Here is a 112922-nt window from a genome sequence, read left to right on the forward strand (position 1 = left end):
TTTTTTCCAGGGGTGCACAAATCTGACCTGTCCTAAAGCAGGGATATTTTTGTTTTGTTGCAGTGAGGGACGGGCGTTGTTGTTGGACTTTGCATTCTTCTTTCCTTCCTTTCTTTCATTTAATTTGATTGTGGGACAAAGTGGAAGGAATTGTTTAATTATTTTTAGTTTTGGGGAATCCCTGACTCCGTATTTTCAGGGAAATTGGCATTCTGACAAGTATCGCTGCTAATACTTGAAGTGGAATTGGCAAGTGTACCAAGTTTACTGAGCAATTTTAGACACTTTCATTGTATCATATTTCACACAGGTATAAATGGATGAGAATATTTGGTCTTTAAAATTTCATAACATCTCTTTTTTCTTCTCCCTTTCTTTTAGCTGGAATTCAGGTATGGAGAGGAGAAATGAAACCATTGTGGCTGAATTTATCCTAGAGGGATTTTCCACACTTGGAAATACAGCAAAGCTTTGCATCTTCCTTCTCCTATCCCTTGCCTATATGACTACCCTATTGGGAAACACTTTAATAATTTTTATAGTCTGGCTGGAACAGCGGCTTCACACTCCCATGTATTTTTTCATCAGCAATTTGTCATTTGTGGAAATCTGGTTCACGTCAGTCACAAGCCCTAAAATGCTGCTAATGTTCATCTCAGGCCAAAAAACAATTTCATTCTATGGCTGCATGGCCCAGTCTTACTTTTACATCTTTTTGGGGGAAACAGAGTTTGCCCTCCTTTCAGTTATGTCATTTGATCGATATGTAGCTGTCTGCTACCCTTTACGATATGCCACCATCATGAAGGCAAACTTCTGCACCTGCTTAGTCATTGCTGCCTGGGCGGTAGGTTTCACACTCGCAAGTTTACACTTAGTTTTAATAACAAAACTGGGTTTCTGTGGGCCTAATCAGATCAACAGTTTCTTTTGTGATAACTCACCACTATTTGAAATTTCCTGCACTGACACAGAAAAACTTAAGAGGGCAGATTCCATAATGATATCAACTTTAGGACTGAGTACATTATGTTTAACTATGGTGTCATACGCTTGCATCTTGCACTCTATTTTGAAGATCCCAACTGCCCCGGAGAAGCAGAAAGCTTTTGGCACTTGCGCCTCCCATCTTACAGCTTTGGCAATAGCATATGGAAGCTGCATTGTTTTGTATGCCAGACCTCCAGGAAGTGTCTCCTTAGGCCAAAAAAAAGTGGTGGCCCTGTTCAACACCGTGGTGTACCCAGTACTGAACCCCTTCATCTACAGCCTGAGAAACAAGATTGTCAAGCAGACCTTGAGAGGCCTTTCATTGCAATATTGCAGAATTTTTTCACCGGGTGTGCCATGTTTCAGAACAGAAAAGGCATAAGAAGATGAAAGGGGATTAGGAGGGCAGGGGAGGAAAGTGTGTAATTTGTAATACGCACCTGAATAAATTAAATCCTGCTTGAAGGAAAGGCACAACCTGAGGTACTATGGACAGAGGGCATACCACCGGTCCGTCTCATGCACCCCACTCAAGGAAGGGGAGGTGCGCCTCAGCCTTCAGTCTCCAGGCTCCTGACATCTGGCATTCAAGACAGAACCTCAGAGTGAAGCTCATGTCCTAGCCAGATGTACCTTGACTCTCAGGATAGCCCTAGGATGGGTAGATATATAATTTCATGTATTATTCTTATCTGCTATCGCTATGCATCAATAAAATCTACCTATTATTGAATGGAAAGGGTATGATTGGCGTGAGGGTTTGGATCCACCTGGAACAAGGTATCTGGGTCATAAATAAGGTACCCACACAACTGTACCAGAACAATCAAGGGAAAGCAATGAGACCTGTGCCCAGACTGACCAGTGTCATGCCCAGAGGCACGGCTACTGCTGCAGGTCAACCTAAAAAACTGTCCAGAGGGAAAAGGAGACTATGTCAGAGTTACTTCAGAAGCAAGACAGGAGAAAGATGGGCAAGATGAGCCGACATATCAGTGCACAAATCAGTGCCCAGTGCCATAGAGCTGACAGGTTGCTGCAGCTTCATGAGGCAGCACAGGTCCCAGGCACAGGGCAGTCCACAGCAGGCTGAGAGAGAGCTGATAGGCCTCCATGACTGCACCAGGCAGCTGGGGTCTTCTTGCCATGAGCAGAGACTGGACAGGTTGACCACCCCTCCAATGGAGGATGCTAGGAGTCATGAGTTATCTGGAAAGGGGATTCCCACAGGGGAGGAGAAGCCTTCCTCACTGCAGGGATCCAGGGGAAGTCCATGAGGAGTGGGGACAATGGGCCCTATTTGTTAATGGTGGTGTCATGGTTACAGGTCCCTCCTAGGTGAGTGACCTGGGAGAGAGTAATGATGGTCTGTTAGGTAATAGGATCTTCTCCTGCATTGCCATTTCTTCTTAGGGCACAGCTGCTGTGTCAATGGCTACAGTCTGGATACTTATGCTGTTGGGATTCTGTATGTAATACTGCATGCCTATTGTTGATATATGAGAGGATTGTAAGCTGTTTATGTCTAAATGTATTGTATTGGTTAGCTATATATGTTGGTGACTCTACTGATGTAATGTCATTGTGTATGTTCAATTATTGTCCCTTCATTGCTAGTTATTCCTTTTGTTGCATTGTTAATTAACCTGTGTTTTATCCTAAGTGCTCCTTTGTCTGCTGCTAGAGGGCTCTGCCAGGGGACAGGAGCTGCAGTCTAATCAGAAGGCTGCAGGGGATAGACCTGTGCCAGAGTTCAGGGTTGAAAAGAGCTATTGCTGGTGTAAACCTATATTTGTAAATAACCTATGTGTATGTATATATATGCCTATAGATATATGTATGTAAGTTTATGGTTATAAGTTTTCTATTATTTTGTATCATTAAACATGTACACAGTTAAATATCACTGGGTGTCCTGGCTCTCTGCTCTGTAAGGAAAGGAGGTGAGCTGGCCTACAGCTAGGCAGCCACACTCCCCACAGCATACCTGCACCTGCTGACATCCCTTCGACTGGCAAGGGGGTACCTTTCCACATACCACCCTGGTTGCACTGGCCAATTCTATACTCCTCTTCATGGGCTCCTGATGACTAAGTTACAGATCCACAAAGGAACATCTGAATAGCCTTGTTCATTATCACCAAAGCTAATTACAGACTTCTGGATAAGTTCATAAAGCCAAGTTTTGCACGTGCATTTCCCCTACACAGCATATGAATGGGTGGGCACTTAAGCATGCTACTCACACCAGTGACATGGAGTGGGAGCGATTATTAAGCCACCCAGGGCATAACAGAGAAGAGAGGGTGTGGCATTGAAAGCCCACCTCTCTACCAAACTTAGCCACTTTCTTCAGGAATGCACTAAGCATTTTCTTGTGGGTTTGGGCACCTCAGTCATCCCTACAGACAACCCAGTCACAGCACAGAAGGAGTCACACTTCCAGATATAGATGTTTTTGTTGTTCTTGTTCTGGAGTAGATTCTAGATGATGCTGGAATTAAATGTAAAGGCACAGTCTTTATTTCTTAAGTAGAAGGTGGGACATTGTGTATAAAGTAGTACAAGGTTTAAGAGCTTAGGGTAAGATTGCACATTAGAGTTAGCAAGTGGGGCTGGAATAGGAACTCTTCCTTTTTTGGGGTCTCCGGCTCTAAGGGGAACGCCCTGCTTTTCAGGCTGCTCTGTACATTGTTTCATGCTTTTCTCTGTTTATGAGTTCACATCAAAATGTTTCTAGAGTCGATATACATGGAAAGGTTCAGCTAGATACAGAGGTTTCAAATGACATTCTATCATTCATATGCAAGGAAACAAGTGGAAAATCACTCAGAGCAATATTTTTAGTCACAGAAGATTGTCAGCTTTTTATTGCATAACTAAGTAATAACATCTACATAATTGTAAAAACAAATATGTTTCATTTCCTTTCATTACTGATGGATTTGCAAGTAGTTGTATAAGAGTTGTTATCACATATACAAGTTGTAATACACAATAAATATGGGTTTTACAGTAGTCTGGACTCACTGGGTGGAATCAGCTGGTATTTGTTAAGCAGGGATCTGATGGTCATGTTCACCTTTAGACAATAAAATCTTTGAACAAAAGATTTACCCTTCAATCCTACTATTAGATCTTCAACTCAAGGCATCTGAATTTCTATGGGGGCCTCTAGACATTATTCCAGTTGCAGAATTGCTTTCCCTACGCATTGGAGACATTGTGCCATGTGCACAGCTACAGGTGTATCAACAGGCTGTTAGAGCACGACTGAAAGACTTCATAGTTCATATATTGTTAGGGGCTGAAAAGGACCTTGCAGATCACTGGCTCCAACAACCCAGCTGTAGGCAGGGAGACAGCTGGGGTTAGGTGACCCCAGCGAGGTGACTGTCCCGTATCCTCTTGAAACCCTCCAGGCTAAGTGACCACACCACCTCTGGAGGGAGTTTATTCCACAGTCTGGCCACCCTGACTATGAAGGAGTTTTTCCTGGCATTAAGCCTGAAGTGGCGTTCCAGGAGTTTGTATCCATTGGTCTTGGTCTTCTCCGGGGGTGCCTTAGTGAACAGATGTTGACCAAGTTCCTGATGAATAAAATTCTCCTACCAGCTATAAATTTAGACTTGAATTTAGACTTGAAAGTGCATACTAACTTTACAGCTGGCTGCTATCAAGCTTTATTTTGTATGTGTACTAAGGAATATGTTGCATAATAGCACTTTGTGGTCCTCCAGCATCCCAGGGTGCATTGCTCCATCTCCAGTGTAAACTTCTTTGAAAAAGAACAAGAATAAAACCACTTCCGTAGCATAGTTCTGACCCCTATGTTCATTTTTTCCTACACAGCAGCACCTAGATGTAGAAATAAAATCTACCTACTATGTGAGCACAGAGCAGATGCACAGGAACCCCTGCCAGGCTGGAGCATCCCAGACAGCAGGAAGCATATGGGTAGGTCAGGAATCATACTCCACTTCCTCCACGTGTCCATGAAGCCAGGACACCCTGCCTGACTAAAGCAGAGCCATGGTCTCCTGGACAACAACAAGCTGCGGTGAGTTTGGGGGGGACTCCATCATTACCCGCCATGCATGCATGAAGCTGGGGACACCCTGCTGGTCCACAGGCAGCCCACAATGTTGGTGTGTGGTGCCATGGATGGGTCTGCAGCACCACATACTGCATGGCAGCGGTCATCTGGATATGGCCTCAGAGTGCACTTAGCATACATTATTGAGCTTTAATGTGTGAACACTTGAGGTTTCAGTGCCATTAGTATGGTTTAAGTGTAATACTGTATGTAACTTCACCCTTAGAAACCCTGGCTGCCTCTGGAAGTTAGGCCTTTGATGACAAAATTATCAGGTTTTGGATCCATTGCTGCTAGATAAAATAACGACTAAGAGCCTGTGTGATAGCAAACAGAAGTTTCCTCTCTCTGCCCAAGTTTCTTTCCCACTTTCTCCCCTCCTGCTTCCTTCTATACTTATATTGTAAGATCTTTGTGGGAAGGACCATCTATTACTTTGTTTCCATACACTATGGTCTGCTCATCTCAAATAAACCTTAAGCTAATTGTCACCATCATCATCATGACCATGAACCTTATGTATTGTATAAATAATTATTGTTACTATAATTTATTGATTGTGTTGTTGAGAGCTTCATTGGTTTTTATTCATTTTTATCATTCTCATGTCCTAGAAAATCTGTTTTCTTCACAAAGAGAGGTAGGTATCCATGTTAGGCTTATGTCAGGCAGGAGGCAGAGAAGGGTGGCATCTTCTCAGTAATCCTTTTTTTTCTATTCATTTAGTACATGGATGCTTCTTTCTCATTTCTTGTCCTTTCCTGCCATCTACTGCTTATATAAAGGAATAAAAAATCGCTTGTATTCACTTCTTTCACTTCATAAAACTACTGAGATCAGTTTCCATAGATTTCCTGTTTGCCTGCCCAAATTCCTAAATACAAAGGAGGTGAGCCACCCCTGGGACTTAGCTTGTATCTCTGTGTAAGATCACTGTATACAACAGTCTTTGTGTATTAATTCATCAGCTACTACTACATATAGGCCTGAAAGCTAGAGAGCCTGACTTCCTTTGGGAGTCTGGCTGTTCATGTCAATGGGATCAGTGCTTGGACCCATTGCTGATGGATACAGTATCTGCCTGGGTAGTCAAATGCTTTCACAAACAGTACTATCTCCACACTGCTTTGAACTTTTAACCTTTCATTAGAAGAAAGGTAACTTTGCCATCTTTAAATTAAAGAGAGGGAATTGAGCACCAGTCTATTTCTTAAACTATTAACTTATCGCTGTGGTTCTGTTATTGCATAGCAGCCAAGCAGTAGTGGGCTGGGCAGATGAGGGGTGCTTGGGCAGGAAGCAGAATGCCTCTATCTACTCATGCAGGGATTGGGCAATGCAGGGGAGGGAGGAACAGGGACCAGTCAAGGAGGAGCCTTACTTTATCTGGTTTGAGTTATGTTGTCAAGAACCATCCCTTTGTTCCATAAAATGTCCGCTTTAAAAATAACATGGTGGGGTTTGATTCTAAGAGATTGTAGAGTCCACACAGATATCAGTGTTTTTAAGGGAATTGTAATCATTCCTATGGTATGAATAAAAGTTTTCAAATGTTTATTTGCTAGTTTGTTAATTGGGCAGCAGGGGGTGTAGTGGGGGCAGGGATAGTTTGAGAATATTTCCACAAAATAAAACTTAAATACAATGGTGCTAATGCTTACATTTTTTCTAAGTGTTCTTCCATCTTCTTGATATCAGAAACTAAAAATTAGGAAGTGAAATGAAAAGAATGGACTCCTGCGTTTCAGGACAAAGAGTTTTACATTTCATCACATCGGGAACAAAATTATACCTTTGAATGGAAAAGCACCTACAGCTTGATTCTATTTCACCTATTGGGTGTCTATTTAAGGTGTCTGGGACAAAGTACAGACAGTCAAAAACCCTGAGGCTAAACTGATGCAATCTTTGCAGGTTAGTCTAAACTGTGTAGATTGAACCGATCAGCAAGTCAACAGCCATTTATCCTAAATCAGTTAAGTCTACATCCATCCAGTTTTATCTTAAATTGGGCTCAGCCATTGTGAAAGCACTGAATGTCTGTTGTGTTACAGATTTGAACCAGTTTCCGATCATTTATACCAGTTTATGTGCAACTTTTGTCCCTAGCCTGGGTATAATTCTAATTTATCCTCTTCAAGTACCTGATAATCCATATTACATGGGGTTTTGTCACAGAGTGCCACTTGACTGTAAGACTGAGTCACAAAAAAAACCCAATGAGGAGCAGGAAGATTCACTCACCTTTTGCAATTACATTTTTTTCAGGGACTCAGGCAGGTTGCAATATAATCTATGTATGGAGATGAATTAATGGCCACTTTTCTCAATGTTTTAGAGTGAAATGTCATCAGCTGTGCACAGGACAAAACTCAAAGAACTTAGGGTGACATTAGTCTCTCCTGAAGATCTAGGTGTTACAACTGGGTTGCCTGCATGGGCCCCTAAGGCCAAAAATGCCACGTAAGTGCAAGTTGGCATTCTGTACCTGGGTGTGTGGACAACCATATATGACTATATCCTCACAGAGACTGGGCATATGAACTGGCAACAAAAAGTATGTAAGACATCACATCTTTTCACTCAAATACTTGAGTGCCTAGGGCACTCACAAGGGCAGCCAGAGATCTTGGGTCCTACTCAAAAAGAGGGTGTTTGGATCTGGGCATCGCTGACCTCCCAGAACAGTAGTTTCACCACTACACCGTAGGCCAGACACTGTCCAGCCCTTTCTCCAGTGCTCCTTTTTGAACATGCCCCCTTGGGCCTCTTGACCCAAAGACAGGATACTCAGCCGCGGTGGTTCTTGGGGCTCCATCTCCCTACATCCCATTCACTTTCCAACTACATAGATCTTTGTCTCATTGCCCCAACTCAGAGCTATGACACAGGAATTGGCCAAAGGGGCATCTCCCCCACAATCATGGTTACAGCAAGGCTCAGACAATCAGCCTGACCACAGTAATCCCTACGCTGACCCTGAGGCCTTCAGGGTCTGAGTTGATGGAGACAGTCAATTTGCTTAAGGAGAATCACTGTCTTGGATCCTCTAATGCTCCAGGGCCAGGATTTGCCAGTTCCCTGCCAGATGCCATCTACTGCCCTTGCCCCTCTGCCATGGAGCAGGGTCAGGGATCCTTCCTGCTGGTCCGCCAGCTCTTGCCGTACCTGGTGTTCTCCCAGCTGGCCTTCCCCCACTTAACTTCTGGTGGGGTTTTTAAATCTCACGCGGCAGGACCCTAGCTGACATTATCAGCTGGCCACCCCCACCTTGATTGGCAGACACTTAAAAAGCCAGCAAAACACCAACTCCTGTTGCTTCTTCTCCACCCCAGCCTGCCTGAGGGGTAAGTTCTCCGTGGCAGGGGTGTCCCTGTTCCCTTCTTTGGAGGCATCAGGGTCTGCCCCCTGTGCTTCTGACCCCCGCGGGTGTTTCCCACCACCACAGACTTCCCCCACTAGGCGTCTTTGTGGTGTCTTGATGTTTTGCCCATCTTCTGGCACTATCTGGTGATGTCCCTGGTGTGCTTGCTGCGCTTCCTCGGCTGGGTCATCTGGGTTGATATATCTGCAAAGGAAGTCCACCACGAGGTTGTCTTTGCCCAGGTGGTCCACCATCATGAATTTGAAAGGTTGTAGGGCAAGTGCCCAACAAGTTCTTTGGGTATTGTCTCTATGGGCCCTCATCAACCATTGGGGTTGGGCATGATCTGTGACTACTAGAAACTTCCGGCCCATCAGGTAGTATCTAAAATACTTAATTGCCCAACATATTGCTAGGCACTCTTTTTCTATCATAGTGTACCTGACTTCTGCCGAGTTAAGTTTATGGCTAGCGAACGCGATGGGATGCTTGTCTTCTCCCCACCATTGTAGCAGGACAGCCCCCAAGGCACTGCTGGATGTGTCTGTCTGCAAGATAAAAGGTGCTGAAAAGTCAGGGGCATGCACTACCACATCTCTACACATGGCCTCCTTTAGGCTCAAAGCTTTTTACCGTCTCAGGGGGCTATTGTGAGGCCTTCACATCCTTTGCTCTCAGGGCATCAAAGAAGGGTGCAGCAAGCTCCACAAAGTGTGGAACGAACCTCCAATAATAGTTAGTGAGTCCCAAGAAGGAACATAGTTGTTGCCAGTTCCGTGGCTTCTGAAAGCGATGTATCGCCTCAACCTTGTATTTTGGGTGTCTGATCATTCCCCAACCTACACTAAATCCCAAGTACTTGGTCTAGTGCCTGACCAGTTTGCATTTCTTGGGATTAGCCATCATTCCAGCCACTTCCAGCTCTCCTTGGATGGCCCTCAGGGTGTGGAGTTGCTGTGTCCATTCATTAGTGAAGATGACTATTGTCATCGATGTAGGCAACAGCATAGGTCATGTGTGGGGCCAACAGGGAATCCATGAGCCTTTGCAAAGTGGCTGCAGCCCTGTTGAGCCTGAAGGTCATCCACAGGAACTCATATAAGCCCCAGGGTGTTCCAATGGCCATCTTGGCACAGTCTGAAGGTCTCATTGGGATTTGCCAGTATCCTTTGGCTAGGTCAATGATGGATATATATCTCGCTTCCCCTATCTTCTCCAGGAGGTGAGCAACATGGGGCATAGGGAATGCGTCAAAAGTCATTGATGCATTTAACTTCCAGTAGTCCATGCACAGACGAATTTACTCATCGGGTTTGGTGATGGGCAGTATGGGGCTGTGCCAGGGACTTTGTGATGGATAGATGATCCCCTGCCTCTGCATCTTATTTATTTCTTGCCATACTTCTTCTTGCACCTGTTGGGGTATGGGTCTCCACCTCTCTCTGACCAGTGTGCCAGGTGGAGTTCTAATCTTGTTCCCCACTCCTTGGGCCTGCCCAGGTATCTCTCAGAACACAGCCTGGAAGGTTCTCACCATCTCCATCAGTTCCCATCATTGCTCAGTACTCAGGTCCTCCCCAAACTGAACTTGTGTCCTGGGATCTCACTAGTCCTCTGTTCCAAACAAAGGGGTCCTAGCTGCTCATTCTCATCATCATGCTGCACCATCCACCCTTGTGGTGTCTTTGACATCTTGAGGACGTTGATGTGATAGATTTAGTGTTCTTGTCAGTGCCCGGGTTTAAAGACCTCATAGTCCACAGGCCCTACCTGCCTGATCATCTTAAAGGGTCCTTACCACATGGTGAGGTGCATGATCGTAGAGGAAGAAAGCAAAATCAGCACCATATCTCTGGGTAGGAATTTCCACAGCTTTGCTCCCTGGACTTACTGGGGAGCAAACAGGTTTTTTGCTGTTCCTGTGAAAGGAAATGAAAAGGAAGTAAAAAGCAGCCTGATGAGCACCTTGACACCAACACCAACCTAACCACACATCAAGAGAAAGAGAGAGCTGGTGCCTTCTCTTGACTGGACATCACCTTAAAGAAGCCTGTGACTGGCCATCACAGCATGACTCCAAGACCCACAGATTGGTGACATAGTGTAAATGGTGTGCATGACGAATATATGACATTAGTGTGTGGTGTGATGCTAAATAGTCTGACTTGATTGCGCATTACTATGCAATAAACCCTGATTTGCTGAACCCGCGTGTTGGTTTTATGTCCAACAGTTGCTTGCTTTTCTCTATTTATGAGTTCACGTCAAAATGTTTCTGGAGTCTTGATATACATGGACATGTTCAGTTAGATAGAGAGGTTTTAAATGACATTATATCATACATATGCAGTTCATAGGCCCAGCTCTGAAAAGTGGTTTGTACATTCAAACAAGCACCTAACCTCATCACCAGAACTGAACCCAACTTCCTACAGCTCAAAACACAAAACTTGCCAACTATCTCCATTACCCCCACAAACTGCACACCAGAATCTATCAAAGACAACAAAACCCAACTACCTGTGGGGACACATTCCTCACCAAAAAAACACTACCTCCAGGCTCTCGGGCCTGATCCTGAGAGGGAACAAATTACAATGCAAACGACTTTTCAGACCTGGGCCTATGAACTGCACTTCATCAGCCTCCTAGGTAGTAGGTACAGAAACTCATGGACTCAATATACACAGTGGAGTTCTGGCACACTCTGACCTGCCAGACATCTGACACCCCAGGCACCTCTGCACTTTTACCTGCGCTGCTACATCCCGCTTTCCCCCCTACCCCTGACCCCAGCCTGTCCCTCATCCCCTGACACCTCAGTTTCTATTTTCACTGACTGGTTTTCTTGCCTGCATTGCAGGCCAGGCCAGCATCTGGCTTCTTTGCTATTCCTTCCATCCAGGACCACCTGCAGGTACTTCCTCAGCCTGACAAAGGGGTTTTCAACCCTAAAGCTGGCATCCTGGGCAGCTAAACTGAGCTCACCGGGAGCTTCACAACTGCACTGTAAACAGCAAGTGTCAGGCCTGTCAAAGACATGACAAGTCTGGGCGTTCCCCAGCCAGGACTTTGTGCGTGCATGCATTAGCTGGAGGTTATGGTGCCTCCTACCCACCTTTCACCAGGGGATCATTGGTCCTGGCATTTATGGGGCTGCCACGCTGCCAGAAGTCCCACCAGGCTTTCCTACCCTGGCAGGGTGCAGTTTTAGTGGTCATGCCCAGGACCTGGGGCCTCCTCCTTCCCCATTGCCCCAATCCCATACCTCCAAGTTCATCCTGGCAGGGGAATGAGCTCAGCAGGGACATGTTCTTCCCCCTGCTGGCTGGTGATGCAGTTAGTGCTCCCTCCAGCTGAGAGCAGGGCATTACTTGGCTTTTCAAAAACTCAAAAAAGGAAATTGGTGCAGACAGAGTGAGGAGGGTGGCACTCAGTCCATCTGCAGCTGGAGCTTGGAGAACCCCAGCAGTGGGAGTTTCACCTTTAGGAACACCAGCTGCTCCACCAACATAGGATCCAAGCAGGTGCGGTGGGGTGTTACAACATCTGCAGCAATGTTGAACACCCTCTAGCTTGGCACACTGGTTAGTGGACAGGACAGGTGTTGCTGGAACCGTGGCCAGATCATGCCACATCTGGCTACGGCATGCCCAGTAGGCCAAGGGGTCACAGTCCAGTGGCTCCACATCCTCAGTAAGATAGGTAGCCACCAAAGCCTCAGCGCTACCTGCCCGAGGCTGGGGTCTGGTGCGTTTGGACCCCAGCATTGAAGCCATGCCCATGGCCCACATTGGCAGTGGATGGCATGGAGGAGAGTGGCTGGTGCTGGCACCAGTGCTGGGAGTGCTGGCATGGGAAAGTGGATCCCCCTCTTCCACATCCCCTCACCTCTGCACTTCAGCCTCCCTGACTTTGTTCACCAGCACCTGCGTCCAGTGATCAAGGGTTTTGGAGCTGTCAGTGCACATGCTCCCCATCACCCTCAGGTTGCACATACCCACCATCATGTGGACCATACTGAACCACAAGGGATCCAGCCATCTCCTGATGCCGTCCTTCAGCCACCTCACCAGTGCTTGCACGTCTGGTGATAGTGGCCTGCCCCAGCCAGGAACACTGATCCCCTGGATCTCCATTTGGTTCTCCAGTTCCCTCACTAGGCATCCCTCACTATTAGGTGCAGCCTGTGTGCCACACAGCTGGTGCCAACAAAATTGGCATCACGGACAGCCTTCACCATATTGGCCCCATTGTTGGTGACCATGAACCCACGGGTGAGCTCAGCCTGCCCAACGAGCCAGCCCTGCACCATGCAGTTCATGGCCCCCATGATCTCCCTTGCTGTGTGGGACTCATCCAGCACCTCGGCTTACAGTAGAGCCCACCGACGGCCTGATCACACCAGTGCCCTGTGAGGGAGAGGTAGGTGTGATCACCAGCCCGGCTGCTCCAGATGTCAGAGGTGAAGTGCAAGGCTATCTGCGGCCCTGCCTTGTCCATCTCCTCCCTCAAGTACTCCCTGCATGCCTCATACAGGGAGGGCACCACTGCCCTGCTAAAGATGCTGCATGCTGGCACTTTGTAAAATGGGGCCAGAAGTGCTACGAACCGCCTGAACCCTGGTTGCTCATCTAGGGAGAAGGACTGGCTATCCAGAGTAAGCATCTCCCCAATACTCTGGGTGACTGCCTTCTCCTTCTCAGTAGGCCGAGGCTGAACAGCAGGGGTATCTACCTCAGCTGAGCCACTTGCCTCCACAACCTCAGCCTCCTCCAAGGTGCTGCTTTCCGGAGGAGACCTGGGTCTAGGGGAAACTTGAGAGGTGTGGAGCACAAACTCTGATTCACCCTCAATCCCCAGAATTGCCCGAGCCAGTGTGCTCAGCATCCCTAGTTCCAGCTCCAACTCCTCATCTGGCAGTGGGAGGCTCATGCTGAGAGCTGAAATTGGGCTGGAGGAGGCAGTGATTCCACTGCTGGTGCCCACTTCTGAACTGAGTGGAGGTGGTGCAGGTGCAGGGACGTCAGGTGCAGACACTGCTCCCACCTCCTGGCTTCCACTGGCAGCACTGATGTCATGCCTGCTCGGGAATAGAATGCATCTGTGTTTGGGACAGGGGACAGCTTGCACCTCTAGTTCTCCCTCTACCCCCTCTCCCTCCCCTGCCAAAAGACCTGGCACCTGCCTTTCCAGTATGCTTCATATTGATCTTTCAAGTGCTGCAAAAGATCTCTGTGTGTGTGTGAATCCTTTGGATATCTGTCTGTCTTGTTCTCCTGTGAATATCTGTGTCTATCTTGTGCTGTGAATGAAATTATTTGTGTGTCTTTGTGGCTCTCACTATATTGTCTCTTCTGCTGTGAATGAAATTATTTGTGTGTCTTCTTTGTGGCTCTCATGATTTTGTCTATCTTGTGATGTAAATGAAATTATTTGTGTCTTCTTGTGTCTCAATATATTATCTATGTCTTGCTCTTCTGTAAATATCTGTCTGTCTTCTTCCGCTGTGATTTTTTTTCTATATTTGGGGTCTCTGTGTATGTGCGTGTGTGAGTGCAAGCAATCTGTGCCTCCATGCACAGTGATAGATAACACTGGCTGGGAAAACACAACTGCCTTTTTGCAAAATTTCCAAAACAAGTGCCCCCCACAAAATTCAAAGAAATAAATTGTAATACTACTGTGTAATACTACTACTAATTGAATAGAATAGCTAAGCTAAGCTAAATCCTAACCACTCCTTTATAACACGAAAAAGCAGCAGGCAGGTCTCAGTCACAGTGTTCCTCTCCCACACAGTTGCTGACAGGGAATGAGCTGCAAAAGCCACAGAAGGGCTGGAAACAGGGGCTTTTACACTTTTTTTAGTCCCACCCCGCAGACGCTGCCATTGGAAAGGTAGCCAGGGAGAAATCCTTCTCACTGGCTACCTACAGACATCAGTCTTCCCCCCTCCCCCCCTCTCCCCTCCCCCCTTCCCACTTTCTGTCCCTCCCCTGCTCCCCCTCCCTCTTCTAGTTCCCTCAAAATGGCTGAAGTGGGTCCAAAGCGCTTCGGATGTCCCTGACCCGCTCCGGACACCATTACTGGGATCCCACTTTGATCCGGAAGTACCGCTTTGGACGCCAAAGCTTCCGAAGCAGGTCCGGATCTGAAGCAGGAACCGAAGACTCACACAGCCCTTCTGGTCACACAGTCACACAGTTCTCACAGACTTTAAGGCAGACAGGGTGTCACTACAAGATAAACCCATAGCCTGGAAAATTCTGGGCCTATACCACACTGTTCCATAACATGAGATAAGTTGACACTGGCCCACAAGGCCCCAAAGTGGGGGCCTGAGTTTCCTGGTTTGGGTGGAATAGACCAAATTAGGAGAAAGCCTGGAAAGCCCAAATTAGGATGTGTACATGTGATGGGTTTGTAAAACAAAGGCACATGCTGACAGGACAGAATGTGGACAGTATGATAACCACACAAAGACTAATCAGTGACAGCCATGGATGAAGAGTCATCTGGAGGGGAAAACAATACAAAAGAAAGGACTTTAGAACGGCAAAGGGTTCCTGAGGCCACCATGGACAGAGGGCATACCACTAGTCTGTCTCATCCACCCCACTGTAGGGATGGGCCTTAGCCTCCAGCCTCCAGGCTGCTGACATCTGACATTCAAGAAAGAACCTCAGAGTGAAGCTTAAGTCTTGGCCAGATGTATCTTGGCTCTGATGGCAGCCCTAGGATTAGTAGCTATAGAATTGCTTGTATTATTCATTTATGTTGTAACTGTGTATCAATAAATTTGTCTATTATCAAATGGAAAGGTCATGGTCAGTTTGAGGGTTTTGGGTCCCCCCAGAACAAGGCATCTGGGTCATAAATCTGGTGTGAGAGAGCATTACAGGCTTAAGCCAGTCATAACATCCATACTTCTACAGAGAATTTTGCCTTTGTTGATGCTTCAAAGACACCGTCTACATAGTTATTGCACAATTAACTGAGAACAGCTACACGTGCAAAGTAGCTATCACACAATAAAAATCTCCTACCAGCTATAAACTTAGACTTGAAATTGCATACTAACTTTACAGCTGGTTGCTATCAAGCTTTATTTTGTATGTGTACTAAGGAATACATTGCATGATAGCAATCTGTGGTCCTCCAGCATCCCAGGGTGCATTGCCCCATCTTCAGTGTAAACTTCTTTGAAAAAGAACAAGAATGAAACCCCTTCTCCAGCATAGTTCTGACCCCTAAATTCATTTTCCCTATACAGCAGTACCCAGAAGGAGAAATACAACTACCCACTATGTGAGCACAGAGCAGATGCACAGGGACCCCTGCCGTGCTGGAGCATACCAGGCACCAGCAACATGTGGACAGGTGGGGAATCCTACCCCACTTCCTCTGCATGTGCATGGAGCCAGGACATCCTGCTTGACTAAAGCAGAGTCATGGTCTCCTGGACATCAACAAGCTGGGGTGGAGGCAGGGAACCCCATCATTTTCCCCCATGTGCAGCAGCGCTCATTTGAATATGGCCTCAAAGGGCACTTAGCATACATTATTGAGCTTTAATGTGTGAACACTTGGGGTGTCCATGCCAGTAAGTCTCCTGGACAAGATTCCTTGACAGATAACCTGTTATCTTTATTTACACATGGGAAAACTGAGGCACAAGGTGGAAAAGTGACTTGTGCAAAATGACCCTGGCAGTCAAAGACTCTGGTAGTACTTTGCTTAATCAGACCAGTTGGGATGTTACCCAGACTTCAAAGTGAGATGCTCCTGATAAGATCATATTAGTGTCTGATCCTTTTGACTCCAGTGGAGCAGTGGATGATTCACACCAGCTGGAAATGTCAGTAGGTCTCTATCTGGTTTACATTGTCTGGGCAGCTAGGACTTTGCCCACAACAGAGCCACAACTAATTCACACCAGCTGGAGTTCAGGCCTAGAGTCTTTAACTGGGATTTGCTGAATTACATCCACCAAGGATCTGGCCCATGCCTTTGAAAGCTGAGATGGGGAAGACCAGTTTAGGGGATAATTAAGTATGTAATACTTAATGACACTTTGGGCAGCTACACTTTCCCAATTTTATCTTTTAAGGAAAACCATTTTTTCCACTCACCATCCTCTTCAAGGTTTCTTGTATTTCTCTGCTCCTCAGACTATAAATGAAGGAACTGACCATTAGGGTCACAATAATGTAGAAGACAGATAAGATTTTATTCAGATCCAGGGAATGATTGGCAGCTGGTACCACATACATTTTAATCAGTGTCCCATAGAGCATGGTAACTACAATAAGGGGAGACGAGCAAGTGGAAATAGCCTTTTGCAAGCCAGCGGTGGATGGGACTTTGAGGATGGCTTCTAGGATATAATTATAGGACACAGTAGTTAACAGAAATGGAACCAGTGTTAAAGCAAAAGAGAAAAACAATGCAACCATTTCAAACAGGTAAGTATCATAGCAAGCTAGCTTCAGAAGTGGGGAGAAATCACAGAAGAAATGGTCTATTTCATTATGTAACAGGAAGCCAATGACCCTGTTATGGAGAAAGACCAAGCAAAGAAATTTACTGGATGCCACAGAACAGGCTGGGGAAATTATGTCATTTCCACTGGGAGCGTCCACGTTGCCGGAGAGTGGCATTTTTGAAAATTACCAATTGACTGAGCTCCTATAAGAGCAGCTGCATTTGGTTAGTGTAATCCCCAGAAGGGGAGAGGAGCCACGAAGCCTGCCAGCTGTGAAGGAGATAGGTGCAGGGCTTCTGGGGCCCTCCACCTCTAGATGGTGACAGGCAAAACTCATGACATGGGTGCTTGTGCAACTGCCTCTCTCCTGGGACACAGGGGGTGGGGACAGGGGGGACTACTGCAGGCCTGGCTCCTAAGGTACTGCGTTACCAGTTACCAATTAATCACATTTCACTCAAGGACCAGCTCAATACACACTACCTAGCTACTACATGAGTTAAAGAGCAAGAATTAACACCTACAAAACCACAGACTAAGGAGAGGAAATAATACAGACAATCAACTGCCAGTTGCACAAGCACCCATGGCACAAGTTTTGTCTGTCAGCAGCTAGGGGTGCAGGGCCCCAGAACCCCCCTACACCTATCTCCTTAACAGCAGCAGGCTTCATGGCCTCATCAGGGGCCACTTCTCCTGCAGTTTTTAGACCACTGTGCCTTAACACACACAGGGTCATCTATGTCACAAGCTTAGCCTGTCAGAAGCTTGAGGTGCAGTTCCCCCCAAGCCCCTGCACCTATCACCTTCAAACTTGGCAGGCTTTGTGGTCTCACCAGCGGCTACCATCCCTGCAGTTTTCACCCCCCCCTGTGGTGTAGCACATACACGTGACATGAGTTTTGCTTTCAAGAATTTTGGGTACAGTTCCTCCCAAACCCCTGCACCCATCTTCTTGAAACTTGGCAGGCTTCATGCTCTCAGCAGAAGCTACCACTCCTGCATGTTTCATCCAAATCAGACAAAAAGTTATAAATATTTCATTGATTCCTCATTATATCCTATGGCCAGATCTCCAAGGTGGCTTTGAAGCTGCTTCAGCTGGATCGAAGCAGGAAACCAAACTGGAGCTCCAGATTGGATCCCTGGCATTTGAAGCAGCTAGATCCGAAGCCAAATCAAATAGCTGCCTACTCGCACAGGCCTAGTATATAGTACAGTAAGCCCCATTTAGCTGAACATCAGTACTGCTTGTGTGTCTTAGAGCTTGGACTTGAAGTTCGGCAGTGGCCAGAGGACTAGCCCATTTTGCCAGGGTGAAACCTTTTTGCCTTCCCTGTGAAAATCCACCTGAATTATAAACCTTTGAATAAATGTGGTTTGCACATGCCCAGGAGATGCTCACTGGAACTAAATAGCTAAATTCTCTGCCGCTACTCTGCATGAGCTCCTGCTCCTTTGTGTGCATGTGGCATTCCTATGCACTATAGAGCAGACTGGAGCAAGCAGCACTGTCAACAGTACTTGTGGTCCCAAACCCTGGAAATGAGGGGAGGAAGACTGCCTTTCTCTTGTGTTGTTGTTGCTCACCCCCTCCCTCTGCCCTGTGTTCTTCAGCGCTCCCCTGGCTGATGCTCAGACACTCTGAAGAAGGTAACAGAGAAAAATGCAAAAGCGTATTGATGTGGTGAAAATTTGTTTTCTTTGCATGTCAGGGGACAGAAAATGGACAGATTAAGGAGATGAAAGCAGACAACAGGGTAGAGTTGACTTGTGGCCAGGGATGGTGTGGCAGGGGCAAAGGAAACTGCCAAGCCACAGGGATCCGGCAGCAACAGCAAAAGCCCCCTCTCCCCCCCAACCAAAGAGCTCACCGGTGGCATCGCCGCATACTGAGCCACCAGAGCATGGCAGCTGTAGCAGAATCACCACGCTGCCGCCAACACCAGTGACCCTGCAGTACGTAAAGCCATGGGGAGGGAGCAACAGGCACAGAATGGCATGCCACCTCTTCCTTAAGGACCCTTCATTTTAGAGCTCCCCTCATCTCTTGCTGCCTCCACAGCAGTCCAATTCTGTTTACCTTGAAGACTCTCTCCGAAAGTTCAAGCTTGCCCCCTAGCCTTGGGGTGAGGTTGCAGCAGGTAGGACGGCATTTTGCTACTGGTCTTCCTAGGCAAGGGGCAGTCATTGTCTGTGTTTTATGCTGCTGGTAGAGTGGTGGTAAGTGCAGGAAATTGCAGGAGTGGTGATATAATATGCATATTTTTAAGCATTTATCAAGGGCTCCTAGCATTTCAGACAGGTGCTCTATACTGTACTAGGCAGACAAGGTTCTTTGGGTGAATCTGATATCTTTTATTAGACTAACTTAAATATTGGGAAAAAAAATTTTAAGCAAGCTTTCAGATTCAAAACCCTTCGTCAGGCTAAGGAAGTTTCTGCAGTTGGTGTGTGCTCTTTCTGGATGGAATGAAAAGCAAAGCCAGAGGCTGGGCTGGGCTGGGCTGCATACAAGACAAGCAGTCAGTGAAGATGTAGATTGAGGAGTCAATGGGTGAGAGACAGGCTGGGTGGTGGGGGAGAGAAGAGGGGTTAATAGTGGAGAGATACCTAGGGAGTCAGATGTCAGGCAGGCTATAATGTGTCATCAATCCAATGTCTATATTTAGTCCATGATTTTTAGTATCCAGGAGGCTGATGAAGTGGAGTTTATAGGCTCGTCTCTGGGAAGTGTTTTGTAAGTTTCCTTTGAGGGTCTGGACTGAGAGATTGGAGAGAGAGTGGTTGTCTTGTGAGACATGTGCCCCCACAGGTAACTGAGTATTCCTGTCTTTGATAGATTTCCAGTGTGAATTTATTCTGGTCCACAGTCGTTGTTTGGTCTCTCCTGTGCATTTTCCATCAGGGCATTTGGTGCATTGGATGAGATGTATTACATTTCCGGAGGTGCAGCTGTAAGATCCAGGAATGCTGATGGCTCTGTTGTGGGACGTAGTAAAACACCGTCCCCAGGAGCTGAACCTCCTCAGTGCACAGAGTGTTGCCCAGGGCTGATGGAGAGCTGGAAGGGACTATAGTGGCTGCACGAGGCGGCGTGGATCCCCAAACCTGCACAAAGCAGGAGCTAGGCCACCAGAGCATGGATTAGTGCATAGGGCCCTAGAGCTGATGGGTCCTCAGCCTGATGAAGGGTTTTTGAACTCGACAGCTGACTTAAAATTTTTGTTTTCCAACTATTTAAGTTGGTCTAATGAAAGATATCAGATTCACCCAAAGAACTTTGTCTGCCTATGTCCTTAGACCAACACGGCTACAACCTACACCCGTATACTGTACTGCACTTAAACAGGAACTAAAGGCTTTATAGTCTTCGGGTCTTTGTACACGCCATATTTTTTGCCTTTCTTACATTGCAACAACATGACTGTGTGCACGAGCAGGTTTTCTGAACACTTTAAAAGTCTTTCTGGATTCATTAAAGTAAAACTTCTTGGATGTAAATTAGTTTGGCTCACTCAGAATTAAAGTGTAGATGGATTCAGTGTGCAAACACAGGCATTCAAAGAGCCTCTTTATCCACCAGGTGGCACTGTGCCCTTTTTGTAGTTCACCCCTTCAAATTGTTTCCACTTTTGAATTGCTTCCGTTTTGGATTTTTTTGTTCTTGTGCAGCTTGCCGTCTCCATGCTCCCACAGCTGCATGGCAGGGCATGAGTGAGGGGCCCTGGGCCAGGAGGGCAGTGCTGGACTATCCTCCTCCCCTGTGATGTCAGCTGGGGACCAGGATTAATTCGTTTGAAAACCAAGTCCGTGCAAAAGTCTGATGTGAAGCTCCAAAATAAACAGGTTTACATTTTATGAACCTATTTAACTCAATGAGGATTAAACCCCGTGGATTCCTGAAGTCGAGGACTTCTGTATTGCTGACTGACTTGCCAGCTTTGCAATGGATAGTAAAGGTGATCAGCTCGTGGTCACTATTGCCCAGCTTTCCATCGATTCTTAGGTCACTGACTAGATCATCCCCTTTGGCCAGTACCAGGTCCAGCAATGCTTTACCTCTGGTTGGCCCATTGACTTCTTGAGTCAGGTAGAGCTGAGCCATGCACGTGAGGAAGCTTTGTGACCTATCGGATTTGGCCAAGTATCTCTTCCCATGAAATGTCCAGGTAGTTAAAGTCTCCGGTGACAACCATGCACCAAGAGCGTGCAGCCTCAGCCAGTTCCCTGGTGAATTCCTAGTCCAGCTTTTGTTTCTGGTTAGGAGGTCTGTGGTAGACTTCTACCATGATGTCCCCCATGCCACATTCCCCACATATTTTAACCCAGAAAGACTCCAGTCATCCTTCCCGGGTGCCAATGTCAATTTGCAGGGACATGTAGCTGTCCTTGACATAGAAAGCTACATTCCCACCCCTTTTATCTGCATGATCTTGCCTGTACAGGGTATAGCCATCTATACCTGTGGCCCAGTCACAGGTGGGTCTCCATTATCCCTGTAAGATTGTAGTCATTCTTGTTTAGCAGGAGGACCAGTTCCTCCTGTTTGTTCCCCAAGCTCCTGGCATTGGTGTACAGGCACGTAAGTGTCCTATTGGGGGCCCTTGCCTTCCCAACACATCGTTCTAGGGCTAGGGTAGGGGTGGGCTCCCTTAAGTGCCTTAGCCTGCTGGATTTACAAAGGCTGCCCAGTGGGCTTGCAGTGGCAGTAATCCCCACAGCCTCCGGTGGGCTTACTTTAAAGCCCGTTCGAGCAGATCAGCCAGTCTGGCTGAGAAGAGACTCCTCCCCAGTGAAGTGAGGTGGAGGCCGTCTCTCCCCAGCAGACCACTGCCTCTCTCACTAAAGAACAGACTGTGATCATGGAAGCCGAAGCCAATGACACCAGCGCCACAGTCTTTGGTTGACTACCTCGACCTGTCTCTCCCTCTTCCGCCCATGACCCACAACCAGGAGGAGTGAGGGAAAGACCACCTGCGCCCCCAACCCCATAAGCTGTACTCCCAGAGCCCTGTAGTCTCTCATGACCTGGTTGGGATTGCTCCGAGCTGTGTCATTCATGCCCACATGGATAAGGAGCGGTCGGAGGGCCAGATAACCTTTGAGATCCTCTCTGCTATGTCCCGGATGCAGGCCCCTGGGAAGTAGCAGATCTCCCAGGCTAGGGGGTCAGGGCGACAGATTGCCCCCTCAGTCCCCCTCAGGAGGAAGTCTCCCATGATGACCACTCTGTGTTTCATCTCAGGGAGAGTAGGGGTGGGTGATCCTCCCATGCCTGCAGGAGCTGGCATCTCTGCAGGCTCTACTGGGGCTGCAAGAGGTTCATACCTGTTGCAAAGCCCCAGAGGGGAGGGACCTTCGTGTGGAAGGCCTTGGGGCCCTTGACCACGTTGGTTCAACCCCTGGCTGGACAGTATAGGAGACCCCTGAGTCCTCCCTTGTCCTGGAAGGTGACCTTGGTCTACCCTCCACCTCCAGGGGGTGAAGGGCCTAGCAGTACGAGTCTATCTCCTGCTCGCCATCCCTGATGGCAAGCAGTCTCTGCACTGTGGCCTGGAGCTCCTCTATCTGGTGCCCTAGAGACTCCAAAGTGAAGCAAACCTCGCAAGGGGAGGTGGCCGTGCTCCCAGTCCCATAAGCCTGGAAACATGTCAGGCAGCCCCCGCAGCTGAGAGCCAGAAGCTCTGTCTGCATGGAGGCCTCTGAGGTGCCAGCGGGGGAGGCCACAGACTCCGAAGGGACCTTTGAGGTGCAGCGTGTGCCCATCTGCATCGTGCCAAATGGTAGGCCAGCTACTGGTGGGACTACTTGCCCTGCAATTCACTGGCAGGGCCTCGGGCCCTCCCGCACCCCTCATGTGTGAACTCCTGCACTAACTCAGGCACTGGGCCCAGAAGCATGCCTGTTTGTGCATCCTATTTGCAAGGCTCCAGTCGTGTGGCTCCCTGGGGGGCTGGGTGAAGTAGGAACTGTGGGGGGGGTCATGACCCTCCTTGGCTCCACTCAGCTGCCTTTCTGCTAGGCTACACCCCTCCCACCATGGGCCCCTGCTTACCTGTAGGTAGGCTGGGGCTCACTAGGGTCTCTTTGGGGGGTCCCTGGGCTCATACGGGTGCAACAGGATTTCACCTGTGCTTCTTGCACCGGAGCCAGGACCCACGTGCGGCTTCTGCCGTTGCTGGGCCCTTTTTAAACCGTGCGAATGTGCAGAAGGGCCGGCCAGCACCGTGCTGCTCTCAGGGGGCTAAGGGGGTCCCTACCCCCCACCGAAGGAGGGGACAGGTAAGTGCTCCCCAAAACTGTCTCATGTGCTGGCAGCCCAGTTGTGTGACTTGCTGGGAGATTGGGCCAAGTAGGTTTCAGGTGGGGGGCATGACTCTCCTCGGCTCCATTCAGCTGCCTCCCTGCTGGGCTACATTCCTCCCACCACGGGCCCCTGCTTACCTGCAGGCAGGCTGGGGCTCATCAGGGTCCTGGGGTCTCTTGGAGGGGATGCCTGGGCTTATGGGGGCACAACGGGCTTTCACCTGTGCATCTTGCGCTGGAGCCGTAGTAGTAGTAGTAGCACTAGTTTATTTATGGCTTTTATCAAGACAATACAATAAAATAAGGAGCACAAATTATATACACTAAAATAACAGTTATGTAATATATACTTTTTGTGCAAAACATACAAGTATCCATTCTATAAGCTTATATCAAATTAAACATGACATAGTGCATGCAAAAATGATAAAATGTTGTGAACATTAACATTGAATTCTATTTCATGTCGGCTTTTTTCTTTGAACAAGTAATGCAAATACATTTAAGGACCGTAGGACAGGCTCCAAAGTGTTAGAAAGAAGCCAAATTGTTTTTTCTTCATTAGCAGAGTGTTAATTTAACGGAGGAATCTGTTTTTTCCTCATTTCTTCAAAAAACAAACATGCCCCCAAATAATGATTCAAGTCACCTATCTCATTCTACCCTCAAGAGCATATTCTGCCCAAACATAGGGTCCAACACCACTCTGCAGATCTCATCAAGTGAATTTCAATCTAGTAAAGGCATCTAGTGAGCTGTAGTTTTGTACCACAGATAGGTAAGTTTTGAGGCTAAAGTAGTGTTTTATTAATCTTAAAAAGGAGGAGTTTGTGGTAGTCTCACTGTTAGTATATCCAGCTGTGTTCTGGCATCTTCAATTCTTAATCTGACATCTTGTTTTAAAAACAGGGGAAATATTGGACCTGTGAATTTCAGTACATTTCCCAGGCCATTTGCCTGGAGGACAATGCAAATGTTATTTAACCATCTAAACCAGGGGTCATTTAACAAAGGAAATTCTAGAATGCACATCTTGGTTATCTAGTAGGCATAAAAGACTTAGCTTTCATTACAGAGTCAGCACTTCAGAGTTCCGCTTTATACAATAAAATGAACTCTATCTTTGAACCATGGATATTTAAGGTGCCTACGCACGTGCAGCAAGGCTGCTCTGACATGCTGTAATTATGACACATTGGAGCAGACTTGTTGAATTGAGTCTGCTGGAGTGCAGTAGTTACCATACTCCAGCCTCACGTCTCGGCCTCCTCACAATGACAAATGGAGGTGGGGGTACTTGAACTGAAGCTTGTTCAATGAGCTTTATTTAAAGTGCCCCCACCACCATTTTTCAGTGCAGGGATGCTGCTTATGCACATGACACTCCAGGCACTTTAATTAAAGCAGCTCTGAGAGCCACTCTAATTAAACCCCGCTACCCCCTCAACTTCTGTAGTACTTACATAAATGCCCTTAGTGCTTCCAGCACCACTCTTCTGGTCATGTTTTTGTAAAAAAAAATAAACCTCTGGCTATGGCTTGTTTTGCTCTAGTCTTTACATTTTCAGCATGTTTATTTTAGCTCATATTTTTGCTAAAATGGATTCTAAGGTATCCTACTTTCTTTTGCTATAAGAACCTAATTGGTTTCCTCTTTTCCTTCCCAAAAACCAATACTTAGGTTTTAGATGCGTTGATTTCTAAACTGAGGTGCAATAGTGCTGAAAAGCATCTAGGAATCTTTGGAGGCCTGTTTGTGATTATGATATTACTACTGTTGCCATCAGCATAAAGCAGGGCAGGGACAGAGATGTAGGTTGTAGCCATGTTGGCATAAGGACATAGGCAGACAAAGTTCTCTGGGTAAATACGATATCTTTTATTAGACCAACTGAAATAGTTGGAAAAATTCTTCTTCGCAAGCTTTCAGGTACAGTTACCTTTCATCAATGAATCAGCCCTGTCTGTGCCTACACTCAGCAGTTACTGGGCCTCAGTGTGGATCCTTGCCATGATGACACCCCAAAACCCCTTAGCCTTGACCATGTATTGCAGATAAGTGGATGAGACTGAGACAGAGAGAGAGAGAGAGAGAGAGAGTGAGAGTGTGTGTGTGTAGCTGGAGTAAGCATGGTGTGAGGCTGGAGACTGGGAGGTGCTGACACAGTAATAGGAAGGGTAGGTGTGCAAGGGGGGAGAGGAGAGGGCAGGCTCTGACTGTTTTTCATCATCACCCTAGTTAACAGAGTAGGGGCTTGTTAGTGTTAAACTGCACTGCATAAGCCCACCTCTAGCTTCACAGCTTGTTCCTCCAAAGAACTCAGCTAAGCCTCACCTGATGATCTGAGCGGTGTTCTCAGCTCTACCATGCCAGGGATAAGTTGTGCTTTGGAAGCAGAAAGAAGACCATCACAGACACATTTGTTACCTCCTTCAGCTGACCAGAGTTCAGAGTCTGCACCTGCCAGAGAAATGGAAAAAACAATTCAAACCCACACTCAACCATCCCAGTACCATTCAGTGAAGCAGGCAGGGGACTGGACTGTGAGAGCTCCAGGAACAGTGAAAAAGATATGTCCCTGCAGTCCTGACAGAACACAGTGACTGCTGCCTGATTGCTAGGTGATTGCTGCCTGTGTCTAAAAAGGGGGCAGACCTAGTCCATGCCCAGCAGAGTATAAAACGAGACTCCCCAAGGAACCAGAGGGCAAGTAAACAGGGAAGTTTACAAGTCAGTTTACTCCCCCCCCCCCCCGATGAACCTTTAAGGTAAGCTCTTTCTTCTTTAAGAGTAAGAGCAGGCTCTGTTGAACAGAGAAAGGCCTTTTCACTGGGCCTGAATACTAAAATGCCAGGGAACAAGTAACAAGAACTGAAGCTGAGTATCTAGGCCAGCAAGCAACGTCACTGTGCTAGCACTAAAAGGATTCACTGGGAATGCAGCCACGTAAGGTTTAAGTGCAAATTACATGCTCACCAACAAAACCCTTGATGTTCACAGCTTGCCCGTAATTGACTCTAATGGCTGGAGTTACCACCTCATTAATAAGCTTCTGGGAGAAGCCAGTCTTCTGCACAGCCTGGGCAATAGTCTTGTTCAGGACCTCCATCCTCTCCAAAGGCATGGAGTAGACCGGGGTGGGCAATTATTTTGGGCGGAGGGCCGGTTACTGAGTCTTGGCAAGCCATCAAGGGTAGTATGACAGGTAGCCGGGGCAGATAAATATGAATTGTTTTAATTTTTTAGGGGCCCTGTGGGCTGGATAGAATGGCCTGGAGGGCTGCATTTTGTCCACCCCTGGAGTAGACTCTGTGCTGGTGAAGGTGTAGTTGTGAGACTGGTAGCGGTAGATCCTTTATCCCAAAGGAGAGAGGAATGTGAATCAATAAAAATGTTTATGCTCCTAGCAATATTTTTGAGTGATATGCTACTATTACATCATACAGTATAAAGACCACTGCGCGGAGAAAGGGGTGATTTTTGTCTTTATAGGATTGCATAGGGAAAGGGAGATTTACATCTTTGTATGACTGTGGTAACTTGGCTTAGGTGTGGCTGGTAGGAGAGAAGGCAGTAGACAGGCTAGCTAGCCCCCACTGGTCCTTAATTACATGAGTGAGCCTGGCTGCCTTAGTTTTATTAGCATTCATCAACACAGCTTCTGTTGCATGCAAGTCACTCGGGTAGTGGCATGAATTTAGGACAGGCCTCATATGGTAGTTACCTCATGAACTTGTCCAAGATCTCTTCCACCCACATGTACATTCGCAGAGGGTTCAGCCAGTACTGCCAAAGAAGCTTAAGAACTGTGATTCTGTATCAGCCACTCTCCTCAAATACAAATTACTCTCCATTGTAAATGCCTGCCATGTGGGCCCGGCCTTGTGCAGGAGACAGTCCTACATCGGGAAGAAGTACCTGTTGTAAACTAGCAAGAACTGATAGCATAATCCAAAAAGGCAAATCTCCATTCACTGCATGAGGATTATAAAAGGACCCTCCAAAACAAAGAATGCAACAATTCTAACTGAGCCATTTATAGCACTGAGGTTTTATTTTCTTCTTAAATTCCTACCACTGTGGCTGACACTTGAAACTATGAGTAATGCCCCCAGGCTAGTAAATTTAAAGGGAGGAAAGAAAATCCCTAAGGAAAAGTTACTGACTGAGTTCCTTGATAAAGATTTTTCTTCTGCAGGTTAATGGGATGGGTGGCAGATCCTCCTGCTTCATACTCTTTACCTTCCACACTGATAGTAGCCAAACAGCCCCCAACTGCTTCATTCTCAAACAGGTCCATTTGTACATTTCTCCCAAACTGTGTAAAAAAAATAAGCTGCTGGGGTGCCACTGATACCAGCTCCAATAACGACTGAAAGCACATTTCAGACAGAAATCATGTTCTCATTTAGGTCATTGCTACAAGCTCTGAAGTCAGGCAGCCCTCATTCTAGTGTCCTGTTTATCCAGTAAATGCTCATTTTGATGTCCTGGTAGAGCTTCCCCAGGCCCATCAGTAAACAGAGTTTTTTTGCAACAGAATTTGTTCATAAGCATTTATACACGTGGAAAATAAATGAGAAAAAATAATGTCTTTACTTTCTGCTACCCCCATGCTGGCTGCTCAGGAGATGGTATAGGTATAGGTATAGGTATAGGAGGTGCATCTAGAGAGAGAGTCTCCAAGCCAAAATAAGCAGGAGCTGCAGCTGTAGCACAATCAGGGCTCAGATACTCTGTGTGCTTTTGCTGTGCAGCCTTCCCTGGAGCAGGAGAAGGCAACGCAGGAGCTGCCAGTGGTATCTCTGCAGCTTGTACCAGAGCACAGCAGTGCAGAACTGTGGCCCTAGTGTTCCCCATGGAGATGAGGTGTTCATGCAACACCCCAAACTAGGGACCAGGTCTGGGCAGCTGGAGCAGGTGATTGTGCCTGGGTGTGCTGCAGGTGACACGAGCAGCGCTGAAGCCCATTCTCCCTGAGCGAGGCTCCTCGGCCTGGTTCCCACAATCTTGTTCTTGCACCATGCTGGTCTCGCCCATTGCGGCTGCAGGTGGGGAATGCTAGTGAAGCAGAACAGCAGATATTGTGCTGCTCTGATCTGGGGCAAGTGCATATGGAAAGAGTCAGGTAATATGGAAGTGAAATGGATAAGATGCTGCTGGATGCTGGTGCTGACAGCTCAGAAAATAATGGGTGCAGACAGAAGTGCAGCTCCCAGATCTAACTCATGGTGAGTCATAGAAAGTTAGTCCCATCCCTGCCATCCAACAGACATTAGCTGTTGCATGGGAGGGTTGAGAACTGGCTCCAATTTGGAGCTGATCCAGTGAGAAAAGAGCTGTCCTCTCTTGCCTCTGCCCTCCTCCCTCAGCTCCACTACTGTCTCTGGAGGGAAGAGAGAGAAGGCAGGGGAGGGAGGTCTTCTGGGGGTTTCTCAGTCCAGTTAAAGTTGGGGGGTAGGTAGATTGGTGCCCCCAGGTGAGGGGCTCCAGTCCACCAGGTCCTCCAATGCAGCCGGGCTGAGAACCCCAGAAGGGACCTCCCTCCCCTGCCTTCTCCCCTTCCCATCCAAAGCAGCTGCAGCTCACTGTGCTGCAGCCAGAAATTAATTAAGTCACTCCCCATAAAAGTTTCATTTGAATGCTTATGCAGTGAGGATTAATTTGTCACAGAACCAGCCCTGCTCTTCTCTTTGGGCAAGGCTTTAGAGTGCTTTCAAGGGACTGAACACACAACAAACGTCATTTCTGTCTGCACCCATTGATGAGAAAGGAGATCTCGCTTTTCCTTGCATGGGGACCTGAAGCAGCAGTTTCTCTCCACTGAAGGGAGTTTCATATAGGGACAGGCCCATGGCTCACAGCAGCAGGGCCCCGGCACAACCCTGGCTGATCCCACCCCTCAGTGCTGATCTTCTCAAAGTGTGGCCATGCACAGACCCACCCATGGCCATGCACAGCCCCACCCGCGTGGTGGGGGGTGGCACGGAAGGAGCCACGTGCTGTCCTGCAAGCCAGGGCTGCCCATGCTCCTGGGTGCAAGGCCACTGCAGCACTGGATGCAGCCTGTTAGAGGGACCACAAGGCCTCGGGAGCCTTCTTGTGTGATGGACAATGGGGCCCATGCCAAGTGGCAGTGTCTCCAGGGGATGGACTGATTTCAGCCTTGGCCTCTCCCACACAAGCGGCTCCTGCGCTCCCCTGGCCTGGCCCTTGGGCTCTGGCTGTTGTACAGCCAGGCAATGCCCCCACAGGGGTGCCTCCTGGGGGGGCAGGTGGAAGGCGAGGGGCACCAGTGGGGCTGAGGAGGTTGTATAGGGGAATGAGCAGCACCAGCAAGGGCAAGGGGCTGTGGGGGACCTTTCATTTTAATCATGGATTTTGGGGGTTTTATCAGAACTTAGTTTTTTTATCGGGGAAAACCTGGACCCCTGCAAATGAGTTACAGTATGAAAAAAGGTTAAGCGGCTGGGATCTGGCTCCGCTACCCTACAATGACCCCTACCTACCAGGATGTGCTCCCCCGGGCAGCCCCCATGCCCAGCCCCAGGGCTGCTGCATGTCTGGAGCGCGGTGTCCGGTACCAATCCTGCGTGGAGGGCTGTCTGGCACGTGGCCCTGCACGCAGCCCAGGAGCAGGAGCAGGAGAGTGGCAGCCAGATGCATGGCAGCTCCGCATCTAGGGCACAGGGGATGCCGCAGAAAGTGCAGGCGTTATGGGGGTGGCGCTGGCCGCCATGTACCTGGCAGAGAGACAGCTGTTGAGGAGCCCGATGCGGCAGGGAGGCCTAGCAGGGATGCTGGGCCTGCCTGGCGCAACCTCCTTGTGCCCGGTGTGTCCAGCCTTGCCCTCAAGTGGCTCCCCTGCCCCAGCGCAGCCCCAGCCAGGCTGGCAGCACCGAGCCCCCGAGCAGGGCTGAGTGGCCAGTGCTGCCTGGGTCACGGGTAGGCCCAAGGTGAACCCAGACTTAGTTTTAATAAAGTTTCAAGCATGTAACACTTCCAGGAGGAGGAAGCGGGGCTGGGTCCTGTCCTGGGGGATTTTTCTCAAGTCCTAGGTCCAACTGGAGGCCCCTGGGCTGTCCGTCCCCCAAGCAAGGAGCGAGTGCCCTGTTTTCCCAGCGGAGGCCTGTGTCCATCTTTCAGGGAGGGCTGTCGTGCCTGGCTTGAGAAATGCTGGGTGGGATCATCTGCAATGAATGTGACGGTGGGTCTTGGGGATGGCCCCTGTAGGGGTCTGGACCAGGACATGTCTTGCACTTCAGCCACAAACGAGCAACTTCAGTCAGTCCGGGTGCGTGTGCGGGGGGAGGGGGGCTTCTGCAAGCAGCGGGAAGGAGCAGGTCACGGATAAGTGACTCAACTCCGGTTTCCCGGATTGCCCCGAAATTGTGAAATCTCTGTGCAAAAAGGGCGGTTTTCGCCACAGCCATAACGTGAGATTTTAAAAAAGAACAGAAAAAAACTGCAAAATAGGAAATGGCGCCAGGGGCAGGGGGGAAGGTGTTTCCTGGCCTGCCCCCGCGGAGTCCCGCTGCAGCCCGGCGCCGCCCCCACCCTCATCACTTCCGTAGGAGAAGGCTCATGAGGCCGGGCCGAACCACTTTACTCATCCGCGCCGCTGGTGTAGTGGTATCATGCAAGATTCCCATTCTTGCGACCCGGGTTCGATTCCCGGGCGGCGCAGGAACTTTTTTTTCCCCCTTTTTTTTCTTGTCGAAGTAGCACGACAGTTCCACAGACCTCCCGCGCTCGGAAAAGCAACAGACAGGCGCTCCGCAACTAATGCAATTACCCCAAAACAAAGCGAGAACCAGCTGCATTAAGGAAGCAAAGGAGGCGCATTGCGCATGCGTCAGACGATGGCGGCGGGGATTAGGCCCTAACTTTGGCGCATGCGCACAGCAAGAGAGTTAGTGCGCATGCGCCCTCGGGGGCGGGGTGGAGAGCTCCACGCGCATGCGCTTGGTTCCCTTCCTCCGGCCGCCGGGCCTTTTCGCCCGCCGCCGCCGCCATCTTGAGCCGCGTTTCGGGCTCATTGTCCGCCAGGCGGGCGCGGCGGGGCCGCGGCGAGAAGACCCGGGGTGGGTGGTGGGGGCTGCGGCGGAGCCATGGAGGATGAAATGCCCAAGACCCTGTGAGTGGGAAGGGGCCGGGCCGGGTTCCCCCACCCCCCGGGCGGGGTTTGGCTGCTGCTCCTCGGTCCCCCCTCAGGCGCCCGTGGGCCGTCGCGTTCCGTACGGCCCCGCGGGGTTCCCGGCTCCTCATTCCCGTGGCAGGGGGGCGCAGCATGGCCCCATCCCCCCCCCACACCTGCTTTGGTTCCGTCCAGCCCTGCTTCCTGCCCCAGCCCTATCCATTGCCTTCCGAGGGGGGGGCTCTGCCCTGCACCCTGCCATGCACAAAGAGGGGCAGGCAGCCTGGCAGAGCTCCCTGCTGCTGCAGGGGAGTCTGGCTTACCTCCTTGCAGGGTATTGCAAAGAGGCCTGAGACACTGCAAAGCCTCTAGCAGAGGGGAGAGGCTTTGGATCCTTGCGGGGAGCTGGAGGGCAGCATACAGGGGCCTCCCTGTTTCTTCCTCTCCTTTTCTCCCTCTAGGCATCACTTGATCTTGCCTCCTCTCTTCCAGGAGGGTTTGGTTCTCTGCAGGCTGCTCCTCGGGCTCCCTGGGTGGCCTTGCCTGCAGCTGTGGCCATGTTAGTTTGCCCTGGAAACCTGCAAAAAAGGTCCTGTAAATGGAGTGTCTCAGTGTGAGCCTGAGCCCAGACTGAAGGCCTGTGTAGGTAGCCCAATACCACACAGTGGGTTTCAGAGCCTTTCCCTAAAAGACGGTGTAATTAATTGAGTCCCCAGTACTGTATATACACTTGCACAGACAAGTTTCAAGAACTCGGTATTTCAGAGCCTCTTGTGTGTGTGCTTATATACCTGTGTGTGTGTATGTGCATGCCTGTGTTGCTCATGTGTCCGTGTGGGTGCCTGTTTGTGTGTATATATGCATGTGTATGCGATAGGCTTTGAAATGGGTCACGTTGAATGAAAACTGCCAGCCCAGCTGTTTCAGAAATGTCCAGCTGGGATCCACCTGCATAGATCCCGAGTTATTCACCATGGTCATGGAATAACATTCTTTTGAAATGAGCTGGAATCAAGGATAGCTGTAATGACCAGACCTTTCTCATTGGGTTAGTGCTCATTGCACTGCACTGAAAATCCTGCTGCTTTATCATTCTAGTTAGCAGTTGTTTGTTTAGCTGACTCCATGTGAAAGTCATGGAAGAATTGGCAGTGTTAATCTTCTATTTAGGTTTCTTCCTTCTTCTGACAGACTTTATCTAAAGTCATTTCTGCTGCTTACACTTCATGATTTCACTATTTTCTACTAACTTGGACTCTCGTGTAAGCTGCTGCTATTTATCACATCTTGCCCTTAGCGTTAATATAGCTGAGGGAGACTATTCCTCAAGGTGAGGGCAGAATTTCTGCAGTTGCCCTTAGATGATGCTTTGCACGTATCCCATGGGCGCAATAAATAATCACTACACAGCAAAATGAGATTAGTGTGACCTGTGCCAAATCTTTTGGTCCAAGTTTGCCTACATGATAAGTACTCTGACTATAAAAATAGAATATTATCTTTTAGATAATATTGTAAAAGTAATGAACTTTCTGATTAATTGATTTCAACTGCTTGGAACATCTGGAAGCAAATGGGTCAGAGCTTCTCAATCCCACCCCACATATGCATGTTTTAATTTTTCACTGGTATACCTTTCATTTTTCCCATAGTGGTGAGTTTCTTCTCTGGAGTCTTGATTAATGCTCTCTTTACTTATTCTGAGTAGACGACTTCTGCTTTGAAGAATGAATAGCTTGCTCTTTTAAATACATATGGCCTGTTGGAGGGAGGGAGAAAACTCAGGTGTGTTTCCAAACTGCAAAAATTGCTTTTACAGAAAAGACTGAGAATGTTATTGCCATGAATCCATTTCAAGAATGTCATTACAATTAGGTCATCTAGAAAATGGTCATTGAAATTTAATTTAATCTGCAGTATTAAACAAATTTACTCCTCTCATTTTTGCTGCAACACACTTTCCAGCATGAGAGTCTGAAACTCACTCAAAGAGTCTTACTATATAGTAAAGTAATAGTTTTACTAAAAATTCTTTCTAGGGATGGGTTGCATCCTAATTTTCAATCATATGGTCTTGGAACAGTGTGATAGGACACCAGGGTCTTTTTTCCAGCTTCTTAATTTTATCTTGTTCTTTAAGCTCTTTCTGGAGGTCATAGGTTAGCTTAAAACACCTTCTTCCCATAGCGATAGCTCATATAATTCTCACTTTTGGGGGTGATTTTTTCCCACACAAATCCATATAACAACCACAGTTTTCTAAATGTGAACATACAAATTAATTACAGTACAGCCAATGTTCTTGAAATCTGCTAGGACAGATTGCCTGTATAGCTGTTGCTTTATTTAAAATATAAAAAATATTTTCCTCAGAAAGATCAGATAGGGTTCATGTTCTGTTGTTCTACAATGCTATTCAGAGATCTACACACTGATAAAAATGAGGTGTGGGTTTTTTTGTGTGCAGCCATCCTTGTACTAGGTAGCTTCTCTTAATGAGCATCAGATTAAGTACAAAGAGGCATACCATTTAGGGAAGATGGAAGTTCCTTACATTCCCATGCAGTTAGTCTTCCTGTCTCAATGTTAGCCAGTCTACCTGATGGTCAGTGACGTGTTAATGCCTAGTCTTGCATTTGGTGGACGCATTTATTTCTGACTTGGATATGGCACACAAGAAATGCAAGACTGGACCCTTGTTTATTTTTTAATGTGTTTTTAATTGTTCTTTTGCACTTCAATTTACATGTGAATAAAACCAGTAGACGTGGTAGAGCATAGAAATGGATGAGACAAACATCCATCATTAGCATAGTCAAGCAGTTGAGCTATAGCAAATAAAATTAATTTACGCTCCCTCAAACATGCGTAGTGCCAATGAAATGGGTATTTTTGTTCTGGGAGAGGAAGGGGGTTGCAACTGTCTTGTCCTTCCCAGGTCACTAAGGTTAAGGAGGCTTTAGGCTGCAGGTGGTGGTGGCCAGTTTGAAAGTGTGAGGTTCCCCCCAGTGAAGCTTGGTGTTCTCTCTCTGCCATAGCTACTGTTTGCAGTTCATAGGCATGTAGCATGTTTTAGACCCATTTTAGGTTCCACTGTTCATTCAGTTGTAACACTCAAGTTCATGCCTACATATTTGTCTGATTTCATGGATTTAAGTCTACATAAGTTATTTCAGCGTTAGTCCATAGAGCAGGGGTGTCAAATTGATGGAGTCCCCTGGGTTGGATCCATACCATTGGGTTCCTGGCAGTATCTGGGTGAGCAGTGGCAATGGAGTGAACAGTAGGTAGGAGGATAAGTAGGGGGTGCAAATAGCAGTAGCATAGTGAATACTGGTGGGGCAAATGGTGGTAGTGAATCAGAAAATTGGGGTTGGAAGGGACCTCAGGAGGTCATCTAGTCCAGCATTTATCATGCTGTGGATCATAAGAACATATTAAAGGGTTACAAACAAAATTTAAAAATGGATTCTCTGAGAAAAATATGGGAAATGGTGGCTTTTCCCTTACAGGCTGGCAGAGTTCCAGCCTACAAGGTACTGCTTGGGCTACCCATGTTCCACATATACCTGCCCTATCCCTTACACTGGGGGCCTGGGGGTGGGCAGCAGCAGGTCAGGAGTGAGGGTCACCGGATCAGGACTAGCCATCAGCGTTTACAAATGAGTCCTAGTACAAAGAAGGTTGAGAACCACTGATCTAGTCCAACCCATGCTCAAAGTAGGACCAGTCCCAACTAGATCATCCCAGCCAAGGTTTTGTCTAGCCAGGTCTTAAACCTCCAAGGATGGAGATTCCACCACTTCCCTAGGTAACCTGTTTCAGTGTTTTACTATCCTCCCAGTGAGAAAATTCTTCCTAATATTTAACCTGTACGTCCCTTGCTGGAGCTTGAGGCCACTGCTGCTTGTTCTGTCATCTGCCACCACTGAGAACAGTCCAGCTCTGTCCTCTTTGGAACCTCCCTGCAGGTAGGGGAAGGCTGCTGTTAAATCCCCTCTGTCTTCTCTTCTCCAGATAGATAAGCCCAGTTCCCTAATCCTCTCCTCATAAGCCATGTCCCCCAGTCCCCTCACCATTTTTGTTGCCCTGTGCTGGACTCTCCGATTTGTCCACATCCTTTCTGTAGTGGGGGGCAAAACTGAACACAGTCCTCCAGATGTGGCCTCACCAGTGCTGAAGAGAGGGGAATTATCACTTCCCTTGACATGCTGCCAACATTTGTACCGATGCTGCCCAGTTTGCCATTAGCCTTCTTGGCAACAAGGGCACATTGCTGGCTCATATTCAGTTTATTGTTCACTGTCACTTCATGGCCTTTTCTGCAGAGCTGCTGCCCAGCCAATCAGTCCACAGCCTGTACCGGTGCATGGGATTATTTTCCCCTTGGTGGGGCAAGTAGCACTGTGCACAGCCTTGCTTCCCCCCTGCCGATGGGCATCCCCAGTGGGGCCTTGTAACTCTGATTTCTACAGCAGGCTCCACCCCTGAATTTCTGGGACTGCCTGGAGCCCCCAAAGACAGATTATGTGTTTGACATCCCTGCAATAGAGTATCTTATTTCACCAATTGTCCAGTTCTGGTTGTTTCACGCAAGCTGTCATTAACTTCTTTCCTCCAAGGCATCACATGCGCCACTCATGCCCCTATCTGCTTTGGAATGCTATTGTTTGCATTGCATTCAGCACAGATGCATTTAACAGGCTGGCATTAAGTCTGTCTTTTTTCTTTTTTTTTAAATTGGTACTGCTGAATAGTCAGAATAATATAATCTACCATCTATCTTCCAAATGATTGGCTTGATAATTGTGCCTTCCCTTCCATTAAGCTTTCCCAGTAACATATCAGAGAATATATTTAGAATGTTATGGATTCAAAATATTAGTCCTGTGCTACTTCTCAGAATATAAGTACCTGGCATTAAAATAGAACAGCTGTTCACATTCAGTTAGTCTGAAGTGGTTGCTGTGGCGAGCCATCTTTCCTATAGTGTCTTCTAAATAGCTTGTCATAGCGCACATTTTTTTAAACATTTGAAAACAGAGCAAACGTTATTTTAAAACTAGCTGGGTTAAGGTATATGAAATAGTTGTCTGATGTATAGATCTGCTTTCAAGCTATCTATAGGCTTCTTTAAAGCACCATTTCCATTAACTTGGGCCAGCTGCTACCTGTTGGAATGCTGAACACCTTTCATACCTGTTTCTTGTTAACTCTTTGAGAAAAAAGTTTTAATATTCTAGACATGCTTGGTATCAGTCCAGACTTTGCATGTCATGCTTCAGTCAGTAAGTTGGGCAGAGAGGAAAAGTTATTAACTACTCAAGAAGACCATGATGAGAAATAAGGGAATGAAATATTTGTTTGTTACTATACTTGTCTTCATTTTTCTGACCATACGTGCACGTTTTAAACATCCTACCTTAAGGTTTTGCAGCAGCTATCCTTGCCCACTAGGAAAGCATTGGCTTTTCTTGTGCGTGTTATGCTGTTTGTATGCCTATTCAGACTTTCTGCACATCTACAAAGACATTCTCAAGTCTGTGCGTAGAGAAAGGAGATGTTAACTTTTTTGTTTTTTTAACCTCACTGACACTAAGGCTTAGGAAAACAGGTAGCGTGATTATGCATGTTACAGTTATTAATCCTGCAGGGATGCATTTTTGCCATGTGCACTAATGTAAAGTTTTGTATGGCTGCCAAGCAGTTATCTAACAACATACAGTCTTAGGCAGGGATTCAAGTGTAACTATCCAGCTGAAGAGCTGCCATCCAGGCGGAAGTCAGTTTTGTAGATTTTTGGCTTTTTAGGCAACTTTGACTTACAAGCCAACTGTTAATGAAGAAAACCACATGAAGGTTGAACTGCTTAAGTGGCTTGAATTACTTGATACGCCATCCTATTCAAAGCCAAGTTTTAAATAAGAGGCTAGCTATTATCAGTGTATGTGATGGACATAGACTAAGGGGTGCTGCTTAACTTGGTTATCAAACATCAAAAAGTAGTTATTCATCTTAACTTCACTTAATCACCTGGCTGCCTTATTTGAAAAATATTGCTAAGCCACAGGGACAATGTTGCCTTGGCAAAGCAGATTCTGATTGTGATGAAAGTTTCTACAGGAATATCACTAAATATAGAGTACAGTATTATTTTTTCATAATGGATCAGGTCTTTAGGCATGGACTTCTATGGAGTAACAAAAGAGGGTATTTGTGTGATTGCTTTAGCCAGCATGCATAATTCACCCATTTCTTGTCTAGTCATTCTTTGTTTATGAGAAGCATGGTAAGGAGCTCTCGCTTTATAGTTCAGATTTATTGCATTTTTTTTCCAAACCATAATGCAATTACTACCTAAGCAATTTCCAAAGTAGGTACAGGTCCATGACCTGTTTGGAGCTCATGTGCTATGCTAGCAAGCACAGGTATAAACAAGAAAATCACTATTTGTACTGACAGGATTTAATTTAGTTTATTTTGTAATGTCATCTGCCACACAGGAAAAGTGCTGTTAGAGAAATCTGTATTTTCTGTACACTTTTCAGACTCAGGAATTTTCTTTTGACCTTCCTTGTGGCTTGACCTCCTTTTTTTCTATTGCTGAGGTTGCAAAAATGCCATGGAAGCACTGTTCAAAAGGCATTAGATGCTGACAGAGGTGAAGAGGAGCTTTAGGCTGTCCCTCAGCACAGCCTGGTAGCTTCAACCCTGTGAGGTTTCTGCTTTGAAGCACATGTTACGACCATTAAGAAATCATGACTCTTGTCAGAAGAGAGTTAACAGACCTCTGAATTTTTCACCATCACATGCTATTTACAATCATCTGGCATATAACACCAAATTAAGACAGCCAGCAAGGTCTGCATAACTGAACAACTACTGTAAAACATTTTGCATAAGAATCTAACCAGTATGGGTTTCACTGGTTGGTTCAAGTGGTATTTTTGGAAATTGCCCATTTCCTGCACTTCGGTCAACTATAAACTAAAATTAGGGTCTAAAAATATAAAAATAATGCAGTATTGGCATATGGGATGCAGTAGGAAATGCCCTTTGTTTACAGACCTTCATTTCCCTTTGCTGATTTAAGTTTCTGTCCTGGTTTAAAACACAGTCATTTGAAATGTCTTGCATTTCTGCTTTGGCAGGCTAAGTTGCCATTAGGAGGAGATGGGGAGTTACTATGTTAAAAAGTTTTGCTTAGTGATCTGAGAAGGGGGCTGAGGGACCAGGACTTCAGGGTTCCCTGTTTAACTGGCCTAGTGGTTTTTTTGTTTGCATTTGCGTTTTTTATCTGATACTTCTCCTTTCCTTGCCTTTCCATGTGTTTAGTGGAGGGTTGCACTATTCATTCACTTTTGATTTCCTCAGGGGTCAGGGTTTTGTTTGGTTTTTTGGGGGAGGAACTACATTTTGTATCCCAGTAATTGGAATTTGTAAATAATAAAAATGATACTTTAATTAAATAAAATCTTCAAATACTTGAGAAGAGATGCTAATCAGTTTTAGGGTCGGTTTATTAATGAATGATTATCATTCTTCTTTATTCCCCCACTTTGCTTATGGTATAGGCTCTGTAAGTCAGAGGCTTTCTTTTGCTGTATGCTGGTGCCATGTATTTTGGAACAGGGTTTCAAACTCAGTTGACTGCAGACACTACAATAGTTCAGTAATATATATGGAGACAGATCATTCCTATAATTTAAGACAGAATTGAGGTGCCTGAGGATTTGTGCTTTGTTCAAACCATTTCTTTTGTATGTACCAAACTAGCAAAAGTTCTCTGTTATCATGTTTAATTATGCTGAAGGGGTAAATAGAAGGGACACTTAAATAGCTAAACTTCTCTTTATTCTATTAGATACGTAGGGAACTTGTCAAGAGATGTGACAGAAGCCCTGATCCTCCAGCTGTTCAGTCAGATTGGACCGTGCAAAAACTGCAAAATGATCATGGATGTAAGCGTCTCTTTTTTGTCTAGCTGTTTGCCTTCTTGTAACATAACAGCCTTCTAAAACATTCCCCCAAGTTTAACTTTTCATAATCTTCCTAGAAAACCAGCTTGATTATAAAGGAGGGTCCTGGGAAGCATAATGGCCTGTTAAAGCAAATTTCAACTTCATTTTTGTTACTGTATAATGATGGGTAGGATGTTTTTAGGGGCAGAGCAGTCTAGCTGCAAACGTTTGTTTGTTTGTTTTACTTCAGCGGGAAGTTACTTAAAAAACAAAAGAAACCAAATGGCTTTGAGAAGTTTTTTTTTTCTGTACATTTCATCTCAATTACTAAGTCTTTCAGATGTAGAAGCAGATGCCAAATACAGTTAGTGAAATCTGAAAGGGTTTTAATAACCTGCTTTTCAAACAGACGGCTGGAAATGATCCATACTGTTTTGTGGAATTTTATGAGCATCGACATGCAGCTTCAGCGCTAGCAGCTATGAATGGACGGAAGATAATGGGTAAGGTAAGCTATCATGTTTAAAGGGTGAGTTGTGGTGGAAGTATGTGTTTTGATGTATCAAATGATGTGCATGAAATATCTCTTTAGACTGAACCAGAACTGCATCACAAGTTAAACACTTTGTTGTGTTTTGTTAGTTATGTAACATTAGAACTTAATGCAAGTCTTCCGTCCACCCCATTCTGGTGGTAAAGCTGAATGCTAGCTGTGGGAAGAGTTGAGTAGAGCTGCATGTGAGAGTAATCACTCTCTCATCCCACCACTACAAAAATCTTTCCCCTTGTTGCTGTTCCCTCTGCACTCTCTCTTTCATCTTTCACCTGCAACTACTCCAGTGTGCTTAAATCCTGTCCTGGGGAAAGAATCTTATCCCTGCCCACTTCCCCTTCTAGTATGTCAACAGCCCTCAGAGGTATCCCACTTCTGTTGTGCAGTTCCAATTGAGAGGGAAGCTGGGGTTCATAAATGGGAGGGAACAGAGAGTCAAAAATGTCATAATAAACATCTTACTTTTGCTCACCTTGAGAGTAAGAGGCTAGCAGAGTAAGATTACTCAAAAAAAAAAAAAGTTACGTTTGCTGTGGAATGGTGTAATATATCTTGACAGAGAACATAATAGTCTAAGAAACTGGAACTTCTCAGCTATTTTTTTTATCACAGACTGATTTATCTTGTGCCCCTGCAGTATAAGAAATAAATGCTAATAATCTTTGAATTTGGTTGTAATATACTTATTGTAACATTAGCAAATAATATTTGCAGGAGGTCAAAGTGAACTGGGCAACAACCCCCAGCAGCCAGAAGAAAGATACCAGCAGTAAGTGTCCCTTATGCTTTGAGTTCTTGCTATGTTTGCACAAATAGTTTTTAAGTATAAGCCATAAGCACCATACTAATGTTTGCAGTAATGTTTTGATCGTTATCCTAAGATATTATTTAATGTGTTTGTGTTAATAAACTTAAGAACAAATCTAATCTTTGTCATCAGGTAGTACCGTTGTCAACACACAGCGTTCACAAGGTAATTGTATCTTCTTAAACATAAAATGAAATCTCTCAAGGGTTTCCACTAATCACCCAAAGCTATATATGGGTTTTATGTTCTGTTTTTTTAGTTTTGGTAAGGCCTCCCTCTCCTGTCCTATTATTGCATCAGAATGTGATCTAGTAGCCACTGTTTCACTCTGGTGCTGCCTCCTTATCCATTTGACCCCATCTGTCATGACTTCTAGAGTTTTCTTTCAATGTAAGGGCAAGATTATTAGCTTTCTTCAAGGCTGCTGTCTGTGCTGCTCCATACAAGAGTAACTAAATGGCTCTTGAAATTGGGTTTGTTCGTTTCTTCCTTTCATCCCTCTTCATGGCAACCCAGTGTGTTGCTTCTCTACTTAGTCAGCCTTAAACTACTTTTAAATTGTTGGGTTTTACTGAGCTACTGTTGCAGTAGGTTTATGTTTCCTGTCTGCTTTTATACAAATGAGTCTGTGTAGTATTTAAAAGTGCTCTATGAAAAAATGTTTAAAAAAATGCAAAAACTCCTTAGATAAGGGATTTTTATTTCTCTCCAGTGCTCTTTATAATCGCTCTGACACAAACTGAAGGGATTACTGTTTCCGTTCTGTTGCCTTCAGTCTTAGTTCACTTGCACATGGATTCACATACATTGAATTCACATGGATTCACATGGTGTAATGGCTGGGCAACCAAAACTGTTGGCTTTTGAGAAAACTGTCATATTCTTTAACATCAAACTGTTGCAATGCAAGGTATTTCTTTGATTGTTCTTCACAAAATATGATTTAAGCCAAACGTTGTAGCTAGGTTTAATAGCTGTCCTGCTTGGAGCAAATTTTTTCTACTTTGCTCACAAAGCCACTAGACATTTCAATTGGTAAAGTTTTGCCTAATTAATGAGCTGTATATAACATTTAATTTTAACATTAGCATGGCAATACTAAGATTTTGAAGTAAACTTTTTCTATGAAGTAAACATTTACATGTGTTTATAGCAAAATGGTGACTGGTTATGAACACAACTGTAAAAATACCAAAGTCAAATTAAAGACTTGTGTCATCACAGCAGTATCCTTAAGACTGTTGCTGTAAGGTCACCAAGTGATGGCTGTATTAAAAACAGTGATAAGGATTTTTCAAAGTATTTTAGACAAAAAGGATGCCAGTTTTTATGTCTCTCTCAATATATGGAAGCTGATATAATGTGAAATTGCTATGCTGCTACTGTCACCGGGAATAGTCTTCAAATGTGTAAATCACATTTTTTCTTTTTCCCAATAAGACCATTTCCATGTCTTTGTTGGAGACCTCAGTCCAGAAATTACAACTGAAGATATAAAAGCAGCTTTTGCGCCATTTGGGAGAATATCGTAAGTAATTGCATAGGGCAGATCAAATAAACATGCCTCTTAACTGGAGACGAGCTTGTGTTTCAGTAAGTAAACGTTCATTCAGTTTTTAAAATCCCTGCAACGCTGGAGTATACATTTAATCTTTCGTTCCTAAAGAGACTTTAGTTGAGGAGGAAGCAGAGGTGCATAAATAGGCTCATCTACTGGCACTTTGATCTGCTTCATTAGAAAAATGATGTATTTACCTTCTTTTTTGGTTCACGTTGCAGAAATTCCTGTCTAACTCAGAATTTCATACTGGAAGCTTTTTGCTTGTAACCATGGGTTATACGTTTTATTCACCACTGACAATCAGATGTGTAATGATTCCTAGTAGTAGCTTAATAGGAATCTAATTCTATCAGCATATTGAACTCCTGTCAGACTGCGTTTTGGGGTTGATAGTCTAGATGTGTTAAACAAGTGTTCTGTTTACTTAAGTAAGTAGTCAGTTATATTTCTACTTAAATAATTTTATTGGCTGGGGGCTTTATACCCACCTTGTGGCAATGCAAAAACCATAATGAGGTTAGGCTTCATTGTACTGGACTTTTGTCAGAAAATTCTCTATAACAAAGGAGCATAGAGTCTAAAAGATGGGATCTCTTGGGTGGATGATACAGGTGACCTGAGGCAACAAGGAGAATAGCCTGTGTGAAGTCATGGGTGATTGATAATAGAAGTTGCAGCTCTCTACTGCAGTGTTGTACAGTTGCCACATTCAGTGTTTGCTGTAAAGCTTGAATTTTTGTCTGTTTTTTCAGAGTTGAAGAGTTTTTTGTTCCTAACTTTAAACAACTTTTTGATTCCCTGTGATGCTAATTATACTGGGCCTGATGCTTTGTGATAATAAGCAGAGTACTTTGAAACATTTAATCAGAATAACTCTCTTCTCACAAAATCTGCTGTATTAGACTGGTGATTCTCAGCCAGGACTGTGAGTCACCCTTGGGGTGCCACCAGATCCTTTGAAGGGTGCCACAAGGTGGGAGGAGATAAGCGGATAGGCTAAGCCGAAAAGCCATACTCAGGGTTGTCCCTGTCTAGATGATCCCCCTACCCTGGCTGCCCAGCCCCTGCGTAAGAAGGTAAACACTCTAATATATACATTTGTTTTTGAAATAGGATGCCACTTTGTTCAAATAAGGTATGGGGGAGTACCTCCAGCCCAGTGAGGGGTCCCTTCAGTCCAAAAAGGTTGAGAAACACTGCCTTAGATTTGACACCTGCTAGATTTCCTGTTATGGGAATTAAGGAAAAAAGATCTGGAGATCCTTGTGTCAGAGAATGCTACCTTTGTGCAGATCACATAGTTTTAGTTAGTGTAATGCTATAAATACAGCCTGCCTGTTTCTTAGGTGTGTTGCTCTATGTGGCTGAACATGTGCACTCATGGATAGCTGAGGGGGTCTGGTCACTTCTAAAATAGATCCACAGGCAGAAGAATGAAATGTGGGAAAAATTTCCCTGAAACTCTGAAAGACGTTTTTTATAAACTAGCAGACCCTTCAATAATTTGTGGATGACCATGGTATGAATAGGGCGGTTCTGATTATTGTTTTAAAGTGCAGCCTTAAGAAAAGAGTTTGGCTGTCCTGAACTGGAACTGAAACTTTGTAAGAGCTCTTAAAGCATGCAGGATTTCTGGGCTTTTCTTTGTGTTCCAGGAAGTTTCTGGATAGTTTTGAATCGCAATGTAGTGATAGAGCATTTTTATCCAGATTCTAAGGTTTTTCTTCAGTCATCTTTAAAATACTTCGTGTGAGTGACTCTTATAGCTTTCCTCTGTGGGGTATTCAGAGCACAGTTGTAAGACTAACTGGCTGAATTGTCATGGCTGCAGAACTTCTACAGATTGTCTTGGCTGGGGCTAATTTGTCAGAAAACACAATGGAATATTGTTTTATCCAATGACTATAACTGATTTAAAATCCTAGCTTTTGGGGCTTTTGTCGGTTGTTGCTCTCATATAGGAAGGGGTTAGTTGCAGGAGGATGGAACTTTATAGTTACTAAGTTCAATTTGAAGATATCCATGCTGTTTACAGAAAGAAAAAGGGAGATTTCAAGTCTTAAATGTAACTCATCTTGGTTAACAGCTATTTTCTGGAAATGTGGTGGGTATTGGTGTGGTTTTGTTTGTTTGTTTGCTTTTTTATTTTGATATCTTGATTGTTTTTGATTAAATGTCTTCCTTATAAAATTCAAGGTGAACTAATGCATGATCAGCGTATAAGTATTTTTGGTAACTTTTTTCTATCTTTTTTTATGCACACATACATACATTTTAATTGCGGTCTCCCATTTAAACTTGGTATATGCATGTTTTCACTTGTTCTCAAGTCTTATTTTCTAAGTTTTCAGTTGAGGGTAAGTATAGACTAGTTTTTTTTCCCCCCCTTTTAGGCTGTTCAGAGAAACTGATCTAATAAAATTATACAGATGTCTGTTCTCAGGCAATTTGTAACATATTACCCATATTCAGGCGTTCTTGATGGAAAAAAGAATAAGCAGTATAATTCTTGTTGTTTCAAAAGGGCTAAGCTACTTTTTCTTTTTGTAGTGTCTGGAAGTGGTCTTTTACTTTGGCCTTTCAGTGATCTACAAAGCCTGTGGACGTGTGGGAAAGTATTAGGATTTTAATATAGATTGTAATTATTGTATTTCCAAGGGGAAAAAACTCGTCTCATAAAAGCCTTATATCCTCTTTTCTGCCCTGCTAAGTGTGTTGCACATTTTACACGAGTTGATCTGAACCATCTCATTTTATGAAGCTTTGAAGCTACATTGCATGACTTCCTGACTGTTTTGATTTGTCTTGTTTTATCAAAAGTGCCTCTGTGTGTGGGGGTAGGGAGGGCAGGGTAAGGTAACACATGTGGGTTAACATCTTGATACTTGGCTAACTTGTACACAAATCGCCTGAGAAACACAATTTAATTAGACATTCTACAAGTGGGGTTTAGCTATTGTAGCTGGGTCTCTCTTATTTTTTCACTCAATCTCAAATAATAGGGCTCTGGTTATTTTGCAGAGTGTCTCTGAAGAATGGACAGAATTGCCATGGCTAACTACAAGCTACAGTTCACAGTGGACAAACGTTGTAGTTTTCTTATTTACTTTTATACATTTTTGCTCTTTATCTTTTGTAGTTTTCAATCAATCTTGTATGATTGCTGTTTACAAATGCAGTTTAAAGTTATATTAGTATATAGTTTAAAACGTATATGTTTTTAGTGTTTTATTTTCTTCAATAATGCAACCATTTCTGAAAATGTTGATTTTTCAAAATTTACAGCTGCCCACAGTCCAAAAAGGGGGTAACGAATTGACCTGAGAAAATTAAAGAATTCAGTTAACAGGCGACGTATGCCTTTTAATTCCTATTTTTTCATTTTTTCTCTTTTATATTTTTAATGAATAGGTAGAATGTGTTGGCAAATAGCAAGTTTAAAACTGCGTGGTTAAAGAGAGCCATTCAGCTAATGTTAGTCAGCTTTGTGGCTTTAGTGATTCATTTGAATAGCTGCTTTGACCATGCTTAGTGTCTTAACAGTATGTAAACGCACTTTGAACTGGGAACCAACTTTTGTAACATTTACATTAATTAGAGAAGCTATTGATTTGCATGTTTACAAAATTAAGTTTAATTTTGCTACTACATAACAAGATATTAGTTAAGTTCTGTTTAGAAAAGGAGAAAATTGCTTTGAATGTTGCTGGCGAATTAAAGTGTTCACTTAAATAGAAGGCGAAAGATGAAAATGTGCTGTGTGTGTGACTTAAATTTTCATTTTATTGTTGTATATTTTTTAAAACATTCTAAACTGGCCATTGCTTCTGCTTTTTAGAGATGCACGAGTGGTGAAAGATATGGCAACAGGAAAATCCAAAGGATATGGCTTTGTTTCTTTCTTCAATAAATGGGTAAGTGACAGTATTGTAGAACTAAGGTGTCTGAAATGATACCAGATAATTTGAAGAAAAGTTAGTAAATGGTTTTGATTTTTTTTAATCGTTTTTGCTGCAGCTTGCCATCTTATAAAATACGGAATACTGTGAGGTTCTGTGTAAGCATATCCAACGTTTTTAAAACTCTGGAGAAGTGGTATAAAAATGCAGAATATGTGCTTTGAGAAACAACGGCTAGAATACTTGCTACTCTCCACAGCTTTTAAGTTGTGCTGTTTTTCTACAACTTTTATACTTTAAATCCAAATTATTCTTGGCTAAAATATTTGTTGTGGGAGAATGATGTCTTTAAACACTTACACTTTTGTTGAACTAACCTCTAGGACAGCTGAGAGCCTCTTTCTTACCCTGTATTATTACCTCTGTAGTGTTTCCCTTTGGCTGCTTCCCCCTCCCTCCCCTGCTTTACCTTTTTGCTTCTACCTATTTATATTTTCACTACATTCTCTCACACTTTGAGCTTCCCTCATTCCTGTTTTCCTGATCTCCAACTATTTTCTTTTTCACTGACAGCCTCTTTTCTACCTTGTATTCTATCACTGCTATATCTCCCTTTATCCTTTTTTTTTTTCCCCCTTGCTCTCTCCCCCTCCCCTCTCTGCTTTACTTTTTGTCTTCCTAATTTCTACCTATTTCCATTCTTCCTGACATCCTGCCACTTTTATCTTCTCTCATGTCTTGGAGTCTCAGAACAGCAGAGAATCCCTATGCCTGAAGAAGGGTGACTGTGCCCGAAAGCTTGTTAAGAACTTTTTTTCCAACTACTCTATTGATCTAATAAAAGATATCACATCTACTCAAAGAAGCTTGCCTGTTACGTAGAGGGGACATTTATGCAGGATTGCCATACTTGTTAATTATCTTTGTCACGGAATGAACATTAGTAAATGTTAGTTCTTTTTTTTTTTCACTTCCATTTACTAGTTTGACTAAACATGGAATCCATATGTAACAAGGATTCCAGCATACTGCTTGCTTAAGTCAGGGTGCTTACAACATTGGCTGTCTCCAAATCTCCATTCTCCTTTGAAAAGAAGAACATCTCAAGGGTGGGATGAGTGTAGGGCAAGCGGTTACATGGTCTCTCTGTTTTGAAGGGGGGAGAATTTTAAAAAAAAAAAGGGGAGGGGGTTAGGCTAACTCAGGTTAAAATATTAGGTCTGAGGGATGACTTCTGTGCAGGGCTGAGGGTAAGTTAGTGAAATGTCATTTGAAAGAGAGCTTCCTATAAACTACATAGAGCAGGCTTACAAAGCAGATGTATATAACCCTCCCTTGGGTAATTCTCAATTTGTCTGATAACTTTATTAATCCTGCAGGGTTCTTACGTTCTTGTTTGTGGTAATTTGGCAGTGTCTTGGTTTCTAGGGTGTTTTGCCACTGCTGTAACAATACTGTTACTCCAAATGATTAATTCACTTTCTTCCTTACGGCTAGGATGCAGAAAATGCTATTCAGCAGATGGGTGGACAGTGGCTTGGTGGAAGACAAATCAGAACCAACTGGGCAACACGAAAACCTCCAGCTCCAAAGAGTACATATGAGTGTAGGTTACTTGATTTCTTTTCATCTTGGCCCTCTATCCAAATTAAAGTAGAAATATGACCTCATAGTTCTGAAGATACTAGCCTTCTATCTTGTGTATGCATGTCAGACAAACTTTTGCTTGAAGAAATAATTTAAAAAAAAATAATACTTTAAACAAATGTCTATAATCCTGTTGTTAACCTTTAATATTTAAAAAATCCTCAGTTGCTTTTTAGCCCTTAATTTGTGGTCTTTCCAGTCAGCTTGGATCAAAAAAGTAGGGTTTGATTTCAGTTCCTCATTCTTATGCATTGGCAGCGTTTCGGTGGGGGTTGGTGCAGATACGGCAGGAAACTGTTCAAATCTCACCTGGTAGAATAGAATAATTGCTTTAGGTGTCTAAACCTGGTTTTATGGGCTTAGGTTAAAAGAATGCCACTCTTAACACTTCACATGTCTACAATTCTTCCATTCAGTGTTAGGAATTAAATTTTGAAGTCATTGTGTATTTTGTATTTATGTCTTTACTTTTTTTCCCCATACCCTCTTGTTTCTTTATTCTGGTTTTAGTGATTGCTCAAATAGGGTAAAATTTAAAATGTACAGGAGAAAATGGACTGGTCTCTGTAGTCACTGCCCCAAAAATCCTGTGAATCCTTGTATTTGTGAACCTCTTCAGATGATGTAACTTGCCTAGGTAAAAATCTCTCGAGTCTTTAAAGGTAAAAAGTGTTTATTTTGAAACTGTCTTTCAGCCAACACCAAACAGCTGTCTTACGATGATGTTGTAAATCAGTCCAGCCCAAGCAACTGCACTGTATATTGTGGTGGTGTCACATCAGGACTAACAGGTATGGTGTTTTCTCACTGTTGATCATCTCCAAAGAAGTGTCTCTGAATAACCACTGTGTTTCCTAATTTGGACTCTATTTTCCTTTTGTACCTTGTAGAACAGCTGATGCGCCAGACCTTTTCTCCATTTGGGCAGATAATGGAAATTCGAGTCTTCCCAGATAAAGGGTACTCATTTGTACGGTAGGTTGGTTGGTTGTTTTTCGCTTGAAGTTGTAACATAGTTGGTTGACTTGTCCAAAGCAGTGGTGACAAATAACCTGAATGTTTCTGATAGCAGTAGCCTAGATGAATAAAACCTGTGTGTACTTTAGAAGGCTGTGTGCTGTACTGTTAGGTTGTCTGGGTGAAAAGATCCTTGCGTTGATGCATCTATACTGGCAAGACTGCATTTCATGCCAGCATAGTGAAACTATGACTAGCCTTACTAGTGAAACAGGCTTTTCCAGGAGAAGCACTTTTTGCCTGGGTCTGCTTCTGGGGTCCTCAGCCAGCAGAGCTGTCTGTGTCAGGGACAGCACCTCTGCATGCATCTGACAGGCCTAACTGTGCTGGCAGAAGTATGTTTTGTTGGCCTGATATTGCACTAAGCTTCATGTCTGTGTGGCTGGTTTTATTCATTTTTGATAATTTTCTCTTGATCCAAATTAACAATCTCGTATTGAATTTCCTTTTTTGTAAACTCCTTGGGGTTGAATTTGAATAGAATTTTTTGAAGTCCTGAAGCACACCTTATAGTGTTCCTGTTTTCTTCTACTGTCCTAAAGCTAGATAATAAAAAATGTAACTTAAAAACTTCAGGTTTGCTTGGGCTGTAAAACAGTTGCCACTCATTATGTGTGTGCAAAACAAGCTGCTCAGGTTTGGCTTTGTGAATTCTGAATCTGTGATAATACTGCAGTATTTGAGTAGACTTGGAAGGATTATAAGAGAAACTAAACAAATGAAGAAGAAAAAATTAAAAGAAAAACAGACTAACTTTTTAACAAAGCTAAAATGTTGGGTCTGTCTTACTTAATAGATCTACTTAAATGATTTTTGGTTGGGAAGTGTCTCTTTTTTACTGGGAGATATATTTATCTTGATCTAACTTCTTTATTTCAACAGGTTCAATTCTCATGAAAGTGCTGCACATGCAATTGTTTCTGTTAATGGGACTACTATAGAAGGGCATGTTGTGAAGTGCTACTGGGGCAAGGAAACTCCAGATATGATCAATCCAATCCAGCAGGTCAGGAAACTTTCCCCTCTTAATTTCTAAAATGGTGATTGTCATTTTTAAATTAATTCTTAACAGATGTGTGTCATACGATTCTTTCTGCATGTTGATTTTTGGAGTGGTGGGTTCTGGATTTTAGGCTGCTGTAGCAACATAACTTCTCATATTCAACTCTTTCTTTCACTGTAGATATCTGCCCTTTAACATATCTGATAATTTTTTAAAGTGTATGGGAAGTTCAGTGGTGTGAAACATTTGGAAGCATTAAAACTTTCCCACATGTTCTGTTTCATGCAGCTAATGGCTTCAGCTTTGCTCTTTTTTTTTTTCAGAGCACTCAGAAAAGTAAACACTGTGGTGAACAACATTACCAGCATTGTTTATGTGGAGGGATACAGGGGGATTTGGAGGGTTTGGGGGTTTTTTTAAGACTAGCTGGATGATTTGTTGATGAAGAAACTGTTTTCTTAGGACAGTGTTTAGCACATGAACTTCAAGACTGTAACATTATTTGCAGAATCAAATTGGATATCCACCTGCTTACGGGCAGTGGGGCCAGTGGTATGGAAATGCACAACAAATCGGTCAGTACATGCCTAATGGCTGGCAAGTCCCTGCATATGGAATGTATGGACAGGCCTGGAATCAGCAGGGCTTTAAGTGAGTACACTTCCTATCTAGTCTTCATGCCTTAAGTCACTCAACCAGGGTGCCAAGCATCCAGGGGGACTAGACCCTCGAGATGTTTATGGAGGTGCTGTGGGGTGTGCAAACATGATTGACAGTATAAACCCAAATATTTAAAATAGGAACATTAGGGTTAAAAACATTCTGACCTGTTGTGGTCTTACTGAGTTCTTTGCACCAGAAGACTTGCTCGGTCATTTTTCTGTAGTCCAAAACTTGAGTAAAAACAAAGAGTGGGTGTTTTCCAAGAGATGCTTTGAGCCTAACAAGGAATGTCTTGATTTTAGCAAAGGATGTCTTGAGTCTAGCAAGGTTGAGAGCCATTGCCATAAGTAAATAATCGAGAGTGATCATGCTTTAACAGGAACACGATAAAGCATTCTGGAAAACCATTGTTGTCCAAGGGACTTCTACCTTGGTAAGATGGTCAAGCCCACTACTTATTTAAAAATAAAGGGACATTTTTAGATGGAATAAATTACCAGAGTTGAACTGTTCCCAAGATAGAGAACATTTATTATTTCTGCAAAAATGCCAGAGGTATCTTTTAACAGAATGGGGGTATTAATGCCAGTTTTATTTAGTGAAAACTAATGTAAAACTGTCTAGTGAAATCGCTTACCTAATTAGGTAAATGGTTCTTTCAAAGGGGTGCTGTTACTTGTCACTGGTAGGTGAAAGATTTGTATGTCTATGTGTTCATACTCTGAGATGGTAGAAACTGGACATGAAAAACTCGCTTTAAAGCCCATGTAGTGCACTTGAGTGTTTGTAACAGAGAACAATTGCTCTATTTTTCAAGGTTCCAAAAAAAAGAAAAGAAAAAAACTAAGAGCTAGCATTTTCAGAGGGGTCTGTAGAGTCTAATGAAGGGTGCCTTGATTCTAAACGCATTGAGAACCACTAGTTTAGGTACTTGGGTTCAGTTTACAAGGTGCTGTTGTTACTGGCTAAGATCATAGTGTTAGTTCTAGGGTTTTTTGTATGCATCTTCTATCTACCATGAAATGACATCAACTGTCTGTTTTCCCCCCAACAGCCAGCCGCAGTCTTCTGCAGCATGGGTGGGTGCAAATTATGGAGTTCAACCACCTCAAGGGCAGAATGGAAGTGTGCTAACTAATCAAACTGGATATCGTATGGCAGGTTTTGAAACGCAGTGAGAAAGCAAAGGACTCTGGAACCGAACACCAGTGGCTTGAGGCTGCAAGGAGTGTCCTAAAGCCTTTGTTTACTTAAAGATTTATCAGATCAAGTCAGTGCAAATGTCAGATACAGTGTATTTATTTTAAAAAATAATTTTGAATCATGAAACTGTCATCCACATTGTTTAAAAAAAACACAGGAAAAACTAGATGCTGGATGTCTGCCAACTTTTGCCTTCTTTTCCTCCTTTGATATGTGTTTCTTAAGATCCTTGTTTGAAACACAACAAATGCAGGGATTACTGCCACTTTTAAATTGGGGCAGAAAATTGCACAATGTCAAGCTTGTTTTCCTCTGAAGTGAAGTAGCGTGCAGTTTTAGTTTGCATTCCTAATGATTTAAAATGTATTATAAGCAGTTGTACAAAAAAGCCAAAACTGTGTGGAGCCTGAAGGTTCTTTGCCATCTTCAGCCTTTGCACAAACTTGTTTTAAAAATAGCCTATTGTAAAAAGTGTCCATCACTCCACTTTTGTTATACCAGGGTTTTCAGATATAAATTATTAGTTTACATTGTTTTTGTATCTAGACATTTTTCAAACAGTTGTCTTTGCCTTATGACAGTTACTTAAATTATCATTAAATGGGAAAATGTGACGATCGGTATAGAATTTTGTGCAAAACACTCAGATGGTTCTAACTATATCACATTTGTGTTCTACGTGAGAAGGTGCCTAGAGAAATCCCTGTTGGGTTTGTTCTAAAGGATTTTTATCTTCAGTGAAACTTTGTGATGTGTACTGGGAAATGCAAAATCCTGTTATGAATATTACTAAAATGTGACAAATTCCTATGAACCAGCTTGTTTTTTTTATCTGTCAATTTCTACATTTACATGTATTTGATTATCATGTAAAATATTTTAGCAAATTAATATTTTGCACAAAAGTGAGCAAACTTTGTATGTTTCCTTATTTAAAGGTAGGATGCAGAGTCCTTGGACATGATTTATGCATAAGAATTAAAAAAATTTGTTTTTGCATGTGAATATCAGATATACATTTTGGTAGTCTTTGAATACAAAGTCACCTGCCCTTGTTTTTAAGAAACTGTAAAAGATGCAGTTGTATGTAGAAAACAATTCAGTCTTGCTGTTTACTGTTAGTAAATTTTACTCAACTAGAGTAAGTTGACTTGATTTTTAACATGTACAATTAGAGCTGTGAAAACTGTAGCATTGTATGTGTAGGCATCAGGCATGGGGTATACAGAGTGCTCCTAGACGGCCTGAAGGACCAGCTGAGTGAAGTATTTTTAATTGTTCAGAGGCCAAAAAGAACCTTTCTATCCTACCTCTTGACCAGCCTTCAAAAAAGCAAAAAATTTCTCATGGTGTGATCTGTTATTTATTATCCCAATTCACTTTTGGCTTCCAGAGTTCTGTTGTTGTTCTTGTTGGGTTTTTGGTTTTCTTTTCTGGTTTTTTTAATTCTCTCATGGCGCTTTAATTGCAGAGGGGCAGCTCCAAGCATCAAGGGATTCAACTTTTGCTATATTGTCAGGCAACAATGTATTTCAGGGTCTTCTATAAATGTAATACTGCTGAGGAGGGTTGGACTGGGCAGGGACAGGAGACTATGTACTGCCTTCCATTCCTCTTCCTCTTCTCCCGTTCCAAAAAAGGGGATAGGGATGATTTTGTAAGGCTACCAGTATTGGAGGGCTGTTTGAAAATTGTGACCTGTTTTATTAGCGAATGGAAGGGGGAGATGGAGTAGGAGGCAAGCAGGCAGGCATGGAGCAAATACATTGGCCTGTACCTTCTTGTAGAAAACACCCTGTAATGTGTGACGGGCCAGAAATGTGTAGATCTTGGAAGAACTATTCTATGCAGCTGTTCTTAAAACTTGGCTTTAAAGATAGGTAAATACAAATGAATTCTTTCTACATGGAAACAGTTTTTCTTTTTTGTCTCCTTGTAACTTGCACACAGGGCATGTAACAAACGCAGCTTAGAAATGATGCATTCTTTCAGAATAAAGTATATCAAAATGCTTGTTTAGGTTCTATGGATTATTCTAGGTTAGGGCTCTTTGGTTACGCAAACACCTCTTTTACTTACTGGTTGATTACCTGTGCTGTATTGTATTTTGCCCAAAGAGCATTCAAATCTGAGTAGGTTCTGAAAATTAGCGCAATGCTGTATTTGAATACAGATTTTTTTTTTTAAATATATATATGCATAATGTGTATTTTTACCTCTCTCTTATCTGCATGAACATCATCTAAATCTTTAAAATGTGTTGTGATTCCTGTCGTTAATGAATATGTATTACCACATGGCTTAATTTAAAAGCAAAGGGTGGGGGGTTCAGTCATTCAAAGTGGGCTAGCAGTTGCAAAGTAACCTTGTCTTGCCTTGAAATTGGCCCCATATGTAAACTCATTGGAGAAGAGCTAAGGGCTGGCCTCTCTTAAAAATGAAATGGGTGAGTAGTTAATGTACTGTGGCTATTTTCCTCTGTAGATGCAGAAGATTTGACCTTTTCTTTTGACCTGGGGCTTAGAATCCTGAAAAGCTTCGGTGGAGACGGGTCTGAAATTAGACAATTTCTTAAACAAGTGAAGGCACAAAATGTTATAGCTTTTCTCTTGGATAGGCCTTTGTAAATTGGCTTTATAAATTGCCTAATCACCTTGGGGAAGTTGCACAATGCTTGTTGTTATATTAAATATTGGTCAGTACTAAGCTTGCTGAGTGAAATAACTCTTGATATGCTGCACTTGGATGTAAGGTGGATTGGAAGTGTCAGCACTGTTAACATTGTCCTTTTCCTGCTTCTCTCACATTCCAAAAGATGTAAAGCAGAATTAGTGTGAAAGGAATCGGTTCAAATGATTCTTACTTCACTTTTGCTTCTTAGTGTGCATACCCATTAATGAAAAAGACAGCTGCCTTGAAACGGGAGGGGTAGGATTATAGGATAGCAAGCATGCTACAAAGAAAGGATGAAATAGGTTTTTCTAACCTGCATTGTTTTTGTAGCACTAGCCCTCTAACATTTCATTTGGATTTGTTTTCTTCAAGACCTTATGAGAGAGAGACATTTTTAACTCTGGAACTGTTGGTTTTTAAGTCAGTATATTAATAACTGAACTTACATCTTGCAGCCTCTTATTTTACTGATCAAATGGAAGTTGCGGTAATGCAAGAGAAAAGAGTTCCTTCACTGGTAGTCCTTCCTATTGCTGTTAAACAGAACTTGTTGGACCTGTTGGCCACAGTGAGATGCAGTCATTTCTCTTACTGTCACTGTGATGTTGCCAGAGTACTGCAGGAACTGGGAGCGAGTTTTTCCTGCTGCCTGCAAGGGAGATCATAGGGTACTTAGCTTCCTTGTTCTTCAAGGTAGGCCTTGTTCTATGTTGACACGTGTTCATTATAATGATGATAATTAATATTATTTTGATTTACATTAGTATCATCCTTCTTTTAAAATCACTTCTTGTTGGAAGAAGGCCTGAGGGACCACTGGTTTTCTCCCCCGGCTGGGAAGAAGTTACATCATGCCTTTGGTACTTGGCAGTTCATTGACCGTCAGGCAAGGATGAGCAGCAGTCACTTTACTTTGTAAAATCAGTAACAGAGTTGATATTGAAACCCCTGTGAGCCTGCTCTTGCCTGTTTTCCTGGGGGGAGGGAAGGGTATCCTTTCTCCCACTATCATTTGCCCTGGTGTTCGTGCTGGGCTTTTCCTAGTCTTCCTCTGCTTTGGGGTGGAGATGTATCTTGGTGGTGGCTCTGTGTGGACTAAGTATACTGGGATGAAAGGCTCGATCAGCTGAAAGGTTTGCAGCACCCTTTGCCTCCACATTAAAGGGCAGCACCTGGGGCCTGTGCCCCCCTCTCTCCCAGTTTCACACTTGCTCCTGTGAAGGGATGGGGGCAGCATCCCTTTGCTGCCCCGTATCCCCCTCCACACCACTGCAGCCTTCGCAGTTGCCCCTTTCGCGCATGCGTTTCCTGCCCTGATGGTCTCGCAGCGCCCCAGACTACAGCCCCCAGCAGCCCCTGCGGCTGTCACGTGCCGGCACCAGCCAACGAGAGACGCTGTTACAGCCGGGGCCCCCGGCTAGATGTAAGGAGCCATGGCGGAGGCCGCTCGCTGACTCCCCTGACGGGTCGCCCGGCTGGGACCCGAGGCCGGGCGAGGCCGCCCAGGTAAGGGCCCGCTCGGGGTGGCCGGGCCAGGGCCCCTGCCGCTTAGGAACAGGAAGTGACATCAGGGCGCTCGCAGAGGACGATGGGAAATTAGGGGAGGGGGGAGGGGGCGACCCCCAGCCTGCGCCCCTCTCCCGGTCCGGGCTGGGGTAGGGGAAGCTAGCTCGGCGAGCGACGTCATCCGCGCGAGCGACCATGTGACGTCACCTGCCACGCTGATGTCCCTCGGGGGCAGGGGTGGCAAAGTGAGAATGGCCCTTCCTTGTCATCCATGATGTGGGGTTGACGTCACCAGCGGCCATGGGGGGCGCTGACGTCATCTCACGTCACAGATGGTGTGGCTGTGCTGGTGACCTCCCGCTGCCTGGTGACCAAGATGCTGTAGTGTGCGTCCTTCCGTGACATCTGCGTGGCCTCGTTGTGTTCAGCATGTCCGCAACACGTGCCACGTGCATGCCTCCACGGCACTGCTGCATGGTGAGGTCATGACGTGGCCCAGCACCTTCGGTTCTGTGGTTGGGCCCTTACAGAGTGGGGAACTTGCAGGCAATTTCACATCATCTTTGCGTTAGTCCAGCGCTTGTGTCTTTGCTCCTCGACCATCTCACAATGTCGTTGCTCACCATGACACCCAGTATCCCCAACCTTTCGTCCCGTGACATTGCCAAGGGGCAGCACTCCAGCGTCTTTGCTGCACTGTATAGTGCCGTTCTCCGGTCCGTGGGAGTTATGGCTATACTAAGGTATTTTTTGCCAAGCCAGTGCACCTCCACCAGTGCCTCACACCTGAAAGCGCTGGTACAGACAGGTCAACTTTCTGGGAGCGTTTCAAGCACCGTGATGTCTAACATTGCTCTGAGCATTTGTTAAATGAGAGGGTCCCAGAAACATAATCCCTGTCTACCTCTGCCTCCAGTGTTGTTGCCGCAAGTAAAGCCAGAAACTCCCAACAGAGATGCATCTGGTTTGTTAGACACATGCTACAAAAATACATATTCATAGACTGCGAGGGGCTGGAAGGAACCTCGGAAGATCATTGGGTCCAGCCCCCTGCACCAGGCAGGAAAGACAACTGGGGCCAGGTGACCCCAGTGAGGTGACCGTCCAGTGAATCACCCGCCGTGGACAACGTGATGCCAGCAGAGGCATTACATTACAGCGATTGTTACCGTTTCACAATAGTGAGGAGACAGGAAGTTTTGCCTGAAGAAAGTTGGAGCCAGCTGTGGTTCCCCAGGTGTTCCAGCCACTCTGCCTCCAACAGGCTGATGCAAGTTGCTGTGCAGTGGTGCAAATCAAACGCATTACGACTTTGGCAGGAGTCTTAGAGATGCAACAGAATTGGCAGTTGTTGGATTAAGGAAGATCTCAAAGTTGTAAATGGCTTGGATCTGCTGGTTTTTACAATTTCTACTTTTTTATTTCACTGAAAAAACACGCGTGATCAGGGAAGCAAAGACAGTGAGGAAACAGCTGTATTCAGACACTTGAAACAAAAGGGGTTCAGCATAGCTCCATTTTTAATCTAAATCCTTTAGCAGCTACTAACTCCCATTAAAACAGCCCTTCAAATTATATGAAATCTTTATCTCCAGTTTTTTCTAAAACTTGTCACTCTTGGCCCTGTCTTTGGCATATAAATAACACAACTGTAGTGTGTCACCCAGCCTGTTAATATTTACGGTTCTGTAACTTCTCATTCCATCCCATTAGGGCACTGCCAGACAACCTGCCTTGTTCCACTCTGATCCAGTCTTGAGACTCACTTTTTAATGCCTGCAAGAAATGAGTCAACAGCACGCTCCTACAAATTGAAATGTACGTTCTTATTTCCTTATCTCAGGGTCCCCCTGCCTATTCTCTCTCGCTGGGACCAGCAATGCCTCCGGGCACTGTAACTGCCTGTGTGTGTGTTTTATCTTCCCACACATGTGTCACTGGCAGTGCACAAATTATACGGGACAGTTCCTTAAAGCTCCTGACATAAATTGACACCCGCCTTCCCTGTGAAAGGTATTACAAGCACAAGCAGAAGAAGGGGGCTCAGAACTGAAAGGGCTTAGCTAGCTCAATTCCCCATAAAATAAGCTGTGGCAGATTTCCCTTGTATTCTCTGAGATGGATTCTCTGACTTGGCCTTGTTATAATCTTGGGTTAGCATAGCAAAAAATGTTGTGTGTCAGTTGATACATTGCTCTCCATTGAAACAGTCCTGAATCATGCAGCTCCCATGCCCCAAGTATCATATGTGACGTGGTTGAAGATGATGTACAGGTCTCTTCATTCTCTTGCCCAACTGCTAGAACCCCATGTTCTTTTAAAGTCCAGCCTAACTCAGTGCTTCTGAAGGCCCAGTATCGTCCAAAGGTCATTCTGAGTTGCAGTAAGCAAAGATTCAGATCCATTTGGTGTGGTTCTGTGCTGCTGTGAATTCTCGGAAACCTCACAATGGTGTACTATCAACTGACACAGCAGAACTTCTCGATTATGACACCTCGGTCCAAGAACTAGGCACTGGTCGCTGGTCTATGAAAGGCTCAAAGACTTGGGATCTCCCTCCCACCCCAGACACAGAAGCCACATAAGGCATTAACCAAAAATGTGAGTTCATGTTAAGTCCCTTGTATGTTGCTTTCCCTCCGAAGAAAGCATCAGCATTGGTGGTGGGTGAGATTGTGGCAGGAGACAGGTGTGGGACATACAAGCCAACTGTGTAACACTTCTTTCCTGCCTGCACCTTCAGAAGGGGATTCCAGCATGCTGGGAACTGTAGTGGCAATGCCTATAGCACTCATTTAATGTCCACGGTACTTAAGGCCTGATGGTGCCTCCCATCTCTCAAGATCTAGCTTCATGCACTTTATTACTACACATAAGAGCCTATAAGCTTGAAGGACAGGGTTGGCATGCAGACATTTGAAAGGGAAGTTGCAGAAGGACAGAAGAATATCTGACCCACCTACATGCTAGTGGGTATCCCTGAGATCATCTGCCCTTTATCCCAGGTTAGTAACCCCTTTTACAAAGCCAGCCTCCTGCCTTGCAGAGCTGTGCACAGCTGCTGGCCACTGTCTTCTGCGCTCTGTGTTCTCCTGTTTCCTCTTCCATAGCAATAGACTTTCGGCTTTTTTTTCCTGGCTCTCATACCCACCTATTCTCTTTTGATAATCAGCAAGGACTGGATCACCTCCCAAGGTCACAGTACCTCATCCAGAAGGATCCCAAAACCATTTTGCCCTCAACCACATCCTGCGGCCCTCAGGCAGAGCTGTTGCTATCCAGCTTTGTATATAGAGATAAGAGTCCAGGCACTTGCATGGTAAGGGAGGCTGCTGTCAGGGTGGGAAGTAAGCAGGCAGTGAAGTATAGACTGTGCACAGCTCACTGCAGTCATCTTAGAGGAGCTGTTGGTGCTTGGAGCACTATCCAGCCTTGCTGCCCAGAGGCCAAAGAACCTGAGCCTTGCAGCCCTTTCACCATCAAATAGTCTGACTTGATTCTCATTTGACACCAGTTTACACAGATATGGATGGACTGATTTGCCTTCTGACAATGCCATGGGAAGGCCGTCTGTCTTTAGCAAACCTGTTTGTGGATTAGGATCCAGAGGTTTGCTGTGCTGAGCAGTTTGGAGTTTTGGCCTTCTCTGCATGTGCAAGTGCTGCTGAAGTGCACAGTTAAATCAACTCAAACACATTCGGTGACAGGAATATGCCATTGGTACAGCATGTGCCCTTAGAGAGTGGATATTTAGAGCCCTTTCCAAAGGGCGGCCGCTCTTACATGCAGAACATAAGCAGAGTTAGATGTGCAAGGCACAATTGAACTGATATAAGTGCCTCTACCGGTACCACTGCAGTGGTAAAAACTCACGTTTCTAACCAAAGTAGTAGACTAGCGTCTATCAGCCAAGCCTCAGTGGGTGCATGGGAAGGTGGTGAATAGCATGGGAATCACTAAATTGTGCTTTCTGCTGCATGGATAAATCTGGATGGTGCTGCAGAGACTGAATATCATGGCACAAGAGGGTGCACGTATGTGTTGTCTCCCCTTGGGCTGCTCATCATCTCATTGCTACCTGTATTCCTCCAGCTATGGATGCCCTTGGGCCTGTCAGCTGCCAATGTTTTAACAGATCTCCATGGCTGCCTAAGGGGTTTAGACACCCCCCTCTCAATACAATTTAAGGAATCAAGCATCTAAATCACCCGCTCACTTTGAAATCCTCCCTGTGCCAGCCTGCTCTCAAGAGTAGTTGGCATGGCATAAATGCTGGCAGCTGCTGAATGTCAGTGCCCACATGCACACATCTGGAGCCTCTCAGCTGTGTGGAAAGAGGGCCTGAAAAAATGGTTTCAGGTGGGGATGCATACATGAACCAAAATACCTGCATACAGAGGCCTGCTCCTCTGGTTTTGGATGTGAGCTCAGTCTCTGACTCACCCCGTGTCCTTCCCCACCCCATGGCCCCATTTCCCCTCCTACCTACTGCATGCTTTGTGTCTTGTGAGCAGTGGAGGGCAGGGATGGTCTCTTGTGATGCAGTTGTGCAGCCCACAGCCCTATGTGGCATGAACTCCATCAGGCTCTGAGTGCTACTGCAGCTCAAATTAAACAACTAGCTAAGCATTGCATCCATGAACTCAGGGCTCATCTAAGTTATGGAGCTGCTGCTGTCTCTGCGTTGGCAGAATTCAGGCATATGTCACTTCCCCTGTTGTGTGGGCAGAGCTGCATGCATCCTGGCAGGTTTTGCCAGCTTCACCAGCCAGGGTAAGTGATTTGTTCGTGCCCTTGGCCAACACAGTTCTTCCCGCAGTGCTGTGTAGCAGAGACCAGACATTACTCAGATTTACTTCTTGGCTTCTCTGATGTCCTAGGCCCCCGGCAGGATGGAACCGAGCTCTGTGAGGACGAAAGTCCCTGCTTTCTTATCTGACTTGGGGAAGGCGACGCTGAGGGGGATAAGGAAATGTCCTCGTTGCGGCACATATAATGGCACACGTGGGCTGAGCTGCAAGAACAAGAACTGTGGAACTATCTTCCGCTATGGCGCTCGCAAGCAGCCTGGTGCCGATGCTGTGAAGATCATCACTGGCTCAGACCTACAGGTGTACTCGGTCCGGCAGAGGGACAGGGGCCCGGATTACCGGTGCTTTGTGGAGCTGGGCGTTTCTGAGACCACCATCCAGACTGTGGATGGGACCATCATCACCCAGCTCAGCTCTGGGCGCTGCTATGTCCCCTCATGCTTGAAAGCAGCCACACAAGGTGTGGTGGAGAACCAGTGCCAGCATATCAAATTGGCTGTGAACTGCCAAACAGAGGCCACGCCCCTGACTTTGAAAAGCTCTGTCCTGAACTCTATGCAGGCCTCCCCCGAAACAAAGCAGACCATCTGGCAGCTGGCCACCGAGCCCACCGGCCCCCTTGTGCAGAGGATCACCAAGAATGTGCTGGTGGTCAAGTGCAAGGCCAGCCAGAAGCATAGCCTGGGGTACCTGCATGCCTCCTTTGCTCAGAAGATGAGCAGTAAGAACATGGCCGAGCACCGGTTTCTCTGCTCCTGCCAGCCCCTGAAGTCCAGCAAGGCCAGCACAGCCAAGGAGACAGCTACCCAGCGATGCATCCACTTTTTCGCCTGCATCTCTGCTTTTGCCAGTGATGAGGCATTGGCTCAGGAGTTCTCGGATTTCCTCAGTTACGACGCAGGCGGTAGGTTGGGGCTAGCGCGAAGCCAGCTCTGACAGCTGGGTATGAGCAAGGGAGAGGGGAGAACTTGGGGTGGGCAGGGTTTGGACAGAAAAGGTGGTCTCTGCTGCAGGGTTGGGGGTGTCCTGGACTCTCCATTTGCCATCACCACTTGATACAGAGAGATTTCATTCCCAGCTTATGAAGCAAATGTGATCCATAGATCACCATCCTGGGAGTGCCTCCCTTCCTTCCCAAGTCCCCACCAGGGCTTTATTTTCCATGCTTTCTCTGTGTAAATGTATTACTGCAGGGAGAACCTTAGCATCCTTGCACTTTTACAGAGACTTTATGTGAGTGATATATCAGCCATCCAGCAAAGCAGTTGATGGCTGCAGCTTTGTTTCATTCCTTCCAGGGAAATGTGAGAATAAAACCAAGGCCCTGGGAGTGGGAAAAAGACAGGGACTCTGCAGCTAAAAGTCTGTCCAAAGGGTGGAGGATGTATGACTGGGCTTTGAAGATGTTCTGTGGGAGAAGAGATTTGTGCCCATTTATCATGTATGCAGCTGTGTCTGCAGTCAAGGGCATTTGCATTTGAGGAACTTCACCCACATAAGGTGCCCTCCTGAGTTCATTCAGATGCCTCACAAGAAAAGCACATCCATGACTGTTGTAGGAGCAGAGCCAAAAAGTTGTGCCAACTTAGGACTACATTATGATGGATTCAGAGACTTTTTACTCTTTCCTCTGCTTTTCCCAGGTCTGAAAGGAATTATAGTGCCCCAGTTAGTTTGCCAGCCTGAATCAACTGTGCAATCTGGTGAGTCGGCTGCTTCCAAACCAAAGAAAAGGAAAAAAGATGATGCTTCTGGTGAGTGATCCTGTCTATTTTTTAACAGTGGCTTCAGAGAGTGTCATTTGAATGCCTGCTCTCTACAAGTTCATAGCATCTGACAACATAAGCTGTTGTTTACAAAAGCTTATGCTTCTCTGAAAAAAATTAACCTATAAGGTGAAACTCAACCCTGCCTTCTGTCTGTACAGTAAGTTATTGTAGGTATAGATTCTCATTATGAATCTTTTAAAGAAATTTTTAGGTAACGCTAAGCTGGGAATGCTGCACTAAAGAAGAGAACTTTATTATATGGGAAGGCTTAGACAGGAACATTAGAATTGCTCTGAAATTTAACCATGAGGGGGGCAAAGTGACAAACTTAAATACCAGTGACAAAGACTTTGCCAATAAAGTGGAGGCATGTTGATCAGCAGTCCCATATGTCAGGGCTTTTGCTGGTCCTCTGCAGGATCCTATGAGACAAGTCTAAGGGAAAATGGGATTCAAGAGTGTAAGTTCTTCCTTAAACCTGTAATACTTTGGGTCTTCCAACTTTAATACCTGGAAAGATATGGGAATATATTATCAAAGAATCTGTTCCTAAGCTCTTGACCAGAGGTGAGCAAGCCAGAAATAGTGGCTCAGTGATATGGTTGCTGTCTTGCAAGAGTGCAGGTCCTGGGTTCTATGCCTGTACACCTGCTCCAAGTGGTGCTTCTGCATTTTGCATTAAGGGTCATTTGGATAGACAGCAGTGTGATCAGATCTAGAACTCATAAGGTTGGACTAAGTGTCCTCCTGAGGTCCCTTCCAGCCGTATGTTTCTATGGTTCTATAAACAGTGAAGGGATTTGGAGGTGGAAGATACCATCTGTAAGATCCTCTCTTCACACCAGCATGGCCCTTGTATTAGCAGTGCCCAAGGCACGAGTTGGTAGAGATGGGAAGGGCCTCACTGATTCCCACTCCCACCACTGGGAGAAGACCTCCCCATCATGGTGTTTGGCACTCGGAAGCTACCCGTCTAAATCTTACAGGTCATGGGCAGCACACTGTCACTGGCTTGCAAACTAAAGCGCTCTCCAATTGAACTTAAGGTGCACAAGTAGGCAGTCCGCTTCTGGCCCAGGATGCCACCAACAGCAACCTGAGGAAAACTGGATTGAAAAAGCCAGCAGTGGCCTCCTCACTCAAAAGGCAAGGTAAGCACCATCTCCCACGGTCCTTCATTCAACAGCTGAAATACCAACATACCTACAAATGCTGCTGGCGAAGAGCCGGCTAATGTAAGCTAACATTGCACTATGGAATTGGCAGTGCTTTGCTGACAGTTTGGCTCTAGTAATTTATATTACTAGAATATAAACACCTGGAAGGAATATTTTGGCCCTGAATTTCCTCTTTCACCATTATAACTCGCTTAACCTCAGTGGAATCACTCTAGTTAGGCACTGGAGTCAGTGAGATGAAAATCAGATTCTTCTGCTCTCTCAGCTCCCCTGTGGTAAGCAGTGGTCCTGTGCTGTACCTCTGTGGCATATCCTACCAGCTGAGTAAACTGTAGCCCCAGACAGCAGTGTCCATCTGGCAGCTAGTGTTGACCTTGTCCTTTTTTTTGGCTGTTGCATGGATTTTTTTTCCTTCTCATGCCAAGTCAAAAAAATCAAGACTCTGCTGTGGATAGTCCTTATAAGTAAATACAAATTTATTTCATAGGGAAATGAAGTAAAGTTACAAGTAAAAGTAGCAGCCAAGTCAAAAAAAGCATGGGACTACTGAATTCTGGTCCTCAACTGTCTCCCCTGTCCATGTGTACAAGCAGCGCCGGTAGTGGTAGAGCTGGGTCGGAGGTGATCCCTTGCTAGAAGCTGTGCATAGTTGTATTTGATAACCACACAGAGACAAATTTTCAGTCGGAGAGATAAGTCAGTTCTGTCATTTCTCCTTCTAACATCTGGGAGGTGTGATTCTCCTCTCTCGTGCTTCTGACCTGTACTGGGTAAAACCCCACCAGTATAACACCCATGTCTGGCACATGCCCAGTGGTGCACGCCAGCAGCAATGGCACAAACTCAAATAGCCCTCAGCTTTCTTAGGGTTGTTTAGACATGGGTATATTTTCAGAACTATTCATTTCTGTCTGGTATTAGGACTGCTTATTTATATTTTGGAGTATCTATATATACATATGATTTTATTCTGGTGATGCCTTAAGTTTCAAGGCTCCATCTAGTTTCCCTTTAAGTCTGTAAGGACCGTTCTCTGATTTTGGGGTCAGACTTTTTGTAAATGCTTCTATATTCCTACTCTGTTTCCTTGAACGCCTACTATATTCCTGCTCTGTTTCCTTATTCACCTGCAACTCATGGTGATATGCTGTGGTTTGGTAGAATTGTCTTAATGTCCTTTGTTTATTTGGAAAAAGCTGAAGTCAGAACTAATTATATTTTTGTATGAAGTAATTTTGAAGTAGGAAGCATAATCTTGCCAAAATTATCTTGGCCCTTTTGTCTCTTTTGTCACCCTGCTCTTGTGTTATTCTGTAATCTCACCCTGTTGCAGTTCAGTGAAATTACTAGCAGATGTGAGTTTCCTACGCTTTCAGTAAAGAGTCATCGTTCATGGGATGGACGTGATCACTTGATTAATGATAACACTACACAGCAACTGAGGGCAAAGAGCACCAGAGCTGACTGACATTACAGGGCAGGGGGGGCTTTAGGCAAAATATTATCAGTAGCCCCAATCCTGCAGACTTGCCTGCATGCCTATCTTTAGGCACTCAGTCTAGTCACTGCCTTCATTCAGACTTTTCACACCGTGGAAAGTCTGCAGGATTGAACCCTGACAATTATTTCGGGTTAAAGTTTCTAATGAAAGTTGCTTCGTGGTATAAAGGCCCTGATTTTTTTCTCCACTGGATTTTTTTCTCCACTGTGGTGCTGAGTACTCAAGGAGTAGGGGGTGCTCAGGCCCAACATTGCTAGTAGCTGTGTTTGAAGGGCAGCACGTGTTTGACTCTGCATGCCAGTTCTTAAAGCCCCGTAAATCTCAAACATTCTCTAGAAAGTTAAATCGTAGAAGCCAGCCAAAAATAAGGTCTAATCTGTCACAGCAGAAATATTGCTGTTGTGGTTTCCCCTCTAAACTTCTCTTTCTGTTATCTCAGGAAAGGCAATCAAATCGAGGAACTGGAATGCTGGACATACTTTTTTCATATACACATGCAGAAAAGCTGCTAATAGGAACTCACCATGTTTGTGGCTCGAATAACTTTGTCTTTCTATTTGGGAGCTGTATCTTGGCCGTGAAGAATGCTTGTGTTTCAAGTGCAGTTTTAATCAAGGCTTTCTTTTTTCTTTTAGCCTGTAATCAGTTGCTCGATGAATCACAGGTGTCCTTGTCCTTCCAAGAATGGCTGGCCAGTGTCACTGAACGAATCCATCAAACCATGCATTACCAGTTTGATGGTAAGTGCTGTTGTTCTGTAGCTGCCCCACAGAGCTTTTAACCTTGCTGCATTTGCTGCCACTTCATTCCTAAAGCAACAATGAGAGTTAAGTGGTTTAAGGTTTAGCCAGCTTGAATAATCTGCAGGGCAAAGGGAGGCCAACACTTGCCATGGATGGGGCAGGTGTTTCTTTACATTCATATGCCTCCTTCAATCTCCTTTTATCCAAGGTAAACATACCTAGTCCTCTCAACCTTTTTCCATGCAGCTTGCTATCCAGTATCATCTCTCTCCCTTGCCTTTTGGATTCTCTCCAGTTTTTTGCATCCTTCTTAAAATTCAGTGCTTAGAACTGGACACAATGCTCCAGTGGAGGCATGATCAGCATTGAGGGCTGTACTACTATCTCCTCCTGTATCTTATGTCCAATACATCTGCTAACCCAGTCCAGCGTTGGATTTGGCTTCTTTGCAACATCAGTGCGTTGTTGACTCAAATGGCAGGAGGGCTCTTGTCCATGTCATTCACATCGTTATTAAACAGTACCTGATCCAGAACAGGGTCCTGTAGGACCTCAATTGAGCCCCCTTGCCACTGGTCATTGTTACCCTATTGCAGGTATTCAGCCAATTATGAACCCATCTGGTAGTAGTTCTGACTGTCTCATATTTGTCCAGTTTACTTATGAGAGTGTCATGTGGGACTGTCCAGTTATACTCTGCCCACTGTATTCCCTTCTGCTGAAGTCAATGGACTACCTGTTTTTGTGTCAACTGAGGTTCTGGCCTCACATGTACATAAGGAAAACACAGAATCCCACCTCCCATGGAAGTGTGATTGTTGCTTAGAAGAACATCGCTATTTATTCAACCGCAACACTATGCAGCCATTACAGAAAGCACCACAGCCCATAGAAACTGCAGGGGAAAAACTTGGTTAGCAAAGTGTAACTGGCCCAAAGCAATTACAAATGTAATGCCCACCTTAAGGCTAGAGGGAGACACTGGTTTGGTCCTGGCTCAGTGTATATTATTGCCAATGCATCACACACATCAATGGGCAAGGTCTCCTTCTCCTGTTCAGACTCAATACTTTGTAGAGACATGAGATCATAAAAGGGAAACAAATGAGATTTCCGTTGCCAGTGGAACTAATATGCTCTAATGGAAGCACTCAAAATAGCAGGTGGTTCATCTCCTATCCTATTGCATTCTTCCCCCCCATCCTCTTCTCTAATTCAGTCCTTCTTGATTTTCTGTGCAGGCAAACCAGAGCCTTTGGTATTCCACATACCTCAGTCTTTCTTCGACGCCTTGCAGCAGAGGATTTCAATAGGGAGCACAAAGAAGAGGCTGCCTAACTCAACTACAGGTACAAGATGTTACGAGGTGGCTGCACACAACATATCACAGTTAATTTTGTGTCTCTGGAAAAATCTCATTTTGTGGCCATGCTCTGAGAGCATGAGGCGTAGTTGCCTTTGATGAGTTGAGGGCTTTGTTGTTAACTGTGCTCCAATGCACAGTGCCTCCTTGTCTGTTACAGTATAAAGGAGCATTCAGTAACTTGGATAGCAGAGTCTTTCCCAACCAGGTCATCACTTTGGATCTGTTTCAGGTGAGCAATGGACACAAGTCACCGTAGGAGAGTTTGGCATATGTGAAAATAGCTGTTTATACAGCTCGGTAATGCTTACGGGTCTGTTCACATCATTACAGTGGATATGTCCAGTGATAGCTTCACAGTCTTTATAAAGAGGCTGAGGTCTGAATAGAAAACTGCCACTACTTTTGATGTACCTGAGTTGGAAATAAATTGTCACAAGAATGACTATTCTCTTTAATTTTGGCTTGAATCATGTAATAAGGGGAAATTGTGGCTATTTTGAGAGCTGTTCTGACTTATTAAGCAGCATAACATATCTGTTACCAGCAATCTTGGATGCTCTTATTGATGCTCTTCAGTTTCACACTAGGGTGTAAAGAAAATGGAAAAATGAATTCCCCCATAAAAATGTGTCCATGCAGGGCATTTTTTTCATGGTGAACTTGCAATTAGGCCCTAAGTCACATACCTGCCTCTTGACTACTTGAAGTGTATGAAAGGAAGCCATGTCTCATACTGGCTGGACTTCAAGGAAGGACTTACACTGCTATTGATAGCTCTCATGAGAGCCTGCTGATGTAAGCTAACCCCTCATGTTTCCATTGACTCGATAATAGGGGTATACTAATGATGACTTGGGGTGTGATGAGGTGTGGTTTACATTTGCAAAGTATTTTGGCATCTTAAAAATGAAGCATTGCAAAGTGCAAATTGTTCTGTAGTAGCACATACAGGGCTTGTCTACACGTGCAGTTAATGCAAAGCAATAAACTCTGGTGCATATCATGCCAGAATTTATTGCTTCCAGGCACCACGTTTACATGTGTGCCCGAGACCGCAGCTTGTTGAGCCAGTTTGGAGCAACTCTGGCTGGCAGGGGGCCTGGACGGTCAGCCTGCCAGCCTGAGGCTGCTCCAACCTGGCTCAGCCACAAGTGTGGCACAAGTGTGCTTCATTGTGGGGCTAGCTGGTAGGCACCCCCCTCACTGAAGCACCCTCATGCCCCAGACAGCTCTGTCAGAATCTATATGTGCATTGCTGCAGAGTAAAGAACTCCACCATAGGATAGTACTTGTATTTACAAGTACTAACATGTGGCAAAGTTAATTAGTTTACTGTGGCCTAATAGGGCTGTATGTGTAGACAAGCTATTGGTACCACACCACTTGTCTCAGGAGAAGACGTATAAATGTTTTACAACATGTTCTTGATTTTCTAGTAATGAGTGCATTGCTTTTTTATTGTCTTTTCCTATCCTGGCAGCTATAGTGCATGATTTTTATTGTCTGGCCTCACAGGTGAGGTTCCTTGATATTAAGCAGCAGGAGTATGCTTTAGGAATGGTTAGGACAGGAATGGCAAAATGTGGGTTGTTCCTATGTCCAGGCTTGGAACCACTCAGCAGATCCCTGTGTTTTTCCTCTCTGGCTGGCGGGGTATTTTTTCATTCTAAGCTCATCAATATCTCATCAGAAAAGCTGCTGGGGATTTCTTGCACTTTGTTTAAAGTCAGTTCCTTCAAGGAACAAAATCTAAGGTGGATGGACATAGCCTTAGGGCAGGCCTTTGAGCTGCAACATGGTAACATCACAGAGGAGTAAGCTTGAGGTACTGACTGAATGAGAGATTTGCCAGGGAGTTATGCTGAGCTCAAGGCTGCCTTTCTTAGAGCTCTTGGAAAGCAGTTTTTACCAAATGTGAAAAGACCAAGAATTAACATTGTGATTTAAAGTTCATTTCACTAGGACAAAGAGCTGCACTGTTGCAAAACAATTTTTTTAAGTTGTGGTTTTTACCACCTGTGGTCTTGCTTCTCCAGGTCTCTGCATTAACTTTGAGCGATACTTCCACTTTTTCCTGGAATATTCTCTATAGGCTGTAGCAAACCCCTGCTTGTTCTGTAATAATTGGCTTTCTTGTTCACAGCTTTTGTCCGGAAAGATGCCCTGCCTCTGGGTACCTTCTCCAAGTACACCTGGCACATCACCAACATCTTGCAGGTCAAACAAATATTTGACACACCTGAGGTAAGGTATTTTATTCTTGTGGTTCCTTTCATAAAGGCCAAGCCTGGAACAAGTTCTGTTAACCTAAACTGCAGAGAAGAGAGCACCCACATGTGGGTAAGCAAGAATATTGGAGTTCACTTGGGCTGCTCACAAATATGGGCTAATTTCAGAATGACTGAGCTGAAGAGTCTCACTAATATTGTCAGCCAAACCTGCCTTCTTGATGCCTTATGCAGCAATAGTTCTCAAACTGAAACTCTAAGTGATGACCTTAGCTCTAGGAGCCCACCCATCAGCAAGGACTATGCTCAGGACTAGCTGATGCCTCCCACTGCTTTCATTAAAGGCTGGGAAAAAGGGGGAATCAACTCTTGACACTAGACTGAGATACCCCAGTTCTGAGCTGCAGGGACACATACTTGGTACCAAGTTTCTTTGAGCCCTGTGATGCTCACTTTCCAGAGGGCTTAATGGCCTGGCTTATGAAGTAGGATCAGATGCTTAAGCCCTCAAGCCTAGTGCTAAGCCTAGTGGCTAGGGCACTGTCTTGTGAGGCTTGTGGATTTTATGCCTTTAGAGTCAGGACTCTTCTCTTTCCCCACCTTCTGTGGGACCACACTGACTTTCCCTTCTAGCACTTGCTGAGCAGTTAGGTTCTGGGACTGATCACATTTGTACAACTGGAGAGGAGTCACTACTCACAGCTCAGGCAGGAGGGCAAGAGGCTTTTCTTTTTCCATTAAGCAGCTGTGGGCAAAAGAAGATCTCTCAGCAGCTGTTGGCACTTCTGGGACAAAGATACAGGGCTGCTCTGGTGGGAGACAGAGGACCATGCCAGAGTTGCCTCCTGTGACAGTGGAACCATATCGCTGCTACCAAGGCAGGTCTCAGCAGGGGTCCTTTCTTTTGGGACCCTTGGAAGTGCAATTTCCTGCCAGTACAGTGGCCACATGCTAGAACATTTGGGTGAGGGGGCAGCCCTGCTGCCTGCCTCTTGTGCTGGTGGCACCGGCGTGGACTAGACCCCAGGTTAAAGCACTGTCTGTTGTCGCATGTAGCCAGGCCCAGTAGGAGGCTTCTTCTTTGGTGCCTCATCACTTGCCTGAGGCAATAAGCAGCATGACTTCAGTTCCCTTCTTTTCTGCCACTTGGGGGCAAAGAGGTGACTCTTGGAGCTAAAAGGTACAAAGAAGCATTGTAATATTTAGGTCAGAGCCAGAGCAGTCTCCTGGCTCTAGACAGCCTCTCAGCAACATGAAGAACTGTCTTTGCTGGCAGGGGTCCACACCAGTCTTGAACCTACTGGGAATAGGATGTTAGGCTGCACCACAGTCACCAGGCCAACAGGCATGTGCTTGGGGCAGCTTTCACTGGAGCTCCCTTATACTGGGCATGCTGTGCTGTCCAAGCAGCAAGGCTGAAAGGGGCAGAGAGAAAGGGGCTGGCTCTGAGTATGGCCTGTGGAGCACAGTGCTGTAGGCTTGCTAGGGGGCTATGAGTTCTAGTCCTAGGGCAGCTGGGTGTATGAGGCTATATTTTTTGATGGTGGGGTAATGACACTTTCCTTTCAGGGGCTGGCAGCTTGGCTACAAGAAGCACACCGGAGACAGAAGCCTTCAGGTCTTGCTTGTAGCCTGGTGGTAAGAACACTTATTACTGGAGGAAGGGGCTGTGGATTTGAGTCCCCGAAGGCTGGAGTCCTCTGGTCCCCATCTTCTATGTGGGTTCATCTCTCCTCTGGTGCCTGCCTGAGATGAGCTGTGATTGCACAGCCAGAGGGAAACCGGGCTCACAGTCCAATTTGAAGATTGAGGCAAAGGTTTTTTTCTGAGTCCTCCATTGAAAAAAAGCAGCAAAACCCCTTGCCTGGTGATTCAAACTTCAAATTAGACTGCAAACCCAATAAGAGATGGGGAGCAGAGGACTCCAGTCTTCGGACACTCAAACCCACAGCCCCTGCCTCCAGCAACAGTGGTCTCACCACCAGACTACAAGTGAGACCTAAAGGTTTCTGTCTCCTGCATGCCTCTTGCAGCCAAGCTGCCAGCCTCTGAATGTAAAGGGTCATTACCACACCATCAAAACATAGCCTCACGCACCCAGCTGTCCTGGGGCTAGGGCTCACAGCCTGCTCACAGCCTGCACCTTTCTCTTTGCCTCCTGTAGCCGTGATGTTTGGAAAACACAGCATGCCCACTACAAGGCAAGCTCTAGTGAGACTACACTTGAATGCCTATACTGTGGCCTAATGGCATCAGTATATTATAGTAAATCTAAACCTGGCTTGTTTGAGCCCTGTATAAGGTGGTCGCCTGTGAAGCAGTGCTCTCCTGACAGAACAGCTTTGCTCTCTTGTAGGTGTGGAGTTTCTCTTATGCTCCTCATCCATGAGCTATGTCCTGGTTGCTTATTACAGTGGCTCACCAGTCCCACATATTTGGCTCCCTTTGACTAATCTGTGAGGGGAACTGTATTCGGTGTCTGACCTGGAAGTGGATTGCTGTGTCTCCTTGCACTGTGATGCAGGCTGGAAGACTGTTTGTGCTCAGTATCAACTGTGTTTGTTTCTTTGCTGAGATGCCCTTGGAAATCACACGCAGCTTCATCCAGAACCGGGATGGGACCTACGAGCTGTTCAAGTGTCCCAAAGTGGAAGTGGAGAGCATAGCAGAGACTTATGGACGTCTGGAGAAGCAACCTATTATCCGGCCCTTGGAACTCAAGACCTTCCTCAAAGTTGGTAGGTGTCTCATGGGTAAGATCCAACTCAGGAACCGGCCTCTCTGAGTTGTCAACTTGAGTTTGCAGGTATAGAGTTAGGATGCAGGTGTTCTAGTAATTTCTGGGCAAAACTCTAAGCTGTAGCCAGTGTATAGTGCCACTTAGACAACAGGGTGTTTGATACACAATGAGACAGATCTGCTTCAGTGGTGTCTCCTTCTGCATCCCCTCCTCTTCCAGGCAATACATCACCTGACCAGAAGGAACCAACCCCTTTCATTATTGAGTGGATACCCGACATCTTGCCACAGTCCAAGATTGGCGAGCTAAGGATCAAGTTTGAATATGGCCACCACAGGAATGGACACACCACAGAATATCAGGAGCAGCGCCCTTCACTGGAGCAGACGCTGGAGCTGACCCCTTTGACTACCATAACCTTTCCATGAAATTAAGGCCCATTCCCACTCACAGCTAAATTTGCACAGCCCTGCTTTACTGTCTGCAGGGCTCTTTACTGAACTGCTTTGTAAAGGTGAGGCTTTTTGACTAAGTAGCCATGGGGCCTACACTAGAAAACAGACCCCCTCCCCTGGCCTTGCTCCCTTCATAAATAGCATTTGGTGCTGCTCTATAGTCTTCACTTGAATGGTGCTGTACTCTGCTGGGGGTGTGAACACATCTTTCTGCATTTCCCTGGGACTTGTACACATTCAAACCTCTGTAGTTTCTCTCACTCCCCTTTGCAGAATAGAAGCATCTGCTGCTGAGTGGAGACAGTGCTCTCCAGTAGCACAGCAAGGTGCAGATACTGGTAACTATCCTGTGAACTATTGTGGCATAGACTGGTTCTACCAGGTTTTAAGATGCTTTTTTTGTTTAAAATAAAGCACATGAGAAAATACAGTTGCTGATTTCAAACCAGCCTTCTGAGAGGAAGAAGAGGAACCACTTTGAGTTAAACCATTCATGTACTTACCTTCTAGCAATGAGGAGAGGGAGTCATAGGGTCTTTAGCAGTCAAACTTTCACCTTCTCACACTGTTCAGCATTGTTGCTGAAGCTCCTCTCTTTAGTCTTGAGATCTGATCCAGAGGCTAAGTCTTTCCATTGTCTTCAGTGGCATGTAGAGCAAACCCTTTACATATCTGTCTCATATTTTTCAGCAATGTTTCTCATGCAGGTAGACCAACAGTGCCAGGGTTTAGCCAAACATAAACAGAAGGATTGAATGGATCAGATAGCCAGAAAAGGAAGAATGCACCTACCTACCTAAACCTACAGAAACCCACTAGGGAATTGAGTCCAAGTGGCACTACAGTCCTGGTCTATCTAAAGCAGTAGTGAATATGTTCACAATGAAGAGACACAATGGGATGCTGCTCTCCAGGTTACTAGTCAGAGAAGACTAGCTGGAGCAGTAGGAGTCTTCTTGCAAAGTTTTCTTGAGAAAGCTTGGGCGCCTGGCTTTGGTCTCAAGAGCTGGAGCAAGATTCCAGCATCTAGGTTCAAAATTTACAGGCAACCCTCTTGCGAAGTGAGGTGCCATAGATGGACATCTATTAGCTAAAAAGTTTAGAATGAGATTCCAGGAACAAACTGATTTACCTTTTAACTCCACAGGGGGGCAGCACAAGTCAGGGCTGATGTGCATCCTAAGAGAAGATATCTGCACAAAGAACAAATCACTTTTTAAAACTGCAGTTAGAAGAGTCATCTTCTGCATTATCCCCTGAACACACAGCAAGTCTGGAGAAAGGATCCTGGACCCCTGCAGGCCCTAGACTAGTGCTTACTGTCTAAGCCCTAGATAGTAGCACTTAGCATTTATAATGTTCATACAGGACTCAGGAAACAGATCAAAATTCTGGGGTTCTCTCAACCCTTTCCCTCCTGGGGAGGGAATTTTAAGCAGAGGTTCTTTGCATTTTTTGTAAGTGTTCCCCAATCATGCATGCAGTGGGTGAAGTGAGCTCAGCAGGACAGCACCTATAGTTTCTCATTGTGTTCACCTTTTTACTTCTCTCTATGCACTCTTGAGTCCTACTAGACAGAGACAAAAACCATGCTCTGATCACTCAAGAACAATTAGAAAGGTATGAATGAATAAATGGCTTCACCCCTCTGCCTGATTCTGGGGGACACAGCTGTTTCTGACTGCCCAGAAAGCTGGCTGCTGGTGAGTTCTTTGGCTTTCAGCTGATCACTGCATCATTAGATATGTTTCACTAGAGCCTTGACACTGTAGAGGGAATTGGGCAACATTAACTTATGTACATGCACACAGTTTCCTGGGAGTTAAAATGGTATTGTTGCTTTATCCAAGCCTGGAAAAAAGGAGAGACCAGTAAATAGCTGCCCTGGGAGTTACCTGGCAGGTCCCCAGTCCAAGAAGAGGCATCCATCTTTTACAGAGCAGCTTTATAGATGAATAAGTCCTCATGAAGTTCCCAGGATCTACATCTCAGTGCTCCACAGTGCAGTTTGAGACAATGGATCAGACAACACAATTGCTAGAGGCCCTGACCAGCAAAGTCACATGGTATGAGGAGGCACCAAGCCAAGTGTCCAGGCACATTAACTTAGTTTCTGGAACTGAATAATGTGGGAAGGGCAGGCCCTAGTAACCAGGAATTTAGCTAGTGTGCTTCATAGTCTGCACAGCAAGATCTCTTTTCCTTTATTATGATGACATTTTTAGGTGCAAGTGGAAATGACCAGGAGAGAAGTCCTTCAAAGTCTAGGCATTTAAAGCAGATCAGACAGTAAGTCCGATAAGAGCTCCAACTCTAGGATTCAATTTCAGTTTGCATTTATGTCAATTCAATTTCCTTGCTGCCAAATAGGTTTCAAAACAATTAGATTTGCTTCTGTTCTGTCTTTTTTTGATTGCATTTACTCAGCATCCAGTATCTGAGGTTTGTTAAGATCAGAATCATTAATGTGAACTGACTGGGAGAAGAGAACAAAGTCTGTGACCAAGGCATAAGTCTGAAAAGAGAGTGGGTGTTATGCTCAGCTCTGCTGCAAACTCCATTTGTACACTGGGCAAGCAGTAGCCACAGTAACTCTAGTGGGGATTACTTCCGGGATGAACTGGGGGAAATAGAGCCAGGTGGTATCCTGTAGTGCTGGTACCCACTTAACTGCCAACCCCCTGTGGCACAGCTGCCTGGGGTCTTCATGCCGAAGACCTGACCTGTAAGTAACCAGGAGTGTTTGTACACTTAACTAGTCAGGAATATACAAGCTGAGCAGTATGTATGAACCTTGCTGCCTCTTCCAGCTGGAATAAAACCTCCCAGCAGTGCAGCACCAAGAGCCAGCAGAGATTCTCCTTGACTTCAGTCTATATGGGCTTTGGTTTTTCCATAGAAGACATCCAGAGTCTACACTTGATACTGAGGCAGTAGCCACATGCAAAGCAGCCAGCTACAAAACACCCATGCAGAACACATGCGACTGCTGCACCCTTCTAAGAGCAGTCACCTTTGGGGTTAGGATAGGATGATTGGTGTTCCCCATATCCCGCAGAAACGGGAACACTTTGGGGAACGGTGCCTGTGTCACAGCCACCGTGCTCTCTGACAGAGTTGTCAGTCGTGGAACAGGAGCTGGGGTTGCTGCAGGCCAAAATCAAGATGTGTTGGAAGAAGCTTGCCGCAAACCTGCCTGCAATATGCCAGAGCCCGTTAGTGTCTCGCGTTTGTAAGCACCAGCATGAATTCAGAATGTGCATCCAAAGGCTGATAGATATTTAAAAGTATCTAACAAGTCCTTCTGAACCACAGGGGCAGGAACATTTTTGAGACACCTATTTTTGGCATGTTCAGAGATGAGGTTACAACCAAAGAAGAGGGCAACTCAGTGGTCTCCAGCAACTCACTGGTCTTTTAATGTAGCCTGGCTTTCTCCTGGGCACCAGCTTTCTCTTCAGGCTGGGTAGAAGCAAGCACATTATCCCTCTGCACTGGTGACGTTCTCTGGAGCAGGCCAAGCAGTAGACACAATGCCAAGAGCCAGGCTGCAAAGAGGCCACAAGGAACTCAGAGCTGCCACCAGCCCACACCAGCTGCGGAGAGCAGGAATGTATTCAGGCAATTAGGGGCTTCCTTCTGGCACTGAAAAATGAATACAGACAGCCACTAACTGGACAGCTTCAAATCCAGAAGTCCTCCCAGATAATCCTCTTCCAAGCACACCATATGGGGAACATAAAATGTCATTTGCCTTGTTCAAATGAAGGTGCCAGTGAGTTAGGGCAGCCACGGCAGAGGCAGCAGGAGACCTCGGTGAGCAGGAGGGAGAGAAGAAGTGCATTGTCCGAGCAGCAAAACAATATAAATGCATGCACAGACACCTGTGCCAGCCGGGCATCTCAACCCTTCATTTGCTGAGCACCTTTGACATTTCGTGTGCTGGGAACATTTGCAAAGCAGCGGCGTGATCCTCCTCCATCCAGATTGCCTTTTGCTGCAGGGCTTGATAACACATACCTGGCAGGAGGAGCCTCCGCCGGTGCACTGAAACCACTGCTAGCCATAGCCTTTTCCAGTTCTCCGTCTGCCCTCCACGTCCTGGCCTCTCAGCTCCCCCTGGGTTGGCGGCTGTCTGGGGCAGGGGCTGTGTTCAGGCCCCATGTTGGTACAGGGCCCTGCTCCCCCGCAGAGACCTTCATGAGGGAGCGCACCTCAGGGACTGGCAGGAATTTTGAAGGCCCCAGAAAAGTCAAATTAACAACTAGACGCACCCTGACCTGAGAGCTGACCCTTACTTCAGGGAGCACGTGGCTGCTGGGGGATATTGCATGGTTTCCTTCCCACCTCCTATTTACCACCGGGGCCTCTAAATTAAGACAAGTGCTGAAGAAAACAATCCAGGCATTATGTACCCCGGAGGTGCTAATTAGTGCTGTATAAATACATATTTAGGCCGGCGATGAGATGCTGATTAGAAAGCCACGGAGGAACGCCTGAGGAAAGCTAATTGTGCTGCAGGCTTACCCCCACATGGCCAGAGTAAAGTGCCTCAGCCATTTTGCCGGGCCGTTTCAAAATAAAATCCCCAAAGTCATTAGATCCAGTTACCAATTAATCGCTTGTCAAATTGGATTTGTTTGGCTGAAGCCATGTTTCGGGCTGTGTTTCCGTGCACAAAGGGGGCCAACCGTACAATATTGTACCTCAGACCAGGCCCAGGGGTCGGGCCTACTGACTCGAGGACACAGCGAGCTAAGGCTGGCCGCTGGGCATGAGGGGTTTTGTGACAGAGAGTAGGGGCTTTGAGAGGGGGGAAACCAAGGGAAGAGTGAGGAAGGTTCAGGGAAGTCCAATATGGGGAAGTATTTTAGGTGTACAGTTTACAGACACAAGATGATTTCCTGTATTTGCACCAGTGTAGCTGCATTGGCATTCATGGACTCGCTCGCTCTGAGGGTTAGAAACATTGGGCCTCGATTCCCTTCCAGCCACATGAGATGAAAAGGGAAGAGCAGAGTCCTTCACTGAAACTCCAGGTCCCCCCAAAATTGAGCCAGCTTGAATCCAGATCTCGGGCTGCACCTTCCCAGCATCCAGAGGCAATCCTGGCTCCATCCCTTCCCAAAGTCTGTTTACTAATTGACTTGGGAGCCAAGTCTTATCTTTGCTTGCAGTTAGGTGAGAAGATAGGAATGGGCTTGGTTTTCCTGAGCTCCAGGCAAATACCCCTTTACCTTTTAAAACGCTTTACCTTTTTTAAAAAAAAGCAGAGGTTGAATCTGACAGCCAGTGTGATCCCTTTGAAGGCTACTGAGAAAAGAGAACGTAATTGCAGACTCAGTCAGGAGAGCAGATTTTCCCTGCGTGCCTTGCCTTGTCTAATCCACTTGCACCTGTTTCCCCACCTGTAATATGGGGACAAAGCAACTTCCGTTGTCTTTTCTGTCAGCAGAGGCAGTCCGTTTCTGAAGCTCCAGTCTCCACTGGAGCTGCAGACTGTCAGCCTGGTATAACTGCTCAGTTTGGGCTGTTTTCTTTCCTATGAACAGCACTGTCTAGTCACAAAAGGTTAGATGAAAAGAAATGAAAGCCATTTCAGCAGCGGGTTAAGCATGACAACACTTATGCCAGTGGAGCTGATGCTGGGTAAACAAATGTGACTCGAAACAAGATTACTCTCAAACAAAATCAGACAGACTATTTGAGCTGTGGTTCTGCAATGCAGGAGTCTATTTTTAGCAGTGGCTGAAACTAGGGGCAGGAGTATGCCTGCCAGACGCTGCCATACCTACAAGGTGAGAAATTTAAGATTTGCTGTTGAACAGCAACAGTCACGGATGCCCTAGGGCCGAGTCTTGACTGGCTCAGTGCATTTCTTTAAGATGTCAAATTAAGACATGGTATAAACAGACTGAGATGGAAGCCAGGATTCATGTTACAGGTGAAGCAACATCCTGGGGTGTGGGTTTGAAGCTGCTCCCATCCCCAAGAGTTTGCAATCTAAAGAGGTCAGAATGGATACAAGACTTTAACATACACAGTCAGGCACAGAGATCAGATTAACGTGCCCAGAGTCACATACACAATACCAGGAACTCCAGTCACGTAAATCCAAATTAGTGCCTAAACTACACAACTCTTTATTCCTCTGCGGCGTCAGTAGTACTCTCCCTATCCTCTCTCAAAATCAGCAGGAGCACATCTATTTGCCGTTAGCCCGTAGTCCACTCATAAGGGTGAGGCCATTTTACAGATGAGGCAAAGGTTTCTTACAGATTATAGTTTGTAAAATGGTTTGAGGCCAAGAGGTGCCCTGCAGAAGAGAGTTTTCCTCCTCCCTCTTCCATTACAGTCCAAGGTAATGAGCAAAAGTAAAAAAGGTTAATTGCTTGTCTGCAGCAAAAAGGAAAAAAAAACGTTAATTGCTATTCTCCAGGAGCACCTGCATAGGACAGGGCAGTGCTGTGCCAAGGCACCCCCATGTTAGCTGCAGAATAACCACACTGGCGCAAGCAGGTGAATGAGTCATTTTGTGGCGTATATTGGCTGCATTCATGCTGCTCACAGCAGTTGCAGAGCTTGCAGTGTTTAACCGCTCTCTGTGAGGTGTGGACTTCAGCCTTGTACTAGGCACTGCATAAACGCAGTCCATGACAGATGCTGCTCTTTACCAGTAAGTGACTCTTGCTGTAGGGTAGCTGGAAGTGTAACTGGCTATCTTTCGTGGTCGTGATTTAGAATTATGAAAGCTAAAACGAGGGCCGCTGATGTTTCTGCTTCTGGGCTCAGCTGCCTTCAGGAATCTTGTGCTCTATACAGCCACCTGCCCAGCTGCCGGGTGGGGGGGCAGGCGTTCTACCTCCTTTTAAAGCATCAGGTTCTGACCAAGCCGGACAATATAGGATTTGACAGACTAATTGTCTGAAGCGATGTTGCAAATAGCTTTGTTCCTAGGAGAGCTGAGAATAGTGATGCTACTAGACTGGGGACAAATATTGCCCTTTATCTGTGGAATAAATTAGCTCTGGCCTTTGGAAAGTCAAGATCTGCTATTCCTGATGTACTGCTGTTTAGATTGCTTCTGCCAGGAGCATTAGGGACTACCGGAGCAATCACTGTATGTTCATTGCGCTTGGTTGTTCAGGATAATCTCTGTGCTGAACTTGTGCATGTCCCAAAAAAATTCTTAGGATGCCAGTTCCCTGTCACTTGTTTCCTACTCTGTCTTCCTACCATCTCTCTCCTGTCCCCTGTGGTAACTTTTCAGCAGCAAGTAAAAATAACCAGTCATGTGTAGAGGGGTCAGAGACAGAACATTCAGCGCTTCTGGTTAAATTTTTATTCCATTTGGGAAACGATGAGCTAAGGAGAGCATTCAGCCCCCAAGTCATGCAAAGAAAGGCATAAAAGCTTCCCTGGCTTGGACTGCACACAGAACCAAGCCAGTGCAAAGCCACTGGAAGCTAAATTGGTGCACTAAACTGGAAGCTAAATTGGTGCACTAGTTTATTTTTTATTTTGACCAGTTTGGCCTTATTTCAATGCTCTTTAAAGCCAAGGAACTGGGGTCATGGAAGGATGCAAGTTGTTGCTAGAGCAATCTACTCTCTTTTGGGGGAGATTTAAAATTTTAAATGAGATTGAAAATGCCTGGCAGGAGTGCATCCTTGTGACTGAAGAAGGGGATGGGGAATTGGAGCTCCTGGTTCTAATCCTGGCTGTGTATTACAGGCTTGCTCTGAGGTCCCTTGATCATTCTCTTATCCATGGGTCGGCTGCTGCTTCAGAAACCCCCTTTAATGCACACAGCAGATGTTTCTGTAATGCGCGTCTCGCTTCAAAGGCGTGCAGAGCCTTGCTCTGCTGCAGAATGCTATATATCGACAAGGTCACTGTGCCTCCTGCTTAATTTGATTTCTATTTCTAAAGCGCTTACTGGTGATGAATGGGAGTGCCAAGGAGTGAAATAACATGGCGTTGGCCCTTTGTAGATGGGAAAGCAAGCCTCAAGGTCACTGAAAATTAATATATCAGAGACCCTCCACCCCCCCAAAGCACTGAATTTGCTGTCTGCTATTCTGTACTGTGGAACCCACTTAGAGCCAGCTGGAATACTGACAGAGGCCCTGGAGGACCAGAGAGAGCAAGCTGATAGGAAATTAGCCCATGATTCATTTCTAGTTTTGTGGGGTGGAGTGGAGCAGATGGCCATACAATTCCTGGCTGTGAGGACCTGATCCATAAGTAGCTGAAGTCAGTGGGGATCCTTCTAAAGGGCTTTGGATTGGGTCTTCAAAATGCAGAGGCATCGAATCATGGAGCTAGGCATGGCCCTGGTAGGAAGGTCCATCTATCCCATGGCTTGGAGTTCAGAGAAGACCAAGACATACCTAGATTTATAAAGCTAAACTTGGGCTAGCAAGATGTGCACACCATTGGTCAGAATCAACCAGGCTGGGTTGGCTGTGTTCAATGTTTCTGTGTCTGGATCATCTCCTGAATTGCACAGACTGGTGCATTTCTGTTGACATGGAGACAAGTCTTGGTATGAGCGATGCTGCTGCTTATGTGGCATTAAAATTACTGGAGACTAGGAACCACAGCTGCTCAGCCTGCATGGTCCATGGCTAATCTCCTTGTGGGACAAAGGGAAAACAAGATTTCTGTTCTTGCATTGTCCACTCAAAAACTTTCCTTTTGCCATCAGCTCTGCCTTCTGGTGCCCATAAACATGTACAGTCACCAACTTCACTTGTCCAATTCTATTGTAGGATGGGGCTGAGGACTGGCCAGTCTGCATAGTAATTGAGACCTACTGAGTAGGGTGATTACAGTATAACTCTGGGGCTAGAACTGCACAGGAAGACAAGAAGCCAAGTGCAGCTTGTTTTTTTGTCCAGCTTGGACATAGCCTTCAGCTGTAGGGCTTAACCCTCACCACTGGGGCTTGGCTTAAAGATTGGCTATTGGTAAAAGGCAAGCAGAGTGGTTCAAATTAACCCTTATGCAACTCAACTGTTTACAAGTTTATATACACGTACCCCCTTTCAGAGCATTTATTATTAGGCATTGTCTCCAAGTGAAGAATTTATCTGGGACAAATGGCTCCAGAATCATTTTAACATCTCTACCACTTCTCCCTAAAGACTGAGCAATCAGCAATTCCCAAGGCTTGCCACAACAAAATGGAGTGTGCTGCTAATGAAAGTCAGGTCTGAATGCAATTTTCTGGTCTCATTATTGAACAGTCTGACTGAAAAATATTATCTCTAATTTATTTCTGCGGCTTGCTTTGACGCACAGTCCAATCAGCTGCAGACAAGCAATTAAGTTAACTTTTTTACTTTTGTCCATTGTCTTGGACTGTAATGGAAGAGGGAGGAGGAAGACTCTCTTCTGAATGGCACTTCTTGGCCCCAAAGCACTTTACAAACTATAATCTGTAAAAAACCTTTGCCACATCTGCATAGGTGACTATTAGAGGGTGCACGGGGATGCATGTGCCCCCCTGACGGGGACAGTTCCCTCCCTGACGGCCGACACTGATGCTGTTGGTAGGGCTGGTACAGGGCCACCGCCATCAGTGGCTTCTGTGGATGCCCCCCCAGATTCAGGAGGCACCAGTCGCTCATGCTCATCTGTAAAATGGCCTCACCCTTATGAGCGGACCAGGGGCTAACAGCAAATAGATGTGCTTGCTCCTGCTGATTTTGAGAGAGGATAGGGAGAGTACTACTGACGCCGCAGAGGAATAAAGGGTTCGGTAGTTTAGGCACTAATTTGGATTTATGTGACTGGAGTTCCTGGAATTGTGTATGTGACTCTGGGCACATTAATCTGATCTCTCTGCCTGACTGTGTATGTTAAAGTCTTGTATCCATTCTGATCTCTTTAGATTGCAAACTCTTGGGGATGGGAGCAGCTTCAAACCCATACCCTGTAATATCGCTACACCTGAAATATGAATCCTGGCCTCAGTCTCAGTCTGTTTATACCATGTCTTAATTTGACATCTTAAAGAAATGCATTGAGCCAGTTGAGAATCGGTGTCAAATTCTTATTGCTATATGAACATCCAAACATTTTTTAAAAACACTGTCACCGTAGTGATCATTCAAGAACCAGACCACTACTCAGGTTGATCCCAAACGAAAAGAACAGTCTTAATTTCCCTAAAATTTACTGGAAGGGACACAGTTAGCTACCACAGTATCCCATGGTAAACTACAGATGGGCTGAGGTTAACCAAGTCACAGAGCTGGCTAGGCTCTTGATACCTGATCTTCTTTAGTAACATCCAGTCTGTCTCTTGGCACATGTCTCTCTAAGAGATGGCCAAAACTCAAGGCAGGGAAACATCATCTAATTTCCAAGGGAATATACAAGCATCAGATCTGAAGTACCACAATAAAGACTAAAGCCCATGAATGATAAGAAGGGGAAAAAAACCCTCAGTGTCATTCCCAAGTGCTCCTTACAGGCAGAAAGCAGCAGGTATCATAAATGATTAAGCAGTCAGCTCTGTGTTATTTCTTTCCGCACTAATAACGGCTGGATGGTAACTTGAGAAACGGCAGAACATGGAAGGAGACAGGAAGCTTTGAAAAAATGGGGGCATATAATACAGTTCAACTAACCTTGTTAGCCTTCCCTTCCTACCATCTTTATTAAGGCTGTCTCAGTGGAACATCCGCCAGGCTTGAAAAAGCAAATCTGTGATCTAATTCTCCTGGTGGTGGTAAAACGATGCTGCTTTTCTGCGGCACTAGATTACAGCCTCATTGCTGGTTGCTTATGACATTCAATTCTCTACATTATGAGCAGAGAGGCTTTAGCAGGGCTGCTGTTTCGTGCATCTCCACAAGGATTATGTGCTGTGCATAAAATAATTACACTATATTTGCAGGAGATGGTTTTCAGGGTTTCACAAATAGAGAAGTATGTGGGAATGTTCCCGTTCAGCACAAGCATCCTTTTTAAAGCAGCTTTTATTGTACCAGAGAGTCATCTTAACAAACCAGTACAAATTCTGTTTCCAGTTCATCTAGAGCAAGGGTAATGTGGAGCACACTCAGGTTCCCCTTAGGAGTTTATATACCCTCCTTAGACCAGATTGTTCCTCAAACGACAGAAACACAAAGGCCGTGAACAGATGATGTGAGGATTCTAAATGAACTGATTCGAGGGTCATCTCCTATTAAGGATGCTGGTATAGACATGTAACAATTTCTGTCATGACCATTCAGCACACAACACAATGCTCACACAAACAGATATTCCAACTCACAGTCCAATTTCTTAAATACAAGACAACCTTTCTTGCCAAATACTGGGAACTGTCCAACGGAAGGTAAAATCACATGCTCAGTGTCCCAGTGAGCTCTGGCCAACGTCTCATCTTCTCAACCTCATCCTTTTCAGCTCGTTTTTGTGGCTTCGCACACTAAACACTAAACTTAGTATTTGAAAACAGTGTCTGTCCCCTTCCTATAGTTCTTCCCCTGGATTTATGGTGTAATTATCTGCCTGCCACCCTTTTATCACCCCTGTAATAGCTCCCGTCACTCAGAGATTTCCCTCTCCCTGCACTGCTCAAGACACACAATGGTTTTTTTCCTAGAAACAACGGTAAATATCCAAGCCTGTTCTCAACGACACAACAGCCGGAGGTTTCTGGCCTTTGTAGAGCACTGGCAGATGTTTCATACCCATGGATGAAAATCCCATGCACTAAAAGAACAATTTCCCCATTTTCCAGAGCTATGTAGATGGGTGATTTAGACATTCATGATAGATGTGTGTCAAAGCCTCAACAGGACAGGAACTCAGAGGAGTCAAGGGTGGGACAAATCTGAAAGGGAATAAAGGAGCTTTTACACTGAATACCTGAACCATGTCTGATCATGGAATAGTCCTCCGATGTAAGCAGTGAAAGATTCGTATTCTGAGACTTTAACAGTTGGAGCTATGGAGAAAGAGTGTGCAGCAGGTGGCCGTATGCTGTCTGGCGGATGGGAGATAGACACTGAGCACTCAGGGTCCCACGGCACAGGAAAAGGGTGCAGCTCTCTTCAGCTCAGGGTGTTTCTAAAGAAGTTACTGTGTGTTGTCTCTCATAGACCCATTATTCTGGGGTAAAGAAAACAAATGTGAAAAGAAAGAACAAGGTATGGTGTCTAGACCAAGCGAATGTGGAAGAGGCAGGGTGCTTCCAGCTGTTACTGCCACACTTCAGAAAGTATCCCAGAGAAGACAGCAGTCTCGAGGGTCAGAGAAATATCAGTGTTTTTATTCCAGGAGGCAAGATTCATTTCTAACTTGCAAGCTTCACCTAGGCTTGACTCAAAGGTCCAGAGGGCAGCAAAAGAAGAGAACAGCATCAAGATCCTGGTTAGTGGTCCTCATGCATGGTTTCTCTGATGTCCTGCTTCAACCCAGAGAAGTGTGCACCAAGCCAGAGACTAATTGACTCTACCAGCTAGATCCTAACCCACAGCTCCTTACAAGATTCATGCCAAGACATCTTTGACAGTCCAATAATGCAAGCATCACTTCTGTCAGAACAGCTGACCGCATCTCTCATCCCCAGACATCGACATCAAAAACAAACCTTCACCACAGGAAAAAAAAAACCCCAAACACATGTACACCACAACCAGGTTCATCCCCTAGACAATTCCAACCTCTCTGAGATCCCATTTTAACAACCAGACCCTGTCTTCATCTCAGAAACCGAGAGATGAAAGAGCTGTTTATTTCCCAGCAGTTTTATCCACGTTTGAACATTATGGAGATAGTGCTGCTAGTGGATAAGCCACTGGACTAGGAACTCAGGTTGGGCTATTCCCAGCTTTGCCATTGGCCTCCTGGATCTGGGGCAAGTCACTTGACCTCCCCCTGCCTCAGTTTTCTCTTGTATAGATGTAAATCCTTTGCAGAGTGCTTTGAAATCTACTGATTAAACAGTATATGATACCCAAGGACCCTTACTGAATAAGACCTCCAACAAAGGTCTGCAAGCCACTTCCTTAGTCAAGATGTGAACAAGCTCCTGCCTACCTAAGCTTCCCCACGTAGAGCTGCCCTGTTCTTTGAAGTACCTGACCTCCATTAGCAGTGCTACACAAGTGACCTCTCCCTTCCTTCCCAGAGCAGGCTGCACCACAGGGGTAGATTCTTCCCTGTTATTGGTGTCTTGGTAAATTGCTTGAGTGGGTATTTTCAAACTGAAATCTTGTTCCTGCACACACTTGCTGCCCCCTGTGGATCCCCAATGACTGGAATAGAAACAAGGGTCTGCTCACATGGAGCTCACAAAGGGATCAGCTTTGGCAGGGGGTGATATGTCAGTGGAATATCCATGTGCAGCAGCCAGCTGTGCCCCGTGAGGAGCTCTGCTGCTTTTGCTAGAGTATATAACATTTCACAGGGCATTAACAGCAGGGGGAGGTGGAGAGGAATAGATAGAGAAGTTGACCAGCAGGTATCTGGCCCTTCTAGGCAGAGACTGTACAGCAGTCAGTAAGCCTGCCTTTATAGTCATGCTTTCTGCTTTAAGGAACTGACCTCCTTTAAATCAGAGTTTTCCAGCCTGTTTTTAACAGGGCCATCCTGTTCCATATCAAATCTCACAAATCAGCAAGGCTGGCTCCATCTGAGTGAAAAACCCAACTGGCTAAAATATGTAATTACTGTAGAAAGTAACAGAGAAAATTGGAGTGAAGTCTAATCATGTACTCATTTGCTAGTGTCTATTAATCGGGGAACAAGTCATTACAATGTCTGAGCTACTTAGAGAAGAACTAGCGGTCATATTAAATAGAATCCAGCTGTATGCTAGTTAACTGGGAAAAGAACAAAACCTTGCTTGGTTAAGGGCAAGTTAATAGGGCATAGGCTTTTCTATAACAAGCTGAAGTTTATCCCTACTTAGAGAGCCTCTCAGCTGTTCATTACAACAAGAAAGACCTCACTTGGTCTCTTCATTCCTGGAAGAGAAGCTGGACCTTTATTTGCTCTGGGAGCTGTCAGGTGTTAACTGTTATATGTAGGACCTCTCTGGAGACCAGGTTTCTATTACTAATGAAAAGCCTTTGAAACAAGACATGTTTTTCTCTCTGCACCTGCACCTGCATCTACAAGCAGGTTTCCAGAGCAATCTTTCATTGGTGATGACTGTGAGGATCAGGCATTTTTATTACTAGCGGTTACTTCATAACAGTTCTGGGGATGACAAAGCAGCTCCTGGGCAATGATAAGGGGTGGTGGCATTTTTCTCAGGTCTCTGGCACCAATTTTCCCAACCCTCTACCTTTTGCATTAAGATCACCTGTGCCAAGCCTATATGTAATGCTCCTGTTCTCCTTTGCTAGTGGTTCATGCTTATGAGAATGACTGAGAATCAGGCCCATGGTGCAATGAGGCCTAGGAGCAACTGCACCCAAACGAGGAGTCTAGGAATTCTTCTTCCTGGAAGATATTAAGACTTAAAATGCAGCAGTTCACCACCAGCTGCTGGCCTAGTGAGGCATACCAGTATGCACTGAAAATGAGCAGAGCTGTTGGGCTAGCTGAGGATCTACCTAGTGGTTTTAAGAGAATTGAAAGAAGGGGAATATGAGTGAAGCAGGACCTAAGGTAGAAGGGCACCAGTATATTGGTTCCTATGTAGTGCTTATAAAGCCAATAGCCATATTTGAATGATAGTGTATGCAACTGCAATATCACCTGGGGTCTCTTCTTTCCTCTGCCCTGTTCATATGTCTTTCCTTGTCCTTCAGAGAAGCAGCAACTTTCTCAAGTGCTTGGCTACATTGCCTATTGTTGGAAGTTATCAAGACTGATCAGTAGCAAGCGATCATCTGACTAGAGGGGATCTCCTGAGTAGCCATATCCATTTTTTGGTTATTGCAGGCAATAATCCTTTCTTCTCAATTAATTTAACCCAGTGAGGCTTTTCTCCTTCTCTGCTACTCCACTTGGTGGGCTGCTCCAAAACTGCAGAGTTCCAGAGGTTAGCAACCTGCTTATAATTTCCAGCCTATTATCAACATGGCTTGGCTCTTGCTCCTTTTCATCAAATTGAACCCAGAACTAAAGTAATCAGAATTGTATTGAATGGAAAAGCTCTGCTTGCATTTTATTGAGCTTTCCAAGACACAAATGCTGCCCCCATGCAAAGATATGAATGGACACAAGACGGTTCTGGAAATTTTTTATGTAATTGGGACCTGGGCGATGATAGATTAGAGTGACTAATGTATTACAGAAGACATTCATCCTTTAGAAACATCTTGTGTACACATAAATAAATAGCTTTACCCATAAAAAAATGCACGTGACTATTTTTCCCCCCACATCTTCAGAATATATTAGCAATAACCTCTTGAGAATTATTGACCCATGAAAGGTTCTTGACTGAATCTTGGTCCATTAGTTTCCAGCAAACAAGCTGCCATGGTCATTATAGCCCAGTGGAGATGGATGTTACACTGAGAAAATATTTTATGTATGTAGCCTGTGTTTTTAGTCCAATGCATTTAATAGTCACTTATACTAATAAACAGGCAAGCAGAGGTTATCCCCATTATTCATAACTGGGCCATGAGCAGAGGAACTGAGTGAGATGCCACTTATAGCAGATCATGAGATAACCCATATTCACGTATCTCATCTGGTAGATGCAAAGTTCAGTTCTAGCACCAGCAATACCTCCAGTGAGAGCCAAGAATAACACATTTCACTTTGCATCTGAGATTCTCACAAGCAAGTAATCAAGGTGAGAGAACAAATATATAATTACACATGAGAATAACCACCACTAACAGCAGGCTTTTGAAATCTCTGAAGAAGAGTTGGCAATAGCATGACAAATTTAGTAAATAGCATGTACCCTTAGTACTGTTATGGGAGATGGGATTCAGACCATGTATACACTGCTGTTGAAGTGGTGATGACAGAATATTTGGGCAGTCCCAAGCTAGGATGGATACGAAAGGCAGAGAAGCTGCAGCAAGATGGCAAGTCAATGCCTAGTCCCTGTGCTCTGGACTTACCCAATTACAACTGGGTGCATGCCCATAACTAGTGAGTTGGGATGGGATGCGATACTGAGCACATCACTCCCTGTGTTTGGCCAGCTACAGAAACCAGTGTGCTTTTACCACACTAAGCCAATAGGCTGTTTAACTTGGGCAGACCTTTGACTTTGTGAGGGCAATTTTATTTTAAGGAATGAAATGGCATGGACAGCACAAAGTGGTATTATAAGATGTAGATTGTTTTTATTCTTTACTAGAACTTTTCCCTCTACCTCCAACTTTATTTTTTGTGGCATTGTAGTATATGGGTGAAAGTCACCTCTTCACAGAGAAGCTGACCAGAGTGTGCACAACATTTTGAAGATTTTATTGTATTTAAATGGTGCATCAGCTTCATGCTCCTGTGAAACTGCGTGTGTTGTGCTGTGGGGAGAAATAATTCAGTACATCCTCAGCTCTGATGGAATGGTGCATCTCCACTGATTTCTAAAGAGTTATAATAGTTTACAACAGCTGAAAACCTGGCCTGTTATTTCCAGGGTGATGTAGGAAAAGAACAAAACCAAAATAAACAGGGATATAAAAATGCTGAGGCTAACAATGAAACACAATTATTAGAAACACATAACCAGGTCCTTTGATGGCACAGAGTAGAAGAGTTTCAATTGATATTTGTTGAACATCTGAAGGTGAGGATTTGAATTTACAACCTGCACATATTTGTGCTCAGACACCAACAATAACGTTGTTCCTTGGGGTTTCTGTTTTTCCATTTATTTGTCTTTTAAATAAACAAAGGATATTTTAGTCCAAAAAGAGGAAAGTCACATTCAAACTATGTGAAAAGTGGCTTCATGCAAAATGATACTTCAACCAAAAGGTTGTATCAATTAAAGAAAAATGCTTGCATAACCACTGTGTTCTACAACCAGTTTACATTCCACTATACATACACGCAAACACACCCTAGAGAAGGCCATGCATTGCATTATCTAGTAAATCTACGTTCAGTAACCATCTAAAGTTAAGCTAGTCAAACATCTTATGACAAGGTGTGAAATTTCACTCCACTCATCTGGGTTGATAACTTGTCACCAGCTGTGGAACTGGTTGAAATGTCAAAAACAGAGAGGAAATTCCATGACCATTTCAAATTCTCCCACCTCTCCAGTTTCTGAAATTGTCAGCATTTCACAATCCAAATCATTTTGATCAGCTCTCAGCTGACATATGCAACCCATCAGGAGCTCTGCTGAAGAGCTACAACATTCCTAGCAATCAAGCACCATTGGCTCTACATTCAGAAGATCAAGCTAAACCTTCCTACAGAACATTCACCTTCATAATACATGCCCCCCTCCCCTTGCTGCCCAGGTACATTCTTGGGTTGGATATAAAAAAAAAAAAAAAGAGAGAGAAAGAACAAACAGATGGTCAACTGGTCTCTCCACATCATAACCAAGACACCTGAATCTCAGCAAGATCATTGGCATGTTCAGCTTTGCGCATCTTTATTTGCTTTTTGCAGAAAAGTTATAGGTAACCTCGCCTCTGCTCACCCAAACACCCTTTTTTGTTTTACTAAAAAAACAGCCAAATAAAAAAGCCTGCAGCCACATTTTCAAATGTGCAGCACTCACAAGGGGGCCAGATTTGTAAGTGATCACCACCACAAATACTAAGCAAGCTCTTTTCAAGATCCAAGCCAGATTCATGATAACCTTATACCTACTGATACCTTACTCACAGAAGTATAGGGTTGGAAGCATCATCTGGTCCAAACTCCACTGACACTACTGGTGGAATAAGGTGCAATTCAGTGCAAGTAAATGCATCAGAATCTGGTGGTCAACCATAGCTTTTCTATCTCCTCTTTGACTGCAGACTATACCTGCTGTTACCCAGAGAGTGACCTCAGCTGACAGTGACAGCAAAAGTTAAAAAGGAAGGAAGGAAAGAAAGGAAGAGAGTGGAAGAAGTCTCAGGAGCAGAGAAGGGCTGAAGGCCTGGTCTCTTGACCAGAGTGAGGAAGGGACTGGCTACTTCCTGTAGAAGCAGACCTGCCTGGCACTTCCCTGAATAAAAAGCAGAGTTGCCACTGCCAGACCCAATCGGTTACTCCCACTGGCACCTCTTACAGGGTATTCAGAAGTTGTGGTCTGTAACCTTTTGGGGGAACTGTACCAAATTTGTGAGGCATCAGGATAGGGAGATGGTCCTGCTTAATCAACAGGGACCTTGACAGGAGCCAAGAAGTTGCTTTAACAGAATCTTTTAACAGAGTTTGGCTGCAGAAGCTAGCAATTGCAAACATGCATATCCTAACCTGCTGTCCAAAGAGCAGGGTTTAGAGCTGTGGGAAGGACGTGGGAATACACTGGAGCCCTGGTCTGCATATTAAGAGCCCAGATCTGATGCCACTGAAGTCAGCACACGTATTTACAACCAAGTTTTATGTGAGCGGGTTGAGGGCATGGGAGCCAAGGGCATGAGACACAGGGAGCCCTTGCCCTAAAGCAGCATTGACGTCGTGCCAAAGGTTCCAACATTGTGCTCAGTACTATACAGAGGTCCCTGCCCAGGACAGCTTACAATCTACAGAGACAGGATAGGCCACGGGGGAGAGGGGAAAACTAGGCACAAAGAGGGGAAGTGATTTGGTCCAAGGTCATGCAGTGGGTCAGTGGCTGAGCTATGAAGAGAACCCAGGGCATCTGAGTGCAAGTCAAGAGCTCTATCCACTGGACCGTGCTGCCCCTCCATGTTACTGTAACAGGCTACAGAAGGATATAAGATGATGTCTTCCCCTGCAGTATGTATCCTCCTGCTCCCCTTGAGGAGACAGGAGCTCACTTCAGTTTAGTTTTTGGCTGGGGCTGTTTCTGCCTTCTCTTCTCTGGGCTTGTCTTGCCCAGCAGCCTTTGGCTCTTCAGCCAGCCCGGCTTCCTTGATGTTGTCCTGTGGGTCCTTCTTCTCCTCCTTCCTGACAGTGACCATGCTGCTGGAGAAGGTTTTTACGCCAGAGAATGGGCCAGATGAGATAGCATAGCCAAGGCCATATGTGCTCCCACTGGTGACAGTGCTCAGTCGGGTCTCTTCCCCTTCCAGTAACTTCCTGCAAAGCAAACCCCCAAGGAAAGAGCATTTTAGCCCCGGTTGGAGCAAGATTTCCAACCCTCCTCATCTCCTTTATAAGTTATCTGACCAAGATCAGCTTGCTTTCATCTAGCAGGGACAAAAGGGAGCATCCCCCTTGGGAAACACTGATGTACCAATTGATTTCTCCTTCATGTCCAAGAAAGAGCAGCTACTGTGCAGTCAGTCTTTTGCTGCACAACCTTAATGAGATGCACCACATGACCTCAGGGATGGCTGTGTAGCATCTGAGAGTCTAAGTGTCCCCAGCACTTAGCAAGTATGTATGTAAATGTGCTGTAAGGATCTTCAAGGGAAACTAAGGGAATTAATTTCCCATTAAAATTCAATGGCAGCAGGTGTCTAAGCCCCTTGGGCCATGGGAGATTCCCACCCTGAACATCCTGACAGACAGAGGGCACTTTTGATCTTGTTTCCTCTAACCAGCACTTCTCTGGAACCACGTGTAGTTTGTGTATGGAAGAGAAAGGGTAAAGATGGAAATAAAGCATTTCAACATAATCAGCAGCCCCCATCAAGCCAGGAACCCTGGGTAAAACCTGGCCAGAAAATATATTCCAATTCACAAAAACATTTGAAGTCGTCATCTTTTGCAAAAGTTGAAATGGGTCCAATTTTTGTTATTTTAATTTTTTTCCCACAACCCAATTCAAAAAAGCTCATAGTGCAATTGTTAAGTTGCATTATTATACCACTGAAAGATACGGTGTTATTTGCAGCTCTTCCATTGACCTCCAGAGTCTGAAGGACATCTCCAAAGCCCTGTGAAAAGGATGGCCTCAGAGTAATGCTTTACCTATAGGCAGCTATTTCAATATCCAGGGCCATCTTTACGTTGAGCAGATCTTGGTACTCCCGGAGGTGACGAGCCATCTCTCCCTTGGTTGTCCTCAGAGCATTTTCCAGCTGGTTAATAGTTTCCTGCAGAACAAAAAAAATGGGAGTGAGAATATCTTGAGCAATGCTAATGGCTTCTCCCCATTTCTGGTCAGTGCCCTGCTTCCAGATGTGCAGTTCAAATTAGTCTACAGTCAGATACTAGTGTGGACAGATCACTGGAGTTAATGAAATCCTAACTGCAACAGACGTATTATATGTCTTGTCTATTTAGACAGTGATCTCTTCACCTCAGGGACACTCACACTATTTGTTTATACGCTGCATATTCCCTTTGCTCTAGGGGTATAACACTTTCACACACAGTTTTGAGTGGAGAACTTTTGCCCAACACATCAGAAGTTTTCTATTCTAACCTGTGACTCAGTAACTCAGAGGACTGTGAGGAATACAATTATTTTCCTAGTGCTAATCTGTCTAGCATTTAAAGCAAGTGACAAGAAATTCTGGACTTAGTTCTCCTGCTAGCTTGGTGTGAAGCCTAGGAAACATGACTCTCTACCTCTGACTCTGACCTAACCCTCAGACTTGACGTGATCAGTGAATGCCTGGTGTTCCCATTTCCTCAGTAGGTAAATCATCCTTACAATCTACTTTGCCAGGAAGGTGTGCAGTGGATTAATGTTTTCCAAGTGCCTGGAGACTATAGGTGGGGAAGGCTATAAACCTACATCCTACTCTCATTACAACTAACTTCCACCATTCAGGTTTGCTAATCACAGCCCACCCACTGGCAAGGACTCCACGGAGCAAAGCTTTCCAAAAGTGTGGACTGTATGAGCTATGAAGGTGGAATGAAGAGAGCCTGGATGATGCTTCTCTCTACACTGTGTCTATCTGCAACATCTCTGAGGCTTCAGTTGAGCTCTAGGGTTTGGGAACCTCTGGGGAGCCAGTGCATCTGCTGTTGAGTGTAAATTACATGCAGATTTTGGATCTCTGTGTTGCTCCTCTCTTCAGCTTCCTGGAGCTGCCTCTCCAGAGACTCATTGGCACTCTTCAGGGACTCGATCTCAATGTTGCGGGCCTGCAGCTGGCGCCGGTACTCTGTGATCTCCTCCTTGGCCTGGCGGATGCTGTCATTGCTGCGTGCAGCCTCCTCGGTGAAGTTGGCAAACTTGGATTTGTACCACTCTTCGGCCGACTGCTGGTTCCGGGCAGAGAGGACCTCATACTGCATGCGAATCTCCTTTAGGGCGGCAGTGAGATCCGGCTTGCTCACATCCAACTCCACCGAGACCTGGAGAATACATAATAAACCACCTCGTTGGCATGAATTACAGGCATACAAATATCATGACATGGCTCCTGCAGCAGCTAGGTGCTGCCTCCTGTTTGAGACAGCATGCCTTCAACGCTGTCTCACATTTTTTCCCTTGTCCCCCATGCAGAAATGGAGGGATAAGTGGGTATGGACAAGTGATAGGTGGGTATGCAATCAAAACTGTGAGACATCATGTAATCTGCGCGCGCACGCACACACACACACACGCACACACACACACACACACCCCCTGAACTCTGTTACCAACCTAGACCCCCATGGTAACTGTAGTAACATTCCAAATTAACCCAGTGTCAGAGACATTCATCAGAGGTGCTGCACTGTTTTCAGACTTGCTACTGAGTGGGACAACTGTCTGGGGGACAACTGAGAATGCTCCAGGACAGCTTAATTTAAAGTCCTTTTTGACCTTGTTCCCAGCTCTGCTAATTCCTTTTGCCTTGCTATTGCAATACCATTCACAAGTGAAATGACTCATTTGTTTAAATGATCCAGCATCTTCACACAATTCTGTAGCATGCTGGCCTGCCAGTCACGGTTCAGGCAAAATCCAAATTTCTGAAAGTTAATAGGCTTTCCGTTGCTCCCTTTGATGAAGGAAGAATGACAGAATTACAGCCAAATCTATAAGCAGAATTTATTTCCTCCTCAATCCAAACCCCAAGGGCTGCTGCATTTTTTATAGCTCTGCCTGTTATGGATTTTACATGCGGTGAGTTTTTGGCAGCTGAACCATCCACCATGAAGCAGTATTAGGAAAGCCATAAACTTATTGATCAATCACTGAATTTCCATACAGATGCTGGATTGGGGCCATGCTATGGAGGGCTCAGTTTTCGGTTGCAGGCTTTCCTTGGCAAATGCTGATGGAAGCATGCACATATTTACTACAATGCTATCAGACCAGTCCCTAGCACAGAAATACAGACCAAATTCCCCATAGGAGTAAGCAGAGGCACCTCTGTTGACATGAGGAGACTTGCAGCTGTTTCTACCAGGAGTAAATTTGGCCGCAAACGCAAACATATACATTCTGAAACTAAGGTATTTCAGAAGTGCAGTTCATCCTGCAATTTAAGGGCAACATGGCCAGCACACAAAAAGAAAGGAGTTTTTCTGTAATGAACACAGGAAGGTGTGGGGATGAAAGCAAATCAGGTGATTCCAAATCTCCTGCAAAACCATTGCTCAGGAATCTTACTTGGAACAGACTGCTGCAGATTTCTAGGATACAATCAAGTTGAAAATCTTCAGATTGTCAGGCAGTCGGTCTCGGCAGTGACCTCGTTTCTGTTCCTGCTGCTCGTCACCTTGAAAGCAATCACTAAGAGCTGCTAGTGAGAGCAGCTTTCCTGGTCAACTATTTGTGTAAAACCTAAGTAGAGATGCAGCAAAGCTCTCCCCTCTCCCAATCTCAGGCGCAAAGTCCTGCCCTGATCATGGATACAGGATTCAATCACATGCAGTGTGAAATTATATGTGGCTATCTTATGCCAGCTGATGTGTGGGGAACAGGATCAAAACCCTGCAGATGTGACCTCTCCTGGATGTTCTCTACCCAATAACTCCCTTTCATTTTAAAGGTGAACAGCAGGTGCTTTGGCACCTCTCTAGATTTCCAAAATAGCATGATTGCTAGTCAACAAATATGTGACTGCATGCAAAGGAAAAATATGGAGATAGATTCTGACGTCCAGGTTTCACTATATGCCTCACAAATACAGGGCAAAGTGGGTTATTATTTAAGTAGCTAAACTTCCCTATTATATCAAAGACTTCACCTGCCAGTATATAGTTGAGCTACAGTAATTCCTGTGCTAAAACATGCTGTATATAGAAGGGAACAGAGGCTTTCTTGTAGTCTAAGCACTTACAATCTAAAGAGAAAATATGGGAGAAAGAAAGGATTATGACTCCTCTGCTACAGATGGGAAACTGAGGCAGTCCCATTCTCAGCGACCTACCCATTTTCACATAGAAAATATGAGCAGAGTTGAAAGCTAAATCCTGCTCTTCAATCCCAACACAAAGACTTGACCACCACACCCAGCTTCCCCTGCATAAATCACATGAGCATTTCCCTTCATTATTTCTAAGGTCTTCGGAGTCCCACGACACGGGAATAATCAATGCATTATGATACCTCTGAACCATTCAGTGCTCAGGGAACTCATCCCATTTAGATCAATGCAGTAATTACAGCTGGAAAGTCACTTCACTGAACTGCGCTGTCCTGGTCCTTGTGGACCCCAGGGGCTATGGGGAGTGGGGTTATAATCCCTTTATAGCATACTTGCTTGACAACACCTTGCAAATGGACAATAGGCTGCATGGCAAACACAGTCACTCAACTGCATAAGAAACCTACCCATAAGCTCACTGAAATAAGAGATTCTTTTACACTTCCAAGGAATTACCACAGCTACCTGCATTCTGCATTAATATCTTATTTCTTTTCTCCCTGTGCTAAGGAACTAGCCTCTCACCCCTTCCCTGCAAACATGCTGCATGAAACAAAGCCCAGCACTTCCTTTCCCGTCCAGGCTTCAGATTTATGTGCCCACATGGTCTTCTCTTTGCAGTGGCACATGGTGATAGCGCAACTGATTGTCATTGTGTGTACTTGGCATGCCTTGATAAGGACACAGGGCAGGAAGCACTGGCTCTATCAGTGGGACTGAACAGCAGCAGCAGAAAGCTCTCTTCCCCACGATGCTTAACAATGACAAACAGGGTTTGCTGCTCAAATTCCTGACCACCTCCTAAGACTGAATGCCCAATAGTCCTAGGGTGAGGCTATGAAATACCCTGCCAGGAGAAGGCAAGATGATCAGTTTACCCTCCTGACAACCTCATGCCCAACACATTATAACCCCCAAGACAGAAGAATGCTATACATTTTTGATTCACAGAAGACAAACATGGGACAGGGGCAGCTATCTGATCTCCGACTTGAGAGAAGCCAGGGAAATATCGACCGTCACAGAGATAACCTTCCAATGACCTCCTGCCTGCAGGAGCCAGGAGCTCAGAGTAATAAATCTAGAACCCATTCTAGCATATATGAAATACAGGGAGAAGGGGGATGAGGACCCTCTCCATTTAGCATACGGGAGAATTGAGATCCATAATATATAAAGTGTGTGCGCTACATGACAGGGACAAGGGCTACTGTGCTAGAGACACACCCTGCCCAACACAAAGGAGGGGGGTATTGGGCAAGTGTGAGGCACACCCCACGCTACGTGCTGCATAAAGGACAGCTCTTGAGAGCGTCTAACATACGCATGCCCTTTTTAGAAGGGGAATAGTTTATGTTTCGCATGAGCCCTGCATGTCTCTTCCAGCACAGACAAGGGCAGATGGAAACCCCCCCCCGATCTGCCACAGAGAGAAGCACTGGGTGTGGACAGCCTAAAGGGAAGGGGAGATGCTGTGCACAAGTGGGGCTGTGCTGCAGAGCAAGGTACAGCCCCTGAGCCACACAGACAGACAGCAAACTGGGGCAGCAGCAAGACATGGGAGTCAAATGCTGAGCGCTGGTGGGATGTGCTCGAGCAGCTGGAATACAAATGGCAGAGCTGTGGGAAGGGAGCTGGCATGGCAGAGGAAGTGCAGCATCCTGGAGGCAGCGAAACACTGCACAGGACAGGACCTTCAGTGCACAAGAACATTATATCTGCCCTGTCCTGGGTCAGACTTGAGGTCCATCTTGCCTGGGCTCCCGTGTCACATGGAGGCAGAGCACAGATGCCCGCAGGAAGACCTGACCAGGGCTTTCCCCCCAACTGCTCCTCTCCCACTTGCAGCCTCCAGTGTTTAAGGTCTAGGGCAGAGGGAGGCAAATGCCTGGGCACATGCAGGGCAGGCAAACAAATGTCCAGGCACCTGAAAGGCAGAGAGTGGTAAATGTCTGCACAGTTAACAAAGGCAGGGGTGGGGAGTTAAATGCACAGGCAGCTGCAAGGCAGAGAGCAGCAAATACCTAGGCAATCTGCAAAGGCAGAGGGAGGTGGGTAAATCCTGGGGCACCTGCAGGGTGGAGGGCAAATGCACAGACACCTGCAACACAGAGAGGGGTGAATGCCCATGCAGACCGCAAAGGGGAAAGGAAAGGGGGCAATGTCACAGATACCGGCAGGGCAAGGAAGCAGACATCCAGGCAGCTGCAAGGGAGAGAGGGGCAAATGCCTGGGCAGCCTGCAAAGGCATAGGGAGGGGGACAAATGCCTGGGGAACCTGCAGGGAGGAGGGAAAGGCACAGGCACCTGCAAGGTGGGGGGACAAGTCCACAGGCACCTGCAAGGAGAGGATCAAATGCCCATGCAGTCTGCAAAGGCGAAGGGAAGGGGCAAATGCCTGGGCATCTGCAGGGAGGGGTAGAGATACAGGCACCTGCAAAGTGGAGAGAGGCAAGTGCCCGGGCAGCCTACAAAGGTAGAGGGAGGGGGAAAAATGCCTGGGTACTTGCAGGCTGGGGGGCAAAGGCACAGGCACCTGCAAGGCAGGCGGAGGGGGGAGCAAGTCCACAGGCACCTACAAGGCAGACAGGCAAGTGTCTGCACAGCCTACAAAGGGCAGGGGGAGTGGGGACAAATGCCCGAGCACCTGCAAAGTGGGGACAAATCCACAGGCACCCGCTAGGCAGAGAGGATCAGATGCCTGTGCAGCCTGCAAAGGCAGAGGGAGGGGACAAATGCCCGGACATCTGCAGGGAGGCATAAAGGTACCGGCACCTGCCAAGCGGAGAGGGGCAGCCTGCAAAGGCAGAGGGAGGGGGCAAAGACACAGGCACCCGCGAGGCAGAGAGGAACAAGGGCCCGCGCGCCTGCGAGGGCGGGGGGGCCACCTGCAGCTCGGGCCGGCTGTACCTGCGCGTCCTGCAGCTCGGCCTGCAGCTCGGCCACCTCCTCGTCGTGCACGCGGCGCAGGAAGGCGATCTCGTCCAGCAGCGCCTCCACCTTCTTCTCCAGCTCGAGGCGCGCGAGCGCGGCGCGGTCCGCCTCCTTCCTGCAGTCGCGCAGGGCGCGCTCCGCCTCGTCCCGCAGCCGCGCCTCGTCCTGGCACTGCTCCCGCAGCCGCGCCAGCCCCTGCGCCAGCCCCTGCGCCTCCAGCTGCGCCTGGTCCCCCGCGCGCCGCAGCTCCTCCACGCGCCCGCGCAGGTCGCGCAGCTCCTGCTCGTACAGCTGCTGCAGGCGGCACGGCTCGGCCTGGCGCTGGCGCAGCAGGGCCACCTCGGCCTCCAGCAGCCGGTTGTGCTGCTCCAGCTGGTGCACCTTCTCGATGTAGGTGACGAAGCGGTCGTTGAGGCCCTGTAGCTGCTCCTTCTCGTTGGTGCGCACGATCTTGAGCTCGTTGCTCAGCGCGCTGGACTGCGACAGCAGCTCCAGCTGCTCCAGCTGCAGGCGCCGGCCCGGCGGGGCGCGGTAGCTCGCGGCCCGCGGGCCAGCGCCGCCGGGGAAGGCGCGGCCGGGGCCGGCGGCCAGGCGGGAGCTGTCCCGCTTGTAGGAGGTGGCCGAGTAGAGCAGGTCGCTGCTGTAGCTCATGGTGGCGGCGGAGAGGGGCCCGCGCCCGCCTGCGCCGCTTTTATAGCCCCGCAAGCACCCGCCTCCTCCTCCCGAGCCCACTGCAGAGGAGGGGCTGCGGGCAGGCAGGGAGGGAGGGGGCAGGTGCTCGGATCGCTCCCTTCAGGAAACCACCCTTCCTGGGCTCCCATCTTACCAATGCCCCTGAGCACACTGAAGGTGGCCTTTCTGATATCTCACACTTCTGCCCTACTGGCTGTCTTTTCCACCTCTGGTCCAAGCCCTCCCAGCCCAGGCCCCCCCAGAGAGGGACCGTCTTGGCACGGACAGCGCTGCCTAAGCCAGGCCGGGGGTGTAGGGCATAGAGGGGTTGGTCTAAGGACACAGGTAGACGAGGTGCTTTGGGTAAATCTGATCTCTTTTATTAGACCAACTCAAATCCTTGGAAAAATTCTTCTTTCAGATACAAGTCCCCTTCATCAGGCTGAGGAAGCATCTGCAGCCGCGGTGTGCTCTTTCTGGCGGGGATGGATAATATAAAAGGCAGAGGCTGGTCTGCATGCAAGATAGGCAGTCAGTGAACAGTAGTCAGTGGGAGAGGGATGGGCTCGGGGAAGGGGAATGAATGTAGCTGGTAAATAGTGGAGAGGTACCTGGGGAGTCAGATATTAGGCAGGTTAAGCTAAGGCTGGGGCTTTTCACAGTTGGTGTCTGAGCCAGGTGGCTGCTGGCGTGGGGGTCTCACCCCACTTGCTGCTCTGGCTGCCCTGCCACCGTGGGAAGGAGGAGCAGCAGCTCTGCTTGCAGGGGGATTGGATCCCCCACCCTGCTTCCATGGAAGGGGGACACAAGAAAGGCCAGCTTGGCCTTTCAAGGAAGAGGAGTTATATCAACCACCTTGGCTTTTCTCCCCCAGCCAGGCACTGCCCTTCACGTGCTCAGAGCTACAGAGTTCCCAGCATAGCTAGTTAATCAGAGCATCCTGGTTTTGCAAAGCAGTGCCAACACCAGCGGCCGCATTGCTGGAGAGCCAGGGGGCTTCTGGTGTGTGCCCAGAAGAGGGGTGAGCTCATCCACTGCTGTATTTGGCATCTTTCTGGGTGGGAGGCTGCACTGTAGCACTCTGGCTGCCTAAGGGAACTGGCCAGCCACATCCCACTGCAAGCACAGGAAGGCCGAGCTCCACTCCCCCCAGCTGGGCCAGTTTTGCTGCAGGCATAAGTCAGAAGCAAAATGGCAGGAATGTTGTCGATCATGAAAAGATGCATTAAGCACAGCTTGGATACTGCCCTGTCTCATACAGGCACAGACTTCTCTCCCCTCCAGCAGTGCCAATTCATTCATTCTGGCAGTGCCAGAACAGGCATGTCGTCATGTTATCTCCCATATGGACTTTCTCGTCTCTTCCCTTTCTTTCCCGGCCACCCTCTGTTCTTCCCAAGTGGCGGCATTACTCGACCCGACTGAAGCCTCCCTGCTGATAGAGAGAAGCAGGGGAGAATAGCAAGTGCTCCAGCAGAGCCACAATGGCAGAGGCATGTGGGTTTCCTGCTGCTGGATTGCCTGGAACAATTCTGGTTGCAGATGTACTTTTACACTCATTTACCTCCCCCGATCTCTGTGCAGGTATTCCCAAATCACACTGGTATGCGAGGGAATAGAGTGGGCTCTCAAACAGCCAGAACTCTCTTTTTAAGGTGTTATATAGACCCGCAGATAGGGGAGGAAGAATCAGGTGGGGACAAAAAGGGATGCTCCCTGCCTTGCTCCATTTCTAGGTTAGAATGGCACAGTGTCTATCAGCAAGCAGCTTTCAGCATGAAACTAAATCGAAGCATTATAGGAGAAGAGGAGAAAGATTCACTCACAGACGGTAATGCTTCACTGCCCATCTTGCTTTGTCCCCATTCTCCAGAGCTTTCTGTTTTGCCAGTTGCTTGGTTGCTTCCAATTAATTTCTTCACCTTTATTCGATAAATCAATGTTCCATTATGCAGACGTGTGCAGGGGGCAAAGTCAGAGGCAGCTGCTCTTGCTGACTCAGGAGGGTTTCTTGCACCTGTGTGTTAGATTGGCCTTTCCCATTTGGGAGAAGAATATGATTTTTAAAGACAAATAAAACACATGCTCCCAATAGCAGCTCTCTTGATTTATAAATTGTTACTGTGGAAGCACTGAGAATTCATGTTGCCTCTTCACATGAAAAGGGAGAAACTCAGGTGGAACTGGGCCAGTTCCATGAGGTGTTAATGGGGACAGCTTTCCATTTCAAAACCATGAACAAGCAACATTTTTCACTGAATTATTTCTGTTTCTCATGATGACCCCTAAATTGAACAAATATTCCCACTGCAAGGAGCCAGATACTAACCCCATTTACACTGCTGAAGGTGAGAGAAATACATCATCGAAAATAGAACTGCCAATTCTCAATATAGCATTCCAGGACTAGACTTAAAAAAAAAAAATCAAATGTCTGTAGCATCTACAGACACAAGATCTGACCCTTCAGAAAATAAAGGCCAAGCTCTAGAAGAATGAACCATTACGTGCAGCAGGATGATGCATACATGTGCAATACCGGTATACACGGCACAAAAAACAGTATTTGTGAAATACACGTGGTGGTTTGGGTCACGTCAGGTTTTATGAAAGCTACTGAGGGGAGAGGGGATGGTGCATTGCTTTTGTAAGCATTCACTATGTTCTTTAGGGCCCGATTCATAGCCTCCTGAAATCAATGTGCGTCTTTCCAACAACTTGAATGGGCTTTGAATTAATGAGCAGGTCTGATTGTTGCTGATCCTTTTGTGTTCAGACATATAAGATGACTGAGTATCTGGAGTGAACAGCAATAGAAGGTGGTTTTGGATTAGTCAAGCCCCAGCTAACTTGGTAATAATAACCTAAAACTATCACCATCTCATGGTTGTTTCAGGCCCAAAAGTGAATGGTGTTGGTGGGTGCTGCATGGCAAATATTGACGTCAATTAAGTGATTGATGTGTACTGATAGCTAGGAGTTTTAGATTCCGAAATGGAGCTACCTTCTCTCCATTGCAGCTGGACCTTGCAGGCATTATTGAGGTAAAGAAGCATTCGTTGTTTTTCCCATCCCTCTTACATTAGAGATAAAATCCTAAAACACCACTTGGGTAAGTGGCAATGAGAAAGAGATATTGATTTGGACCCTGCCAATGAATAGACAGTTTTCATTGTTACCTACCAATCCACCCTGCTGTGCGTTACTTGGACCAGCCACAACATGCACACATAAGAAGAAAATAGATGATGCTTCACTGGCTGATACTATCACTGCCAAACTGAACATATAACCAGTTCAGAGCTGAATTCATTGCTGAACAAGGGCATAAGGGGCTGGCACTCTCAGATGCTATGAATCCGCATTCTGACTAACCACAATGGGAGCTGTGAACTCTGACGAAATAAAATCAGATCCTCATTGCTGTTGCATTTATCAGAAGTCCAGTCCTGCAAAATGAGAACCATCCATTCCTATTTCTCTCTTCTTCCGAGTTCATTGCCATGGGGCAGGTTGCTAGTGGAAGCCCCGACTGTGGAAGTCTACAGCTATTTTTAGTGGGCTCCGTTCTATGAATTGTTTGCATTTAGAGGATTTTCAGAGAGAAAAAAACAACGTCGCTCTCCCTAGAAAGACGTCAGCAGCTAGACACAACCTCACTTGCTGTCAGACTGATGTTCTTAAAAACCTTTACATGCACAGAGGAACCGCATTTAGCAATGAAAAAATAAACCATGGCAGACAGGCAACTTTTGAACTCTGGTAGGTTGGAATTAGACTGCAATTTCATTCTGAGCTAACCATCCCTGCTAATGCATTTAAAGCCTTGACCCTGAAACTTCAGATGACTGAGTGTCTTCTTTCCTACTAAGTAGAAAGGAGGACAATGAATTATAGTCAAGCAGCCCAGCTAGAAAATCTACCCTTAGATACTCAAAGCAAGGCTGAGGGAGTGCATGTTTTCTGTGTCCTTGTGCAGGGAGATGGTAGGGAGAAGCCACAAGACTGCACATCTCATGGAAGCTTTAGGTGTCTCCAATTTCCAGCAGCAGTTGCCTGAACACATTTCTAGGAAGAAGTCAACTCTAGCGAAAATGTGGTTCCCTGTTCAAGCATGTTTGCCCCTAGAACTGGGTAGAAGATCACACACATTTATTATTTCAGCTCTATTGCAGAGCAATGGATTCTGGCAGCTAGGGTGTGGAGGGGGAGAAAGACACAAAAACTCAATTCACACTGTCAGACTTGTTACCTTGATGCTGCTGAACAGAGCAGAAATGTGGTAATGGGAACAGACTGGTTTGCAGATGCCCTGTGAAAAACTACTGAATGCCTGACATGCTACCAAGGCTTTTGGACACCCATCCATAGCTTCTATCAAGCACCGTCCTGTGAGACAGACCAAAGTCAGGGATGCAAGCAGCATCCTTCCTGAGATGCTTGTTGTGTAGTTGCATGTATTTCTAATGTGCCAGAGCCTAGCATCACACAGCAGCAAGCAGAGGCTCACTCACCCTGCTTTAGACTCAGACCACTGCACAATCAATCCAAGCCAGAGTCATGAACGCCATAGTGACAGGAGCTTCCAGCAGATTCATAGGCAGGAGGCTCCTGCAATCAGTTCCTTGTGCCCATAGAAAAAAGCTCTTGGTCCTAGGTGTATTCTCCAGCAACTAGCAGCAGGAAGGCAGGGAATAGGAGGAAATTACAAGAGAAATATTTTATCCATGGGAGATAGGAGGAAAATGAATCCCAAATTATTCTGTCATGACAACAGGAGATAGGTTATGGAAAGAATGGCTTAATTATACACAGCATCTATCTAAATAGCAAGAATCACCATCCTAATGGCACACTTCCAACTCCAGTTTGATTTGCTGAACCCAGAGATGAAGCTCAATCAGAATGTTATTGTAGATATTGTAGATCCCTGCTCCTTTCATTACCATTTTCATTGGCTTGTTTGAAAACATCCACTGAAGCACTCTCCCTCATTTAACATGGATGTCCCAGTCTTAATTATATCTGAATACACAAGTTTTACTTGGTTCACAAGACACCGCACACAGAATAGTGACTTCAGGTACAGCCAGAGTCCTCACCTGCTCCTGCTCTCATGCTGTGGTACTGCCCCAGTTGCACAACAGGGTTGGTTGGAGCTGCCAAGCTAAAGACTACCCTCTGCCTGCGTAATATTCAGCTGGGGTAGGAGTATCTCTTCTGCCCCGCCTTAGCACCACAGTCATAGGTTACTTGCTACCCCCCTGTGAGGGAGTTTCACCTTTAGCTCCATAAGTTTCCACACATCTATACAGATTTGCACCTATGTATCATGTGCCCCATATTTTCTGTTTTCAAATATCTCAGCTCTCTGGCTTTAGTACCTGCAAGCCACCTTTTCATGAGGCAAAAGGATACCTCCCCAGCTATTTTCATTGCATCAGAAGGGAAAGCTACCTCCTGCTACTGACTCTGGGCTCAGATCCTTGCTATTTAATCATGCAACATCCAGTCCAACAAAAGAAGCCAAGGGCCAGACCCTCAGCTGGCTGTCAGAGGTATTCACAGGTATTGATTACTAGAGAGTGAAGACTCACCTAGCTGCAGGGGAGGGAGGAGAGAGAGGCTAATAAACAAAGCATATCTGATTTACATATAATAAAAAATGCATGCTGAGCTGTGACCTGTGCAAGGCCAGCAGCCTAGTATCAATCTTCAGTCAGCGGGATGTGATCAATAGAACCTTATCAGGACGCACAGCATCAGTTTTCAAAGAAACCAGGGTCACCCTTGAATGAACTGATCTTGCTGCAGAGTGTCTGTGCCCTAGAACTCACTTTCAGGGGTCCTTTGGCTGCACTCATCAACAGCCTTCCCTTGCAATATAACACTCCGGCCGTGCCAAGTGCCCATCAACCCAGCATACTGCTAGGAGCCATGTAAAGGAGCTGGCACTGGCCTGGTGGATTTGCCTCGTCTCCACTCCTTCCACCTGGAGGGGCTCATCTGATAAAAGGGGTATTCGGCCAGATGAACTCCAGGGTCGAGACCTGCAGAGGCTTGTGCAGCCTCTCTCTGAGACAGGTTAATCAGCACCACATCCTGTCATTATATACCAAAATACAAACTCCCTTCCTCTGCCACTTGCTGCAGCCATGTACCCAGTACTTCCAGAGAGCCTACTGCATGGAGACCAACTGAGCTCCATGGCATTCAGATTCTCCCCACCCATTGAGCATTACAGTCCCACAGGACATGGTAAGATTCAGTCTCTCAGGGCAGCCCCTCCCACCTCAGTGTCACTGCCCAAGAGCTATCACTAACTCGTAACATTTTGTTCTGATGACCACCTGATTTTCTGGCTTGCACATATCCTTGGCTATAATTCATCATCTCCAGCCAATCAGTCAAGGCGCTTTGGTCCCTAAGGAGCCCTTTCTCTCTCAAAGGCACTTGCTTTAAGAAACACTGACCTCTGCTGCCAGATCTAGGGAGTGCAGTGTTAGTAAATTAGTGCAATGCACTTTTGCTCCATCTGCTCTCAGGAGCTGGACTACAATCCAATTGACACAAGCCTGGGGGACCAGAGCTAGCTGCGCTGTTCCATGCCACAGGGTCATTACAAAACACACAGTTACTTAGTGTCTGCCATTTCCTTTGATTCTTCTTGCAACTTGACCCCCTTCCTGGCCTCAGTTTGGCCCGTCTGCGAAATAGAGTAGTGTGCACCTGTCTCAGATGGGGGTTTTCATGAAGACTTAAGTCACTAGCATTCAGTGAAGCTTTTTTGCAGGACTCTCATATCCCTTTGCAACATGTTCTGGCCATTCCTCCAGAAGCTCTCTCATCACCTATAGCATTTGTGTTTCTACTCCTGCATGTCTTGCCAAGAGAATACCTTTCAGAGCTACCTCTTCCTTCCGACACACTGAGTACCTGCTGGTGCTGGTTAGGTTTTGTTGCTGTTCAGAAGGATACAGAATCATTTAAGTGCAAAACACAAAGGAAAGAGTTATCCTCCTTTCTTTTTCAAGCCACAGCTGAGGTGGAAGCCAGGAACACTATGGATTACCAGAGACAGGAGGGTTATGTCATGTGGATACAGGGAGGCTGTCTGATGGGTGGATGGTGCCTTCTTGTGGTAGCCTGGAAACCGCAGTTTTCATGGAAACAAGCTGCAGATGATTAAAGGGTTTGAGCACTGATACTGGTGTTTCCATCTCTGGCATCTGATTCCTATTGTACTAACATCAAACTCCAAAGACCCTGATACATCCCTAAGATAAACTACACAACAGCTATATCTGAGAGAAGGAGCCAGCACCTCAACTGATGCAAGAAGACACAGCTTTGTTTCAGTTAAATAGAACAGGGGCATCAAACATATGACTCCATCCAGTCTGCTGGGCTACTAGCAGACCTGGAAACTTGTGTATATGGCAAGCAGGAGGGCACAGCCTATAGCAAAAAGTAGGGTCCTAGTGGATCTGACCTTCAGTGGCAGAACATATACACCTTGGAGCAAGGATGTAAGTGGATCATTATGTAGCCCAACTCCACAAGGATGGATTTCCCCCATTGTACATTGAACACCACAGATACTTACCGTTAGAAACAACAAGAAGACATCTTAAAGCAGAATCACAGTGCTGGTTCACGCAAAGGTCTGGGCTACAGACAGCCAGGGCTTAACCTCAGGAGTCTACACTGGAGTCACAAACAGGTAGACCATGAAGAGGGGAATCACATGGGGGTGGAACAAAACAGGGATTCAGACAGAAACACGGCTCAGCATAACAATGCTACAAACAGCTATCTATGCAGTTACACATCTACCAAGCACCTCATGGCTGCTGCTTATATACACTCGGTTACCGAGGCAGGTCACTGGGGCAAGGTGGGAGTAATTGGGCAGCACAACCATGTCCATTAGGATAAGCAGGGCCAAGTGAGGGCTTGCTAGTCCGTCTGCTGCCCTCATTCGTGACAGCCGAACCTGCTCTTAAACTCATCCAGCGATGGAGATCTCATTGCTTTTCTAGGAAGCCTGGTCCAATGCCCTCAGCCTGGGAGGGATGCTATCTAGGGAAAATGCCACTAGATGGTGCTCAATATGCAGTGCCTGATGTTTGCAAGAATGAGGGATCTTACGCAGCTGTTAACCAGTCCTCCTTGGACTCAACATTACATAGAGCATCTCTGGACCAAGTTAGTAGCCAGGAAGCAGGGTGTTTGTACCGGAAAGCTTGTAAAGAACAATTTTCCAACTGTTTAGTTGGTCTAATAAAAGATATCCCATTTACCCAAAGAACCTTGTCCAGCCAGGAGGAGGGCACTAGGCTTGGTGACCGGCTGAGGTCACACCTCAGCCAGAAAACTTGGCTTTTTGGTTGCCAGTCCAGTGAGTTACTCGCTAGGTGACACTGTTTCTCTACAGGGCATGGGAGGCAGCAATGCTAAATCCCAACGCCGGGCTGCAAAGGGAGGGAGCTTTAGCAGCCCTTACTCAGTACCAGCCCTTGCTTACAAACAGACATGCTCTCTTTGGTGGTTATTTTCTCAGCATATCCACTCTTTGACCAGCCTCCATCTCATCAGCCCTGACAAGACCCACCCCCCTGCATAAGGCAGAGATCTATTTTTTCCTGGAGATGCATGTGTCACAGCTGCTGTGCAGACCCCTCCTTCCTACGTGGCCTCAGCTTTGTGGTTGCTTGCTCCGGGACTCGCTGAAGTCTCCTCCGTGCCTGAGGCTTTTTCAGAACTGCTGAGTTTCGTGCAGTTTTGGCTCCAGTCTCCACACTGGTCACAAGTATAAATCAGAAACCAGGACAAATGTGCTCCAAAAGCCTGGGGAGTCTTCCAAAGGTGCTTGTTTGAAGAGCAGACCTCAGCTGGGAATTGCAGAAGCTTAGGATAACATAGATTGGTGTGTGTCCTAGGTACTGGATGAGACCCAGTTCACAGAGGGCCTAAATTGGATGTTGGCCCTTACTAGGGAAATTAGCCCCTAAATTCACACCATAGACCTGCATGTGTAACCCACTGTTATGGATACCTTTCCATGCCCCATCCAGAGATGACCTGGTACAAACCCAGAGTCTGAGCTCTTGCTCCCATGGTAACACCTCACACTTTCAGCTCTGGAGGTGTCTGGATCCCCCTGTTGCCTGCTAGCCAAGAGGCCACCATCATGCATTTCCTTAGCTGTGGAAGCCCCCAGTTTCCATCCTCAGCTACTTGCAATCTGAGATACAGAGCCAGGGGCAACCATGTGGGATGGGGAAGCTCAAGGAAAGAAACAGTTTGGACCTCTTTAGGGTTTGTTCTCCTCTTCAGGACATTGTTTCATGTTCACACTAACAGATGGTGGGACATATACAATGAAGTCAGGTAATGCACAATGCAGTCTGGAATGAGCCCACAGGACTAAAAGCAGCAGTCTGGGACTCTAGAGATCTGGGTTTTATCCTCTGTTCTGTAACAGAATTCCTCTGTGACATCTGGGCAAGTCCACTGCTGTCCATGCCTCAGTTTCCCCAAATTAAATGAGGATAAGAAGTATTATCTCTTTAGATGCACAGTTCTTTAGCATAGGAGCTGCCTCCTGCTATGGAAGTGCAGCACTTGGGATCACATGGCTGTTCACTCGAGGGAAGGAGCAGGCCAGGGTTGGCAACCAGCCACATGAGAAATCTCCTGTAGTTCCTGAATAGCCTTCAAGTGAATCTCCTTGCAGTGATGGAAACAAGCTGGCCAGATCTTCCCGTGAGAAGCTGCAACCTCTTTGCCAGGCGCAGATGGAAAATGAGCCCTCTTGGCCACTGGCTGCAACCCAGGCCTCCTTTAAAAATTAATTGCAAGCACCAGAGAAATTTAAACAACTTGGTTCCTTGCCCAGTAAGATTATAGCAGATTCTTCCTCTCAGCCACCAGTGAAGTTTTACAGGCTATTCATCAGTCACTGTGCCTCACCGGATTATCTCCTGGGAAAGAGACTGGGCTGGGTCATTCGTAATATGGCTATGGGCTGGTATGGAAGATGAATGACACCGCATGCTGCCCTAACTCTGCTTTAATAATGATCATCAAGTCTCTCAGATACTGGAAGGGAATTATTGTGGGGATAGCTTCAAAGATGGATGTAACTTGGCTAAAGCCTACAGGTAGACTAGTTTGGCCACTGGAGTTCTGTATGACCTGCCAAGAGACCAAGAATACTTTCCTTGCTTCTACCATGGGCTCTCTGAGCCATTCAAGGAATGCCCCTCTAGCTCTGTGCCTCAATTTCCCCACTTGCCCACAGGGTGTGGGTTTAAGACTGGTTTAGCTGGGAAGCATGAGCCTCAAATGGAGCTGTGCTAAAACTGCTGATTGCTGTGCAGACCATTTTTCCTGCACCACTCCTTTGAAGGCCACCCATTGCACTTTGGGCCAGGACAGCAGAGGCCAGACAAGTTCACTGGGGAGGGAAGACCTGAACTAGGTCTCACCTTACCCTACAGGGTGCAATTCTTGCTTGTACAGAGCACCAGTGTGAAGTTTATGTTCCATTTCTACCCATTCTGGAGGTCTAGGAGGCCTGGTGTGGTCTTTCTGCATGGGAGTGGATTTCACTTTTCACATCTCTGAGACAGCCACTGTATCCCTGTCTTCCATGCACACCATTCTGCCTCTTAGCTCCTGCATAACTCACTGCATAGTCAGCAGGAAAGGGCCCTTCTGGCCAGCCTCAAACAGAAGGACCCAGGCTTCCTTGGGCAGGGGTACATGCTATGGCTACAGCTATCCCTCTGAAGAAAGTTAACAACCACTGGCTTGTAGGTGTCAGCAACTCAGGAAGAGTGATTGCTTTCTCCTGGGTCAGCTGGAGAGAGTGCCTTCCAAGGACAACCTGTCATTATCTCAGACGGGTACAACACGAGGAGGCTGCCAGCTTTGTGCAAGCCAGCAGGGTGTTGAGTGCCATGCTGATGAGGAGCAGGTGAATAGAGCTGCCTCTGATCAGTGCTGCATATGCAGAGCAGCAGAACCACTTCAAGGGCAACCGTGTCTGTGGCCAGATCTCCTCCTAGCTGGTTTAATCACATCCAAAGGGCCACAGCAAACGCTGGCAGGCTGGTTCTGAGCACTCATGGGAGCAACTCTGCCTGTGTTAATCTTGCTCCTAAGGAAAAAGTGAGGAGAGATTGAGGACTTAGCAGAGCATGTTGGCGCATGGTCCTCTACCTGCCAGTCAGCACATAGAAAGCCTCCTGAGAAATAAAAAAACCAGCCTTTTATACCTGCTGTTCAAACCCCACTTGGTTGTTTGCCTGAGACAAGGGTTCACCTTAGGAGAAAAGACACCCAAAGGTGTGGGGATCTTGCCTCATGCTAACTGTGGGGCTGGTGAAAGCACATCAGCAGATCAAACTCTCTGAGAGCTGCTGAATGCACTGGGCTTCCTATGGTGGACAGGTCCTTCCTTCTCTCTGACACCCCAATCAGCAGATTTGTATTTGCTCCCCACAGTGCTCTCGGTCTGCCCATTGCTTCCTCACCTCCCTGATGGGATAAACTAGAAGCCCAAAAAGCCAATGGCCATGGAGCATCAGGTTTCAAACCCTTGTTTCAGGGTCTGAGGCAGTCAAAGAGAAGTAACCCATGTCCCTAGGAAGAGCAGGAAGCAAGAGGCCTAAATCTGGAATCAGACACAGGGCATGAGAGTGTGGCTAGACTCTACCCAGCCTCAGGTAACTTGCAAGTGCATGTGACCCAGAGTGGGGGACAGATGCAAGCATCAACACTAGCGCCCACTAAAATCAAAGAGGGAGATGTGAGTACTCAGCCTTCCTAGGGTCGGGTGTGTGGAAATGAGGTTCTAAGCGATACGGGCCCAAGGTCATAGAGAAAAACAACAGCAAGGACATCTCAGAACAGGATGCTCAGAACTGGTGCTCAGATAGTACAGGCCAAAATTTAACGAGGTCCCACAGAATTTAATCAAATGGAATATTTTAAATTCACTGAAATTGTTTCTCTGTCCATCAGAGAGAGAGGGAAATCCGATGACCAGTTCTAGCTAGAACCCAGGAGTCCTGACTGTGTTTGAGCTCCAGTTACTACAGCACACTTGTCTATTCAGGCTGATTTCTGCCCTGTTTAATTTTGTACATAATTTTGGCAGCAAATGGCATGTCAGTGGCACCAGCTGCAACTGAGTCAGAGAAAGAAAAAGGAAAAGGAAAGAAAGAACAGAGACTAAGAAAGAGAAACTTTCCCAATCGAAACTTACCATCTTGCTGGGGACTGGAATTACCAGGGGAAGCCACAGGGATAAAGAAATTCCAAAGGAGAAGTGAAACAGAACAGAAATTTGGAGATCTACCAGGCTTGTCAGAATCAATGACATCCTGTCAGAATACAAGATGCCCAAGAGAACTGCAGTGTACAGTAGGGTAGTAGCCTTTTAAATAGCTTGTGAGCCAATAGAGGGAGGGGATCATGGGGTGCTAGGTTTTAGATAGTAGTATGAGACAGCTAGAACACCGGGATGTAGGTAGGGAGGTGGGTTAGTGGATGTTTGGTACATGTTTGGTATGTGTTTCTTCCTATTGGTGTGGAAAGAGGAGGAAGGGAGGACCTGTAATGGCTGTGAAAATATTTGTTGGGGACATGAGAGCAAACGCTACTTCTTGGCCTCTTGAAGGCTCAGGAGAAGCACAGTGGCTTCTTAACATGGCAGGGAAAATATCATGTATCTGTGTCCAAGAAGGCAGTTTTCCTGCATTGCACCCCAAGAGAACTGCTCTTCCGGTGTGCTTCAGTACCCGCCAAGGTGCAGCAGCTTTAAGCCCAGTTTATGGAAATGGGAGTCTCCTCCCTTGCTTAGGCCTGCAAGTAGGATGCCCACTAAAGATTTTGGCAACATCTGAAGCCCCAGGTGCAGGTGGAGGATGTTTGCCAGTAGTAGGGCCACTTATGGTTCTGGACACTTGGATTTGAAATAATTTTTGGCTAATTTGGCTGCGGATACAAATTAAGAAAAGAAAAGAAAAAAAAGCCACTTGCTTCCCTAGAGAGTGGATCCTTTCTCACATGGGAATAAAAAGAATGAATTCAGTAACAGAACCACAACTCCAAAGGAAACAGTGCTGAGCCCACTCTTATTCATCCAGTAGCAAGGCAACAGAACCTAAAAATATTTCCCAATCTGAGCAGGACCAAGGAGGTGATCCTCCCCCTCTATGTGGCACTGGTCAGGCCGCAGCTGGAGTACTGCGTCCAGTTCTGGGCGCCGCACTTCAAGAGGGATGTGGACA

At 45.8% G+C, this 112922-nt stretch overlaps 6 protein-coding genes and 1 non-coding gene across 9 annotated transcripts; 4 read left to right on the forward strand and 3 right to left on the reverse strand.

The window, feature by feature from the left end:
• The first annotated feature begins 394 nt into the window (after positions 1-394).
• On the forward strand, positions 395-1511 carry LOC109317312 (olfactory receptor 49-like). The gene has a single exon (XM_019545916.1). The coding sequence runs from the start codon at positions 395-397 to the stop codon at positions 1370-1372; it is 978 nt and encodes a 325-aa protein (XP_019401461.1). The 3' UTR covers positions 1373-1511.
• Positions 1512-15281: 13770 nt separating this feature from the next.
• On the reverse strand, positions 15282-18829 carry LOC109317285 (olfactory receptor 493-like). The gene is made up of 3 exons (XM_019545890.1): positions 18813-18829; positions 16586-17006; positions 15282-15332 (listed from the first exon to the last, which is right to left on the reverse strand). Exons 1-3 carry the CDS (start codon positions 18827-18829, stop codon positions 15282-15284), a joined length of 489 nt encoding a protein of 162 aa, XP_019401435.1.
• Positions 18830-25379: 6550 nt separating this feature from the next.
• Positions 25380-28288, reverse strand: PCYOX1 (prenylcysteine oxidase 1). The gene is given in 7 exon segments (XM_019545891.1): positions 25380-25723; positions 26222-26358; positions 26533-26601; positions 26973-27176; positions 27445-27573; positions 27575-27620; positions 28255-28288. Coding segments are annotated over 7 exon segments (771 nt in total). The 3' UTR covers positions 25380-25571.
• A 2575-nt stretch (positions 28289-30863) lies between these two features.
• On the forward strand, positions 30864-30934 carry TRNAG-CCC. Its single transcript has one exon. It is a non-coding gene; the product is annotated as a tRNA-Gly (tRNA).
• Positions 30935-31280: 346 nt separating this feature from the next.
• On the forward strand, positions 31281-53713 carry TIA1 (TIA1 cytotoxic granule associated RNA binding protein). 2 transcript variants are annotated; one of them, XM_019545968.1, is made up of 13 exons: positions 31282-31385; positions 39250-39346; positions 39756-39854; positions 40614-40668; positions 40840-40872; positions 42148-42235; positions 46107-46182; positions 47665-47773; positions 48510-48605; positions 48705-48789; positions 49714-49837; positions 50343-50485; positions 51552-53713. In XM_019545968.1, exons 1-13 carry the CDS (start codon positions 31360-31362, stop codon positions 51673-51675), a joined length of 1155 nt encoding a protein of 384 aa, XP_019401513.1. In that variant the 5' UTR covers positions 31282-31359; the 3' UTR covers positions 51676-53713. The 2 variants fall into 2 exon arrangements, with proteins under 2 accessions (XP_019401514.1, XP_019401513.1); XM_019545969.1 differs by lacking the exon at positions 40840-40872 and having other exon boundaries at positions 31281-31385.
• Positions 53714-55764: 2051 nt separating this feature from the next.
• CUNH2orf42 (chromosome unknown C2orf42 homolog) lies at positions 55765-73096 on the forward strand. Of its 2 annotated transcripts, XM_019545964.1 has the most exons (10): positions 55766-55879; positions 57593-57697; positions 60760-61594; positions 62334-62444; positions 63506-63610; positions 65774-65878; positions 67123-67230; positions 69391-69491; positions 72051-72213; positions 72435-73096. In XM_019545964.1, the coding sequence occupies exons 3-10, from the start codon at positions 60772-60774 to the stop codon at positions 72641-72643; spliced, it is 1725 nt and encodes a 574-aa protein (XP_019401509.1). In that variant the 5' UTR covers positions 55766-55879; positions 57593-57697; positions 60760-60771; the 3' UTR covers positions 72644-73096. The 2 variants fall into 2 exon arrangements, with proteins under 2 accessions (XP_019401510.1, XP_019401509.1); XM_019545965.1 differs by lacking the exon at positions 57593-57697 and having other exon boundaries at positions 55765-55879.
• Positions 73097-90092: 16996 nt separating this feature from the next.
• LOC109317346 (low molecular weight neuronal intermediate filament-like) lies at positions 90093-99612 on the reverse strand. The gene is made up of 4 exons (XM_019545970.1): positions 98923-99612; positions 93689-94006; positions 92666-92790; positions 90093-91828 (listed from the first exon to the last, which is right to left on the reverse strand). Exons 1-4 carry the CDS (start codon positions 99595-99597, stop codon positions 91573-91575), a joined length of 1374 nt encoding a protein of 457 aa, XP_019401515.1. The 5' UTR covers positions 99598-99612; the 3' UTR covers positions 90093-91572.
• Between the last annotated feature and the right edge of the window lie 13310 nt (positions 99613-112922).

This window comes from Crocodylus porosus, unplaced genomic scaffold (genome assembly GCF_001723895.1).
Source record: "Crocodylus porosus isolate Cpor-Errol unplaced genomic scaffold, CroPor_comp1, whole genome shotgun sequence".
NCBI classification, from domain to species: Eukaryota; Metazoa; Chordata; order Crocodylia; family Crocodylidae; genus Crocodylus; species Crocodylus porosus.

Excerpts from the sequence above, each read along its gene's own strand:
- LOC109317312 (XM_019545916.1), top strand. The coding sequence starts at position 395 with ATGGAGAGGAGAAATGAAACCATTGTGGCTGAATTTATCCTAGAGGGA.
- LOC109317285 (XM_019545890.1), bottom strand. Across the intron at positions 15,333-16,585 it reads AAGAAACCTTGAAGAGGATG|ATTTATGACCCAGATGCCTT; the intron begins GTGAGTGGAAAA and ends CTCTCACACCAG.
- TIA1 (XM_019545968.1), top strand. The coding sequence starts at position 31,360 with ATGGAGGATGAAATGCCCAAGACCCT. Across the intron at positions 47,774-48,509 it reads TCCAAAGAGTACATATGAGT|CCAACACCAAACAGCTGTCT; the intron begins GTAGGTTACTTG and ends ACTGTCTTTCAG. Across the intron at positions 48,790-49,713 it reads AAAGGGTACTCATTTGTACG|GTTCAATTCTCATGAAAGTG; the intron begins GTAGGTTGGTTG and ends TTATTTCAACAG.
- CUNH2orf42 (XM_019545965.1), top strand. The coding sequence starts at position 60,772 with ATGGAACCGAGCTCTGTGAGGACGAAAGTCCCTGCTTTCTTATCTGAC. Across the intron at positions 61,595-62,333 it reads CCTCAGTTACGACGCAGGCG|GTCTGAAAGGAATTATAGTG; the intron begins GTAGGTTGGGGC and ends TGCTTTTCCCAG. Across the intron at positions 63,611-65,773 it reads CTCCTCACTCAAAAGGCAAG|CCTGTAATCAGTTGCTCGAT; the intron begins GTAAGCACCATC and ends TTTTTCTTTTAG.
- LOC109317346 (XM_019545970.1), bottom strand. The coding sequence starts at position 99,597 with ATGAGCTACAGCAGCGACCTGCTCTACTCGGCCACCTCCTACAAGCGG. Across the intron at positions 92,791-93,688 it reads CAGAGATCCAAAATCTGCAT|GAAACTATTAACCAGCTGGA; the intron begins GTAATTTACACT and ends TTTGTTCTGCAG. Across the intron at positions 91,829-92,665 it reads ATTGAAATAGCTGCCTATAG|GAAGTTACTGGAAGGGGAAG; the intron begins GTAAAGCATTAC and ends TTTGCTTTGCAG.